Source organism: Urtica dioica, chromosome 1, assembly GCF_054948205.1.
Source record: "Urtica dioica subsp. dioica isolate 48M chromosome 1, U.dioica_male_clone48M_v1_H2, whole genome shotgun sequence".
NCBI classification, from domain to species: Eukaryota; Viridiplantae; Streptophyta; class Magnoliopsida; order Rosales; family Urticaceae; genus Urtica; species Urtica dioica.
In genome coordinates, this window is record NC_142756.1 from 24,650,052 (window position 1) to 24,794,230 (window position 144,179).

At 48.7% G+C, this 144,179-nt stretch overlaps 1 long non-coding RNA gene across 1 annotated transcript; it reads right to left on the reverse strand.

Annotated features, from left to right (window-relative positions):
* Positions 1–42,875: 42,875 nt before the first annotated feature.
* LOC149407827 (uncharacterized) lies at positions 42,876–44,258 on the reverse strand. The gene is made up of 2 exons (XR_016297179.1): positions 43,934–44,258; positions 42,876–43,568 (listed from the first exon to the last, which is right to left on the reverse strand). It is a non-coding gene; the product is annotated as an uncharacterized LOC149407827 (long non-coding RNA).
* Between the last annotated feature and the right edge of the window lie 99,921 nt (positions 44,259–144,179).

Below are 144,179 nucleotides of genomic sequence, written 5' to 3' on the forward strand. Positions count from 1 at the left end.
TCCTCACCCAACTTTTCTTCAAGCACAATTTTGCTTCTAGGTTTCGCATCCTTCATAAAGTCCTCCTCGAGGAAACGAGCATTCGTGCTAACGAAAGTCTTATCATCCTCGGGACTATAGAAAATGAAACCTTTAGTTTCCTTTGGATATCCCACAAACAGGCACAATTTTGACCTACTAGCCAACTTGCTAGTCTTTTGCCTTAGCACATGTGCAGGGCAACCCCAAATTTGGATGTGGCCCAAACTTACTTTACGGCCAGTCCATCTTTCATAAGGAGTACCAGGAACCGTTTTAGACGGAACTTGGTTCAGAATGTAAGCGGCTGTTTCGAGGGCATATCCCCAAAAGGAAAGCGGGAGTGATGAGTAACTCATCATCGATCTAACCATCTCCATAAGAGTTCGGTTTCTTCTCTCTGACACTCCGTTTTGTTGAGGTGTTACCAGGTGCGGTAAGCTGAGAAGCGATACCTTCTTCTTTAAGAAAGTCATCGAACTCTCCAGACATATACTCACCACCTCGATCGGATCGAAGGGTTTTGATCACTTTTCCAGTTTGCTTTTCCACTAAAGCCCTAAAGACCTTAAATATTTTAAAGGTCTCGGATTTGTATTTGAGCAAATAGACAAAACCGTATGTTGAGTAATCATCAGTGAAGGTAACAAAGTATTCATATCCTCCACGTGCCTGTTGACTGAGCGGACCACATACATCATAATGTACTAGTTCCAGCAACTCAGTGGCTCTTCGACTCTTATCAGAGAAAGGTCGCTTAGTCATTTTTCCTTCTATGCAAGATTCACAAGTAGGTAGTGAGCCTATTGCAGAGGCTTGGACTGGACCTTCCCTGACAAGTCTCGTAATCCTGTCTAGACTAATATGAACAAGTCTTAAGTGCCAGAGATATGTTGATTTTGTTAGATTGGAGGAATCAGAAAGTTTGATCCTCTTTGGCTCCCTAACTAGATCATTATCTATTTCGGTGTCTAATAGAGAAGGTTGAGTAGGATAGATGTAGAAAAGAGCATTCTTCATACATGCATCAGTGACAAAAGAATTATCAGGAAACAAAACACGAATTCCATTCTTAATGAACTTCTAACAATAATCTTGCTCAAGAAGATGAGCAACAGATATTATGTTCTATCCAAAGGAAGGAATGAAATAAACATTATTCAAGTTTAAAGTGCGGTCTTCCAAAGACAGCATCACAGATCCCACAGCCTTCGCAGAAACCAGGCTCCCATCACCCCATTTGAAGCACAACTCGCCTTCCTCTAAGCTTTTGGTTTTCTTGAAACCAGTCATGGAACAACAAATATGGTTAGTAGCAGTGGAGTCTAGAATCCACGTTGATACATTATCAGCTACTAATCATGCTTCGATAATTAGTACAATACTATGTTCCTTTGCTTTGAGATAGGCAAGACATTTCTTCTTCTCGGCATTGTGAAGTCTCTTCTTAGATCCAGAGGCGGAGGCCTTGTACTCAGTAGCATGTGCCTCTCCTTGATTCCTCTTTCTCTTAATGAGACCTTTAGCAGTGTGAAGCTCCTTCATAAGATCGGTAACAATGTACTCTAACTTGGTCATGGAGGAGTTCCACTTGAAGGTATCAAAAGATTCGGGGAGAGTTTCCAAGATCATATCTATTTTTGTCTCCTCGTTAATCTTATATCCTAGGATTTCCATCTTATTCAGGTAACTAATGATCAGCATCATATGGTCCCTGACATGAGTCCCAACCTTCATGCGACAGTTCATAAACTGTCGAACTGCTTGTTGCCTTGTTTGACGCCTTTGCCCTCCAAACATCTCAAGGAGATTGTAGAGCATATCGGTAGCAGTCTCGATGTCACGATATTGTTTTTGCAACACATTGTTCATTGGTGCTAAGATATAGCATCTCGCAATCTCATCGGATCGAAGTCAGCTAGCTAAGGCGACTTTGTCCTCTTGAGTCGAATCAACATTCATTAGAGGAGGACACGGGGTGGTGAGTACCCATTTGTGCTTGTTAACGGTAAGTATTATGTCGAGGTTACATTTCGAATCTACGTAGTTTTCGTTATCGAGTTTGTTAGAGGAAAGGATGGTTGAGAGACATGTTGCCTAAAAAAGTTGAAATAAGTTTATGATTAGTCCTTGGTTTAGGATTTAAGTTTTTAACATTTGATAAAATCCAAAGGTGTTATAAACCAAACTATAATTTACTCCCTCAAGAGAAGGCCGCAAAAAATCTCCATTTATAAGTAATTGACACATCATTAAAGCTAAGCCAAGATGTCAATACACCAATTTTAACTAGCCACCTTTTAAATTGGTTTGATCACTCATATCCTTACGCAGAGCCTCAAGGGAGGATTACTAAGGATTGAGCCTAAGTGTGTAACCAACCACTTAGTACGAAAGATCAACTTTGAAAAAACAATCCCCTAAGAGGAGGCCTTGTCTTCATCGTCTCACTCTCGCACGTAGCTCATTCAGCAATGATTGAAGCAAAAACGAAATAGAGTACTCCCATTGAAGAGAGGGCCACAAGAGTGACTCTTAGTTTCATGTTAATTGCTTCTTTCATTAGTGTTGGGGATCGTGAGTTACAAACAACAAGTATAACCCTCCCACTTAATTTTTCGAGTTGGTACATCGACTCTTATAAGTTTGGAAACAGATTTCCTAGTTATAGAGCGATAGAGTGAACAACTAGAAAGGTATCCTAGATCTTCATGTTCAGAGGAGTGTTAGTGCATAAAGACACAAAGTACATACTCGGATTTTTTTCTATTTTCTATTCGGGCTAGTGCATGAGGGAAGTGTGAACTTCAACTCACTCGAACACTTGAAAGTTTGAGATTACACATCTTTATTTTTCGGCTTGTCTACAAGGAGACCTCCCACTCAAAATTTCAAGATCATATAGATTTTGAAAATATGTGATATAGATATAGTTTTGAAAACATTTTGAAAACTTATATGATTTGGATGACAAAATATTTTCAAGTTTGAAAACGAAAACGGTTTTTAAAAATTCAAACTAGTTTTGTAAAATTCAATTTTAATCAAACTTTCAAAAATAAAAAATTTTAATCTTTCACATTATGTTTATAATCTTATAAAAAAACATTTTTGCTCAAGAAAATCTTCTCATTAGAGTTCTATAACTCATGGTAGTGGGGCTGAAAATCCGGATTTCTAAAAAACTGGACTTTCGGAACAGCCGCGCACCACGGAGTAAAATCGTCATAACTGGCGGCTCTGATGTCCTTTCGACCTAAAACCGGTGGGGTTAGAAAGAGGACAGACAGACCTTTAATTTGATTCAAGAATAATTAGATTTAGAATTCTGAGCAGAGAGTTATGGCACTTTTACTGCGGGTTTTACTCCAGCTCGAAGAAAACAGAAGTAATTAAAGTTCGGTCTTTTAGTGCGTAAAAAGAATCGAGTGTAATGGAACGTTTTAGGAAGTTGTTAAGGATTTTATTTGTGTTTTATTACCATGGTAATACTCAACTTGAGGAGTGAACTCAACTCAAGGAATTATGTGTAGAGTCAATACGAGGACTTATTAGTCGACTCGTGGACTCGGAACACAACTTGAGGAGTGAACTCAACCCGAGGAGTAATGTATAGAGTCGGCACGAGGAATTATCAGTCATCTCGTGGACTCGGAACTCATCTGGATTAGTCATGTGTAGAGTCGACAGGAGAAATTACCAGTCGACTCGTGGACTCGGGACCCAACTCGACGACTGAACTCAACTCGAGGAGTCATGTGTAGATTCGGCACGATGAATTATCAGTCGTCTCATGGACTCGGAACTCAACTCGTGGAGTCATGTGTAGAGTCGGCATGAGTAATTATCAGTCGACTCGTGGACTCGGAACTCAACTCGAGGAGTGAACTCAGCTTGAGGAGTCATGTGTTGAGTCGGCACGAGGAATTATCAGTCGACTAGTGGACTCGGAACTCAACTTGAGGAGTGAACTCAACTCAAGGAGTGACCTCAACTCGAGGAGTCATGTGTAGAATTGGCACGAGGAATTACCAGTCGACTTGTGGACTCGGAACTCAACTCGAGGAGTGAACTCAACTCGAGGAGTCATGTGTAGAGTCGGCACGGGGAGTTACCAGTCGACTCGTGGACTTAGAACCCAACTCGAGGAGTGAACTCAACTCGAAGAGTCATGTGTAGAGTCGACATGAGAAATTACCAGTCGACTCATGGACTCGAGACCCAACTCGAGGAGTCATGTGTAGATTCGGCACGAGGAATTATCAGTCGTCTCGTGGACTAGGAACTCAACTCGTGGAGTCATGTGTAGAGTCGGCATGAGGAATTATCAGTCGACTCGTGGACTCGAAACACAACTCGAGGAGTGAACTCAGCTTGAGGAGTCATGTGTTGAGTCGGCCCGAGGAATTACCAGTCGACTCCTGGACTCGGAACTCAACTTGAGGAGTGAACTCAACTCAAAGAATTACGTGTAGAGTCAACACGAGGAGTTATCAGTCGACTCATGGACTCGGAACGCAACTCGAGGAGTAATGTGTAGACTTGGAACGAGGAATTATCAGTCATCTCTGGACTCGGAACTCAACTCGAACAGTCATGTGTAGAGGCGGCACGAGGAATTATCAATCGACTCGTGGACTCGGAACTCAACTCGAGGAGTGATATGTAGAGTCGGCACGAGGAATTATTAGTTGACTCTTTGACTCGGAACTCAACTTGAGGAGTGAACACAACTCAATTAATTACGTGTAGAGTCAATACGAGGACTTATCAGTCGACTCGTGGACTCGGAACACAACTAGAGGAGTGAACTCAACCCGAGGAGTAATGTATAGAGTCGGCACGAGGAATTATCAGTCGTCTCGTGGACTCGGAACTCATCTCGATTAGTCATGTGTAGAGTCGACAGGAGAAATTACCAGTCGACTCGTGGACTCGGGACCCAACTCGACGACTGAACTCAACTCGAGGGGTCATGTGTAGATTCGGCACGATGAATTACCAGTCGTCTCATGGACTCGGAACTCAACTCGTGGAGTCATGTGTAGAGTCGGCATGAGGAATTATCAGTCGACTCGTGGACTCGGAACTCAACTCGAGAAGTGAACTCAGCTTGAGGAGTCATGTGTTGAGTCGGCACGAGGAATTATCAGTCGACTAGTGGACTCGGAACTCAACTTGAGGAGTGCACTCAACTCAAGGAGTGACCTCAACTCGAGGAGTCATGTGTAGAATTGGCACGAGGAATTACCAGTCGACTTGTGGACTCGGAACTCAACTCGAGGAGTGAACTCAACTCGAGGAGTCATGTGTAGAGTCGGCACGGGGAGTTACCAGTCGACTCGTGGACTCAGAACCCAACTCGAGGAGTGAACTCAACTCGAAGAGTCATGTGTAGAGTCGACATGAGAAATTACCAGTCGACTCATGGACTCGGGACCCAACTCGAGGAGTCATGTGTAGATTCGGCACGCGGAATTATCAGTCGTCTCGTGGACTCGGAACTCAACTTGTGGAGTCATGTGTAGAGTCGGCATGAGGAAATATCAGTCGACTCGTGGACTCGGAACTCAACTCGAGGAGTGAACTCAGCTTGAGGAGTCATGTGTTGAGTCGGCACGAGGAATTACCAGTCGGCTAGTGGACTCGGAACTCAACTTGAGGAGTGAACTCAACTCAAGGAGTGACCTCAACTCGAGGAGTCATGTGTAGAATGTTGGAATTGATCTAGGGTTTAAGAAAATAATTAACGCTTCGGTAAGCGGCGGAATTTTAAAAATTTTATTTTACAAGTAAAAACAGTTTTTTACTAACCTAGACAAAGAGCAAGTACATATAAATAAAAACTATTATGAGCTAAGAAGTTTACTAACCTTTCTTGAAGCTTGAACTTTGAGAAGCTTTTGGAAAGTTTGCAACGCTCGTCTCGCCTCGCAGCACGTCTCTCTTTCTTTCCTCGGCACCTCGAGCAACCACGAAAGTTTCTATCACCAAATCACTCGAAATAAAGGAATTAGTGAGTGGGCACTTTTAAACACTACGACTTAAGAACGAGTCTTGAAGTCGCAGAGCTAAACTCTAGGTCAAATGAGGACCTAAGTGCCAAAACATTAAAACGAAATTGACTAGAGAGAGAGAGGAGAGGGGCGGCCACAAGTTCTAGAGAGAGAGACTCTCAATCTCTAACTTATGTGGGATGAATCAAATGAGAGGAATGAGGTGGGGTATTTATAGGAGAAGGATTACCTTCAAAAGGTAGTTTCCTCATACCCCTTGCACGTCCAAATGAGCTTCTAGAAGCCTTTGGATTTGTTTCATCATTTGCTTTCTCTCTTATTTGGCCGAAAATGCACTTTCCTTCTAAAGGAAATTTGTTTCTTTGAAGATTATGTCGGCGGAGCTCCCATTGTCGATCAGGATTCTCCGGACGAGGTTGTTGGCGACCGGGGCAGAGACGACTATCGCGTCGTTGTGTGGATGGAGAACTCGCGCCGCTTCTTCTCCGGTGAAGAACATAGACTCGAAGGGGGCCGGAGGAGGGACCTCGTACGTATGGTTGATGTAGTGCGCTATTTTCCCTTGGGAAACTTCGCGCACGTACTTCTTCCTTTGCGTAGCCGAGTCTCCGAACTCCGGGCCACCCAAGATTGCACCCACGACGTGAAGTTGCGAGCTCTCCGACTCTTCGTTTGTCGCGCGGTCCGTGACAGTCACCGTCGCCGGACCTTTCTTCCCTTGCCGCGGGCGACCTCTGTGCGCCGCGGCCGTCCTGATAGTTCTCAGGACGTACTCTTTCAGCTTCCCATCTTGAATCAGGGCCTCAATCTGACGCTTGAGTTGATAGCATTCGGATGTCAGGTGCCCGTGAACTTGATGGTAGTCACAGTACTTGCTTTGATCCCTCTTGGCGGGATCCTTCGTGAGAGGGGTTGGGCTCCCCAACTTGTCACGGTGCAGAGCTAGGATTGGCTCCGGCGGGGTGTTCAGAGGAGTGAATGGCGAGAACTTTCGGAAGCTGTCGACATGTGGTGGCCTCGGCCCGGGGGGGAACGGCCGTTAGGGGCCTGGCTTCCCTTATTCCTCCTCTTTCGGGGATCGGGACGATCTTCATCTCGATCGTCGCGGCGGCGACTCCCCTGCCCTCCTGACTTTCGGCCATCTCGGCCATCGAGATAGTCCTCGACTCCCATGTATGTGCGGGCTCTTGTCATCAGCTCCGCCATGTCACGCGGGACTTGGCCAACAATAGACTTGAGGAAGTCGCTCGTGCGCACTCCCTCGGTGATCGCCGTGATGGCATCCCTGTCGTCGAACCCTTCGACCTTGTGAGACTCCTCGGTGAAGCGAGCGAGGTATTGTCTCAACGTCTCGTCTCTTTCTTGTCGGATAGAGAGGAGGTGGGTCTTCGGCTTCTTTTGCGCCACGAGGGTGGCGAATCGGGCGAGGAAAGCCTCTCGCAAGGCCCGGAAAGACGGGATGCTTCCCGGCCTCAAGCTTCGGAACCATTCAAACCCCGAGCCTGTGAGGGTCAGGCTGAAGGCTTGGCAGAGGGTGGCGTCCGCCTGCCCTTGCATAGTCATCCACGTCTCATAGTGTTGGACGTGGAAGTGGGGGTCCGTACGTCCATCGTAGGGGGGGATGGACGGTAACTTGAACTTCCCCACGCATGGTTGCGCGAGGATTTGCGCGGCGAAGGGAGAGTATGACTCCTCGATCCCTCCGTACGGCCTTTGCCTCCCCGACTCCCTCATTTCGATGATTTGATTCTGGAGGCTTTGAATCATCGTGACCATGTCGAGCCCGTTAGCGGGGCCGACCGTCGGGGCCACGGGAGTCACCGGTTGGCGTTCGTTGGACGCTTGGTCCACGACATTGGCCTGCGGCCGGCCGAGAGTTGCGGCGGGAAGCGCGTCCCTTCGAGAGATTAGCCTTTGGCGGAGATCCTCCCCTCGGGAGTTTCTCTGCGCCGTCAAGCGCTCTCTAAGGTCCACACTCGGTGCGGGGCGAGGTGAGGTCGCCCTTGGTCGGACCGTCCGCCGGGCGCTTCGGCTGTCGGCCCCATCATCTACCGGAGTCGCTCTCTCCTCGGCGAGGGGCCGTGTCCGGCCGCCTCTTGAAACCGAGGGGCCGAGTCCCCGGGAATGTGACCGTGCCTGCTGCCGCGCTAGGTGCGACGGCCCGGCCAAAGCGTCGTTGGGCCTCTCGGGCCGCGAAGGGGCGAGGCTAGGCGTTGCCTCGTTGGTCCTTGACTCCCCCACATATTCGGAGTCGGAGTAGTCTTTGGCGGACCTATCTTCGATGTCATAGCCGAGGAGATTAGCTATGAGCGTACCGTCGACGCCGGGACGGTCAAGAAGCTCCGCAAGCCGCCGGGCCGTGTCCTCTCGGAGCTCGGCCTCGGGGTCATCCATCGGGTCTTGGGGCTGGCTCTCGCTATCGCGAGGTTGCCCTTCAAGACGATGTGCGAGGCGTCGAAGACCGTACCTCGAGCCTGTCGCTCGGGTACCCGCGGAGGTAGTGGGAATGTGACTCATCTCTCGAGAGTCGTGAGAACAAAGGGAGAAAACTGGTAGAGGGAATGCGTCGTCAAGGTCGAGAGATCCCCTCCTTCTAGCGCCAAAATGTTGTCGCAGTTTTTCGGACAATGATTTAGGAGTCACAGACGGTTAGACCCAAGGCCAGACCAAGTGGTCTCGTCTCGACTCGAGCGTGTCGGGCTTGGTATCCCAAGCCGTCCCTTAGCTGTCTGTGGTCTCTGTCTCGTTCAGGCACCTGAAAAGCAAGTAAAGAAGGTGTGAACTACAAAGGGGAAACAGAGGGGTTGCCTCTGTTTACCTCTCCGACGCTCAACATTACTAGGATTGAGGTGGTATGTAGAGGGTTTAGTGTTTAGAGGTCGAGACTTGAGAGAAACGAGCGAGGTACGAGTTCGACAACGTTTCGGTACTCAAATTCGGATTACCTGGGTCGAGGGAGAGACCCTCATATTTATAGGCGGCCAAGAGGTGTTTGAGGAACCCCTTGGAGAGCCGGCCTTGGAGCGCCGGCCGTGGAGAGCCGGCCTTGGAGCGCCAGACTTGGAGAGCCGGCCTTGGAGCGCCGGCCGTGGAGAGCCGGCCTTGGAGCGCCGGCCGTGGAGAGCCGGCCTTGGAGCGTCGGCCGTGGAGAGCCGGCCTTGGAGCGCCGGCCGTGGAGAACCGGCCTTGAAGCGTCGGCCTTGGAGAGCCGGCCCTGGAGCGCCGGCCTTGGAGAGCCGGCCTTGGAACGCTGGCCGTGGAGAGCCGGCCTTGCAGCGCCGGCCTTGGAGAGCCGGCCCTGGAGCGCCGGCCGTGGAGAGCCGGCCCTGGAGCGCCGGCCGTGGAGAGCCGGCCTTGGAGCACCGGCCGTGGAGAGCCGGCCTTGGAGCGCCGGCCGTGGAGAGCCGGCCTTGGAGCGCCGGCCTTGGAGAGCCGGCCTTGGAGCGCCGGCCGTGGAGAGCCGGCCTTGGAGCGCCGGCCTTGGAGAGCCGGCCTTGGAGCGCCGGCCTTGGAGAGCCGGCCCTGGAGCGCCGGCCTTGGAGAGCCGGCCTTGGAGCGCCGGCCGTGGAGAGCCGGCCTTGGAGCGCCGGCCATGGAGAGCCGGCCTTGGAGCGCCGGCCTTGGAGAGCCGGCCTTGGAGCGCCGGCCGTGGAGAGCCGGCCTTGGAGCGCCGGCCTTGGAGAGCCGGTCCTGGAGGGCCGGCCTTGGAGAGCCGGCCGTGGAGAGCCGGCCACGGCGAGTGCCGGCCCCGGACGAGCGCCGGGCTCAGGACGGCTGCCAGCGTGGCCGTCGTCGATCTACCGGACCGAGACGGACCGGTAACAGAACTCAACTCGAGGAGTGACCTCAACTCGAGGAGTCATGTGTAGAGTCGGCACGAGGAATTATCAGTCGAGTTGTGGACTCGGAACTCAACTCGAGGAGTGACCTCAACTCGAGGAGTCATGTGTAGAGTCGGCACGAGGAATTATCAGTCGACTTGTGGACTCGGAACTCAACTCGAGGAGTGACCTCAACTCGACGAATCATATGTAGAATCGGCATGAGGAATTACCAGTCGACTAGTTGACTCGGATCTCAACTCGAGGAGTGAACTCAACTCGATGAGTCATGTGTAGAGTCGGCATTAGGGAATATCAGTTGACTCGTGGACTCGGAACTCAACTCGAGGAGTGACCTCAACTCGAGGAATCATGTGTAGAATCGGCATGAGGAATTACCCGTCGACTTGTGGACTCGGAACTCAACTCGAGGAGTGAACTCATCCCGTGGAGTAATGTATAGAGTCGGCACGAGGAATTACCAATCGACTCATGGACTCGGAACTCAGCTCGAGGAGTCATGTGTAGAGTCGGCACGAGGAATTATCAGTCGACTCGTGGACTCGGATCTCAACTTGAGGAGTGAACTCAACTAAAGGAATTACCTGTAGAGTCAACACGAGGACTTATCAGTCGACTCGTGGACTCGGAACTCAACTCGAGGAGTGAACTCAACTAAAGGAATTACCTGTAGAGTCAACACGAGGAATTACCAGTCGACTCATGGACTCGGAACTCAACTCGAGGAGTCATGTGTAGAGTCGGCACGAGGAATTACCAGTCGACTCGTGGACTCAGAACTCAACTTGAGGAGTGAACTCAACTCAAGGAATCACGTGTAGAGTTGACACCAGGAGTTATCAGTCGACTCGTGGACTCGGAACGCAACTCGAGGACTAAACTCAACTCGAGGAGTAATGTATAGATTCGACACGAGAAAATATCAGTCGACTCGTGGACTCGGAACTCAACTCGAGGAGTGACCTCAACTCGAGGAGTCATGTGTAGAGTCGGCACGAGGAATTATCAGTCGACTTGTGGACTAGGAACTTAACTCGAGGAGTGACCTCAACTCGAGGAGTCATGTGTAGAATCGGCACAAGGAATTACCAGTCGACTTGTGGACTCGCAACTCAACTCGAGGAGTCATGTGTAGAGTCGGCACGAGGAATTACCAGTCGACTCGTGGACTCAAAACCCAACTCGAGGAGTCATGTGTAGAGTCGACACGAGAAATTACCAGTCGACTCGTGGACTCAGAACCCAACTCGAGGAGTCATGTGTAGAGTCGACACGAGAAATTACCAGTCGACTCGTGGACTTGGAACCTAACTCAAGGACTGAACTCAACTCGAGGAGTCATGTGTAGATTCGGGACGAGGAATTATCATTCGTCTCGTGGACACGTAACTCAACTTGAGGAGTAAACTCAACTCAAGGAATTACGTGTAGAGTCAATACGAGGACTTATCAGTCGACTCGTGGACTCGGAACTCAACCCGCTGAGTAATGTATAGAGTCAGCACGAGGAATTATCAGTCATCTCGTGGACTCGGAACTCAACTCGAGGAGTCATGTGTAGAGTCGGCACGATGAATTATCAATCGACTCGTGGACTCGGAACGTAAGTCGAGGCGTAAACTAAACTCGAGGAGTCATGTGTAGAGTCGGCACGAGGAATTGTCAGTCGACTCGTGGACTCGGATCTCAACTTGAGGAGTAAACTCAACTAAAGGAATAACTTGTAGAGTCAACACTGTTGTCAATGGTGCCCACAAGAAGAGTTGTAATCTTTATTTTGTACATTTGATGTAATAAAGTATCATGAAGACTCTTGCTTGTAATTGCCTATTCATTCATTAATAAAGTTGAAACGTTCATTCATTCTTTCTTTGTTTGAAGCTTTATGATAAAACCTTAGTCTTTTAGTCCATAAACAAACTTAACAACTTACGAAGAGACAAATGTAGATTTGCATGAACAAACTCTTCGTAGTTTGCTTAAAACGATATATTCGCAATCTTAGGGTCAAGGGACTATTGACCTCAGTACGATTGTTAGAAGAATCTATGATGTCTTGTTATGAGGCATTGAGAGTTGGAGACTCTATAGTTCTTCTAGGTATCTTTCGAAGGTACTGAATTGACCAGTGCACTTCTAGAGCCAAGATAAGAACAAACCATTTAACCTCTTATGTCTCGAAGTCACTATGTATGAATTGCATCATGCTTACCTTAATCCTGAAATGAGACATGCCATTTCACACCTTAGTATTCTCATTTGAGAAAGTCAGAGTTCGAACTCACTATGTGATTCCGAACAGGGCCTATTGGTGAAGTACTAAGTTGTGAGTATGTCATGAGTAACTTTGTGAAGTTCTCATAGATATGGAATTCATGTACAAGATTGCTGAAATGCAATGCATGTCACCTCATGCTTTGTTCCTTGGAGTGTGAATAAATGAACTGGCCAGTGTCCAAATTGAGTCCTGACTCTTTTGGATGAAACAATGTGACTTGTTAGCTCCTCGTCAATACATTGTTTCTAACTTATTCACAAGCGACAAAGGAGTTGAGGAAATAACAGCTAGAAGGGTAAAATGGTAATTTAGTAAATCCCGACTAGCTGATGACATTCATGAAGGGTAAACATAGATAATATTCAGTGGATCTGCTCATCATTATTAGGTCGAATTCTTGAGTAGAAAACAAATTCATTTGAACCGAGAGATTTTCAGTGTCAGCTCTTTAGTGGAGTCAGTTGGCATTAAGCTAAACTTGGAAAAGGTTTGTGAACTTTTGAGTCCAAGTGTTTAGCTTAAGCTTTGTTCATTTGGGTCCATGAGGTCACTGTCACAAATCACATCGATAGGAATAGTTAAACTGGAAGCTAAGTCAAAACAAGAACGAAAATAGTTAAAAGGGTAGTTTTGTCTTTTGAGACAAAGGATGAAATGAATGTCACTCGGCCATGACTTGATCATTGGGCCTCGTGAATTAATTTCGTTTCATAAGAGTTTTATTGAAAATTCTTAATGGGCCTTTTTCATGTTCTCATGAATAAATGAAGAAGCTTCTAGAAGCTCCTTCTAGAGACATGTTGGGCGCCTACCCTATAGAGAAATAGGAGAGTTTATTTTGTGCATAAATGTATTTAGATACTTGCCAAAAGAAAAAGAGGAAACAAATTTGCATATGCATGCATAAGGGAATCGGCCATGTTGAGAGAAAAGGCAAGCCTTGAACAAAATAGGAAACAAAGCAAGGCTTCTAGAAGCCTTGTGTTGGCCGAGTGTCTCAAAGGGAAAAAGAGGAAATTGGCTCATGAATATGTGATATTCTATAGGAGAGGAAACTACCTTATTGAAGGTGAGACCTCTCCTATAAATAGGAGCCTCATTTCCTCACATTTCATTCATCCAAGTTTAAGAGATTTGAGAGACTCTCTCTCTAGAACTTTGGCCGAAACTCCTCTCTCTCTCTCTAGTTTATTTTCGATTTTTCTTGTTTTGGCACCTAGGTCCTCACTCGACCTAGTGTTTAGCTCTGCGACTTCAAGACTCGTTCTTAAGTCGTAGTGTTTAATAGTGCCCACTCACTAATTCCTTTATTTCGAGTGATTTAGTGATAGAAACTTTCGTGGTTGCTCGAGGTGCCGAGGAAAGAAAGAGAGACGTGCTGCGAGGGGAGACGAGCGTTGCAAACTTTCCAAAAGCTTCTTCAAAGTTCAAGCTTCAAGAAAGCTTAGTAAACTTCTAGCTCATATTATTTTTTAATTACATGTACTTGCTCTTTGTCTAGGTTAGTAAAAACTGTTTTTACTTGTAAAGAAATTTTTTAAAATTCCTCCGCTTCCCGAAGCGTTTAATCTTTTTCTTAAACCCTAGATCAATTCCAACAAATGGTATCAGAGCTATGGTCAAAGATTAGCATGTACATGTATTTAAAAATATGAGCTTGAAAATCGTTTTCGAAAGTTTACTAATTTTGTGACAAGTTAGAATTGTTATCTTAGATTTTTTTTTAATTTACTGCTCATGTCTTTAAATTAAAAACCATGTTGTTTTTCTATGATTTTGGGATGTTTTTAAAACATATTAGAATCAGTTCTAAAAGTTTTTAATTTTTTATATTGAAAAACGTGTTTGAAAGGTTTGAGAAATTTCGAGTAAAATTTTGTGACTAGTTTTGTTATCTTGCTAGTTTCTTATTTTTACTTGAATTGTTTTATGCTTGTTGTTATTTCTTTTATGCCTTGTTATTACCTTGCTAATAAAACACAAATAAAAGCTTTAACAACCTTCATAAAACGTTCCGTTACACTCGATTCTTTTTCGCACCTTAAAAGGACCAAGCTTTAATTATTTCTTTTTCTTCGAGCTGGAGTAAACCCGCATTAAAAGTGGCATAACTCTCTGCTCCGAAATCGAAATTTAATGATTCTTGAATCAAATTAAATCTCTGTCTGTCCTCTGTCCAATGCCACCGGTTTCGGCTAAAAAGGACATAGGAGCCGCCAGATATGGAAATTTTACTCCGAGGTGCGCGGCTGTTCCGAAACTCTAGTTTTTTTAGAAATCCGGATTTTCAAACCCCACTACCATGAGTTATAGAACTCTAATGAGAAAATTTTCTTGAGCAAAAATGTTTTTCATATGATTATAAACATGATGTGTAAGATTAAAATGTTTTGATTTTTGAAAGTTTAATTGAAATTGAATTTTTACAAAACTAGTTTGAATTTTGAAAAACCGTTTTCACTTTCAAACTTGAAAATATTTTGTCATCCAAATCAAATAAGTTTTCAAAATGTTTTCAAAACTATATCTATATCACATATGTTCAAAATCTATATGCTCTTGAAAATTTGAGTGGGAGGTCTCTTTGTAGACAAGCCGAAAAATAAAAGATGTGTAATCTCAAACTTTCAAGTGTTCGAGTGAGTTGAAGTTCACACTTCCCTCATGCACTTTCCCGAAATAGAAAATAGGAAAAGATCGATTATGTACCTTGTGCCTTTATGCACTAATACTACTCTGAACATGTCGATCAAGGATTCTCTACTAGTTGTCCGCTCTGTCGCTCTCTAACTATGAAATTTGTTTCCGAACTTATAAGAGTCAATGAACCAACTCCAAAAACTAAGTGGGAGGGTTATATTTGTTGTTTGTAACCCACGATCCCCAACACTAATGAAAAGTGCAAGTGTCTCCGGACTAAGAGTCACCCTCGTGGCCCTCTCTTAAATGAGAGTACTCAAGGGCACTTTTCTCTGATCATTGCTCAATGAGCTACGTCCGAGAGTGAGACGATGATGGCAAGGCCTCCCCTTGGGGGATTGTTTTTCAAAGTTGACCTTTTGGACTAAGTGGTTGGTTGCACACTTAGGCTCAATCCCTAGTAATCCTCCCTTGAGGCTCTGCGAAAGGATGTGAGTGCTCAAACCAATTTAAAAGGTGGCTAGTCAAAATAGATGTATTGACATATTGGCTTAGCATTAATGATGTGTCATTTACTTATAAAAGGAGATTTTTTGCGGCCTTCTCTTGAGGGAGTAAATTATCGTTTGGTTTATAACACCTTTGGATTTTATAAAAGTCTTAATAAAACTTAAATCCTAAACCAAAGACTAATCATAAACTTGTTTCAACTTTTATAGGCAATATGTCTCTCAACCCTCTCTCAACCATTCTTTCCTCGAATAAACTCGAAGGCGACAATTACGTCGACTGGAAACGTAACCTCGACATAGTCCTTACTGTCGACAAGCACAAATGGGTTCTCACCAGCCCATGTCCTCAAACGAATGATGATTCGACGCAAGAGGAGAAAGACGCCCTGGCGGCCTGGCTTCGATCCGATGAGATTGCGAGATGCTATATTTTGGCATCGATGAACAATGTGTTGCAACAACAACATCGTGATTACGAAACTGCCACCGATATGCTCTACAATCTCCATGAAATGTTTGGAGGGCATGGACGTCAAGCTAGGCAACAAGCGGTCCGACAATTCATGAACTGTCGTATGAAGGCTGGAACTCCCGTTAGAGATCATATGATGCTGATCATTAGCTATCTCAACGAGATGGAGATCCTTGGATCTGAGATTGATGGGGAGACTAAAATAGATATGATCTTGGAAACTCTCCCCGAAACCTTTGATACCTTCAAGTTGAATTATTCCATGAACAAGCTAGAGTACACTGTTACCGAGCTCATGAAGGAACTTCAAACTGCTGAGGCACTCACTAAGAAAAAGAGGGCTCAAGGAGAAGTACATGCTACTGCCTCCACCTCTGGATCTAAGAAGAGACCTCGCAATGCCGAGAAGAAGAACCAACCTAAGGTTCAAACGAAGAAGAAGGCGCCAAAGGCTCCGAAGGTGGACAAGTCTAAAGACAAGTGCCACCACTGCAATGAGCCTGGTCACTGGCATAGGAACTGTCCTGCCTACCTCGAAACCAAAGTAAAAGGTATTGTACTTGTTACTGAAGCTTGTTTAGTAGCTGATAATGTATCATCGTGGATTATTGACTCCGCTGCTACTAACCATATTTGCTGCTCCTTGACTGGTTTTAGGAAAAGCAAAAGCTTAGAGGATGGCGACTTCTGCTTCAAATGGGGTGATGGGAGCGTGGTGTCTGCGAAGGCTGTGGGATCCGTGACGCTATCTTTTGAAGATCGAACTTTAAAATTGAATAATTTTTATTATGTTCCTTCCTTTGGGAAAAACCTAATATCTGTTGCTCAACTTTTCGAGCAAAATTATTGATTAAAGATTATAATGAATGGAATTCGTGTTTCTTTTTCTAATTCTTTTGTCACTGATGCATGTATGAAGAATGGTCTTTTTTACATCTATCCCACTCAACCTTCTCTTTTAGACACCGAAATAGATAACGATCTAATTAGGGAGCCAAAGAGGATCAAACTTTCTGAATCCTCCGATCTAACAAAATCAACATACCTATGGCACTTAAGACTTGGTCATATCAGTCTAGATAGGATTAAGAGACTTGTGAGGGACGGTCCACTCCAAGCCTCTGCAATAGGTTCACTACCTACTTGTGAATCATGCATAGAAGGAAAAATGACTAAGCGACCTTTCTCTGATAAGGGTCGAAGAGCCACTGAGTTGCTGGAACTAGTACATTTTGATGTATGTGGTCCGCTCAACCAACAGGCACGTGGAGGATACGAATACTTCGTTACCTTCACCGATGATTACTCACGATATGGGTTTGTCTATTTGCTCAAACACAAATCCGAGACATTTAACGTATTTAAGGTCTTTAGGGCTTTAGTGGAAAAGAAAACTGGCAAAGTGATCAAAACCCTGCGATCTGATCGAGGTGGTGATTATATGTCTGGAGAGTTCGATGACTTTCTTAAAGAAGAAGGTATCGCTTCTCAGCTTACCGCACCTGGCACACCTCAACAAAACGGATTGTCAGAGAGAAGAAACCGAACTCTTATGGAGATGGTTAGATCAATGATGAGTTACTCATCACTCCCGCTTTCCTTTTGGGGATATGCCCTCGAAACAGCCGCCTACATTCTGAACCAAGTTCCGTCCAAAACGGTTCCTGGTACTCCTTATGAAAGATGGACTGGCCGTAAAGTTAGTTTGGGCCGCATCCGAATTTGGGGTTGCCCTGCACACGTGCTGAGGCAAAAGACTAGCAAGTTGGCTAGTAGGTCAGAATTGTGCCTGTTTGTGGGATATCCGAAGGAAACCAAAGGTTTTACTTTCTATAGTCCCGAGGACGATAAAACTTTTTTTAGCACGAATGCTCGTTTCCTTGAGGAGGACTTTATGAAGGATGCGAAACTTAGAAGGAAAATTGTGCTTGAAGAAAAGTTGGGTGACGAAGCTTCTGCCTCATCTGTAAGAACTGTTCTTACCCCAACTGAAACACAACCTAACTCATCAGAATCTCGTCAAGTAGTACTTAGACGTAGTGGGAGGGCTACTCAAAAGCCTGACAGGTACATGTCTTATGGAGACTCTCTTGTAGCCGTCTCTGACATGGATGATCCTGTTTCCTATAGCCAAGCGATGGCTTGTTCTGAATCAAACCTTTGGCTTGACGCCATGAAAGTTGAAATGCACTCGATGTATGTCAACAATGTCTGGAAACTTGTAGACCTTCCTGAAGGGATTAATCCCGTAGGGTGTAAGTGGATATACAAGAAGAAAATGGGTCCTGATGGGAACGTCGAGACGTTCAAAGCACGACTTGTGGTGAAGGGTTATACCCAACAAGAAGGGATTGACTATGAAGAAACCTTCTCGCCAGTCGCAATGCTTAAATCCATCCGCATACTCCTATCCATAGCTGCAGCTCTCGACTATGAGATCTGGCAAATGGATGTCAAGACAGCCTTTCTGAATGGCAATCTTGACGAGCGTATTTACATGGCTCAACCAGACGGTTTCATGGATAAAGGTCAAGAGACCAAGGTTTGTGAGTTGCTTAGATCCATTTATGGACTAAAGCAAGCATCTAGGTCATGGAATATTAGATTCGATGAAACTGTAAAGAGCTTCGGCTTTGAACGGTCAATAGATGAGCCTTGTGTTTACAAGTTAATACACGAAGGTAAAATTGTGTTTCTGGTACTATATGTCGATGATATACTACTCATTGGTAATGACGTGGGTAAGTTATCTGAGGTTAAGGTCTGGCTGGCAAAGCAATTCGATATGAAGGATCTAGGAGAAGCCGCATACATTCTGGGGATCCAAATCTTTCGAGATAGGAAAAACCGGACCCTGTCGCTCTCTCAAGCATCTTATATTGATAAGGTGATGGATCGCTTCTCGATGCAAGACTCCAAGAAGGGCCAAACACCCTTTAGGCATGGAGTTTCACTCTCTAAGGACCAGTCTCCCAAGACTGCACAAGAGGTTGAAGACATGAGGAAAATTCCTTACGCCTCTACCGTAGGAAGCCTCAGGTATGCTATGCTTTGCACTAGACCTGATATATGTTTCGCCGTTGGCGTAGTTAGCCGTTTCCAATCGAACCCCGGACCCGAGCACTGGATTGCTGTTAAGCATGTTCTTAAGTATCTTCGAAGAACTAGGAACTTGATGCTTACATACTCAGGTACTGACCTGACTATGACGGGATATACCGACTCCGATTTTCAAGCGGATAAGGATTCCAGGAAATCCACTTCGGGATCTGTGTTCATCCTTAATGGTGGAGCTGTTGTGTGGAGAAGTATTAAGCAATCTTGCATTGCTGACTCCACAATGGAAGCAGAATATGTGGCTGCTTGTGAAGCATCCAAAGAGGCTGTATGGCTTAGAAAATTCCTTAAGTATTTGGAAGTTGTTCCAAACGTCGACGAGCCCATGACCCTTTATTGTGATAATAGTGGGGCTGTCGCTAACTCAAAGGAACCTAGAAGCCATAAGCGCTCTAAGCATATTGAGAGGATATACCATTTGATTTGAGAGATCATGCAGCGCGGACACGTGGAAGTGAAGAAGATCTCAACGGTTGACAACCTCGCAGATCCATTCACCAAGGCCCTAGCGAACAAGGTCTTCGACCAACATCGTGAGGGATTAGGCATGAAAGACTACACACATCTTCTTTGAGTCAAGTGGGAGTTTATTGTCAATGGTGCCCACAAGAAGAGTTGTAATCTTTATTTTGTACATTTGATGTAATAAAGTCTCATGAAGACTCTTGCTTGTAATTGCCTATTCATTCATTAATAAAGTTGAAACGTTCATTCATTCTTTCTTTGTTTGAAGCTTTATGATAAAACCTTAGTCTTTTAGTCCATAAACAAACTTAACAACTTACGAAGAGACAAATGTAGATTTGCATGAACAAACTCTTCGTAGTTTGCTTAAGACGATATATTCGCAATCTTAGGGTCAAAGGACTATTGACCTCAGTACGATTGTTAGAAGAATCTATGATGTCTGGTTATGAGGCATTGAGAGTTGGAGACTCTATAGTTCTTCTAGGTATCTTTCGAAGGTATTGAATTGACCAGTGCACTTCTAGAGCCAAGATAAGAACAAACCATTTAACCTCTTATGTCTCGAAGTCACTATGTATGAATTGCATCATGCTTACCTTAATCCTGAAATGAGACATGCCATTTCACACCTTAGTATTCTCATTTGAGAAAGTCAGAGTTCGGACTCACTATGTGATTCCGAACAGGGCCTATTGGTGAAGTACTAAGTTGTGAGTATGTCATGAGTAACTTTGTGAAGTTCTCATAGATATGGAATTCATGTACAAGATTGCTGAAATGCAATGCATGTCACCTCATGCTTTGTTCCTTGGAGTGTGAATAAATGAACTGGCCAGTGTCCAAATTGAGTCCTGACTCTTTTGGATGGAACAATGTGACTTCTTAGCTCCTCGTCAATACATTGTTTCTAACTTATTCACAAGCGACAAAGGAGTTGAGGAAATAACAGCTAGAAGGGTAAAATGGTAATTTAGTAAATCCCGACTAGCTGATGACATTCATGAAGGGTAAACATAGATAATATTCAGTGGATCCGCTTATCATTATTAGGTCGAATTCTTGAGTAGAAAACAAATTCATTTGAACCGAGAGATTTTCAGTGTCAGCTCTTTAGTGGAGTCAGTTGGCATTAAGATAAACTTGGAAAAGGTTTGTGAACTTTTGAGTCCATGTGTTTAGCTCAAGCTTTGTTCATTAGGGTCCATGAGGTCACTGTCACGAATCACATCGATAGGAATAGTTAAACTGGAAGCTAAGTCAAAACAAGAACGAAAATAGTTAAAAGGGTATTTTTGTCTTTTGAGACAAAGGATGAAATGAATGTCAATAAATTTTTTGACAAGTTCAATTGATGACTTAATGTCACTCGGCCATGACTTGATCATTGGGCCTCGTGAATTAATTTCCTTTCATAAGAGTTTTATTGAAAATTCTTAATGGGCCTTTTTCATGTTCTCATGAATAAATGAAGAAGCTTCTAGAAGCTCCTTCTAGAGACATGTTGGGCGCCTACCCTATAGAGAAATATGAGAGTTTATTATGTGCATAAATGTATTTAGATACTTGCCAAAAGAAAAAGAGGAAACAAATTTGCATATGCATGCATAAGGGAATCGGCCATGTTGAGAGAAAAGGCAAGCCGTGAACAAAATAGGAAACAAATCAAGGCTTCTAGAAGCCTTGTGTTGGCCGAGTGTCTCAAAGGGAAAAAGAGGAAATTGGCTCATGAATATGTGATATTCTATAGAAGAAGAAACTACCTTATTGAAGGTGAGACCTCTCCTATAAATAGGAGCCTCATTTCCTCACATTTCTTTCATCCAAGTTTAAGAGATTTGAGAGACTCTCTCTCTAGAACTTGTGGCCGAAATCCTCTCTCTCTCTCTAGTTTATTTTCGATTTTTTGCTTTGGCACCTAGGTCCTCACTTGACCTAGAGTTTAGCGCTGCGACTTCGAGACTCGTTCTTAAGTCGTAGTGTTTAAAAGTGCCCACTCACTGATTCCTTTTATTTCGAGTGATTTAGTGATAGAAACTATCGTGGTTGCTCGAGGTGCCGAGGAAAGAAAGAAAGACGTGCTGCGAGGGGAGACGAGCGTTGCAAACTTTCCAAAAGCTTCTTCAAAGTTCAAGCTTCAAGAAGGTTAGTAAACTTCTAGCTCATATTAGTTTTTTAATTACATGTACTTGCTCTTTGTCTAGGTTAGTAAAAATTGTTTTTACTTGTAAAGAAATTTTATAAAATTCCGCCGCTTCCCGAAGCGTTTAATCTTTTTCTTAAACCCTAGATCAATTCCAACAAACACGAGGATTTATCAGTCGACTCGTGGACTCGGAACTCAACTCGAGGAGTGAACTCAATTCGAGGAGTAATGTGTAGAGTCGACATTATGAAGTATCAGTTGACTCGTGGACTCGGAACTCAACTCGAGGAGTGACCTCAACTCGAGGAGTCATGTGTAGAGTCGACACGAGGAATTATCAGTCGACTTGTGGACTCGGAAATCAGCTCGAGGAGTGACCTCAACTCGAGGAATCATGTGTAGAATTGGCATGAGGAATTACCAGTCGACTTGTGGGCTCGGAACTCAACTCGAGGAGTGAACTCTACTCAAGGAGTCATGTGGAGAGTTGGCAAGAGGAATTACCAGTCGACTTGTGGACTCAGAACTCAACTCAAGGAATTACGTGTAGAGTCGATACCAGGAGTTATCAGTTGACTCATGGACTCAGAACCCAAGTCGAGGAGTCATGTGTAGAGTCGACACGAGAATTTACCAGTCCACTCGTGGACTTGGAACCTAACTCAAGGACTGAACTCAACTCGAGGAGTCATGTGTAGATTCGGGCCGAGGAATTATCATTCGTCTCGTGGACACGTAACTCAACTTGAGGAGCGAACTCAACTCAAGGAATTACGTGTAGAGTCAATACGAGGACTTATCAGTCGACTCGTGGACTCGGAACTCAACCCGAGGAGTAATGTATAGAGTCGGCACGAGGAATTATCAGTCATCTCGTGGACTCGGAACTCAACTCGAGGAGTCATGTGTAGAGTCGGCACGATGAATTATCAAACGACTCGTGGACTCGGAACGTAAGTCGAGGAGTAAACTAAACTCGAGAAGTCATGTGTAGAGTCGGCACGAGGAATTGTCAGTTGACTCGTGGACTCGGATCTCAACTTGAGGAGTAAACTCAACTAAAGGAATTACCTGTAGAGTCAACACGAGGATTTATCAGTCGACTCGTGGACTCGGAACTCAACTCGAGGAGTGAACTCAATTCGAGGAGTAATATGTAGAGTCGACACTAGGAAATATCAGTTGACTCGTGGACTCGGAACACAACTCGAGGAGTGACCTCAACTCGAGGAGTCATGTGTAGAGTCGACACGAGGAATTATCAGTCGACTTGTGGACTCGGAAATCAACTCGAGGAGTGACCTCAACTCGAGGAATCATGTGTAGAATCGGCATGAGGAATTACCAGTCGACTTGTGGACTCGGAACTCAACTCGAGGAGTGAACTCTACTCGAGGAGTCATGTGTAGAGTCGGCAAGAGGAATTACCAGTCGACTCGTGGACTCAAAACTCAACTTGAGGAGTGAACTCAACTCAAGGAATTACGTGTAGAGTCGACACCAGGAGTTATCAGTTGACTCATGGACTCGTAACGCAACTCGAGGACTGAACTCAACTCGAGATGTAATATGTAGAGTCAACACGAGGAAATATCAGTCGACTCGTGGACTCGGAACTCAACTCGAGGAGTGACCTAAACTCGAGGAATCATGTGTAGAATCGGCATGAGGAATTACCAATCGACTTATGGACTCGGAACTCAACTCGAGGAGTCACGTGTAGAGTCGGCACGAGGAATTACCAGTCGACTCGTGGACTAAGAACTCAACTTGAGGAGTGAACTCAATTCAAGGAATTATGTGTAGATTCGACACGAGAAAATATCAGTCGACTCGTGGACTCGGAACTCAACTCGAGGAGTGACCTCAACTCGAGGAGTCATGTGTAGAGTCGGCACGAGGAATTATCAGTCGACTTGTGGACTCTGAACTTAACTCTAGGAGTGACCTCAACTCGAGGTGTCATGTGTAGAATCGGCACAAGGAATTACCAGTCGACTTGTGGACTCGGAACTCAACTCGAGGAGTCATGTGTAGAGTCGGCACGAGGAATTACCAGTCGACTCATGGACTCAGAACCCAACTCGAGGAGTCATGTGTAGAGTCGACACGAGAAATTACCAGTCGACTCGTGGACTCGGGACCCAACTCGAGGACTGAACTCAACTCGAGGAGTCATGTGTAGATTCGGGACGAGGAATTTGTTGGAATCGATCTAGGGTTTAAGAAAATAATTAACGCTTCGGTAAGCGGCGGAATTTTAAAAATTTTCTTTTACAAGTAAAAACAGTTTTTACTAACCTAGACAAGTGCAAGTACATGTAATTAAAAAACCAATATGAGCTAGAAGTTTACTAACCTTTCTTGAAGCTTGAACTTTGAAGAAGCTTTTCGAAAGTTTGCAACGCTCGTCTCCCCTCGCAGCACGTCTTTCTTTCTTTCCTCGGCACCTCGAGCAACCACGAAAGTTTCTATCACTAAATCACTCGAAAAGAAGGAATCAGTGAGTGGGCACTTTTAAACACTACGACTTAAGAACAAGTCTTGAAGTCGCAGAGCTAAACACTAGGTCGAGTGAGGACCTAGGTGCCAAGACAAGAAAAAATCGAAAATAAACTAGAGAGAGAGAGAGAGGATTTTCGGCCAACAATGTCTAGAGAGAGAGTCTCTCAATCTCTAACTTATGTTGAATGAATCAAATGAGAGGAATGAGGTGGGGTATTTATAGGAGAGGTCTCACCTTCAATAAGGTAGTTTCCTCATACCCCTTGCACGTCCAAATGAGCTTCTAGAAGCCTTTGGATTTGTTTCCTCATTTGCTTTCTGTCTTAGTTGGCCGAAAATGCACTTTCCTTCTAAAGGAAATTTGTTTCCTCTTTTTCTTTTGGCAAGTATCTTCATACATCAATGCACAAAATAAACTCTCTTTTTCTCTATGGGGCTGCACGAAATTTGGTCTCCCATTCACTTGGGTTGGACGGCCAAAAGCCTTCTAAAAAGGCTTTCTAGGTTTTTCTTTAATTGTTCATGACAATATAAGAAAAACCCATTAAGAATTTTCAAGTAAAATTCTATGAAATGAAATTAATTCACAAGGCCCAATAAACATGTTATGGCCGTGTGATATAATATGTCATCATATGACATTGTCAAAAAAAAATTTATTGACATTCATTTCATGCCATGTCCAAAAAGACAAAATTACCCTTTCGATAATTTTCGTTCTTGTTTTGACTTAGCTTCTAGTTTAACTATTCCTATCGATGTGATTCGTGACAGTGACCTCATGGACCCAAATGAACAAAGCTTGAGCTAAACACTTGGACTCAAAAGTTCACAAACCTTTTCCAAGTTTAGCTTAATGCCAACTGACTCCACTAAAGAGCTGACACTGAAAATCTCTCGGTTCAAATGAATTTGTTTTCTACTCAAGAATTCGTCCTAATTATAATGAGCGGATCCACTGAATATTATCTATGTTTACCCTTCATGAATGTCATCAGCTAGTCGGGATTTACTAAATTACCATTTTACCCTTCTAGCTGTTATTTCCTCAACTCCTTTGTCGCTTGTGAATAAGTTAGAAACAATGTATTGACGAGGAGCTAACAAGTCACATTGTTTCATCCAAAAGAGTCAGGACTCAATTTGGACACTGGCCAGTTCATTTATTCACACTCCAAGGAACAAAGCATGAGGTGACATGCATTGCATTTCAGCAATCTTGTACATGAATTCCATATCTATGAGAACTTCACAAAGTTACTCATGACATTCTCACAACTTAGTACTTCACCAATAGGCCCTGTTCGGAATGACATAGTGAGTCCGAACTCTGACTTTCTCAAATGAGAATACTAAGGTGTGAAATGACATGTCTCATTTCAGGATTAAGGTAAGCATGATGCAATTCATACATAGTGACTTCGAGACATAAGAGGTTAAATGGTTTGTTCTTATCTTGTCTCTAGAAGTGCACTGGTCAATTCAGTACCTTCAGAAGATACCTAGAAGAACAATAGAGTCTCCAACTCTCAATGCCTCATAACCAGACATCATAGATTCTCCTAACAATCATACTGAGGTCAATAGTCCTTTGACCCTAAGATTGCGAATATATCGTTTTAAGCAAACTACGAAGAGTTTGTTCATGCAAATCTACATTTGTCTCTTCGTAAGTTGTTAAGTTTGTTTATGGACTAAAAGACTAAGGTTTTATCATAAAGCTTCATACAAGGAAGATTGAATGAACGTTTCAACTTTATTAATGAACGAATAGGCAATTACAAGCAAGAGTCTTCATGAGACTTTATTACATCAAATGTACATAAATAGACACTACTACTCTTCTTGTGGGCACCATTGACAACAGAATTATCATTCGTCTCGTGGACTCGGAACTCAACTTGAGGAGTGAACTCAACTCAAGGAATTACGTGTAGAGTCGATACGAGGACTTATCAGTCGACTAGTGGACTCGGAACTCAACTCGAGGAGTGAACTAATCCCGTGGAGTAATGTATAGAGTCGGCACGAGGAATTATAAGTCGTCTCGTTGACTCGAAACTCAACTCAAGGAGTCATGTGTAGAGTCGGCACGAGGAATTATCTGTGGACTCGGATCTCAACTTGAGGAGTGAACTCAACTAAAGGAATTACCTGTAGAGTCAACTCGAGGACTTATCAGTCGACTCGTACGTGGACTCGGAACTCAACTCGAGGAGTGAACTCAACTAAAGGAGTAATGTGTAGAGTCGACATTAGGAAATATCAGTTGACTCGTGGACTCGGAACTCAACTCGAGGAGTGACCTCAACTCGAGGAGTCATGTGTAGAGTCGGCACGAGGAATTATCAGTCGAGTTGTGGACTCGGAACTCAACTCGAGGAGTGACCTCAACTCGAGGAATCATGTGTAGAATCGGCATGAGGAATTACCCGTTGACTTGTGGACTCGGAACTCAACTCGAGGAGTGAACTCATCCCGTGGAGTAATGTATAGAGTCGGCACGAGGAATTATCAGTTGTCTCGTGGACTCGGAACTCAACTTGAGGAGTCATGTGTAGAGTCGGCACGAGGAATTATCAGTCGACTCGTGGACTCGGATCTCAACTTGAGGAGTGAACTCAACTAAAGGAATTACCTGTAGAGTCAACACGAGGACTTATCAGTCGACTCGTGGACTCGGAACTCAACTCGAGGAGTGAACTCAACTCAAGGAGTAATGTGTAGAGTCGACATTAGGAAATATCAGTTGACTCGTGGACTCGGAACTCAACTCGAGGATTGACCTCAACTAGTGGAGTCATGTGTAGAGTCGGCAAAGAGTAATTATCAGTCGACTTGTGGACTCGGAACTCAACTTGAGGAGTGACCTCAACTCAACGAATCATATGTAGAATCGGCATGAGGAATTACCAGTCGACTTGTGTACTCGGATCTCAACTTGAGGAGTGAACTCTACTCGAGGAGTCATGTATAGAGTCGGCATTAGGAAATATCAGTTGACTCGTGGTCTCAGAACTCAACTCGAGGAGTGACCTCAACTCGAGGAATCATGTGTAGAATCAACATGAGGAATTACCCGTCGACTTATGGACTCGGAACTCAACTCGAGGAGTGACCTCAACTCGAGGAATCATGTGTAGAATCGGCATGAGGAATTACCAGTCGACTTGTGGACTCGGAACACAACTCGAGGAGTGAACTCATCCCGTAGAGTAATGTATAGAGTCGGCACGAAGAATTATCAGTTGTCTCGTAGACTCGCAACTCTACTCGAGGAGTAATGTGTAGAGTCGATACTAGGAAATATCAGTTGACTCGTGGACTCGGAACTCAACTCGAGGAGTAACCTCAACTCGAGGAGTCATGTGTAGAGTCGGCACGAGAAATTACCAGTCGACTTGTGGACTCGGAACTCAACTCGAGGAGTGACCTCAACTCGAGGAATCATGTGTAGAATCGGCATGAGGAATTACCAGTCGACTTGTGGACTCGGAACACAACTCGAGGAGTGAACTCATCCCGTGGAGTAATGTATAGAGTCGGCACGAAGAATTATCAGTTGTCTCGTAGACTCGCAACTCAACTCGAGGAGTCATGTGTAGAGTCGGCACGAGGAATTATCAGTCGACTCGTGGACTCGGATCTCAACTTGAGGAGTGAACTCAACTAAAGGAATTACCTGTAGAGTCAACACGAGGACTTATCAGTCGACTCGTGGACTCGGAACTCAACTCGAGGAGTGAACTCAACTTAAGGAGTAATGTGTAGAGTCGACATTAGGAAATAACAGTTGACTCGTGGACTCGGAACTCAACTCGAGGAGTGACCTCAACTCGAGGAGTCATGTGTAGAGTCGGCACGAGGAATTATCAGTCGAGTTGTGGTATCGGAACTCAACTCGAGGAGTGACCTCAACTCGAGGAATCATGTGTAGAATCGGCATGAGGAATTACCCGTCGACTTGTGGACTCGGAACTCAACTCGAGTAGTGAACTATACTCGAGGAGTCATGTGTAGAGTCGGCACGAGGAATTACCAGTCGACTCGTGGACTCACAAATCAACTTGAGGAGTGAACTCAACTCAAGGAATTACGTGTATGGTCTACACCAGGAGTTATCAGTCGACTCGTGGACTCGGAACGCAAATCGAGGACTGAACTCAACTCGAGGAGTAATGTATAGAGTCGACACGAGGAAATATCAGCCGACTCGTGGACTCGGAACCCAACTCGAGGAGTGACCTCAACTCGAGGAATCATGTGTAGAGTCGCCACGAGGAATTATCAGTCGACTTGTGGACTCGGAACTCAACTCGAGGAGTGACCTCAACTCGAGGAGTCATGTGTAGAATCGGCACAAGGAATTAACAGTCGACTTGTGGACTCGGAACTCAACTCGAGGAGTCATGTGTAGAGCCGGCACGAGGAATTACCAGTCGACTCGTGGACTTAGAACCAAACTCGAGGAGTCATGTGTAGAGTCGACACGAGAAATTACCAATCGACTCGTGGACTCGGAACCTAACTCGAGGACTGAACTCAACTCGAAGAGTCATGTGTAGATTCGGGACGAGGAATTATCATTAGTCTCGTGGACTCGTAACTCAACTTGAGGAGTGAACTCAACTCAAGGAATTACGTGTAGAGTAAATACGAGGACTTATCAGTCGACTCGTGGACTCGGAACTCAACTCGAGGAGTAATGTATAGAGTTGGCACGAGGAATTATCAGTCATCTCGTGGACTCGGAACTCAACTCGAGGAGTCATGTGTAGAGTCGGCACGATGAATTATCAATCGACTCGTGGACTCGGAACGTAAGTCGAGGAGTGAACTCAACTCGAGGAGTAATGTGTAGAGTCGACACTAGGAAATATCAGTTGACTCGTGGACTCGGAACTCAACTCGAGGAGTGACCTCAACTCGAGGAGTCATGTGTAGAGTCGGCACGAGAAATCATCAGTCGACTTGTGGACTCGGAACTCAACTCGAGGAGTGACCTCAACTCGAGGAATCATGTGTAGAATCGGCATGAGGAATTACCAGTCGACTTGTGGACTCGGAACACAACTCGAGGAGTGAACTCATCCCGTGGAGTAATGTATAGAGTCCGCACGAAGAATTATCAGTTGTCTCGTAGACTCGGAACTCAACTCGAGGAGTCATGTGTAGAGTCGGCACGAGGAATTATCAGTCGACTCGTGGACTCGGATCTCAACTTGAGGAGTGAACTCGACTAAAGGAATTACCTGTAGAGTCAACACGAGGACTTATCAGTCGACTCGTGGACTCGGAACTCAACTCGAGGAGTGAACTTAACTTAAGGAGTAATGTGTAGAGTCGACATTAGGAAATAACAGTTGACTCGTGGACTCGGAACTCAACTCGAGGAGTGACCTCAACTCGAGGAGTCATGTGTAGAGTCGGCACGAGGAATTATCAGTCGAGTTGTGGAATCGGAACTCAACTCGAGGAGTGACCTCAACTCGAGGAATCATGTGTAGAATCGGCATGAGGAATTACCCGTCGACTTGTGGACTCGGAACTCAACTCGAGGAGTGAACTCTACTCGAGGAGTCATGTGTAGAGTCGGCACGAGGAATTACCAGTCGACTCGTGGACTCACAACTCAACTTGAGGAGTGAACTCAACTCAAGGAATTACGTGTAGAGTCGACACCAGGAGTTATCAGTCGACTCGTGGACTCGGAACGTAACTCGAGGACTGAACTCAACTCGAGGAGTAATGTATAGACTCGACACGAGGAAATATCAGTCGACTCGTGGACTCGGAACTCAACTCGAGGAGTGACCTCAACTGGAGGAGTCATGTGTAGAGTCGGCACGAGGAATTATCAGTCGACTTGTGGACTCGGAACTCAATTTGAGGAGTGAACTCAACTCAAGGAGTAATGTGTAGAGTCGACATTAGGAAATATCAGTTGACTCGTGGACTCAGAACTCAACTCGAGGAGTGACCTCAACTCGAGGAATCATGTGTAGAATCGGCATGAGGAATTACCCGTCGACTTGTGGACTCGCAACACAACTCGAGGAGTGAACTCATCCCGTGGAGTAATGTATAGAGTCGGCACGAAGAATTATCAGTTGTCTCGTGGACTCGGAACTCAACTCGAGGAGTCATGTGTAGAGTCAGCACGAGGAATTATCAGTCGACTCGTGGACTCGGATCTCAACTTGAGGAGTGAACTCAACTAAAGGAATTACATGTAGAGTCAACACGACGACTTATCAGTCGACTCGTGGACTCGGAACTCAACTCGAGGAGTGAACTCAACTTAAGGAGTAATGTGTAGAGTCGACATTAGGAAATAACAGTTGACTCGTGGACTCGGAACTCAACTCGAGGAGTGACCTCAACTCGAGGAGTCATGTGTAGAGTCGGCACGAGGAATTATCAGTCGAGTTGTGGAATCGGAACTCAACTCGAGGAGTGACCTCAACTCGAGGAATCATGTGTAGAATCGGCATGAAGAATTACCCGTCGACTTGTGGACTCGGAACTCAACTCGAGGAGTGAACTCTACTCGATGAGTCATGTGTAGAGTCGGCACGAGGAATTACCAGTCGACTCGTGGACTCACAACTCAACTTGAGGAGTGAACTCAACTCAAGGAATTACGTGTATTGTCTACACCAGGAGTTATCAGTCGACTTGTGGACTCAAAACGCAACTCGAGGACTGAACTCAACTCGAGGAGTAATGTATAGAGTCGACACGAGGAAATATCAGTCGACTCATGGACTCGGTACTCAACTCGAGGAGTGACCTCAACTCGAGGAGTCATGTGTAGAGTCGGCACGAGGAATTATCAGTCGACTTGTGGACTCGGAACTCAACTCGAGGAGTGACCTCAACTCGAGGAGTCATGTGTAGAATCGGCACAAGGAATTACCAGTCGACTTGTGGACTCGGAACTCAACTCGAGGAGTCATGTGTAGAGCCGGCACGAGGAATTACCAGTCAACTCGTGGACTCAGAACCAAACTCTAGGAGTCATGTGTAGAGTCGACACGAGAAATTACCAGTCGACTCGTGGACTCGGAACCTAACTCGAGGACTGAACTCAACTCGAAGAGTCATGTGTAGATTCAGGACGAGGAATTATCATTCGTCTCGTGGACTCGTAACTCAACTTGAGGAGTGAACTCAACTCAAGGAATTACGTGTAGAGTCAATACGATGACTTATCAGTCGACTCGTGGACTCGGAACTCAACCCGAGGAGTAATGTATAGAGTTGGCACGAGGAATTATCAGTCATCTCGTGGACTCGGAACTCAACTCGAGGAGTCATGTGTAGAGTCGGCACGATGAATTATCAATCGACTCGTGGACTCGGAACGTAAGTCGAGGAGTGAACTCAACTCGAGGAGTAATGTGTAGAGTCAAAACTAGGAAATATCAGTTGACTCGTGGACTCGGAACTCAACTCGAGGAGTGACCTCAACTCGAGGAGTCATGTGTAGAGTCGGCACGAGGAATTATCAGTCGACTTGTGGACTCTGAACTCAACTCGAGGAGTGACCTCAACTCGAGGAATCATGTGTAGAATCGACATGAGGAATTACCAGTCGACTTGTGGACTCGGAACACAACTTGAGGACTGAACTCATCCCGTGGAGTAATGTATATAGTCGGCACGAAGAATTATCAGTTGTCTCGTGGACTCGGAACTCAACTCGAGGAGTCATGTGTAGAGTCGGCACGAGGAATTATCAGTCGACTCGTGGACTCGGATCTCAACTTGAGGAGTGAACTCAACTAAAGGAATTACCTGTAGAGTCAACACGAGGACTTATCAGTCGACTCGTGGACTCGGAACTGAACTCGAGGAGTGAACTCAACTTAAGGAGTAATGTGTAGAGTCGACATTAGGAAATAACAGTTGACTCGTGGACTCGGAAATCAACTCGAGGAGTGACCTCAACTCGAGGAGTCATGCGTAGAGTCGGCACGAGGAATTATCAGTCGAGTTGTGGAATCGGAACTCAACTCGAGGAGTGACCTCAACTCGAGGAATCATGTGTAGAATCGGCATGAAGAATTACCCGTCGACTTGTGGACTCGGAACTCAACTTGAGGAGTGAACTCTACTCGATGAGTCATGTGTAGAGTCGGCACGAGGAATTACCAGTCGACTCGTGGACTCACAACTCAACTTGAGGAGTGAACTCAACTCAAGGAATTACGTGTATGGTCTACACCAGGAGTTATCAGTCGACTCGTGGACTCAAAACGCAACTCGAGGACTGAACTCAACTCGAGGAGTGAACTCAACTCGAGGAGTAATGTGTAGAGTCGAAACTAGGAAATATCAGTTGACTCGTGGACTCGGAACTCAACTCGAGGAGTGAACTCAACTCAAGGAGTAATGTGTAGAGTCGACATTAGGAAATATCAGTTGACTCGTGGACTCAGAACTCAACTCGAGGAGTGACCTCAACTCGAGGAATCATGTGTAGAATCGGCATGAGGAATTACCCGTCGACTTGTGGACTCGCAACACAACTCGAGGAGTGAACTCATCCCGTGGAGTAATGTATAGAGTCGGCACGAAGAATTATCAGTTGTCTCGTGGACTCGGAACTCAACTCGAGGAGTCATGTGTAGAGTCGGCACGAGGAATTATCAGTCGACTCGTGGACTCGGATCTAAACTTGAGGAGTGAACTCAACTAAAGGAATTACATGTAGAGTCAACACGAGGACTTATCAGTCGACTCGTGGACTCGGAACTCAACTCGAGGAGTGAACTCAACTTAAGGAGTAATGTGTAGAGTCGACATTAGGAAATAACAGTTGACTCGTGGACTCGGAACTCAACTCGAGGAGTGACCTCAACTCGAGGAGTCATGTGTAGAGTCGGCACGAGGAATTATCAGTCGAGTTGTGGAATCGGAACTCAACTCGAGGAGTGACCTCAACTCGAGGAATCATGTGTAGAATCGGCATGAAGAATTACCCGTCGACTTGTGGACTCGGAACTCAACTCGAGGAGTGAACTCTACTTGATGAGTCATGTGTAGAGTCGGCACGAGGAATTACAAGTCGACTCGTGGAGTCACAACTCAACTTGAGGAGTGAACTCAACTCAAGGAATTACGTGTATGGTCTACACCAGGAGTTATCTGTCGACTCGTGGACTCAAAACGCAACTCGAGGACTGAACTCAACTCGAGGAGTAATGTATAGAGTCGACACGAGGAAATATCAGTCGACTCATGGACTCGGTACTCAACTCGAGGAGTGACCTCAACTCGAGGAGTCATGTGTAGAGTCGGCACGAGGAATTATCAGTCGACTTGTGGACTCGGAACTCAACTCGAGGAGTGACCTCAACTCGAGGAGTCATGTGTAGAATCGGCACAAGGAATTACCAGTCGACTTGTGGACTCGGAACTCTACTCGAGGAGTCATGTGTAGAGCCGGCACGAGGAATTACCAGTCGACTCGTGGACTCAGAACCAAACTCTAGGAGTCATGTGTAGAGTCGACACGAGAAATTACCAGTCGACTCGTGGACTCGGAACCTAACTCGAGGACTGAACTCAACTCGAAGAGTCATGTGTAGATTCGGGACGAGGAATTATCATTCGTCTCGTGGACTCGTAACTCAACTTGAGGAGTGAACTCAACTCAAGGAATTACGTGTAGAGTCAATACGATGACTTATCAGTCGACTCGTGGACTCGGAACTCAACACGAGGAGTAATGTATAGAGTTGGCACGAGGAATTATCAGTCATCTCGTGGACTCGGAACTCAACTCTAGGAGTCATGTGTAGAGTCGGCACGATGAATTATCAATCGACTCGTGGACTCGGAACGTAAGTCGAGGAGTGAACTCAACTCGAAGAGTAATGTGTAGAGTCGAAACTAGGAAATATCAGTTGACTCGTGGACTCAGAACTCAACTCGAGGAGTGACCTCAACTCGAGGAGTCATGTGTAGAGTCGGCACGAGGAATTATCAGTCGACTTGTGGACTCGGAACTCAACTCGAGGAGTGACCTCAACTCGAGGAATCATGTGTAGAATCGACATGAGGAATTACCAGTCGACTTGTGGACTCGGAACACAACTCGAGGACTGAACTCATCCCGTGGAGTAATGTATAGAGTCGGCACGAAGAATTATCATTTGTCTCGTGGACTCGGAACTCAACTCGAGGAGTCATGTGTAGAGTCGGCACGAGGAATTATCAGTCGACTCGTGGACTCGGATCTCAACTTGAGGAGTGAACTCAACTAAAGGAATTACCTCTAGAGTCAACACAAGGACTTATCAGTTGACTCGTGGACTCGGAACTCAACTCGAGGAGTGAGCTCAAATTAAGGAGTAATGTGTGGAGTCGACGTTAGGAAATAACAGTTGACTCGTGGACTCGGAACTCAACTCGAGGAGTGACCTCAACTCGAGGAGTCATGTGTAGAGTCGGCACGAGGAATAACCAGTCTACTCGTGGACTCAGAACCCAACTCGAGGAGTCATGTGTAGAGTCGACACGAGAAATTACCAGTCGACTCGTGGACTCGGGACCCAACTCGAGGACTGAACTCAACTCGAGGAATCATGTGTAGAGTCGGCACGAGGAATTATCTGTCGACTCGTGGACTCGGATCTCAACTTGAGGAGTGAAATCAACTAAAGGAATTACCTGTAGAGTCAACTCGAGGACTTATCAGTCGACTCGTACGTGGACTCGGAACTCAACTTAAGGAGTAATGTGTATAGTCGACATTAGGAAATTTCAGTTGACTCGTGGACTCGGAACTCAACTCGAGGAGTGACCTCAACTCGAGGAGTCATGTGTAGAGTCGGCACGAGGAATTATCAGTCGAGTTGTGGACTCGGAACTCAACTCGAGGAGTGACCTCAACTCGAGGAATCATGTGTAGAATCGGCACGAGGAATTACCCGTTGACTCGTGGACTCGGATCTCAACTTGAGGAGTGAACTCAACTAAAGGAATTACATGTAGAGTCAACACGAGGACTTATCAGTCGACTCGTGGACTCGGATCTCAACTCGAGGAGTGAACTCTACTCGAGGAGTCATGTATAGAGTCGGCATTAGGAAATATCAGTTGACTCGTGGTCTCAGAACTCAACTCGAGGAGTGACCTCAACTCGAGGAATCATGTGTAGAATCGGCATGAGGAATTACCCGTCGACTTGTGGACTCGCAACACAACTCGAGGAGTGAACTCATCTCGTGGAGTAATGTATAGAGTCGGCACGAAGAATTATCAGTTGTCTCGTGGACTCGGAACTCAACTCGAGGAGTCATGTGTAGAGTCGGCACGAGGAATTATCCGTCCACTCGTGGACTCGGATCTCAACTTGAGGAGTGAACTCAACTAAAGGAATTACATGTAGAGTCAACACGAGGACTTATCAGTCGACTCGTGGACTCGGAACTCAACTCGAGGAGTGAACTCAACTTAAGGAGTAATGTGTAGAGTCGACGTTAGGAAATAACAGTCGAGTCGTGGACTCGGAACTCAACTCGAGGAGTGACCTCAACTCGAGGAGTCATGTGTAGAGTCGGCACGAGGAATTATCAGTCGACTTGTGGACTCGGAACTCAATTTGAAGAGTGACCTCAACTCGAGGACTCATGTGTAGAATCGGCACAAGGAATTACCAATCGACTTGTGGACTCGGAAGTCAACTCGAGGAGTCATGTGTAGAGTCGGCACGAGGAATTACCAGTCTACTCGTGGACTCAGAACCCAACTCGAGGAGTCATGTGTAGAGTCGACATGAGAAATTACCAATCGACTCGTGGACTCGGAACCTAACTCGAGGACTGAACTCAACTCGAAGAGTCATGTGTAGATTCGGGACGAGGAATTATCATTCGTCTCGTGGACTCGTAACTCAACTTGAGGAGTGAACTCAACTCAAGGAATTACGTGTAGAGTCAATATGAGGACTTCTCAGTCGACTCGTGGACTCGGAACTCAACCCGAGGAGTAATGTATAAAGTCGGCACGAGGAATTATCAGTCATCTCGTGGACTCGGAACTCAACTCGAGGAGTCATGTGTAGAGTCAGCACGATGAATTATCAATCGACTCGTGGACTCGGATCTAAACTTGAGGAGTGAACTCAACTAAAGGAATTACATGTAGAGTCAACACGAGGACTTATCAGTCGACTCGTGGACTCGTAACTCAACTCGAGGAGTGAACTCAACTTAAGGAGTAATGTGTAGAGTCGACATTAGGAAATAACAGTTGACTCGTGGACTCGGAACTCAACTCGAGGAGTGACCTTAACTCGAGGAGTCATGTGTAGAGTCGGCACGAGGAATTATCAGTCGAGTTGTGGAATCGGAACTCAACTCGAGGAGTGACCTCAACTCGAGGAATCATGTGTAGAATCGGCATGAAGAATTACCCGTCGACTTGTGGACTCGGAACTCAACTCGAGGAGTGAACTCTACTCGATGAGTCATGTGTAGAGTCGGCACGAGGAATTACCAGTCGACTCGTGGACTCACAACTCAACTTGAGGAGTGAACTCAACTCAAGGAATTACATGTATGGTCTACACCAGGAGTTATCTGTCGACTCGTGGACTCAAAACGCAACTCGAGGACTGAACTCAACTCGAGGAGTAATGTATAGAGTCGACACGAGGAAATATCAGTCGACTCATGGACTCGGTACTCAACTCGAGGAGTGACCTCAACTCGAGGAGTCATGTGTAGAGTCGGCACGAGGAATTATCAGTCGACTTGTGGACTCGGAACTCAACTCGAGGAGTGACCTCAACTCGAGGAGTCATGTGTAGAATCGGCACAAGGAATTACCAGTCGACTTGTGGACTCGGAACTCAACTCGAGGAGTCATGTGTAGAGCCGGCACGAGGAATTACCAGTCGACTCGTGGACTCAGAACCAAACTCTAGGAGTCATGTGTAGAGTCGACACGAGAAATTACCAGTCGACTCGTGGACTCGGAACCTAACTCGAGGACTGAACTCAACTCGAAGAGTCATGTGTAGATTCGGGACGAGGAATTATCATTCGTCTCGTGGACTCGTAACTCAACTTGAGGAGTGAACTCAACTGAAGGAATTACGTGTAGAGTCAATACGATGACTTATCAGTCGACTCGTGGACTCGGAACTCAACCCGAGGAGTAATGTATAGAGTTGGCACGAGGAATTATCAGTCATCTCGTGGACTCGGAACTCAACTCGAGGAGTCATGTGTAGAGTCGGCACGATGAATTATCAATCGACTCGTGGACTCGGAACGTAAGTCGAGAGGAGTGAACTCAACTCGAAGAGTAATGTGTAGAGTCGAAACTAGGAAATATCAGTTGACTCGTGGACTCGGAACTCAACTCGAGGAGTGACCTCAACTCGAGGAGTCATGTGTAGAGTCGGCACGAGGAATTATCAGTCGACTTGTGGACTCGGAACTCAACTCGAGGAGTGACCTCAACTCGAGGAATCATGTGTAGAATCGACATGAGGAATTACCAGTCGACTTGTGGACTCGGAACACAACTCGAGGACTGAACTCATCCCGTGGAGTAATGTATAGAGTCGGCACGAAGAATTATCATTTGTCTCGTGGACTCGGAACTCAACTCGAGGAGTCATGTGTAGAGTCGGCACGAGGAATTATCAGTCGACTCGTGGACTCGGATCTCAACTTGAGGAGTGAACTCAACTAAAGGAATTACCTCTAGAGTCAACACAAGGACTTATCAGTTGACTCGTGGACTCGGAACTCAACTCGAGGAGTGAGCTCAAATTAAGGAGTAATGTGTAGAGTCGACATTAGGAAATAACAGTTGACTCGTGGACTCGGAACTCAACTCGAGGAGTGACCTCAACTCGAGGAGTCATGTGTAGAGTCGGCACGAGGAATAACCAGTCTACTCGTGGACTCAGAACCCAACTCGAGGAGTCATGTGTAGAGTCGACACGAGAAATTACCAGTCGACTCGTGGACTCGGGACCCAACTCGAGGACTGAACTCAACTCGAGGAATCATGTGTAGAGTCGGCACGAGGAATTATCTGTCGACTCGTGGACTCGGATCTCAACTTGAGGAGTGAAATCAACTAAATGAATTACCTGTAGAGTCAACTCGAGGACTTATCAGTCGACTCGTACGTGGACTCGGAACTCAACTCAGGGAGTAATGTGTAGAGTCGACATTAGGAAATATCAGTTGACTCGTGGACTCGGAACTCAACTCGAGGAGTGACCTCAACTCGAGGAGTCATGTGTAGAGTCGGCACGAGGAATTATCAGTCGAGTTGTGGACTCGGAACTCAACTCGAGGAGTGACCTCAACTCGAGGAATCATGTGTAGAATCGGCACGAGGAATTACCCGTTGACTCGTGGACTCGGATCTCAACTTGAGGAGTGAACTCAACTAAAGGAATTACATGTAGAGTCAACACGAGGACTTATCAGTCGACTCGTGGACTCGGATCTCAACTCGAGGAGTGAACTCTACTCGAGGAGTCATGTATAGAGTCGGCATTAGGAAATATCAGTTGACTCGTGGTCTCAGAACTCAACTCGAGGAGTGACCTCAACTCGAGGAATCATGTGTAGAATCGGCATGAGGAATTACCCGTCGACTTGTGGACTCGCAACACAACTCGAGGAGTGAACTCATCTCGTGGAGTAATGTATAGAGTCGGCACGAAGAATTATCAGTTGTCTCGTGGACTCGGAACTCAACTCGAGGAGTCATGTGTAGAGTCGGCACGAGGAATTATCCGTCGACTCGTGGACTCGGATCTCAACTTGAGGAGTGAACTCAGCTAAAGGAATTACATGTAGAGTCAACACGAGGACTTATCAGTCGACTCGTGGACTCGGAACTCAACTCGAGGAGTGAACTCAACTTAAGGAGTAATGTGTAGAGTCGACGTTAGGAAATAACAATCGAGTCGTGGACTCGGAACTCAACTCGAGGAGTGACCTCAACTCGAGGAGTCATGTGTAGAGTCGGCACGAGGAATTATCAGTCGACTTGTGGACTCGGAACTCAATTTGAAGAGTGACCTCAACTCGAGGAGTCATGTGTAGAATCGGCACAAGGAATTACCAGTCGACTTGTGGACTCGGAAGTCAACTCGAGGAGTCATGTGTAGAGTCGGCACGAGGAATTACCAGTCTACTCGTGGACTCAGAACCCAACTCGAGGAGTCATGTGTAGAGTCGACATGAGAAATTACCAATCGACTCGTGGACTCGGAACCTAACTCGAGGACTGAACACAACTCGAAGAGTCATGTGTAGATTCGGGACGAGGAATTATCATTCGTCTCGTGGACTCGTAACTCAACTTGAGGAGTGAACTCAACTCAAGGAATTACGTGTAGAGTCAATATGAGGACTTCTCAGTCGACTCGTGGACTCGGAACTCAACCCGAGGAGTAATGTATAAAGTCGGCACGAGGAATTATCAGTCATCTCGTGGACTCGGAACTCAACTCGAGGAGTCATGTGTAGAGTCAGCACGATGAATTATCAATCGACTCGTGGACTCGGAACGTAAGTCGAGGAGTGAACTCAACTCGAGGAGTCATGTGTAGAGTCGGCATGAGGAATTACCCGTCGACTTGTGGACTCGGAACACAACTCGAGTAGTGAACTCATCCCGTGGAGTAATGTATAGAGTCGGCACGAAGAATTATTAGTTGTCTCGTGGACTCGGAACTCAACTCGAGGAGTCATGTGTAGAGTCGGCACGAGGAATTATCAGTCGACTCGTGGACTCGGATCTCAACTTGAGGAGTGAACTCAACTAAAGGAATTACATGTAGAGTCAACACGAGGACTTATCAGTTGACTCGTGGACTCGGAACTCAACTCGAGGAGTGAACTCAACTTAAGAAGTAATGTGTAGAGTCGACATTAGGAAATAACAGTTGACTCGTGGACTCGGAACTCAACTCGAGGAGTGACCTCAACTCGAGGAGTCATGTGTAGAGTCGGCACGAGGAATTATCAGTCGAATTGTGGACTCGGAACTCAACTCGAGGAGTGACCTCAACTCGAGGAATCATGTGTAGAATCGGCATGAGGAATTACCCGTCGACTTGTGGACTCGGAACTCAACTCGAGGAGTGAACTCTACTCGAGGAGTCATGTGTAGAGTCGGCACGAGGAATTATCAGTCGACTTGTGGACTCGGAACTCAATTTGAGGAGTGACCTCAACTCGAGGAGTCATGTGTAGAATCGGCACAAGGAATTACCAGTCGACTTGTGAACTCGGAACTCAACTCGAGGAGTCGTGTGTAGAGTCGGCACGAGGAATTATCAGTCGAGTTGTGGACTCGGAACTCAACTCGAGGAGTGACCTCAACTCGACGAATCATGTGTAGAATCGGCATGAGGAATTACCCGTCGACTTGTGGAGTCGGAACACAACTCGAGGAGTGAACTCTACTCGAGGAGTCATGTGTAGAGTCGGCACGAGGAATTACCAGTCGACTCGTGGACTCACAACTCAACTTGAGGAGTGAACTCAACTCAAGGAATTACGTGTAGAGTCGACACCAGGAGTTATCAGTCGACTCGTGGACTCGGAACGCAACTCGAGGACTGAACTCAACTCGAGGAGTAATGTATAGAGTCGACACGAGGAAATATCAGTCGACTCGTGGACTCGGAACTCAACTCGAGGAGTGACCTCAACTTGAGGAGTCATGTGTAGAGTCGGCACGAGGAATTATCAGTCGACTTGTGGACTCGGAACTCAATTTGAGGAGTGACCTCAACTCGAGTAGTCATGTGTAGAATCGGCACAAGGAATTACCAGTCGACTTGTGGACTCGGAACTCAACTCGAGGAGTCATGTGTAGAGTCGGCACGAGGAATTACCAGTGTACTCGTGGACTCAGAACCCAACTCGAGGAGTCATGTGTAGAGTCGACATGAGAAATTACCAATCGACTCGTGGACTCGGAACCTAACTCGAGGACTGAACTCAACTCGAAGAGTCATGTTGTCACGACCCGCGAGCCTTAGCTCGCCCGCGAGCCGCGGCAGATTTCTCCGTATCTTACTTGACATAAATAAAATTCATAAAAACTTTGGTGGAAGCGCTTCCAGAAAACATTTTCTAGAAAAACTTATAAAATATTTACATAAACGTCTCAAAAATATGGGCGAATTTTTCGTTTTTCTTAAAACATACTATTTAAAACTTTACAAACAAAAGACTCGTCTTTTAAAAACAAAATAGACTCATTCGCCCTTGACTTAGCCACAGGTCGGCAGCCGTACATACACACGCCTACTTACTTACCGGTTTCGCTGATGCTCTGCTCAGTCTTCTTTGGCCTTTCCTTTATCTACAATATCAAGATAATAACTGTGAGTCGAAAGACTCAGTAAGCGGATATCTACATATCTAATGCACAATGCACATAACACATAAACAATACATAACATGAGATCATATCTTTTCATAACTTGCGGAAGTATCGGCTTAGGTCCCGATAAATCCACCTTACTTGAGAATCAATCGGCTTAGGTCCCGACAGATTCATCTTACTTAAGAACCAATCGGCTTAGGTCCCGATAGATTCATCTGCTTAGGAATCACTCAGCTTAGGTCCCGAGAGATCCCCCTTACTTAAGAATTCACCAGCTTAGGTCCCGGTGATTCACATCATAAACATACTTGCTTTAATCATAACTATGGAATTACCAGCTTAGGTCCCGGTAACTCCTCTTACTTGAGAATATGCCAGCTTAGGTCCCGGCAATTCCCATCATACAATACATTTCCTGCTCGGGATCCCTTAATGATATCCGCACGACACATGTCTTATTGGCGCCAGACAGGAGGGTGCACAGTCTCCTGCCTAATCCCCATGTGGTACCAGCACGAAGCATAATAGGTACCTGCTAACAAGGGGTATATGTCGGAGGCGGTACCATTCTATGTTTTCTCTTTAATTAACTTAACATGAGAGACTGCTTAATTCAGGTTTAATCCCGATCTTACCATATATTCTTTTCGCTTATTAACTCGTGACTTATAAGATCTTGAGATGCGACTCCCAAAGATCCTATCATAATATTCTCGCTTTTGAATACGAGTCTTAACTTCAGTCTCTCATAATCCAGTTCACTAGGACTGGATCTCTGGAAGGTGGCTAACTAAACACATAGCAAAGGCTCGGGTTCCTAGTTACCTCTAGCCATTTTTGTTAGCCGGACTAATTCCGTTTCCCAATTCGTTAGTGGCTTAAAGCCCTTAATCTTGATAGTGAATTGTCTTTTGGTTTATCTTACTCTTGCTTACTAGAAAGCATATAGAAAATGCACGTACAATATATGTATATATATAAAGATATATATAATATTTCTTGATATCGTAGGTGCCTATAATCCACTTACCTGGATAACGATTCTTTCGAATCCTGAGATCTTCTCTTCCAAATAAAAGGGTTCTTCTTAACTTCACGTATAACCCAGTCCTCGTAAGCTTCTCCTGCTAATCCTTATAGCAATCTGGACGTATCTATGGAAGAGAAAGATCGAACATCGAGCATACTCAGTATCTCGTCCATTGATCTACTAACGTACACACTTCTACTAAAAGAAAGCTCATAAGGAATGCATTCAAAACGTCCTCCTAGTGACAGAACAGAGAATACATGACAGAACAAACATCAGGGAAAACATGACAGAACAGAGACGGGAAAGAATCGACGCCTAAGAACAAGGCCTTAACAACTTCCGTGATCTAGGCTAAGAAACGCCCCGCTATTCGACCACCTATTCTTTTGACGGGACAAAGCCCATTGCTTAGGATAGGTTCCCGAAGGTCGAAACTAAAAGAAAAGAACGTATAAAGAAACTCTTACTAACAATCTATAGAATACGTAAGTTATATGAAAATAACTCAAACCGACACTTCTCAAATGTGGTTTAGAAAATATTTTATGACTTGTCTCTTTTTATTGACAAGTTATAATGTTTGAGAACGTAAATAAAACATTTCTCGTTGATATTCTTTTTCCAAATTAAAAGAGTCGAGCTTATAGTCGAACTCGATTTTTAATACATAATTAAGATAAATATACTAAATAATTACGTAAATAATCAACGAGTTTAATAATGATATATTAATTATTTTTTTTTCTTAACGACTTACATAAAACGAGCTCGATTATAAAACATACATATTGATATTATATCGCAACTCTCATAATCTAGAACGACCCAACAAAAATAATTATAGGTTCGCACTAGCACGAGTCGAGACTCGGGAAATTTCTCGACTTTCTAACACTAAACCGAGACTTCGCGAGTCTCCGAACGAAACCCGACAGCCGTGAACAGCCCCCCGAGAGCCGCCACAAAGTCGCTGCCGTTCCCGACCCAACAGCTCGTCCCAACCGAGCCGATGAACCTCGCTGACCAGCCCCGCTCCGTCGTCACTCGCGCAACAGCTCCGCCAACCTTCGGACAGCCTCTTCGCCATCCCGAGCCGCTGCCCCGAGACCTGTTCAGCCCACCTAAAACGAGCCTAGACTCTCAACATATATAACTCACACGCACACCAACGAAACAACCGTTAACTCCTATTCTCAACTAGAAAAAACAAAATCAATTCAAATCCAACATCACACGGCCAAAACAGACCCACACCAAACCAGATTAGCGATCAACACATCCACACACGCACGGCCAGCCCTAAACCAGAGAATTCCATACTAAAATGGGGCTTGACTAAGCAAATATTCAAATATCGAATCCAAACCAAGAGATAACCCGGAAACAACACTAATCCATGCCATGATTACACAAAAACACTCAGAGAGAAAAGCCCCAAATTCCAAAATTCAACCCCTAGAATCCGGATTCCAAAATTAGGGGAACCAAAAATCTAACCTTAATTCCGTGAAATCTCTTCTCTCCGGTGCTCGTTCCTTCTGTTTCCGGCGATTTCTCTCGGTCCGGTGTCCTCGGCGTGCTCGCGGCGGCGCTGGTTCCTTCTCGGCCGCGCGTGGGTTGCGCTCGGGCTCGGTGGCTGGCTGGATGGCGCGCGCACAGGCTGGTGCTGGTAGTCGCGCGTCCTCTCCTTCTCAGTCTCGCTCTCTCGCTCTCTTCTCTCTTTCTCGGCCTTTCTCTTCCCCGAGCTCTCTCTCTCTCCCGCTCAGTTTTCTTCTGCTTCTTCTTTTCTCTTCTTTTCCTTTCTTTTTTATTTCTGGTTTGCCGACTCTTTTCTTCTTCACTCGGCCAAGTGATACTTATCACTTTGTGAAGAAGATGAGTCATAGATGACGTGGCAAGCTAGGAAGAAAACATCTTATTTACAATCCAAACTCTTTTCCTTGTTTTCTTTCAAATGGGTCCCTTAAAATTGTTACAACCACGTCCTTTCATACAATCATTTAATTAAATCCATCACCGAACGGATTATAATTATATGATTTGAATCGAGAATTTTCTCGTTCGTTCTCGAATAATTTAAATATATTTAAGGTTTCTCGGAATTAATTCTCGTCCTTAAGAATTTATTTCTTAATTTAATTTCCGGAATGTTTCCTCGGAATTAATTTACTAATCGAGATAAACTCGATAATTCCTTTGTTTATTCCGAGATTTCCATAACCTTAATATATTTAAAATTAATTCGATAAATCCATTGGAGTATAATTCACTCGAGAATTTAGTTGTAACAACGGAAACTCGCTTATTACTTCCAAATCTCCAAATACGAGTGACGCAGAACCTTGTCCTTACACATGTGTAGATTCGGGACGAGGAATTATCATTCGTCTCGTGGACTCGTAACTCAACTTGAGGAGTGAACTCAACTCAAGGAATTACGTGTAGAGTCAATATGAGGACTTCTCAGTCGACTCGTGGACTCGGAACTCAACCCGAGGAGTAATGTATAAAGTCGGCACGAGGAATTATCAGTCATCTCATGGACTCGGAACTCAACTCGAGGAGTCATGTGTAGAGTCAGCACGATGAATTATCAATCGACTCGTGGACTCGGAACGTAAGTCGAGGAGTGAACTCAACTCGAGGAGTCATGTGTAGAGTCGGCATGAGGAATTACCCGTCGACTTGTGGACTCGGAACACAACTCGAGTAGTGAACTCATCCCGTGGAGTAATGTATAGAGTCGGCACGAAGAATTATTAGTTGTCTCGTGGACTCGGAACTCAACTCGAGGAGTCATGTGTAGAGTCGGCACGAGGAATTATCAGTCGACTCGTGGACTCGGATCTCAACTTGAGGAGTGAACTCAACTAAAGGAATTACATGTAGAGTCAACACGAGGACTTATCAGTTGACTCGTGGACTCGGAACTCAACTCGAGGAGTGAACTCAACTTAAGAAGTAATGTGTAGAGTCGACATTAGGAAATAACAGTTGACTCGTGGACTCGGAACTCAACTCGAGGAGTGACCTCAACTCGAGGAGTCATGTGTAGAGTCGGCACGAGGAATTATCAGTCGAATTGTGGACTCGGAACTCAACTCGAGGAGTGACCTCAACTCGAGGAATCATGTGTAGAATCGGCATGAGGAATTACCCGTCGACTTGTGGACTCGGAACTCAACTCGAGGAGTGAACTCTACTCGAGGAGTCATGTGTAGAGTCGGCACGAGGAATTATCAGTCGACTTGTGGACTCGGAACTCAATTTGAGGAGTTACCTCAACTCGAGTAGTCATGTGTAGAATCGGCACAAGGAATTACCAGTCGACTTGTGGACTCGGAACTCAACTCGAGGAGTCATGTGTAGAGTCGGCACGAGGAATTACCAGTCGACTCGTGGACTCAGAACCCAACTCGAGGAGTCATCTGTAGAGTTGACACGAAAAATTACCAATCGACTCGTGGAGTCAGAACCTAACTCGAGGACTGAACTCAACTCGAAGAGTCATGTGTAGATTCGGGACGAGGAATTATCATTCGTCTCGTGGACTCGTAACTCAACTTGAGGAGTGAACTCAACTCAAGGAATTACGTGTAGAGTCAATACGACGACTTATCAGTCGACTCGTGGACTCGGAACTCAACCCGAGGAGTAATGTATAGAGTCGGCACGAGGAATTATCAGTCATCTCGTGGACTCGGAACTCAACTCGAGGAGTCATGTGTAGATTCGGCACGATGAATTATCAATCGACTCGTGGACTCGGAACGTAAGTCGAGGAGTGAACTCAACTCGAGGAGTCATGTGTAGAGTCGGCATGAGGAATTACCCATCGACTTGTGGACTCGAAACACAACTCGAGTAGTGAACTCATCCCGTGGAGTAATGTATAGAGTCGGCACGAAGAATTATTAGTTGTCTCCTGGACTCGGAACTCAACTCGAGGAGTTATGTGTAGAGTCGGCACGAGGAATTATAAGTCGACTTGTGGACTCGGAACTCAATTTGAGGAGTGACCTCAACTCGAGGAGTCATGTGTAGAATCGGCACAAGGAATTACCAGTCGACTTGTGAACTCGGAACTCATCTCGAGGAGTCATGTGTAGATTCGGCACGAGGAATTATCAGTCGAGTTGTGGACTCGGAACTCAACTCGAAGAGTGACCTCAACTCGACGAATCATGTGTAGAATCAGCATGAGGAATTACCCGTCGACTTGTGGACTCGGAACTCAACTCAAGGAGTGAACTCTACTCGAGGAGTCATGTGTAGAGTCGGCACGAGGAATTATCAGTCGACTTGTGGACTTGGAACTGAATTTGAGGAGTGACCTCAACTCGAGGAGTCATGTGTAGAATCGGCACAAGGAATTACCAGTCTACTTGTGAACTCGGAACTCAACTCGAGGAGTCATGTGTAGAGTCGGCACGAGGAATTATCAGTCGAGTTGTGGACTCGGAACTCAACTCGAGGAGTGACCTCAACTCGACGAATCATGTGTAGAATCGGCATGAGGAATTACCCGTCGACTTGTGGACTCGGAACTCAACTCGAGGAGTGAACTCTACTCGAGGAGTCATGTGTAGAGTCGGCACGAGGAATTACCAGCCGACTCGTGGACTCACAACTCAACTTGAGGAGTGAATTCAACTCAAGGAATTACGTGTAGAGTCGACACCAGGAGTTATCAGTCGACTCGTGGACTCGGAACGCAACTCGAGGACTGAACTCAACTCGAGGAGTAATGTATAGAGTCGACACTAAGAAATAACATTCGACTCGTGGACTCGGAACTCAACTCGAGGAGTGACCTCAACTCGAGGAGTCATGTGTAGATTCGGCACGAGGAATTATCAGTCGACTTGTGGACTCGGAACTCAATTTGAGGAGCGACCTCAACTCGAGGAGTCATGTGTAGAATCGGCACAAGGAATTACCAGTCGACTTGTGGACTCGGAACTCAACTCGAGGAGTCATGTGTAGAGTCGGCACGAGGAATTACCAGTCGACTCGTGGACTCAGAACCCAACTCGAGGAGTCATCTGTAGAGTTGACACGAGAAATTACCAATCGACTCGTGGAGTCGGAACCTAACTCGAGGACTGAACTCAACTCGAAGAGTCATGTGTAGATTCGGGACGAGGAATTATCATTCGTCTCGTGGACTCGTAACTCAACTTGAGGAGTGAACTCAACTCAAGGAATTACGTGTAGAGTCAATACGAGGACTTATCAGTCGACTCGTGGACTCGGAACTCAACCCGAGGAGTAATGTATAGAGTCGGCACGAGGAATTATCAGTCATCTCGTGGACTCGGAACTCAACCCGAGGAGTAATGTATAGAGTCGGCACGAGGAATTATCAGTCATCTCGTGGACTCGGAACTCAACTCGAGGAGTCATGTGTAGATTCGGCACGATGAATTATCAATCGACTCGTGGACTCGGAACGTAAGTCGAGGAGTGAACTCAACTCGAGGAGTCATGTGTAGAGTCGGCATGAGGAATTACCCGTCGACTTGTGGACTCGGAACACAACTCGAGTAGTGAACTCATCCCGTGGAGTAATGTATAGAGTCGGCACGAAGAATTATTAGTTGTCTCCTGGACTCGGAACTCAACTCGAGGAGTCATGTGTAGAGTCGGCACGAGGAATTATCAGTCGACTTGTGGACTCGGAACTCAATTTGAGGAGTGACCTCAACTCGAGGAGTCATGTGTAGAATCGGCACAAGGAATTACCAGTCGACTTGTGAACTCGGAACTCATCTCGAGGAGTCATGTGTAGATTCGGCACGAGGAATTATCAGTCTAGTTGTGGACTCGGAACTCAACTCAAAGAGTGACCTCAACTCGACGAATCATGTGTAGAATCAGCATGAGGAATTACCCGTCGACTTGTGGACTCGGAACTCAACTCGAGGAGTCATGTGTAGAGTCGGCACGAGGAATTATCAGTCGACTTGTGGACTTGGAACTCAATTTGAGGAGTGACCTCAACTCGAGGAGTCATGTGTAGAATCGGCACAAGGAATTACCAGTCGACTTGTGAACTCGGAACTCAACTCGAGGAGTCATGTGTAGAGTTGGCACGAGGAATTATCAGTCGAGTTGTGGACTCGTAACGCAACTCGAGGACTGAACTCAACTCGAGGAGTAATGTATAGAGTCGAAACGAGGAAATATCATTCGACTCGTGGACTCGGAACTCAACTCGAGGAGTGACCTCAACTCGAGGAGTCATGTGTAGATTCGGCACGAGGAATTATCAGTCGACTTGTGGACTTGGAACTCAATTTGAGGAGTGACCTCAACTCGAGGAGTCATGTGTAGAATCGGCACAAGGAATTACCAGTCGACTTGTGGACTCGGAACTCAACTCGAGGAGTCATGTGTAGAGTCGGCACGAGGAATTACCAGTCGACTCGTGGACTCAGAACCCAACTCGAGGAGTCATGTGTAGAGTCGACACGAGAAATTACCAATCGACTCGTGGACTCGGAACCTAACTCGAGGACTGAACTCAGCTCGAAGAGTCATGTGTAGATTCGGGACGAGGAATTATCATTCATCTCGTGGACTCGTAACTCAACTTGAGGAGTGAACTCAACTCAAGGAATTACGTGTAGAGTCAATACGAGGACATATCAGTCGACTCGTGGACTCGGAACTCAACCCGAGGAGTAATGTATAGAGTCGGCACGAGGAATTATCAGTCATCTCGTGGACTCGGAACTCAACTCGAGGAGTGACCTCAACTCGAGGAATCATGTGTAGAATCAGCATGAGGAGTTACCCGTCGACTTGTGGACTCGGAACTCAACTCGAGGAGTGAACTCTACTCGAGGAGTCATGTGTAGAGTCGGCACGAGGAATTATCAGTCGACTTGTGGACTCGGAACTCAATTTGAGGAGTGACCTCAACTCGAGGAGTCATGTGTAGAATCGGCACAAGGAATTACCAGTCGACTTGTGAACTCGGAACTCAACTCGAGGAGTCATGTGTAGAGTCGGCACGAGGAATTATCAGTCGAGTTATGGACTCGGAACTCAACTCGAGGAGTGACCACAACCTGACGAATCATGTGTAGAATCGGCATGAGGAATTACTAGTCGACTTGTGGACTCGGAACTCAACTCGAGGAGTGAACTCTACTCGAGGAGTCATCTGTAGAATCGGCACAAGGAATTACCAGTCGACTTGTGAACTCGGAACTCATCTCAAGGAGTCATGTGTAGAGTCGGCACGAGGAATTATCAGTCGAGTTGTGGACTCGGAACTCAACTCGAGAAGTGACCTCAACTCGAGGAGTGACCTCAACTCGAGGAATCATGTGTAGAATCGGCATGAGGAATTACCCGTCGACTTGTGGACTCGGAACTCAACTCGAGGAGTGAACTCTACTCGAGGAGTCATGTGTAGAGTCGGCACGAGGAATTATCAGTCGACTTGTGGACTCGGAACTCAATTTGAGGAGTGACCTCAACTCGAGGAGTCATGTGTAGAATCGGCACAAGGAATTACCAGTCGACTTGTGAACTCGGAACTCAACTTGAGGAGTCATGTGTAGATTCGGCACGAGGAATTATCAGTCGAGTTGTGGACTCGGAACTCAACTCGAGGAGTGACCTCAACTCGACGAATCATGTGTAGAATCGGCATGAGGAATTACCCGTCGACTTGTGGACTCGGAACTCAACTCGAGGAGTGAACTCTACTCGACGAGTCATGTGTAGAGTCGGCACGAGGAGTTACCAGTCGACTCGTGGACTCACAACTCAACTTGAGGAGTGAACTCAACTCAAGGAATTACGTGTAGAGTCGACACCAGGAGTTATCAGTCGACTCGTGGACTCGGAACGCAACTCGAGGACTGAACTCAACTCGAGGAGTAATGTATAGAGTCGACACGAGGAAATATCAGTCGACTCGTTGACTCGGAACTCAACTCGAGGAGTGACCTCAACTCGAGGAGTCATGTGTAGAGTCGGCACGAGGAATTATCAGTCGACTTGTGGACTCGGAACTCAATTTGAGGAGTGACCTCAACTCGAGGAGTCATGTGTAGAATCGGCACAAGGAATTACCAGTCGACTTGTGGACTCAGAACCCAACTCAAGGAGTCATGTGTAGAGTCGACACGAGAAATTACCAATCGACTCGTGGACTCGGAACCTAACTCGAGGACTGAACTCAACTCGAAGAGTCATGTGTAGATTCGGGACGAGGAATTATCATTCGTCTCGTGGACTCGTAACTCAACTTGAGGAGTGAACTCAACTCAAGGAATTACGTGTAGAGTCAATACGAGGACTTATCAGTCGACTCGTGGACTCGGAACTCAACCCGAGGAGTAATGTATAGAGTCGGCACGAGGAATTATCAGTCATCTCGTGGACTCGGAACTCAACTCGAGGAGTCATGTGTAGATTCGGCACGATGAATTATCGACCGACTCGTGGACTCGGAACGTAAGTCGAGGAGTGAACTCAACTCGAGGAGTCATGTGTAGAGTCGGCATGAGGAATTACCCGTCGACTTGTGGACTCGGAACACAACTCGAGTAGTGAACTCATCCCGTGGAGTAATGTATAGAGTCGGCACGAAGAGTTATTAGTTGTCTCGTGGACTCGGAACTCAACTCGAGGAGTCATGTGTAGAGTCGGCACGAGGAATTATCAGTCGACTTGTGGACTCGGAACTCAATTTGAGGAGTGACCTCAACTCGAGGAGTCATCTGTAGAATCGGCACAAGGAATTACCAGTCGACTTGTGAACTCGGAACTCATCTCGAGGAGTCATGTGTAGAGTCGGCACGAGGAATTATCAGTCGAGTTGTGGACTCGGAACTCAACTCGAGAAGTGACCTCAACTCGAGGAGTGACCTCAACTCGAGGAATCATGTGTAGAATCGGCATGAGGAATTACCCGTCGACTTGTGGACTCGGAACTCAACTCGAGGAGTGAACTCTACTCGAGGAGTCATGTGTAGAGTCGGCACGAGGAATTATCAGTCGACTTGTGGACTCGGAACTCAATTTGAGGAGTGACCTCAACTCGAGGAGTCATGTGTAGAATCGGCACAAGGAATTACCAGTCGACTTGTGAACTCGGAACTCAACTCGAGGAGTCATGTGTAGAGTCGGCACGAGGAATTATCAGTCGAGTTGTGGACTCGGAACTCAACTCGAGGAGTGACCACAACTCGACGAATCATGTGTAGAATCGGCATGAGGAATTACCTGTCGACTTGTGGACTCGGAACTCAACTCAAGGAGTGAACTCTACTCGAGGACTCATGTGTAGAGTCGGCACGAGGAATTATCAGTCGACTTGTGGACTCGGAAATCAATTTGAGGAGTGACCTCAACTCGAGGAGTCATGTGTAGAATCAGCACAAGGAATTACCAGTTGACTTGTGAACTCGGAACTCAACTTGAGGAGTCATGTGTAGAGTCGGCACGAGGAATTATCAGTCGAGTTGTGGACTCGGAACTCAACTCGAGGAGTGACCTCAACTCGACGAATCATGTGTAGAATCGGCATGAGGAATTACCCGTCGACTTGTGGACTCGGAACTCAACTCGAGGAGTGAACTCTACTCGACGAGTCATGTGTAGAGTCGGCACGAGGAGTTACCAGTCGACTCGTGGACTCACAACTCAACTTGAGGAGTGAACTCAACTCAAGGAATTACGTGTAGAGTCGACACCAGGAGTTATCAGTCGACTCGTGGAGTCGGAACGCAACTCGAGGACTGAACTCAACTAGAGGAGTAATGTATAGAGTCGACAGGAGGAAATATCAGTCGACTCGTTGACTCGGAACTCAACTCGAGGAGTGACCTCAACTCGAGGAGTCATGTGTAGAGTCGGCACGAGGAATTATCAGTCGACTTGTGGACTCGGAACTCAATTTGAGGAGTGACCTCAACTCGAGGAGTCATGTGTAGAATCGGCACAAGGAATTACCAGTCGACTTGTGGACTCAGAACCCAACTCGTGGAGTCATGTGTAGAGTCGACACGAGAAATTACCAATCGACTCGTGGACTCGGAACCTAACTCGAGGACTGAACTCAACTCGAAGAGTCATGTGTAGATTCGGGACGAGGAATTATCATTCGTCTCGTGGACTCGTAACTCAACTTGAGGAGTGAACTCAACTCAAGGAATTACGTGTAGAGTCAATACGAGGACTTATCAGTCGACTCGTGGACTCGGAACTCAACCCGAGGAGTAATGTATAGAGTCGGCACGAGGAATTATCAGTCATCTCGTGGACTCGGAACTCAACTCGAGGAGTCATGTGTAGATTCGGCACGATGAATTATCGATCGACTCGTGGACTCGGAACGTAAGTCGAGGAGTGAACTCAACTCGAGGAGTCATGTGTAGAGTCGGCATGAGGAATTACCCGTCGACTTGTGGACTCGGAACACAACTCGAGTAGTGAACTCATCCCGTGGAGTAATGTATAGAGTCGGCACGAAGAGTTATTAGTTGTCTCGTGGACTCAGAACTCAACTCGAGGAGTCATGTGTAGAGTCGGCACGAGGAATTATCAGTCGACTTGTGGACTCGGAACTTAATTTGAGGAGTGACCTCAACTCGACGAGTCATGTGTAGAATCGGCACAAGGAATTACCAGTCGACTTGTGAACTCGGAACTCATCTCGAGGAGTCATGTGTAGAGTCGGCACGAGGAATTATCAGTCGAGTTGTGGACTCGGAACTCAACTCGAGAAGTGACCTCAACTCGACGAATCATGTGTAGAATCGGCACGAGGAATTACCCGTCGACTTGTGGACTCGGAACTCAACTCGAGGAGTGAACTCTACTCGAGGAGTCATGTGTAGAGTCGGCACGAGGAATTATCAGTCGACTTGTGGACTCGGAACTCAATTTGAGGAGTGACCTCAACTCGAGGAGTCATGTGTAGAATCGGCACAAGGAATTACCAGTTGACTTGTGAACTCGGAACTCAACTCGAGGAGTCATGTGTAGAGTCGGCACGAGGAATTATCAGTCGAGTTGTGGACTCGGAACTCAACTCGAGGAGTGACCTCAACTTGACGAATCATGTGTAGAGTCGGTACGAGGAATTACCAGTCGACTCGTGGACTCAGAACCCAACTCGAGGAGTCATGTGTAGAGTCGACACGAGAAATTAACAATCGACTCTTGGACTCGGAACCTAACTCGAGGACTGAACTCAACTCGAAGAGTCATGTGTAGATTCGGGACGAGGAATTATCATTCGTCTCGTGGACTCGTAACTCAACTTGAGGAGTGAACTCAACTCAAGGAATTACGTGTAGAGTCAATACGAGGACTTATCAGTCGACTCGTGGACTCGGATACCAACCCGAGGAGTAATGTATAGAGTCGGCACGAGGAATTATCAGTCATCTCGTGGACTCGGAACTCAACTCGAGGAGTCATGTGTAGATTCGGCACGATGAATTATCAATCGACTCGTGGACTCGGAACGTAAGTCGAGGAGTGAACTCAACTCGAGGAGTCATGTGTAGAGTCGGCATGAGGAATTACCCGTCGACTTGTGGACTCGGAACACAACTCGAGTAGTGAACTCATCCCGTGGAGTAATGTATAGAGTCGGCACGAAGAGTTATTAGTTGTCTCGTGGACTCGGAACTCAACTCGAGGAGTCATGTGTAGAGTCGGCACGAGGAATTATCAGTCGACTTGTGGACTCGGAACTCAATTTGAGGAGTGACCTCAACTCGAGGAGTCATCTGTAGAATCGGCACAAGGAATTACCAGTCGACTTGTGAACTCGGAACTCATCTCGAGGAGTCATGTGTAGAGTCGGCACGAGGAATTATCAGTCGAGTTGTGGACTCGGAACTCAACTCGAGAAGTGACCTCAACTCGAGGAGTGACCTCAACTCGAGGAATCATGTGTAGAATCGGCATGAGGAATTACCCGTCGACTTGTGGACTCGGAACTCAACTCGAGGAGTGAACTCTACTCGAGGAGTCATGTGTAGAGTCGGCACGAGGAATTATCAGTCGACTTGTGGACTCGGAACTCAATTTGAGGAGTGACCTCAACTCGAGGAGTCATGTGTAGAATCGGCACAAGGAATTACCAGTCGACTTGTGAACTCGGAACTCAACTCGAGGAGTCATGTGTAGAGTCGGCACGAGGAATTATCAGTCGAGTTGTGGACTCGGAACTCAACTCGAGGAGTGACCACAACTCGACGAATCATGTGTAGAATCGGCATGAGGAATTACCTGTCGACTTGTGGACTCGGAACTCAACTCAAGTAGTGAACTCTACTCGAGGACTCATGTGTAGAGTCGGCACGAGGAATTATCAGTCGACTTGTGGACTCGGAAATCAATTTGAGGAGTGACCTCAACTCGAGGAGTCATGTGTAGAATCAGCACAAGGAATTACCAGTTGACTTGTGAACTCGGAACTCAACTTGAGGAGTCATGTGTAGAGTCGGCACGAGGAATTATCAGTCGAGTTGTGGACTCGGAACTCAACTCGAGGAGTGACCTCAACTCGACGAATCATGTGTAGAATCGGCATGAGGAATTACCCGTCGACTTGTGGACTCGGAACTCAACTCGAGGAGTGAACTCTACTCGACGAGTCATGTGTAGAGTCGGCACGAGGAGTTACCAGTCGACTCGTGGACTCACAACTCAACTTGAGGAGTGAACTCAACTCAAGGAATTACGTGTAGAGTCGACACCAGGAGTTATCAGTCGACTCGTGGAGTCGGAACGCAACTCGAGGACTGAACTCAACTAGAGGAGTAATGTATAGAGTCGACAGGAGGAAATATCAGTCGACTCGTTGACTCGGAACTCAACTCGAGGAGTGACCTCAACTCGAGGAGTCATGTGTAGAGTCGGCACGAGGAATTATCAGTCGACTTGTGGACTCGGAACTCAATTTGAGGAGTGACCTCAACTCGAGGAGTCATGTGTAGAATCGGCACAAGGAATTACCAGTCGACTTGTGGACTCAGAACCCAACTCGTGGAGTCATGTGTAGAGTCGACACGAGAAATTACCAATCGACTCGTGGACTCGGAACCTAACTCGAGGACTGAACTCAACTCGAAGAGTCATGTGTAGATTCGGGACGAGGAATTATCATTCGTCTCGTGGACTCGTAACTCAACTTGAGGAGTGAACTCAACTCAAGGAATTACGTGTAGAGTCAATACGAGGACTTATCAGTCGACTCGTGGACTCGGAACTCAACCCGAGGAGTAATGTATAGAGTCGGCACGAGGAATTATCAGTCATCTCGTGGACTCGGAACTCAACTCGAGGAGTCATGTGTAGATTCGGCACGATGAATTATCGATCGACTCGTGGACTCGGAACGTAAGTCGAGGAGTGAACTCAACTCGAGGAGTCATGTGTAGAGTCGGCATGAGGAATTACCCGTCGACTTGTGGACTCGGAACACAACTCGAGTAGTGAACTCATCCCGTGGAGTAATGTATAGAGTCGGCACGAAGAGTTATTAGTTGTCTCGTGGACTCAGAACTCAACTCGAGGAGTCATGTGTAGAGTCGGCACGAGGAATTATCAGTCGACTTGTGGACTCGGAACTTAATTTGAGGAGTGACCTCAACTCGACGAGTCATGTGTAGAATCGGCACAAGGAATTACCAGTCGACTTGTGAACTCGGAACTCATCTCGAGGAGTCATGTGTAGAGTCGGCACGAGGAATTATCAGTCGAGTTGTGGACTCGGAACTCAACTCGAGAAGTGACCTCAACTCGACGAATCATGTGTAGAATCGGCACGAGGAATTACCCGTCGACTTGTGGACTCGGAACTCAACTCGAGGAGTGAACTCTACTCGAGGAGTCATGTGTAGAGTCGGCACGAGGAATTATCAGTCGACTTGTGGACTCGGAACTCAATTTGAGGAGTGACCTCAACTCGAGGAGTCATGTGTAGAATCGGCACAAGGAATTACCAGTTGACTTGTGAACTCGGAACTCAACTCGAGGAGTCATGTGTAGAGTCGGCACGAGGAATTATCAGTCGAGTTGTGGACTCGGAACTCAACTCGAGGAGTGACCTCAACTTGACGAATCATGTGTAGAGTCGGTACGAGGAATTACCAGTCGACTCGTGGACTCAGAACCCAACTCGAGGAGTCATGTGTAGAGTCGACACGAGAAATTAACAATCGACTCTTGGACTCGGAACCTAACTCGAGGACTGAACTCAACTCGAAGAGTCATGTGTAGATTCGGGACGAGGAATTATCATTCGTCTCGTGGACTCGTAACTCAACTTGAGGAGTGAACTCAACTCAAGGAATTACGTGTAGAGTCAATACGAGGACTTATCAGTCGACTCGTGGACTCGGATACCAACCCGAGGAGTAATGTATAGAGTCGGCACGAGGAATTATCAGTCATCTCGTGGACTCGGAACTCAACTCGAGGAGTCATGTGTAGATTCGGCACGATGAATTATCAATCGACTCGTGGACTCGGAACGTAAGTCGAGGAGTGAACTCAACTCGAGGAGTCATGTGTAGAGTCGGCATGAGGAATTACCCGTCGACTTGTGGACTCGGAACACAACTCGAGTAGTGAACTCATCCCGTGGAGTAATGTATAGAGTCGGCACGAAGAATTATTAGTTGTCTCGTCGACTCGGAACTCAACTCGAGGAGTCATGTGTAGACTCGGCACGAGGAATTATCAGTCGACTTGTGGACTCGGAACTCAATTTGAGGAGTGACCTCAACTCGAGGAGTCATGTGTAGAATCGGCACAAGGAATTACCAGTCGACTTGTGAACTCGGAACTCATCTCGAGGAGTCATGTGTAGATTCGGCACGAGGAATTATCAGTCGAGTTGTGGACTCGGAACTCAACTCGAGGAGTGACCTCAACTCGACGAATCATGTGTAGAATCAGCATGAGGAATTACCCGTCAACTTGTGGACTCGGAACTCAACTCGAGGAGTGAACTCTACTCGAGGAGTCATGTGTAGAGTCGGCACGAGGAATTATCAGTCGACTTGTGGACTTGGAACTCAATTTGAGGAGTGACCTCAACTCGAGGAGTCATGTGTAGAATCGGCACAAGGAATTACCAGTCGACTTGTGAACTCGGAACTCAACTCGAGGAGTCATGTGTAGAGTCGGCACGAGGAATTACCAGTCGACTCGTGGACTCACAACTCAACTCAAGGAATTACGTGTAGAGTCGACACCAGGAGTTATCAGTAGACTCGTGGACTCGGAACGCAACTCGAGGACTGAACTCAACTCGAGGAGTAATGTATAGAGTCGACACGAGGAAATATCAGTCGACTCGTGGACTCGGAACTCAACTCGAGGAGTGACCTCAACTCGAGGAGTCATGTGTAGAGTCGGCACGAGGAATTATCAGTCGACTTGTGGACTCGGAACTCAATTTGAGGAGTGACCTCAACTCGAGGAGTCATGTGTAGAATCGGCACAAGGAATTACCAGTCGACTTGTGGACTCGGAACTCAACTCGAGGAGTCATGTGTAGAGTCGGCACGAGGAATTACCAGTCGAGTCGTGGACTCAGAACCCAACTCGAGGAGTCATCTGTAGAGTTGACACGAGAAATTACCAATCGACTCGTGGAGTCGGAACCTAACTCGAGGACTGAACTCAACTCGAAGAGTCATGTGTAGATTCGGGACGAGGAATTATCATTCATCTCGTGGACTCGTAACTCAACTTGAGGAGTGAGCTCAACTCAAGGAATTACGTGTAGAGTCAATACGAGGACATATCAGTTGACTCGTGGACTCGGAACTCAACCCGAGGAGTAATGTATAGAGTCGGCACGAGGAATTATTAGTCATCTCGTGGACTCGGAACTCAACTCGAGGAGTGACCTCAACTCGAGGAATCATGTGTAGAATCGGCATGAGGAATTACCCGTCGACTTGTGGACTCGGAACTCAACTCGAGGAGTGAACTCTACTCGATGAGTCATGTGTAGAGTCGGCACAAGGAATTATCAGTCGACTTGTGGACTCGGAACTCAATTTGAGGAGTGACCTCAACTCGAGGAGTCATGTGTAGAATCGGCACAAGGAATTACCAGTCGACTTGTGAATTCGGAACTCATCTCGAGGAGTCATGTGTAGATTCGGCACGAGGAATTATCAGTCGAGTTGTGGACTCGGAACTCAACTCGAGGAGTGACCTCAACTCGACGAATCATGTGTAGAATCAGCATGAGGAATTACCCGTCAACTTGTGGACTCGGAACTCAACTCGAGGAGTGAACTCTACTCGAGGAGTCATGTGTAGAGTCGGCACGAGGAATTATCAGTCGACTTGTGGACTTGGAACTCAATTTGAGGAGTGACCTCAACTCGAGGAGTCATGTGTAGAATCGGCACAAGGAATTACCAGTCGACTTGTGAACTCGGAACTCAACTCGAGGAGTCATGTGTAGAGTCGGCACGAGGAATTACCAGTCGACTCGTGGACTCACAACTCAACTTGAGGAGTGAACTCAACTCAAGGAATTACGTGTAGAGTCGACACCAGGAGTTATCAGTAGACTCGTGGACTCGGAACGCAACTCGAGGACTGAACTCAACTCGAGGAGTAATGTATAGAGTCGACACGAGGAAATATCAGTCGACTCGTGGACTCGGAACTCAACTCGAGGAGTGACCTCAACTCGAGGAGTCATGTGTAGAGTCGGCACGAGGAATTATCAGTCGACTTGTGGACTCGGAACTCAATTTGAGGAGTGACCTCAACTCGAGGAGTCATGTGTAGAATCGGCACAAGGAATTACCAGTCGACTTGTGGACTCGGAACTCAACTCGAGGAGTCATGTGTAGAGTCGGCACGAGGAATTACCAGTCGAGTCGTGGACTCAGAACCCAACTCGAGGAGTCATCTGTAGAGTTGACACGAGAAATTACCAATCGACTCGTGGAGTCGGAACCTAACTCGAGGACTGAACTCAACTCGAAGAGTCATGTGTAGATTCGGGACGAGGAATTATCATTCATCTCGTGGACTCGTAACTCAACTTGAGGAGTGAGCTCAACTCAAGGAATTACGTGTAGAGTCAATACGAGGACATATCAGTTGACTCGTGGACTCGGAACTCAACCCGAGGAGTAATGTATAGAGTCGGCACGAGGAATTATTAGTCATCTCGTGGACTCGGAACTCAACTCGAGGAGTGACCTCAACTCGAGGAATCATGTGTAGAATCGGCATGAGGAATTACCCGTCGACTTGTGGACTCGGAACTCAACTCGAGGAGTGAACTCTACTCGATGAGTCATGTGTAGAGTCGGCACAAGGAATTATCAGTCGACTTGTGGACTCGGAACTCAATTTGAGGAGTGACCTCAACTCGAGGAGTCATGTGTAGAATCGGCACAAGGAATTACCAGTCGACTTGTGAACTCGGAACTCAACTCGAGGAGTCATGTGTAGAGTCGGCACGAGGAATTATCAGTCGAGTTGTGGACTCGGAACTCAACTCGAGGAGTGACCACAACTCGACGAATCATGTGTAGAATCGGCATGAGGAATTACCTGTCGACTTGTGGACTCGGAACTCAACTCGAGGAGTGAACTCTACTCGAGGAGTCATGTGTAGAGTCGGCAAGAGGAATTATCAGTCGACTTGTGGACTCGGAACTCAATTTGAGGAGTGACCTCAACTCGAGGAGTCATGTGTAGAATCGGCACAAGGAATTACCAGTTGACTTGTGAACTCAGAACTCAACTCGAGGAGTCATGTGTAGAGTCGGCACGAGGAATTATCAGTCGAGTTGTGGACTCGAAACTCAACTCGAGGAGTGACCTCAACTCGACGAATCATGTGTAGAATCGGCATGAGGAATTACCCGTCGACTTGTGGACTCGGAACTCAACTCGATGAGTGAACTCTACTCGAGGAGTCATGTGTAGAGTCAGCACGAGGAGTTACCAGTCGACTCGTGCACTCACAACTCAACTTGAGGAGTGAACTCAACTCGAGGAGTGAACTCAACTCAAGGAATTACGTGTAGAGTCGACACCAGGAGTTATCAGTCGACTCTTGGACTCGGAACGCAACTCGAGGACTGAACTCAACTCGAGGAGTAATGTATAGAGTCGACACGAGGAAATATCAGTCGACTCGTGGACTCGGAACTCAACTCGAGGAGTGACCTCAACTCGAGGAGTCATGTGTAGAGTCGGCACGAGGAATTATCAGTCGACTTGTGGACTCGGAACTCAATTTGAGGAGTGACCTCAACTCGAGGAGTCATGTGTAGAATCGGCACAAGGAATTACCAGTCGACTTGTGGACTCGGAACTCAACTCGAGGAGTCATGTGTAGAGTCGGCACGAGGAATTACCAGTCGACTCGTGGACTCAGAACCCAACTCGAGGAGTCATGTGTAGAGTCGACACGAGAAATTACCAATCGACTCGTGGACTCGGAACCTAACTCGAGGACTGAACTCAACTCGAAGAGTCATGTGTAGATTCGGGACGTGGAATTATCATTCGTCTCGTGGACTCGTAACTCAACTTGAGGAGTAAACTCAACTCAAGGAATTACGTGTAGAGTCAATACGAGGACTTATCAGTCGACTCGTGGACTCGGAACTCAACCCGAGGAGTAATGTATACAGTCGGCACGAGGAATTAGCAGTCATCTCGTGGACTCGGAACTCAACTCAAGGAGTCATGTGTAGAGTCGGCACGATGAATTATCGATCGACTCGTGGACTCGGAACGTAAGTCGAGGAGTGAACTCAACTCGAGGAGTCATGTGTAGAGTCGGCATGAGGAATTACCCGTCGACTTGTGGACTCGGAACACAACTCGAGTAGTGAACTCATCCCGTGGAGTAATGTATAGAGTCGGCACGAAGAATTATTAGTTGTCTCGTGGACTCGGAACTCAACTCGAGGAGTCATGTGTAGAGTCGGCACGAGGAATTATCAGTCGACTTGTGGACTCGGAACTCAATTTGAGGAGTGACCTCAACTCGAGGAGTCATGTGTAGAATCGGCACAAGGAATTACCAGTCGACTTGTATACTCGGAACTCATCTCGAGGAGTCATGTGTAGAGTCGGCACGAGGAATTATCAGTCGAGTTGTGGACTCGGAACTCAACTCGAGAAGTGACCTCAACTCGACGAATCATGTGTAGAATCGGCATGAGGAATTACCCGTCGACTTGTGGACTCGGAACTCAACTCGAGGAGTGAACTCTACTCGAGGAGTCATGTGTAGAGTCGGCACGAGGAATTATCAGTCGACTTGTGGACTCGGAACTCAATTTGAGGAGTGACCTCAACTCGAGGAGTCATGTGTAGAATCGGCACAAGGAATTACCAGTTGACTTCTGAACTCGGAACTCAACTCGAGGAGTCATGTGTAGAGTCGGCACGAGGAATTATCAGTCGAGTTGTGGACTCGGAACTCAACTCGAGGAGTGACCTCAACTTGACGAATCATGTGTAGAGTCGGCACGAGGAATTACCAGTCGACTCGTGGACTCAGAACCCAACTCGAGGAGTCATGTCTAGAGTCGACACGAGAAATTACCAATCGACTCTTGGACTCGGAACCTAACTCGAGGACTGAACTCAACTCGAAGAGTCATGTGTAGATTCGGGACGAGGAATTATCATTCGTCTCGTGGACTCGTAACTCAACTTGAGGAGTGAACTCAACTCAAGGAATTACGTGTAGAGTCAATACGAGGACTTATCAGTCGACTCGTGGACTCGGAACTCAACCCGAGGAGTAATGTATAGAGTCGACACGAGGAATTATCAGTCATCTCGTGGACTCGGAACTCAACTCGAGGAGTCATGTGTAGATTCGGCACGATGAATTATCGATCGACTCGTGGACTCGGAACGTAAGTCGAGGAGTGAACTCAACTCGAGGAGTCATGTGTAGATTCGGCACGATGAATTATTAATCGACTCGTGGACTCGGAACGTAAGTCGAGGAGTGAACTCAACTCGAGGAGTCATGTGTAGAGTCGGCATGAGGAATTACCCGTCGACTTGTGGACTCGGAACACAACTCGAGTAGTGAACTCATCCCGTGGAGTAATGTATAGAGTCGGCACGAAGAATTATTAGTTGTCTCGTGGACTCGGAACTCAACTCGATGAGTCATGTGTAGAGTCGGCACGAGGAATTATCAGTCGACTTGTGGACTCGGAACTCAATTTGAGGAGTGACCTCAACTCGAGGAGTCATGTGTAGAATCGGCACAAGGAATTACCAGTCGACTTGTGAATTCGGAACTCATCTCGAGGAGTCATGTGTAGATTCGGCACGAGGAATTATCAGTCGAGTTGTGGACTCGGAACTCAACTCGAGGAGTGACCTCAACTCGACGAATCATGTGTAGAATCAGCTGAGGAATTACCCCTCAACTTGTGGACTCGGAACTCAACTCGAGGAGTGAACTCTACTCGAGGAGTCATGTGTAGAGTCGGCACGAGGAATTATCAGTCGACTTGTGGACTTGGAACTCAATTTGAGGAGTGACCTCAACTCGAGGAGTCATGTGTAGAATCGGCACAAGGAATTACCAGTCGACTTGTGAACTCGGAACTCAACTCGAGGAGTCATGTGTAGAGTCGGCACGAGGAATTACCAGTCGACTCGTGGACTCACAACTCAACTTGAGGAGTGAACTCAACTCAAGGAATTACGTGTAGAGTCGACACCAGGAGTTATCAGTAGACTCGTGGACTCGGAACGCAACTCGAGGACTGAACTCAACTCGAGGAGTAATGTATAGAGTCGACACGAGGAAATATCAGTCGACTCGTGGACTCGGAACTCAACTCGAGGAGTGACCTCAACTCGAGGAGTCATGTGTAGAGTCGGCACGAGGAATTATCAGTCGACTTGTGGACTCGGAACTCAATTTGAGGAGTGACCTCAACTCGAGGAGTCATGTGTAGAATCGGCACAAGGAATTACCAGTCGACTTGTGGACTCGGAACTCAACTCGAGGAGTCATGTGTAGAGTCGGCACGAGGAATTACCAGTCGAGTCGTGGACTCAGAACCCAACTCGAGGAGTCATCTGTAGAGTTGACACGAGAAATTACCAATCGACTCGTGGAGTCGGAACCTAACTCGAGGACTGAACTCAACTCGAAGAGTCATGTGTAGATTCGGGACGAGGAATTATCATTCATCTCGTGGACTCGTAACTCAACTTGAGGAGTGAGCTCAACTCAAGGAATTACGTGTAGAGTCAATACGAGGACATATCAGTTGACTCGTGGACTCGGAACTCAACCCGAGGAGTAATGTATAGAGTCGGCACGAGGAATTATTAGTCATCTCGTGGACTCGGAACTCAACTCGAGGAGTGACCTCAACTCGAGGAATCATGTGTAGAATCGGCATGAGGAATTACCCGTCGACTTGTGGACTCGGAACTCAACTCGAGGAGTGAACTCTACTCGATGAGTCATGTGTAGAGTCGGCACAAGGAATTATCAGTCGACTTGTGGACTCGGAACTCAATTTGAGGAGTGACCTCAACTCGAGGAGTCATGTGTAGAATCGGCACAAGGAATTACCAGTCGACTTGTGAACTCGGAACTCAACTCGAGGAGTCATGTGTAGAGTCGGCACGAGGAATTATCAGTCGAGTTGTGGACTCGGAACTCAACTCGAGGAGTGACCACAACTCGACGAATCATGTGTAGAATCGGCATGAGGAATTACCTGTCGACTTGTGGACTCGGAACTCAACTCGAGGAGTGAACTCTACTCGAGGAGTCATGTGTAGAGTCGGCAAGAGGAATTATCAGTCGACTTGTGGACTCGGAACTCAATTTGAGGAGTGACCTCAACTCGAGGAGTCATGTGTAGAATCGGCACAAGGAATTACCAGTTGACTTGTGAACTCAGAACTCAACTCGAGGAGTCATGTGTAGAGTCGGCACGAGGAATTATCAGTCGAGTTGTGGACTCGAAACTCAACTCGAGGAGTGACCTCAACTCGACGAATCATGTGTAGAATCGGCATGAGGAATTACCCGTCGACTTGTGGACTCGGAACTCAACTCGATGAGTGAACTCTACTCGAGGAGTCATGTGTAGAGTCAGCACGAGGAGTTACCAGTCGACTCGTGCACTCACAACTCAACTTGAGGAGTGAACTCAACTCGAGGAGTGAACTCAACTCAAGGAATTACGTGTAGAGTCGACACCAGGAGTTATCAGTCGACTCTTGGACTCGGAACGCAACTCGAGGACTGAACTCAACTCGAGGAGTAATGTATAGAGTCGACACGAGGAAATATCAGTCGACTCGTGGACTCGGAACTCAACTCGAGGAGTGACCTCAACTCGAGGAGTCATGTGTAGAGTCGGCACGAGGAATTATCAGTCGACTTGTGGACTCGGAACTCAATTTGAGGAGTGACCTCAACTCGAGGAGTCATGTGTAGAATCGGCACAAGGAATTACCAGTCGACTTGTGGACTCGGAACTCAACTCGAGGAGTCATGTGTAGAGTCGGCACGAGGAATTACCAGTCGACTCGTGGACTCAGAACCCAACTCGAGGAGTCATGTGTAGAGTCGACACGAGAAATTACCAATCGACTCGTGGACTCGGAACCTAACTCGAGGACTGAACTCAACTCGAAGAGTCATGTGTAGATTCGGGACGTGGAATTATCATTCGTCTCGTGGACTCGTAACTCAACTTGAGGAGTAAACTCAACTCAAGGAATTACGTGTAGAGTCAATACGAGGACTTATCAGTCGACTCGTGGACTCGGAACTCAACCCGAGGAGTAATGTATACAGTCGGCACGAGGAATTATCAGTCATCTCGTGGACTCGGAACTCAACTCGAGGAGTCATGTGTAGAGTCGGCACGATGAATTATCGATCGACTCGTGGACTCGGAACGTAAGTCGAGGAGTGAACTCAACTCGAGGAGTCATGTGTAGAGTCGGCATGAGGAATTACCCGTCGACTTGTGGACTCGGAACACAACTCGAGTAGTGAACTCATCCCGTGGAGTAATGTATAGAGTCGGCACGAAGAATTATTAGTTGTCTCGTGGACTCGGAACTCAACTCGAGGAGTCATGTGTAGAGTCGGCACGAGGAATTATCAGTCGACTTGTGGACTCGGAACTCAATTTGAGGAGTGACCTCAACTCGAGGAGTCATGTGTAGAATCGGCACAAGGAATTACCAGTCGACTTGTATACTCGGAACTCATCTCGAGGAGTCATGTGTAGAGTCGGCACGAGGAATTATCAGTCGAGTTGTGGACTCGGAACTCAACTCGAGAAGTGACCTCAACTCGACGAATCATGTGTAGAATCGGCATGAGGAATTACCCGTCGACTTGTGGACTCGGAACTCAACTCGAGGAGTGAACTCTACTCGAGGAGTCATGTGTAGAGTCGGCACGAGGAATTATCAGTCGACTTGTGGACTCGGAACTCAATTTGAGGAGTGACCTCAACTCGAGGAGTCATGTGTAGAATCGGCACAAGGAATTACCAGTTGACTTCTGAACTCGGAACTCAACTCGAGGAGTCATGTGTAGAGTCGGCACGAGGAATTATCAGTCGAGTTGTGGACTCGGAACTCAACTCGAGGAGTGACCTCAACTTGACGAATCATGTGTAGAGTCGGCACGAGGAATTACCAGTCGACTCGTGGACTCAGAACCCAACTCGAGGAGTCATGTCTAGAGTCGACACGAGAAATTACCAATCGACTCTTGGACTCGGAACCTAACTCGAGGACTGAACTCAACTCGAAGAGTCATGTGTAGATTCGGGACGAGGAATTATCATTCGTCTCGTGGACTCGTAACTCAACTTGAGGAGTGAACTCAACTCAAGGAATTACGTGTAGAGTCAATACGAGGACTTATCAGTCGACTCGTGGACTCGGAACTCAACCCGAGGAGTAATGTATAGAGTCGACACGAGGAATTATCAGTCATCTCGTGGACTCGGAACTCAACTCGAGGAGTCATGTGTAGATTCGGCACGATGAATTATCGATCGACTCGTGGACTCGGAACGTAAGTCGAGGAGTGAACTCAACTCGAGGAGTCATGTGTAGATTCGGCACGATGAATTATTAATCGACTCGTGGACTCGGAACGTAAGTCGAGGAGTGAACTCAACTCGAGGAGTCATGTGTAGAGTCGGCATGAGGAATTACCCGTCGACTTGTGGACTCAGAACACAACTCGAGTAGTGAACTCATCCCGTGGAGTAATGTATAGAGTCGGCACGAAGAATTATTAGTTGTCTCGTGGACTCGGAACTCAACTCGAGGAGTCATGTGTAGAGTCGGCACGAGGAATTATCAGTCGACTTGTGGACTCGGAACTCAATTTGAGGAGTGACCTCAACTCGAGGAGTCATGTGTAGAATCGGCACAAGGAATTACCAGTCGACTTGTGAACTCGGAACTCATCTCGAGGAGTCATGTGTAGATTCGGCACGAGGAATTATCAGTCGAGTTGTGGACTCGGAACTCAACTCGAGGAGTGACCTCAACTCGACGAATCATGTGTAGAATCAGCTGAGGAATTACCCCTCAACTTGTGGACTCGGAACTCAACTCGAGGAGTGAACTCTACTCGAGGAGTCATGTGTAGAGTCGGCACGAGGAATTATCAGTCGACTTGTGGACTTGGAACTCAATTTGAGGAGTGACCTCAACTCGAGGAGTCATGTGTAGAATCGGCACAAGGAATTACCAGTCGACTTGTGAACTCGGAACTCAACTCGAGGAGTCATGTGTAGAGTCGGCACGAGGAATTACCAGTCGACTCGTGGACTCACAACTGAACTTGAGGAGTGAACTCAACTCAAGGAATTACGGGTATAGTCGACACCAGGAGTTATCAGTAGACTCGTGGACTCGGAACGCAACTCGAGGACTGAACTCAACTCGAGGAGTAATGTATAGAGTCGACACGAGGAAATATCAGTCGACTCGTGGACTCGGAACTCAACTCGAGGAGTGACCTCAACTCGAGGAGTCATGTGTAGAGTCGGCACGAGGAATTATCAGTCGACTTGTGGACTCGGAACTCAATTTGAGGAGTGACCTCAACTCGAGGAGTCATGTGTAGAATCGGCACAAGGAATTACCAGTCGACTTGTGGACTCGGAACTCAACTCGAGGAGTCATGTGTAGAGTCGGCACGAGGAATTACCAGTCGAGTCGTGGACTCAGAACCCAACTCGAGGAGTCATCTGTAGAGTTGACACGAGAAATTACCAATCGACTCGTGGAGTCGGAACCTAACTCGAGGACTGAACTCAACTCGAAGAGTCATGTGTAGATTCGGGACGAGGAATTATCATTCATCTCGTGGACTCGTAACTCAACTTGAGGAGTGAGCTCAACTCAAGGAATTACGTGTAGAGTCAATACGAGGACATATCAGTTGACTCGTGGACTCGGAACTCAACCCGAGGAGTAATGTATAGAGTCGGCACGAGGAATTATTAGTCATCTCGTGGACTCGGAACTCAACTTGAGGAGTGACCTCAACTCGAGGAATCATGTGTAGAATCGGCATGAGGAATTACCCGTCGACTTGTGGACTCGGAACTCAACTCGAGGAGTGAACTCTACTCGATGAGTCATGTGTAGAGTCGGCACAAGGAATTATCAGTCGACTTGTGGACTCGGAACTCAATTTGAGGAGTGACCTCAACTCGAGGAGTCATGTGTAGAATCGGCACAAGGAATTACCAGTCGACTTGTGAACTCGGAACTCAACTCGAGGAGTCATGTGTAGAGTCGGCACGAGGAATTATCAGTCGAGTTGTGGACTCGGAACTCAACTCGAGGAGTGACCACAACTCGACGAATCATGTGTAGAATCGGCAAGAGGAATTACCTGTCGACTTGTGGACTCGGAACTCAACTCGAGGAGTGAACTCTACTCGAGGAGTCATGTGTAGAGTCGGCAAGAGGAATTATCAGTCGACTTGTGGACTCGGAACTCAATTTGAGGAGTGACCTCAACTCGAGGAGTCATGTGTAGAATCGGCACAAGGAATTACCAGTTGACTTGTGAACTCAGAACTCAACTCGAGGAGTCATGTGTAAAGTCGGCACGAGGAATTATCAGTCGAGTTGTGGACTCGAAACTCAACTCGAGGAGTGACCTCAACTCGACGAATCATGTGTAGAATCGGCATGAGGAATTACCCGTCGACTTGTGGACTCGGAACTCAACTCGATGAGTGAACTCTACTCGAGGAGTCATGTGTAGAGTCAGCACGAGGAGTTAACAGTCGACTCGTGCACTCACAACTCAACTTGAGGAGTGAACTCAACTCGAGGAGTGAACTCAACTCAAGGAATTACGTGTAGAGTCGACACCAGGAGTTATCAGTCGACTCTTGGACTCGGAACGCAACTCGAGGACTGAACTCAACTCGAGGAGTAATGTATAGAGTCGACACGAGGAAATATCAGTCGACTCGTGGACTCGGAACTCAACTCGAGGAGTGACCTCAACTCGAGGAGTCATGTGTAGAGTCGGCACGAGGAATTATCAGTCGACTTGTGGACTCGGAACTCAATTTGAGGAGTGACCTCAACTCGAGGAGTCATGTGTAGAATCGGCACAAGGAATTACCAGTCGACTTGTGGACTCGGAACTCAACTCGAGGAGTCATGTGTAGAGTCGGCACGAGGAATTACCAGTCGACTCGTGGACTCAGAACCCAACTCGAGGAGTCATGTGTAGAGTCGACACGAGAAATTACCAATCGACTCGTGGACTCGGAACCTAACTCGAGGACTGAACTCAACTCGAAGAGTCATGTGTAGATTCGGGACGTGGAATTATCATTCGTCTCGTGGACTCGTAACTCAACTTGAGGAGTGAACTCAACTCAAGGAATTACGTGTAGAGTCAATACGAGGACTTATCAGTCGACTCGTGGACTCGGAACTCAACCCGAGGAGTAATGTATACAGTCGGCACGAGGAATTATCAGTCATCTCGTGGACTCGGAACTCAACTCGAGGAGTCATGTGTAGAGTCGGCACGATGAATTATCGATCGACTCGTGGACTCGGAACGTAAGTCGAGGAGTGAACTCAACTCGAGGAGTCATGTGTAGAGTCGGCATGAGGAATTACCCGTCGACTTGTGGACTCGGAACACAAATCGAGTAGTGAACTCATCCCGTGGAGTAATGTATAGAGTCGGCACGAAGAATTATTAGTTGTCTCGTGGACTCGGAACTCAACTCGAGGAGTCATGTGTAGAGTCGGCACGAGGAATTATCAGTCGACTTGTGGACTCGGAACTCAATTTGAGGAGTGACCTCAACTCGAGGAGTCATGTGTAGAATCGGCACAAGGAATTACCAGTCGACTTGTATACTCGGAACTCATCTCGAGGAGTCATGTGTAGAGTCGGCACGAGGAATTATCAGTCGAGTTGTGGACTCGGAACTCAACTCGAGAAGTGACCTCAACTCGACGAATCATGTGTAGAATCGGCATGAGGAATTACCCGTCGACTTGTGGACTCGGAACTCAACTCGAGGAGTGAACTCTACTCGAGGAGTCATGTGTAGAGTCGGCACGAGGAATTATCAGTCGACTTGTGGACTCGGAACTCAATTTGAGGAGTGACCTCGACTCGAGGAGTCATGTGTAGAATCGGCACAAGGAATTACCAATTGACTTCTGAACTCGGAACTCAACTCGAGGAGTCATGTGTAGAGTCGGCACGAGGAATTATCAGTCGAGTTGTGGACTCGGAACTCAACTCGAGGAGTGACCTCAACTTGACGAATCATGTGTAGAGTCGGCACGAGGAATTACCAGTCGACTCGTGGACTCAGAACCCAACTCGAGGAGTCATGTCTAGAGTCGACACGAGAAATTACCAACCGACTCTTGGACTCGGAACCTAACTCGAGGACTGAACTCAACTCGAAGAGTCATGTGTAGATTCGGGACGAGGAATTATCATTCGTCTCGTGGACTCGTAACTCAACTTGAGGAGTGAACTCAACTCAAGGAATTACGTGTAGAGTCAATACGAGGACTTATCAGTCGACTCGTGGACTCGGAACTCAACCCGAGGAGTAATGTATAGAGTCGACACGAGGAATTATCAGTCATCTCGTGGACTCGGAACTCAACTCGAGGAGTCATGTGTAGATTCGGCACGATGAATTATCGATCGACTCGTGGACTCGGAACGTAAGTCGAGGAGTGAACTCAACTCGAGGAGTCATGTGTAGATTCGGCACGATGAATTATCAATCGACTCGTGGACTCGGAACGTAAGTCGAGGAGTGAACTCAACTCGAGGAGTCATGTGTAGAGTCGGCATGAGGAATTACCCGTCGACTTGTGGACTCGGAACACAACTCGAGTAGTGAACTCATCCCGTGGAGTAATGTATAGAGTCGGCACGAAGAATTATTAGTTGTCTCGTGGACTCGAAACTCAACTCGAGGAGTCATGTGTAGAGTCGGCACGAGGAATTATCAGTCGACTTGTGGACTCGGAACTCAATTTGAGGAGTGACCTCAACTCGAGGAGTCATGTGTAGAATCGGCACAGGGAATTACCAGTCGACTTGTGAACTCGGAACTCATCTCGAGGAGTCATGTGTAGATTCGGCACGAGGAATTATCAGTCGAGTTGTGGACTCGGAACTCAACTCGAGGAGTGACCTCAACTCGACGAATCATGTGTAGAATCAGCTGAGGAATTACCCCTCAACTTGTGGACTCGGAACTCAACTCGAGGAGTGAACTCTACTCGAGGAGTCATGTGTAGAGTCGGCACGAGGAATTATCAGTCGACTTGTGGACTTGGAACTCAATTTGAGGAGTGACCTCAACTCGAGGAGTCATGTGTAGAATCGGCACAAGGAATTACCAGTCGACTTGTGAACTAGGAACTCAACTCGAGGAGTCATGTGTAGAGTCGGCACGAGGAATTACCAGTCGACTCGTGGACTCACAACTCAACTTGAGGAGTGAACTCAACTCAAGGAATTACGTGTAGAGTCGACACCAGGAGTTATCAGTAGACTCGTGGACTCGGAACGCAACTCGAGGACTGAACTCAACTCGAGGAGTAATGTATAGAGTCGACACGAGGAAATATCAGTGGACTCGTGGACTCGGAACTCAACTCGAGGAGTGACCTCAACTCGAGGAGTCATGTGTAGAGTCGGCACGAGGAATTATCAGTCGACTTGTGGACTCGGAACTCAATTTGAGGAGTGACCTCAACTCGAGGAGTCATGTGTAGAATCGGCACAAGGAATTACCAGTCGACTTGTGGACTCGGAACTCAACTCGAGGAGTCATGTGTAGAGTCGGCACGAGGAATTACCAGTCGAGTCGTGGACTCAGAACCCAACTCGAGGAGTCATCTGTAGAGTTGACACGAGAAATTACCAATCGACTCGTGGAGTCGGAACCTAACTCGAGGACAGAACTCAACTCGAAGAGTCATGTGTAGATTCGGGACGAGGAATTATCATTCATCTCGTGGACTCGTAACTCAACTTGAGGAGTGAGCTCAACTCAAGGAATTACGTGTAGAGTCAATACGAGGACATATCAGTTGACTCGTGGACTCGGAACTCAACCCGAGGAGTAATGTATAGAGTCGGCACGAGGAATTATCAGTCATCTCGCGGACTCGGAACTCAACTCGAGGAGTGACCTCAACTCGAGGAATCATGTGTAGAATCGGCATGAGGAATTACCCGTCGACTTGTGGACTCGGAACTCAACTCGAGGAGTGAACTCTACTCGATGAGTCATGTGTAGAGTCGGCACGAGGAATTATCAGTCGACTTGTGGACTCGGAACTCAATTTGAGGAGTGACCTCAACTCGAGGAGTCATGTGTAGAATCGGCACAAGGAATTACCAGTCGACTTGTGAACTCGGAACTCAACTCGAGGAGTCATGTGTAGAGTCGGCACGAGGAATTATCAGTCGAGTTGTGGACTCGGAACTCAACTCGAGGAGTGACCACAACTCGACGAATCATGTGTAGAATCGGCATGAGGAATTACCTGTCGACTTGTGGACTCGGAACTCAACTCGAGGAGTCATGTTTAGAGTCGGCAAGAGGAATTATCAGTCGACTTGTGGACTCGGAACTCAATTTGAGGAGTGACCTCAACTCGAGGAGTCATGTGTAGAATCGGCACAAGGAATTACCAGTTGACTTGTGAACTCATAACTCAACTCGAGGAGTCATGTGTAGAGTCGGCACGAGGAATTATCAGTCGAGTTGTGGACTCGAAACTCAACTCGAGGAGTGACCTCAACTCGACGAATCATGTGTAGAATCGGCATGAGGAATTACCCGTCGACTTGTGGACTCGGAACTCAACTCGATGAGTGAACTCTACTCGAGGAGTCATGTGTAGAGTCAGCACGAGGAGTTACCAGTCGACTCGTGCACTCACAACTCAACTTGAGGAGTGAACTCAACTCAAGGAATTACGTGTAGAGTCGACACCAGGAGTTATCAGTCGACTCGTGGACTCGGAACGCAACTCGAGGACTGAACTCAACTCGAGGAGTAATGTATAGAGTCGACACGAGGAAATATCAGTCGACTCGTGGACTCGGAACTCAACTCGAGGAGTGACCTCAACTCGAGGAGTCATGTGTAGAGTCGGCACGAGGAATTATCAGTCGACTTGTGGACTCGGAACTCAATTTGAGGAGTGACCTCAACTCGAGGAGTCATGTGTAGAATCGGCACAAGGAATTACCAGTCGACTTGTGGACTCGGAACTCAACTCGAGGAGTCATGTGTAGAGTCGGCACGAGGAATTACCAGTCGACTCGTGGACTCAGAACCCAACTCGAGGAGTCATGTGTAGAGTCGACACGAGAAATTACCAATCGACTCGTGGACTCGGAACCTAACTCGAGGACTGAACTCAACTCGAAGAGTCATGTGTAGATTCGGGACGTGGAATTATCATTCGTCTCGTGGACTCGTAACTCAACTTGAGGAGTGAACTCAACTCCAGGAATTACGTGTAGAGTCAATACGAGGACTTATCAGTCGACTCGTGGACTCGGAACTCAACCCGAGGAGTAATGTATAGAGTCGGCACGAGGAATTATCAGTCATCTCGTGGACTCGGAACTCAACTCGAGGAGTCATGTGTAGATTCGGCACGATGAATTATCGATCGACTCGTGGACTCGGAACGTAAGTCGAGGAGTGAACTCAACTCGAGGAGTCATGTGTAGAGTCGCCATGAGGAATTACCCGTCGACTTGTGGACTCGGAACACAACTCGAGTAGTGAACTCATCCCGTGGAGTAATGTATAGAGTCGGCACGAAGAGTTATTAGTTGTCTCGTGGACTCGGAACTCAACTCGAGGAGTCATGTGTAGAGTCGGCACGAGGAATTATCAGTCGACTTGTGGACTCGGAACTCAATTTGAGGAGTGACCTCAACTCGAGGAGTCATGTGTAGAATCGGCACAAGGAATTACCAGTCGACTTGTGAACTCGGAACTCATCTCGAGGAGTCATGTGTAGATTCGGCACGAGGAATTATCAGTCGAGTTGTGGACTCGGAACTCAACTCGAAGAGTGACCTCAAGTCGACGAATCATGTGTAGAATCAGCATGAGGAATTACCCGTCGACTTGTGGACTCGGAACTCAACTCGAGGAGTGAACTCTACTCGAGGAGTCATGTGTAGAGTCGGCACGAGGAATTATCAGTCGACTTGTGGACTTGGAACTCAATTTGAGGAGTGACCTCAACTCGAGGAGTCATGTGTAGAATCGGCACAAGGAATTACCAGTCGGCTTGTGAACTCGGAACTCAACTCGAGGAGTCATGAGTAGAGTCGGCACGAGGAATTATCAGTCGAGTTGTGGACTCGGAACTCAACTCGAGGAGTGACCTCAACTCGACGAATCATGTGTAGAATCGGCATGAGGAATTACCCGTCGACTTGTGGACTCGGAACTCAACTCGAGGAGTGAACTCTACTCGAGGAGTCATGTGTAGAGTCGGCACGAGGAATTACCAGCCGACTCGTGGACTCACAACTCAACTTGAGGAGTGAACTCAACTCAAGGAATTACGTGTAGAGTCGACACCAGGAGTTATCAGTCGACTCGTGGACTCGGAACGCAACTCGAGGACTGAACTCAACTCGAGGAGTAATGTATAGAGTCGACACGAGGAAATATCAGTCGACTCGTGGACTCGGAACTCAACTCGAGGAGTGACCTCAACTCGAGGAGTCATGTGTAGAGTCGGCACGAGGAATTATCAGTCGACTTGTGGACTCGGAACTCAATTTGAGGAGTGACCTCAACTCGAGGAGTCATGTGTAGAATCGGCACAAGGAATTACCAGTCGACTTGTGGACTCGGAACTCAACTCGAGGAGTCATGTGTAGAGTCGGCACGAGGAATTACCAGTCGACTCGTGGACTCAGAACCCAACTCGAGGAGTCATGTGTAGAGTCGACACGAGAAATTACCAATCGACTCGTGGACTCGGAACCTAACTCGAGGACTGAACTCAACTCGAAGAGTCATGTGTAGATTCGGGACGTGGAATTATCATTCGTCTCGTGGACTCGTAACTCAACTTGAGGAGTGAACTCAACTCCAGGAATTACGTGTAGAGTCAATACGAGGACTTATCAGTCGACTCGTGGACTCGGAACTCAACCCGAGGAGTAATGTATAGAGTCGGCACGAGGAATTATCAGTCATCTCGTGGACTCGGAACTCAACTCGAGGAGTCATGTGTAGATTCGGCACGATGAATTATCGATCGACTCGTGGACTCGGAACGTAAGTCGAGGAGTGAACTCAACTCGAGGAGTCATGTGTAGAGTCGCCATGAGGAATTACCCGTCGACTTGTGGACTCGGAACACAACTCGAGTAGTGAACTCATCCCGTGGAGTAATGTATAGAGTCGGCACGAAGAGTTATTAGTTGTCTCGTGGACTCGGAACTCATCTCGAGGAGTCATGTGTAGAGTCGGCACGAGGAATTATCAGTCGACTTGTGGACTCGGAACTCAATTTGAGGAGTGACCTCAACTCGAGGAGTCATGTGTAGAATCGGCACAAGGAATTACCAGTCGACTTGTGAACTCGGAACTCATCTCGAGGAGTCATGTGTAGATTCGGCACGAGGAATTATCAGTCGAGTTGTGGACTCGGAACTCAACTCGAAGAGTGACCTCAACTCGACGAATCATGTGTAGAATCAGCATGAGGAATTACCCGTCGACTTGTGGACTCGGAACTCAACTCGAGGAGTGAACTCTACTCGAGGAGTCATGTGTAGAGTCGGCACGAGGAATTATCAGTCGACTTGTGGACTTGGAACTCAATTTGAGGAGTGACCTCAACTCGAGGAGTCATGTGTAGAATCGGCACAAGGAATTACCAGTCGGCTTGTGAACTCGGAACTCAACTCGAGGAGTCATGAGTAGAGTCGGCACGAGGAATTATCAGTCGAGTTGTGGACTCGGAACTCAACTCGAGGAGTGACCTCAACTCGACGAATCATGTGTAGAATCGGCATGAGGAATTACCCGTCGACTTGTGGACTCGGAACTCAACTCGAGGAGTGAACTCTACTCGAGGAGTCATGTGTAGAGTCGGCACGAGGAATTACCAGCCGACTCGTGGACTCACAACTCAACTTGAGGAGTGAACTCAACTCAAGGAATTACGTGTAGAGTCGACACCAGGAGTTATCAGTCGACTCGTGGACTCGGAACGCAACTCGAGGACTGAACTCAACTCGAGGAGTAATGTATAGAGTCGACACGAGGAAATATCATTCGACTCGTGGACTCGGAACTCAACTCGAGGAGTGACCTCAACTCGAGGAGTCATGTGTAGAGTCGGCACGAGGAATTATCAGTCGACTTGTGGACTCGGAACTCAATTTGAGGAGTGACCTCAACTCGAGGAGTCATGTGTAGAATCGGCACAAGGAATTACCAGTCGACTTGTGGACTCGGAACTCAACTCGAGGAGTCATGTGTAGAGTCGGCACGAGGAATTACCAGTCGACTCGTGGACCCAACTCGAGGAGTCATGTGTAGAGTCGACACGAGAAATTACCAATCGACTCGTGGAGTCGGAACCTAACTCGAGAACTGAACTCAACTCGAAGAGTCATGTGTAGATTCGGGATGAGGAATTATCATTCGTCTCGTGGACTCATAACTTAACTTGAGGAGTGAACTCAACTTAAGGAATTACGTGTAGAGTCAATGCCAGGACTTATCAGTTGACTGGTGGACTCGGAACTCAACCCGAGGAGTATTGTATAGAGTCGGCACGAGGAATTATCAGTCATCTCGTGGACTCGGAACTCAACTCGAGGAATCATGTGTAGAGTCGGCACGATGAATTATCAATCGACTCGTGGACTCGGAACGTAAGTCGAGGAGTGAACTCAACTCGAGGAGTCATGTGTAGAGTCGGCATGAGGAATTACCCGTCGACTTGTGGACTCGGAACACAACTCGAGTAGTGAACTCATCCCGTGGAGTAATGTATAGAGTCGGCACGTAGAATTATTAGTTGTCTCGTTGACTCGGAACTCAACTCGATCAGTCATGTGTAGAGTCGGCACGAGGAATTATCAGTCGACTCGTGGACTCGGATCTCAAATTGAGGAGGGAACTCAACTAAAGGAATTACATGTAGAGTCAACACGAGGACTTATCAGTTGACTCGTGGACTCGGAACTCAACTCGAGGAGTGAACTCAACTTAAGGAGTAATGTGTAGAGTCGACATTAGGAAATAACAGTTGACTCGTGGACTCGGAACTCAACTCGAGGAGTGACCTCAACTCGAGGAGTCATGTGTAGAGTCGGCACGAGGAATTATCAGTCGAATTGTGGACTCGGAACTCAACTCCAGGAGTGACCTCAACTCGAGGAATCATGTGTAGAATCGGCATGAGGAATTACCCGTCGACTTGTGGACTCAGAACTCAACTCGAGGAGTGAACTCTACTCGAGGAGTCATGTGTAGAGTCGGCACGAGGAATTATCAGTCGACTTGTGGACTCGGAACTCAATTTGAGGAGTGACCTCAACTCGAGGAGTCATGTGTAGAATCGGCACAAGGAATTACCAGTCGACTTGTGAACTCGGAACTCAACTCGAGGAGTCATGTGTAGAATCGGCACAAGGAATTACCAGTCGACTTGTGAACTCGGAACTCATCTCGAGGAGTCATGTGTAGATTCGGCACGAGGAATTATCAGTCGAGTTGTGGACTCGGAACTGAACTCGAGGAGTGACCTCAACTCGACGAATCATGTGTAGAATCAGCATGAGGAATTACCCGTCGACTTGTGGACTCGGAACTCAACTCGAGGAGTGAACTCTACTCGAGGAGTCATGTGTAGAGTCGGCACGAGGAATTATCAGTCGACTTGTGGACTCGGAACTCAATTTGAGGAGTGATCTCAACTCGAGGAGTCATGTGTAGAATCGGCACAAGGAATTACCAGTCGACTTGTGAACTCGGAACTCAACTCGAGGAGTCATGTGTAGAGTCGGCATGAGGAATTATCAGTCGAGTTGTGGACTCGGAACTCAACTCGAGGAGTGACCTCAACTTGACGAATCATGTGTAGAATCGGCATGAGGAATTACCCGTCGACTTGTGGACTCGGAACTCAACTCGAGTAGTGAACTCATCCCGTGGAGTAATGTATAGAGTCGGCACGAAGAGTTATTAGTTGTCTCGTGGACTCGGAACTCAACTCGAGGAGTCATGTGTAGAGTCGGCACGAGGAATTATCAGTCGACTTGTGGACTCGGAACTCAATTTGAGGAGTGACCTCAACTCAAGGAGTCATGTGTAGAATCGGCACAAGCAATTACCAGTCGACTTGTGAACTCGGAACTCATCTCGAGGAGTCATGTGTAGATTCGGCACGAGGAATTATCAGTCGAGTTGTGGACTCGGAACTCAACTCGAAGAGTGACCTCAACTCGACGAATCATGTGTAGAATCAGCATGAGGAATTACCCGTCGACTTGTGGACTCGGAACTCAACTCGAGGAGTGAACTCTACTCGAGGAGTCATGTGTAGAGTCGGCACGAGGAATTATCAGTCGACTTGTGGACTTGGAACTCAATTTGAGGAGTGACCTCAACTCGAGGAGTCATGTGTAGAATCGGCACAAGGAATTACCAGTCAACTTGTGAACTCGGAACTCAACTCGAGGAGTCATGTGTAGAGTCGGCACGAGGAATTATCAGTCGAGTTGTGGACTCGGAACTCAACTCGAGGAGTGACCTCAACTCGACGAATCATGTGTAGAATCGGCATGAGGAATTACCCGTCGACTTGTGGACTCGGAACTCAACTCGAGGAGTGAACTCTACTCGAGGAGTCATGTGTAGAGTCGGCACGAGGAATTACCAGCCGACTCGTGGACTCACAACTCAACTTGAGGAGTGAACTCAACTCAAGGAATTACGTGTAGAGTCGACACCAGGAGTTATCAGTCGACTCGTGGACTCGGAACGCAACTCGAGGACTGAACTCAACTCGAGGAGTAATGTATAGAGTCGACACGAGGAAATATCATTCGACTCGTGGACTCGGAACTCAACTCGAGGAGTGACCTCAACTCGAGGAGTCATGTGTAGAGTCGGCACGAGGAATTATCAGTCGACTTGTGGACTCGGAACTCAATTTGAGGAGTGACCTCAACTCGAGGAGTCATGTGTAGAATCGGCACAAGGAATTACCAGTCGACTTGTGGACTCGGAACTCAACTCGAGGAGTCATGTGTAGAGTCGGCACGAGGAATTACCAGTCGACTCGTGGACTCAGAACCCAACTCGAGGAGTCATGTGTAGAGTCGACACGAGAAATTACCAATCGACTCGTGGACTCGGAACCTAACTCGAGGACTGAACTCAACTCGAAGAGTCATGTGTAGATTCGGGATGAGGAATTATCATTCGTCTCGTGGACTCATAACTCAACTTGAGGAGTGAACTCAACTTAAGGAATTACGTGTAGAGTCAATGCGAGGACTTATCAGTCGACTGGTGGACTCGGAACTCAACCCGAGGAGTATTGTATAGAGTCGGCACGAGGAATTATCAGTCATCTCGTGGACTCGGAACTCAACTCGAGGAATCATGTGTAGAGTCGGCATGATGAATTATCAATCGACTCGTGGACTCAGAACGTAAGTCGAGGAGTGAACTCAACTCGAGGAGTCATGTGTAGAGTCGGCATGAGGAATTACCCGTCGACTTGTGGACTCGGAACACAACTCGAGTAGTGAACTCATCCCGTGGAGTAATGTATAGAGTCGGCACGAAGAGTTATTAGTTGTCTCGTGCACTCGGAACTCAACTCGAGGAGTCATGTGTAGAGTCGGCACGAGGAATTATCAGTCGACTTGTGGACTCGGAACTCAATTTGAGGAGTGACCTCAACTCGAGGAGTCATGTGTAGAATCGGCACAAGGAATTACCAGTCGACTTGTGAACTCGGAACTCATCTCGAGGAGTCATGTGTAGATTCGGCACGAGGAATTATCAGTCGAGTTGTGGACTCGGAACTGAACTCGAGGAGTGACCTCAACTCGACGAATCATGTGTAGAATCAGCATGAGGAATTACCCGTCGACTTGTGGACTCGGAACTCAACTCGAGGAGTGAACTCTACTCGAGGAGTCATGTGTAGAGTCGGCACGAGGAATTATCAGTCGACTTGTGGACTCGGAACTCAATTTGAGGAGTGATCTCAACTCGAGGAGTCATGTGTAGAATCGGCACAAGGAATTACCAGTCGACTTGTGAACTCGGAACTCAACTCGAGGAGTCATGTGTAGAGTCGGCATGAGGAATTATCAGTCGAGTTGTGGACTCGGAACTCAACTCGAGGAGTGACCTCAACTCGACGAATCATGTGTAGAATCGGCATGAGGAATTACCCGTCGACTTGTGGACTCGGAACTCAACTCGAGTAGTGAACTCATCCCGTGGAGTAATGTATAGAGTCGGCACGAAGAGTTATTAGTTGTCTCGTGGACTCGGAACTCAACTCGAGGAGTCATGTGTAGAGTCGGCACGAGGAATTATCAGTCGACTTGTGGACTCGGAACTCAATTTGAGGAGTGACCTCAACTCAAGGAGTCATGTGTAGAATCGGCACAAGCAATTACCAGTCGACTTGTGAACTCGGAACTCATCTCGAGGAGTCATGTGTAGATTCGGCACGAGGAATTATCAGTCGAGTTGTGGACTCGGAACTCAACTCGAAGAGTGACCTCAACTCGACGAATCATGTGTAGAATCAGCATGAGGAATTACCCGTCGACTTGTGGACTCGGAACTCAACTCGAGGAGTGAACTCTACTCGAGGAGTCATGTGTAGAGTCGGCACGAGGAATTATCAGTCGACTTGTGGACTTGGAACTCAATTTGAGGAGTGACCTCAACTCGAGGAGTCATGTGTAGAATCGGCACAAGGAATTACCAGTCAACTTGTGAACTCGGAACTCAACTCGAGGAGTCATGTGTAGAGTCGGCACGAGGAATTATCAGTCGAGTTGTGGACTCGGAACTCAACTCGAGGAGTGACCTCAACTCGACGAATCATGTGTAGAATCGGCATGAGGAATTACCCGTCGACTTGTGGACTCGGAACTCAACTCGAGGAGTGAACTCTACTCGAGGAGTCATGTGTAGAGTCGGCACGAGGAATTACCAGCCGACTCGTGGACTCACAACTCAACTTGAGGAGTGAACTCAACTCAAGGAATTACGTGTAGAGTCGACACTAGGAGTTATCAGTCGACTCGTGGACTCGGAACGCAACTCGAGGACTGAACTCAACTCGAGGAGTAATGTATAGAGTCGACACGAGGAAATATCATTCGACTCGTGGACTCGGAACTCAACTCGAGGAGTGACCTCAACTCGAGGAGTCATGTGTAGAGTCGGCACGAGGAATTATCAGTCGACTTGTGGACTCGGAACTCAATTTGAGGAGTGACCTCAACTCGAGGAGTCATGTGTAGAATCGGCACAAGGAATTACCAGTCGACTTGTGGACTCGGAACTCAACTCGAGGAGTCATGTGTAGAGTCGGCACGAGGAATTACCAGTCGACTCGTGGACTCAGAACCCAACTCGAGGAGTCATGTGTAGAGTCGACACGAGAAATTACCAATCGACTCGTGGACTCGGAACCTAACTCGAGGACTGAACTCAACTCGAAGAGTCATGTGTAGATTCGGGATGAGGAATTATCATTCGTCTCGTGGACTCATAACTCAACTTGAGGAGTGAACTCAACTTAAGGAATTACGTGTAGAGTCAATGCGAGGACTTATCAGTCGACTGGTGGACTCGGAACTCAACCCGAGGAGTATTGTATAGAGTCGGCACGAGGAATTATCAGTCATCTCGTGGACTCGGAACTCAACTCGAGGAATCATGTGTAGAGTCGGCACGATGAATTATCAATCGACTCGTGGACTCGGAACGTAAGTCGAGGAGTGAACTCAACTCGAGGAGTCATGTGTAGAGTCGGCATGAGGAATTACCCGTCGACTTGTGGACTCGGAACACAACTCGTGTAGTGAACTCATCCCGTGGAGTAATGTATAGAGTCGGCACGAAGAGTTATTAGTTGTCTCGTGGACTCGGAACTCAACTCGAGGAGTCATGTGTAGAGTCGGCACGAGGAATTATCAGTCGACTTGTGGACTCGGAACTCAATTTGAGGAGTGACCTCAACTCGAGGAGTCATGTGTAGAATCGGCACAAGGAATTACCAGTCGACTTGTGAACTCGGAACTCATCTCGAGGAGTCATGTGTAGATTCGGCACGAGGAATTATCAGTCGAGTTGTGGACTCGGAACTCAACTCAAAGAGTGACCTCAACTCGACGAATCATGTGTAGAATCAGCATGAGGAATTACCCATCGACTTGTGGACTCGGAACTCAACTCGAGGAGTGAACTCTACTCGAGGAGTCATGTGTAGAGTCGGCACGAGGAATTATCAGTCGACTTGTGGACTTGGAACTCAATTTGAGGAGTGACCTCAACTCGAGGAGTCATGTGTAGAATCGGCACAAGGAATTACCAGTCGACTTGTGAACTCGGAACTCAACTCGAGGAGTCATGTGTAGAGTCGGCACGAGGAATTATCAGTCGAGTTGTGGACTCGGAACTCAACTCGAGGAGTGACCTCAACTCGACGAATCATGTGTAGAATCGGCATGAGGAATTACCCGTCGACTTGTGGACTCGGAACTCAACTCGAGGAGTGAAGGCACGAGGAATTACCAGCCGACTCGTGGACTCACAACTCAACTTGAGGAGTGAACTCAACTCAAGGAATTACGTGTAGAGTCGACACCAGGAGTTATCAGTCGACTCGTGGACTCGGAACGCAACTCGAGGACTGAACTCAACTCGAGGAGTAATGTATATAGTCGACACAAGGAAATATCATTCGACTCGTGGACTCGGAACTCAACTCGAGGAGTGACCTCAACTCGAGGAGTCATGTGTAGAGTCGGCACGAGGAATTATCAGTCGACTTGTGGACTCGGAACTCAATTTGAGGAGTGACCTCAACTCGAGGAGTCATGTGTAGAATCGGCACAAGGAATTACCAGTCGACTTGTGGACTCGGAACTCAACTCGAGGAGTCATGTGTAGAGTCGGCACGAGGAATTACCAGTCGACTCGTGGACTCAGAACCCAACTCGAGGAGTCATGTCTAGAGTCGACACGAGAAATTACCAATCGACTCGTGGACTCGGAACCTAACTCGAGGACTGAATTCAACTCGAAGAGTCATGTGTAGATTCGGGATGAGGAATTATCATTCGTCTCGTGGACTTATAACTCAACTTGAGGAGTGAACTCAACTTAAGGAATTACGTGTAGAGTCAATGCGAGGACTTATCAGTCGACTGGTGGACTCGGAACTCAACCCGAGGAGTATTGTATAGAGTCGGCACGAGGAATTATCAGTCATCTCGTGGACTCGGAACTCAACTCGAGGAATCATGTGTAGAGTCGGCATGATGAATTATCAATCGACTCGTGGACTCAGAACGTAAGTCGAGGAGTGAACTCAACTCGAGGAGTCATGTGTAGAGTCGGCATGAGGAATTACCCGTCGACTTGTGGACTCGGAACACAACTCGAGTAGTGAACTCATCCCGTGGAGTAATGTATAGAGTCGGCACGAAGAGTTATTAGTTGTCTCGTGGACTCGGAACTCAACTCGAGGAGTCATGTGTAGAGTCGGCACGAGGAATTATCAGTCGACTTGTGGACTCGGAACTCAATTTGAGGAGTGACCTCAACTCGAGGAGTCATGTGTAGAATCGGCACAAGGAATTACCAGTCGACTTGTGAACTCGGAACTCATCTCGAGGAGTCATGTGTAGATTCGGCACGAGGAATTATCAGTCGAGTTGTGGACTCGGAACTCAACTCGAAGAGTGACCTCAACTCGACGAATCATGTGTAGAATCAGCATGAGGAATTACCCGTCGACTTGTGGACTCGGAACTCAACTCGAGGAGTGAACTCTACTCGAGGAGTCATGTGTAGAGTCGGCACGAGGAATTATCAGTCGACTTGTGGACTTGGAACTCAATTTGAGGAGTGACCTCAACTCGAGGAGTCATGTGTAGAATCGGCACAAGGAATTACCAGTCGACTTGTGAACTCGGAAATCAACTCGAGGAGTCATGTGTAGAGTCGGCACGAGGAATTATCAGTCGAGTTGTGGACTCGGAACTCAACTCGAGGAGTGACCTCAACTCGACGAATCATGTGTAGAATCGGCATGAGGAATTACCCGTCGACTTGTGGACTCGGAACTCAACTCGAGGAGTGAACTCTACTCGAGGAGTCATGTGTAGAGTCGGCACGAGGAATTACCAGCCGACTCGTGGACTCACAACTCAACTTGAGGAGTGAACTCAACTCAAGGAATTACGTGTAGAGTCGACACCAGGAGTTATCAGTCGACTCGTGGACTCGGAACGCAACTCGAGGACTGAACTCAACTCGAGGAGTAATGTATAGAGTCGACACGAGGAAATATCATTCGACTCGTGGACTCGGAACTCAACTCGAGGAGTGACCTCAACTCGAGGAGTCATGTGTAGAGTCGGCACGAGGAATTATCAGTCGACTTGTGGACTCGGAACTCAATTTGAGGAGTGACCTCAACTCGAGGAGTCATGTGTAGAATCGGCACAAGGAATTACCAGTCGACTTGTGGACTCGGAACTCAACTCGAGGAGTCATGTGTAGAGTCGGCACGAGGAATTACCAGTCGACTCGTGGACTCAGAACCCAACTCGAGGAGTCATGTGTAGAGTCGACACGAGAAATTACCAATCGACTCGTGGACTCGGAACCTAACTCGAGGACTGAACTCAACTCGAAGAGTCATGTGTAGATTCGGGATGAGGAATTATCATTCGTCTCGTGGACTCATAACTCAACTTGAGGAGTGAACTCAACTTAAGGAATTACGTGTAGAGTCAATGCGAGGACTTATCAGTCGACTGGTGGACTCGGAACTCAACCCGAGGAGTATTGTATAGAGTCGGCACGAGGAATTATCAGTCATCTCGTGGACTCGGAACTCAACTCGAGGAATCATGTGTAGAGTCGGCACGATGAATTATCAATCGACTCGTGGACTCGGAACGTAAGTCGAGGAGTGAACTCAACTCGAGGAGTCATGTGTAGAGTCGGCATGAGGAATTACCCGTCGACTTGTGGACTCGGAACACAACTCGAGTAGTGAACTCATCCCGTGGAGTAATGTATAGAGTCGGCACGAAGAGTTATTAGTTGTCTCGTGGACTCGGAACTCAACTCGAGGAGTCATGTGTAGAGTCGGCACGAGGAATTATCAGTCGACTTGTGGACTCGGAACTCAATTTGAGGAGTGACCTCAACTCGAGGAGTCATGTGTAGAATCGGCACAAGGAATTACCAGTCGACTTGTGAACTCGGAACTCATCTCGAGGAGTCATGTGTAGATTCGGCACGAGGAATTATCAGTCGAGTTGTGGACTCGGAACTCAACTCAAAGAGTGACCTCAACTCGACGAATCATGTGTAGAATCAGCATGAGGAATTACCCGTCGACTTGTGGACTCGGAACTCAACTCGAGGAGTGAACTCTACTCGAGGAGTCATGTGTAGAGTCGGCACGAGGAATTATCAGTCGACTTGTGGACTTGGAACTCAATTTGAGGAGTGACCTCAACTCGAGGAGTCATGTGTAGAATCGGCACAAGGAATTACCAGTCGACTTGTGAACTCGGAACTCAACTCGAGGAGTCATGTGTAGAGTCGGCACGAGGAATTATCAGTCGAGTTGTGGACTCGGAACTCAACTCGAGGAGTGACCTCAACTCGACGAATCATGTGTAGAATCGGCATGAGGAATTACCCGTCGACTTGTGGACTCGGAACTCAACTCGAGGAGTGAACTCTACTCGAGGAGTCATGTGTAGAGTCGGCACGAGGAATTACCAGCCGACTCGTGGACTCACAACTCAACTTGAGGAGTGAACTCAACTCAAGGAATTACGTGTAGAGTCGACACCAGGAGTTATCAGTCGACTCGTGGACTCGGAACGCAACTCGAGGACTGAACTCAACTCAAGGAGTAATGTATATAGTCGACACAAGGAAATATCATTCGACTCGTGGACTCGGAACTCAACTCGAGGAGTGACCTCAACTCGAGGAGTCATGTGTAGAGTCGGCACGAGGAATTATCAGTCGACTTGTGGACTCGGAACTCAATTTGAGGAGTGACCTCAACTCGAGGAGTCATGTGTAGAATCGGCACAAGGAATTACCAGTCGACTTGTGGACTCGGAACTCAACTCGAGGAGTCATGTGTAGAGTCGGCACGAGGAATTACCAGTCGACTCGTGGACTCAGAACCCAACTCGAGGAGTCATGTGTAGAGTCGACACGAGAAATTACCAATCGACTCGTGGACTCGGAACCTAACTCGAGGACTGAATTCAACTCGAAGAGTCATGTGTAGATTCGGGATGAGGAATTATCATTCGTCTCGTGGACTTATAACTCAACTTGAGGAGTGAACTCAACTTAAGGAATTACGTGTAGAGTCAATGCGAGGACTTATCAGTCGACTGGTGGACTCGGAACTCAACCCGAGGAGTATTGTATAGAGTCGGCACGAGGAATTATCAGTCATCTCATGGACTCGGAACTCAACTCGAGGAATCATGTGTAGAGTCGGCACGAAGAATTATCAATCGACTCGTGGACTCGGAACGTAAGTCGAGGAGTGAACTCAACTCGAGGAGTCATGTGTAGAGTCGGCATGAGGAATTACCCGTCGACTTGTGGACTCGGAACACAACTCGAGTAGTGAACTCATCCCGTGGAGTAATGTATAGAGTCGGCACGAAGAGTTATTAGTTGTCTCGTGGACTCGGAACTCAACTCGAGGAGTCATGTGTAGAGTCGGCACGAGGAATTATCAGTCGACTCGTGGACTCGGATCTCAAATTGAGGAGGGAACTCAACTAAAGGAATTACATGTAGAGTCAACACGAGGACTTATCAGTTGACTCGTGGACTCGGAACTCAACTCGAGGAGTGAACTCAACTTAAGGAGTAATGTGTAGAGTTGACATTAGGAAATAACAGTTGACTCATGGACTCGGAACTCAACTCGAGGAGTGACCTCAACTCGAGGAGTCATGTGTAGAGTCGGCACGAGGAATTATCAGTCGAATTGTGGACTCGGAACTCAACTCGAGGAGTGACCTCAACTCGAGGAATCATGTGTAGAATCGGCATGAGGAATTACCCGTCGACTTGTGGACTCAGAACTCAACTCGAGGAGTGAACTCTACTCGAGGAGACATGTGTAGAGTCGGCACGAGGAATTATCAGTCGACTTGTGGACTCGGAACTCAATTTGAGGAGTGACCTCAACTCGAGGAGTCATGTGTAGAATCGGCACAAGGAATTACCAGTCGACTTGTGAACTCGGAACTCAACTCGAGGAGTCATGTGTAGAATCGGCAAAAGGAATTACCAGTCGACTTGTGAACTCTGAACTCATCTCGAGGAGTCATGTGTAGATTCGGCACGAGGAATTATCAGTCGAGTTGTGGACTCGGAACGCAACTCGAGGACTGAACTCAACTCGAGGAGTAATGTATAGAGTCGACACGAGGAAATATCATTCGACTCGTGGACTCGGAACTCAACTCGAGGAGTGACCTCAACTCGAGGAGTCATGTGTAGAGTCGGCACGAGGAATTATCAGTCGACTTGTGGACTCGGAACTCAATTTGAGGAGTGACCTCAACTCGAGGAGTCATGTGTAGAATCGGCACAAGGAATTACCAGTCGACTTGTGGACTCGGAACTCAACTCGAGGAGTCATGTGTAGAGTCGGCACGAGGAATTACCAGTCGACTCGTGGACTCAGAACCCAACTCGAGGAGTCATGTGTAGAGTCGACACGAGAAATTACCAATCGACTCGTGGACTCGGAACCTAACTCGAGGACTGAACTCAACTCGAAGAGTCATGTGTAGATTCGGGATGAGGAATTATCATTCGTCTCGTGGACTCATAACTCAACTTGAGGAGTGAACTCAACTTAAGGAATTACGTGTAGAGTCAATGCGAGGACTTATCAGTCGACTGGTGGACTCGGAACTCAACCCGAGGAGTATTGTATAGAGTCGGCACGAGGAATTATCAGTCATCTCGTGGACTCGGAACTCAACTCGAGGAATCATGTGTAGAGTCGGCACGATGAATTATCAATCGACTCGTGGACTCGGAACGTAAGTCGAGGAGTGAACTCAACTCGAGGAGTCATGTGTAGAGTCGGCATGAGGAATTACCCGTCGACTTGTGGACTCGGAACACAACTCGAGTAGTGAACTCATCCCGTGGAGTAATGTATAGAGTCGGCACGAAGAGTTATTAGTTGTCTCGTGGACTCGGAACTCAACTCGAGGAGTCATGTGTAGAGTCGGCACGAGGAATTATCAGTCGACTTGTGGACTCGGAACTCAATTTGAGGAGTGACCTCAACTCGAGGAGTCATGTGTAGAATCGGCACAAGGAATTACCAGTCGACTTGTGAACTCGGAACTCATCTCGAGGAGTCATGTGTAGATTCGGCACAAGGAATTATCAGTCGAGTTGTGGACTCGGAACTCAACTCGAAGAGTGACCTCAACTCGACGAATCATGTGTAGAATCAGCATGAGGAATTACCCGTCGACTTGTGGACTCGGAACTCAACTCGAGGAGTGAACTCTACTCGAGGAGTCATGTGTAGAGTCGGCACGAGGAATTATCAGTCGACTTGTGGACTTGGAACTCAATTTGAGGAGTGACCTCAACTCGAGGAGTCATGTGTAGAGTCGGCACGAGGAATTATCAGTCGAGTTGTGGACTCGGAACTCAACTCGAGGAGTGACCTCAACTCGACGAATCATGTGTAGAATCGGCATGAGGAATTACCCGTCGACTTGTGGACTCGGAACTCAACTCGAGGAGTGAACTCTACTCGAGGAGTCATGTGTAGAGTCGGCACGAGGAATTACCAGCCGACTCGTGGACTCACAACTCAACTTGAGGAGTGAACTCAACTCAAGGAATTACGTGTAGAGTCGACACCAGGAGTTATCAGTCGACTCGTGGACTCGGAACGCAACTCGAGGACTGAACTCAACTCGAGGAGTAATGTATAGAGTCGACACGAGGAAATATCATTCGACTCGTGGACTCGGAACTCAACTCGAGGAGTGACCTCAACTCGAGGAGTCATGTGTAGAGTCGGCACGAGGAATTATCAGTCGACTTGTGGACTCGGAACTCAATTTGAGGAGTGACCTCAACTCGAGGAGTCATGTGTAGAATCGGCACAAGGAATTACCAGTCGACTTGTGGACTCGGAACTCAACTCGAGGAGTCATGTGTAGAGTCGGCACGAGGAATTACCAGTCGACTCGTGGACTCAGAACCCAACTCGAGGAGTCATGTGTAGAGTCGACACGAGAAATTACCAATCGACTCGTGGACTCGGAACCTAACTCGAGGAATGAACTCAATTCGAAGAGTCATGTGTAGATTCGGGACGAGGAATTATCATTCGTCTCGTGGACTCATAACTCAACTTGAGGAGTGAACTCAACTTAAGGAATTACGTGTAGAGTCAATACGAGGACTTATCAGTCGACTCGTGGACTCGGAACTCAACCCGAGGAGTATTGTATAGAGTCGGCACGAGGAATTATCAGTCATCTCGTGGACTCGGAACTCAACTCGAGGAATCATGTGTAGAGTCGGCACGATGAATTATCAATCGACTCGTGGACTCGGAACGTAAGTCGAGGAGTGAACTCAACTCGAGGAGTCATGTGTAGAGTCGGCATGAGGAATTACCCGTCGACTTGTGGACTCAGAACACAACTCGAGTAGTGAACTCATCCCGTGGAGTAATATATAGAGTCGGCACGAAGAATTATTAGTTGTCTCGTTGACTCGGAACTCAACTCGAGCAGTCATGTGTAGAGTCGGCACGAGGAATTATCAGTCGACTCGTGGACTCGGATCTCAAATTGAGGAGGGAACTCAACTAAAGGAATTACATGTAGAGTCAACACGAGGACTTATCAGTTGACTCGTGGACTCGGAACTCAACTCGAGGAGTGAACTCAACTTAAGGAGTAATGTGTAGAGTCGACATTAGGAAATAACAGTTGACTCGTGGACTCGGAACTCAACTCGAGGAGTGACCTCAACTCGAGGAGTCATGTGTAGAGTCGGCACGAGGAATTATCAGTCGAATTGTGGACTCGGAACTCAACTCGAGGAGTGACCTCAACTCGAGGAATCATGTGTAGAATCGGCATGAGGAATTACCCGTCGACTTGTGGACTCAGAACTTAACTCGAGGAGTGAACTCTACTCGAGGAGTCATGTGTAGAGTTGGCACGAGGAATTATCAGTCGACTTGTGGACTCGGAACTAAATTTGAGGAGTGACCTCAACTCGAGGAGTCATGTGTAGAATCGGCACAAGGAATTACCAGTCGACTTGTGAACTCGGAACTCAACTCGAGGAGTCATGTGTAGAATCGGCACAAGGAATTACCAGTCGACTTGTGAACTCGGAACTCATCTCGAGGAGTCATGTGTAGATTCGGCACGAGGAATTATCAGTCGAGTTGTGGACTCGGAACTCAACTCGAGGAATGACCTCAACTCGACGAATCATGTGTAGAATCGGCATGAGGAATTACCCGTCGACTTCTGGACTCGGAACTCAACTCGAGGAGTGAACTCTACTCGAGGAGTCATGTGTAGAGTCGGCACGAGGAATTATCAGTCGACTTGTGGACTCGGAACTCAATTTGAGGAGTGACCTCAACTCGAGGAGTCATGTGTAGAATCGGCACAAGGAATTACCAGTCGACTTGTGGACTCGGAACTCAACTCGAGGAGTCATGTGTAGAGTCGGCACGAGGAATTACCAGTCGACTCGTGGACTCAGAACCCAACTCGAGGAGTCATGTGTAGAGTCGACACGAGAAATTACCAATCGACTCGTGGACTCGGAACCTAACTCGAGGAATGAACTCAATTCGAAGAGTCATGTGTAGATTCGGGACGAGGAATTATCATTCGTCTCGTGGACTCATAACTCAACTTGAGGAGTGAACTCAACTTAAGGAATTACGTATAGAGTCAATACGAGGACTTATCAGTCGACTCGTGGACTCGGAACTCAACCCGAGGAGTATTGTATAGAGTCGGCACGAGGAATTATCAGTCATCTCGTGGACTCGGAACTCAACTCGAGGAATCATGTGTAGAGTCGGCACGATGAATTATCAATCGACTCGTGGACTCGGAACGTAAGTCGAGGAGTGAACTCAACTCGAGGAGTCATGTGTAGAGTCGGCATGAGGAATTACCCGTCGACTTGTGGACTCAGAACACAACTCGAGTAGTGAACTCATCCCGTGGAGTAATATATAGAGTCGGCACGAAGAATTATTAGTTGTCTCGTTGACTCGGAACTCAACTCGAGCAGTCATGTGTAGAGTCGGCACGAGGAATTATCAGTCGACTCGTGGACTCGGATCTCAAATTGAGGAGGGAACTCAACTAAAGGAATTACATGTAGAGTCAACACGAGGACTTATCAGTTGACTCGTGGACTCGGAACTCAACTCGAGGAGTGAACTCAACTTAAGGAGTAATGTGTAGAGTCGACATTAGGAAATAACAGTTGACTCGTGGACTCGGAACTCAACTCGAGGAGTGACCTCAACTCGAGGAGTCATGTGTAGAGTCGGCACGAGGAATTATCAGTCGAATTGTGGACTCGGAACTCAACTCGAGGAGTGACCTCAACTCGAGGAATCATGTGTAGAATCGGCATGAGGAATTACCCGTCGACTTGTGGACTCAGAACTTAACTCGAGGAGTGAACTCTACTCGAGGAGTCATGTGTAGAGTCGGCACGAGGAATTATAAGTCGACTTGTGGACTCGGAACTCAATTTGAGTAGTGACCTCAACTCGAGGAGTCATGTGTAGAATCGGCACAAGGAATTACCAGTCGACTTGTGAACTTGGAACTCAACTCGAGGAGTCATGTGTTGAATCGGCACAAGGAATTACCAGTCGACTTGTGAACTCGGAACTCATCTCGAGGAGTCATGTGTAGATTCGGCACGAGGAATTATCAGTCGAGTTGTGGACTCGGAACTCAACTCGACGAATGACCTCAACTCGACGAATCATGTGTAGAATCGGCATGAGGAATTACCCGTCGACTTCTGGACTCGGAACTCAACTCGAGGAGTGAACTCTACTCGAGGAGTCATGTGTAGAGTCGGCACGAGGAATTATCAGTCGACTTGTGGACTCGGAACTCAATTTGAGGAGTGACCTCAACTCGAGGAGTCATGTGTAGAATCGGCACAAGGAATTACCAGTCGACTTGTGAACTCGGAACTCAACTCGAGGAGTCATGTGTAGAGTCGGCACGAGGAATTATCGGTCGAGTTGTGGACTCGGAACTCAACTCGCGGAGTGACCTCAACTCGACGAATCATATGTAGAATCGGCATGAGAAATTACCCGTCGACTTGTGGACTCGGAACTCAACTCGAGGAGTGAACTCTACTCGAGGAGTCATGTGTAGAGTCGGCACAAGGAATTACCAGTCGACTCGTGGACTCACAACTCAACTTGAGGAGTGAACTCAACTCAAGGAATTACGTGTAGAGTCGACACCAGGAGTTATCAGTCGACTCGTGGACTCGGAACGCAACTCGAGGACTGAACTCAACTCGAGGATTACTGTATAGAGTCCACACGAGGAAATATCATTCGACTCGTGGACTCGGAACTCAACTCGAGGAGTGACCTCAACTCGAGGAGTCATGTGTAGAGTCGGCACGAGGAATTATCAGTCGACTTGTGGACTCGGAACTCAATTTGAGGAGTGACCTCAACTCGAGGAGTCATGTGTAGAATCGGCACAAGGAATTACCAGTCGACTTGTGGACTCGGAACTCAACTCGAGGAGTCATGTGTAGAGTCGGCACGAGGAATTACCAGTCGACTCGTGGACTCAGAACCCAACTCGAGGAGTCATGTGTAGAGTCGACACGAGAAATTACCAATCGACTCGTGGACTCGGAACCTAACTCGAGGACTGAACTCAACTCGAAGAGTCATGTGTAGATTCGGGACGAGGAATTATCATTCGTCTCGTGGACTCATAACTCAACTTGAGGAGTGAACTCAACTTAAGGAATTACGTGTAGAGTCAATACGAGGACTTATCAGTCGACTCGTGGACTCGGAACTCAACCCGAGGAGTATTGTATAGAGTCGGCACGAGGAATTATCAGTCATCTCGTGGACTCGGAACTCAACTCGAGGAGTCATGTGTAGAGTCGGCACGATGAATTATCAATCGACTCGTGGACTCGAAACGTAAGTCGAGGAGTGAACTCAACTCGAGGAGTCATGTGTAGAGTCGGCATGAGGAATTACCCGTCGACTTGTGGACTCGGAACACAACTCGAGTAGTGAACTCATCCCATGGAGTAATGTATAGAGTCGGCACGAAGAATTATTAGTTGTCTCGTTGACTCGGAACTCAACTCGAGCAGTCATGTGTAGAGTCGGCACGAGAAATTATCAGTCGACTCGTGGAGTCGGATCTCAAATTGAGGAGTGAACTCAACTAAAGGAATTACATGTAGAGTCAACACGAGGACTTATCAGTTGACTCGTGGACTCGGAACACAACTCGAGGAGTGAACTCAACTTAAGGAGTAATGTGTAGAGTCGACATTAGGAAATAACAATTGACTCGTGGACTCGGAACTCAACTCGAGGAGTGACCTCAACTCGAGGAGTCATGTGTAGAGTCGGCACAAGGAATTATCAGTCGAATTGTGGACTCGGAACTCAACTCGAGGAGTGACCTCAACTCGAGGAATCATGTGTAGAATCGGCATGAGGAATTACCCGTCGACTTGTGGACTCGGAACTCAACTCGAGGAGTGAACTCTACTCGAGGAGTCATGTGTAGAGTCGGCACGAGGAATTATCAGTCGACTTGTGGACTCGGAACTCAATTTGAGGAGTGACCTCAACTCGAGGAGTCATGTGTAGAATCGGCACAAGGAATTACCAGTCGACTTGTGAACTCGGAACTCAACTCGAGGAGTCATGTGTAGAGTCGGCACGAGGAATTATCGGTCGAGTTGTGGACTCGGAACTCAACTCGAGGAGTGACCTCAACTCGACGAATCATATGTAGAATCGGCATGAGAAATTACCCGTCGACTTGTGGACTCGGAACTCAACTCGAGGAGTGAACTCTACTCGAGGAGTCATGTGTAGAGTCGGCACGAGGAATTACCAGTCGACTCGTGGACGCACAACTCAACTTGAGGAGTGAACTCAACTCAAGGAATTACGTGTAGAGTCGACACCAGGAGTTATCAGTCGACTCGTGGACTCGGAACGCAACTCGAGGACTGAACTCAACTCGAGGATTACTGTATAGAGTCGACACGAGGAAATATCATTCGACTCGTGGTCTCGGAACTCAACTCGAGGAGTGACCTCAACTCGAGGAGTCATGTGTAGAGTCGGCACGAGGAATTATCAGTCGACTTGTGGACTCGGAACTCAATTTGAGGAGTGACCTCAACTCGAGGAGTCATGTGTAGAATCGGCACAAGGAATTACCAGTCGACTTGTGGACTCGGAACTCAACTCGAGGAGTCATGTGTAGAGTCGGCACGAGGAATTACCAGTCGACTCGTGGACTCAGAACCCAACTCGAGGAGTCATGTGTAGAGTCGACACGAGAAATTACCAATCGACTCGTGGACTCGGAACCTAACTCGAGGACTGAACTCAACTCGAAGAGTCATGTGTAGATTCGGGACGAGGAATTATCATTCGTCTCGTGGACTCATAACTCAACTTGAGGAGTGAACTCAACTTAAGGAATTACGTGTAGAGTCAATACGAGGACTTATCAGTCGACTCGTGGACTCGGAACTCAACCCGAGGAGTATTGTATAGAGTCGGCACGAGGAATTATCAGTCATCTCCTGGACTCGGAACTCAACTCGAGGAGTCATGTGTAGAGTCGGCACGATGAATTATCAATCGACTCGTGGACTCGAAACGTAAGTCGAGGAGTGAACTCAACTCGAGGAGTCATGTGTAGAGTCGGCATGAGGAATTACCCGTCGACTTGTGGACTCGGAACACAACTCGAGTAGTGAACTCATCCCGTGGAGTAATGTATAGAGTCGGCACGAAGAATTATTAGTTGTCTCGTTGACTCGGAACTCAACTCGAGCAGTCATGTGTAGAGTCGGCACGAGAAATTATCAGTCGACTCGTGGACTCGGATCTCAAATTGAGGAGTGAACTCAACTAAAGGAATTACATGTAGAGTCAACACGAGGACTTATCAGTTGACTCGTGGACTCGGAACACAACTCGAGGAGTGAACTCAACTTAAGGAGTAATGTGTAGAGTCGACATTAGGAAATAACAATTGACTCGTGGACTCGGAACTCAACTCGAGGAGTGACCTCAACTCGAGGAGTCATGTGTAGAGTCGGCACAAGGAATTATCAGTCGAATTGTGGACTCGGAACTCAACTCGAGGAGTGACCTCAACTCGAGGAATCATGTGTAGAATCGGCATGAGGAATTACCCGTCGACTTGTGGACTCGGATCTCAACTCGAGGAGTGAACTCTACTCGAGGAGTCATGTGTAGAGTCGGCACGAGGAATTATCAGTCGACTTGTGGACTCGGAACTCAATTTGAGGAGTGACCTCAACTCGAGGAGTCATGTGTAGAATCGGCACAAGGAATTACCAGTCGACTTGTGAACTCGGAACTCAACTCGAGGAGTCATGTGTAGAATCGGCACAAGGAATTACCAGTCGACTTGTGAACTCGGAACTCATCTCGAGGAGTCATGTGTAGATTCGGCACGAGGAATTATCAGTCGAGTTGTGGACTCGGAACTCAACTCGAGGAGTGACCTCAACTCGACGAATCATGTGTAGAATCGGCATGAGGAATTACCCGTCGACTTGTGGACTCGGAACTCAACTCGAGGAGTGAACTCTACTCGAGGAGTCATGTGTAGAGTCGGCAGGAGGAATTATCAGTCGACTTGTGGACTCGGAACTCAATTTGAGGAGTGACCTCAACTCGAGGAGTCATGTGTAGAATCGGCACAAGGAATTACCAGTCGACTTGTGGACTCGGAACTCATCTCGAGGAGTCATGTGTAGATTCGGCACAAGGAATTATCAGTCGACTTGTGGACTCGGAACTCAATTTGAGGAGTGAACTCTACTCGAGGAGTCATGTGTAGAGTCGGCACGAGGAATTACCAGTCGACTCGTGGACTCACAACTCAACTTGAGGAGTGAACTCAACTCAAGGAATTACGTGTAGAGTCGACACCAGGAGTTATCAGTCGACTCGTGGACTCAGAACGCAACTCGAGGACTGAACTCATCTCGAGGAGTAATGTATAGAGTCGACACGAGGAAATATCATTCGACTCGTGGACTCGGAACCCAACTCGAGGAGTGACCTCAACTCGAGGAGTCATGTGTAGAGTCGGCACGAGGAATTATCAGTCGACTCGTGGAATCGGATCTCAAATTGAGGAGTGAACTCAACTAAAGGAATTACATGTAGAGTCAACACGAGGACTTATCAGTTGACTCGTGGACTCGGAACACAACTCGAGGAGTGAACTCAACTTAAGGAGTAATGTGTAGAGTCGACATTAGGAAATAATAATTGACTCGTGGACTCGGAACTCAACTCGAGGAGTGACCTCAACTCGAGGAGTCATGTGTAGAGTCGGCACGAGGAAATATCAGTCGAGTTGTGGACTCGGAACTCAACTCGAGGAGTGACCTCAACTCGACGAATCATGTGTAGAATCGGCATGAGAAATAACCCGTCGACTTGTGGACTCGGAACTCAACTCGAAGAGTGAACTCTACTCGAGGAGTCATGTGTAGAGTCGGCACGAGGAATTACCCGTCGACTCGTGGACTCACAACTCAACTTGAGGAGTGAACTCAACTCAAGGAATTACGTGTAGAGTCGACACCAGGAGTTATCAGTCGACTCGGGGACTCGGAACGCAACTCGAGGACTGAACTCAACTCGAGGAGTAATGTATAGAGTCGACACGAGGAAATATCATTCGACTCGTGGACTCGGAACTAAACTCGAGGAGTGACCTCAACTCGAGGAGTCATGTGTAGAGTCGGCACGAGGAATTATCAGTCGACTTGTGGACTCGGAACTCAATTTGAGGAGTGACCTCAACTCGAGGAGTCATGTGTAGAATCGGCACAAGGAATTACCAGTCGACTTGTGAACTCGGAACTCAACTCGAGGAGTCATGTGTAGAATCGGCACAAGGAATTACCAGTCGACTTGTGAACTCGGAACTCATCTCGAGGAGTCATGTGTAGATTCGGCACGAGGAATTATCAGTCGAGTTGTGGACTCGGAACTCAACTCGAGGAGTGACCTTAACTCGACGAATCATGTGTAGAATCGGCATGAGGAATTACCCGTCGACTTGTGGACTCGGAACTCAACTCGAGGAGTGAACTCTACTCGAGGAGTCATGTGTAGAGTCGGCACGAGGAATTATCAGTCGACTTGTGGACTCGGAACTCAATTTGAGGAGTAACCTCAACTCGAGGAGTCATGTGTAGAATCGGCACAAGGAATTACCAGTCGACTTGTGAACTCGGAACTCAACTCGAGGAGTCATGTGTAGAGTCGGCACGAGGAATTATCAGTCGACTTGTGGACTCGGAACTCAATTTGAGGAGTGACCTCAACTCGAGGAGTCATGTGTAGAATCGGCACAAGGAATTACCAGTCGACTTGTGAACTCGGAACTCAACTCGAGGAGTCATGTGTAGAGTCGGCACGAGGAATTATCAGTCGAGTTGTGGACTCGGAACTCAACTCGACGAATCATGTGTAGAATCGGCATGAGAAATAACCCGTCGACTTGTGGACTCGGAACTCAACTCGAGGAGTGAACTCTACTCGAGGAGTCATGTGTAGAGTCGGCACGAGGAATTACCAGTCGACTCGTGGACTCACAACTCAACTTGAGGAGTGAACTCAACTCAAGGAATTACGTGTAGAGTCGACACCAGGAGTTATCAGTCGACTCGTGCACTCAGAACGCAACTCGAGGACTGAACTCATCTCGAGGAGTAATGTATAGAGTCGACACGAGGAAATATCATTCGACTCGTGGACTCGGAACTCAACTCGAGGAGTGACCTCAACTCGAGGAGTCATGTGTAGAGTCGGCACGAGGAATTATCAGTCGACTCGTGGAATCGGATCTCAAATTGAGGAGTGAACTCAACTAAAGGAATTACATGTAGAGTCGACACGAGGACTTATCAGTTGACTCGTGGACTCGGAACACAACTCGAGGAGTGAACTCAACTTAAGGAGTAATGTGTAGAGTCGACATTAGGAAATAACAATTGACTCGTGGACTCGGAACTCAACTCGAGGAGTGACCTCAACTCGAGGAGTCATGTGTAGAGTCGGCACGAGGAATTATCAGTCGAGTTGTGGACTCGGAACTCAACTCGAGGAGTGACCTCAACTCGACGAATCATGTGTAGAATCGGCATGAGAAATAACCCGTCGACTTGTGGACTCGGAACTCAACTCGAAGAGTGAACTCTATTCGAGGAGTCATGTGTAGAGTCGGCACGAGGAATTACCCGTCGACTCGTGGACTCACAACTCAACTTGAGGAGTGAACTCAACTCAAGGAATTACGTGTAGAGTCGACACCAGGAGTTATCAGTCGACTCGTGGACTCGGAACGCAACTCGAGGACTGAACTCAACTCGAGGAGTAATGTATAGAGTCGACACGAGGAAATATCATTCGACTCGTGGACTCGGAACTCAACTCGAGGAGTGACCTCAACTCGAGGAGTGACCTCAACTCGACGAATCATGTGTAGAATCGGCATGAGAAATAACCCGTCGACTTGTGGACTCGGAACTCAACTCGAAGAGTGAACTCTACTCGAGGAGTCATGTGTAGAGTCGGCACGAGGAATTACCCGTCGACTCGTGGACTCACAACTCAACTTGAGGAGTGAACTCAACTCAAGGAATTACGTGTAGAGTCGACACCAGGAGTTATCAGTCGACTCGGGGACTCGGAACGCAACTCGAGGACTGAACTCAACTCGAGGAGTAATGTATAGAGTCGACACGAGGAAATATCATTCGACTCGTGGACTCGGAACTAAACTCGAGGAGTGACCTCAACTCGAGGAGTCATGTGTAGAGTCGGCACGAGGAATTATCAGTCGACTTGTGGACTCGGAACTCAATTTGAGGAGTGACCTCAACTCGAGGAGTCATGTGTAGAATCGGCACAAGGAATTACCAGTCGACTTGTGAACTCGGAACTCAACTCGAGGAGTCATGTGTAGAATCGGCACAAGGAATTACCAGTCGACTTGTGAACTCGGAACTCATCTCGAGGAGTCATGTGTAGATTCGGCACGAGGAATTATCAGTCGAGTTGTGGACTCGGAACTCAACTCGAGGAGTGACCTTAACTCGACGAATCATGTGTAGAATCGGCATGAGGAATTACCCGTCGACTTGTGGACTCGGAACTCAACTCGAGGAGTGAACTCTACTCGAGGAGTCATGTGTAGAGTCGGCACGAGGAATTATCAGTCGACTTGTGGACTCGGAACTCAATTTGAGGAGTGACCTCAACTCGAGGAGTCATGTGTAGAATCGGCACAAGGAATTACCAGTCGACTTGTGAACTCGGAACTCAACTCGAGGAGTCATGTGTAGAGTCGGCACGAGGAATTATCAGTCGACTTGTGGACTCGGAACTCAATTTGAGGAGTGACCTCAACTCGAGGAGTCATGTGTAGAATCGGCACAAGGAATTACCAGTCGACTTGTGAACTCGGAACTCAACTCGAGGAGTCATGTGTAGAGTCGGCACGAGGAATTATCAGTCGAGTTGTGGACTCGGAACTCAACTCGACGAATCATGTGTAGAATCGGCATGAGAAATAACCCGTCGACTTGTGGACTCGGAACTCAACTCGAGGAGTGAACTCTACTCGAGGAGTCATGTGTAGAGTCGGCACGAGGAATTACCAGTCGACTCGTGGACTCACAACTCAACTTGAGGAGTGAACTCAACTCAAGGAATTACGTGTAGAGTCGACACCAGGAGTTATCAGTCGACTCGTGCACTCAGAACGCAACTCGAGGACTGAACTCATCTCGAGGAGTAATGTATAGAGTCGACACGAGGAAATATCATTCGACTCGTGGACTCGGAACTCAACTCGAGGAGTGACCTCAACTCGAGGAGTCATGTGTAGAGTCGGCACGAGGAATTATCAGTCGACTCGTGGAATCGGATCTCAAATTGAGGAGTGAACTCAACTAAAGGAATTACATGTAGAGTCGACACGAGGACTTATCAGTTGACTCGTGGACTCGGAACACAACTCGAGGAGTGAACTCAACTTAAGGAGTAATGTGTAGAGTCGACATTAGGAAATAACAATTGACTCGTGGACTCGGAACTCAACTCGAGGAGTGACCTCAACTCGAGGAGTCATGTGTAGAGTCGGCACGAGGAATTATCAGTCGAGTTGTGGACTCGGAACTCAACTCGAGGAGTGACCTCAACTCGACGAATCATGTGTAGAATCGGCATGAGAAATAACCCGTCGACTTGTGGACTCGGAACTCAACTCGAAGAGTGAACTCTATTCGAGGAGTCATGTGTAGAGTCGGCACGAGGAATTACCCGTCGACTCGTGGACTCACAACTCAACTTGAGGAGTGAACTCAACTCAAGGAATTACGTGTAGAGTCGACACCAGGAGTTATCAGTCGACTCGTGGACTCGGAACGCAACTCGAGGACTGAACTCAACTCGAGGAGTAATGTATAGAGTCGACACGAGGAAATATCATTCGACTCGTGGACTCGGAACTCAACTCGAGGAGTGACCTCAACTCGAGGAGTCATGTGTAGAGTCGGCACGAGGAATTATCAGTCGACTTGTGGACTCGGAAGTCAATTTGAGGAGTGACCTCAACTCGAGGAGTCATGTGTAGAATCGGCACAAGGAATTACCAGTCGACTTGTGAACTCGGAACTCAACTCGAGGAGTCATGTGTAGAATCGGCACAAGGAATTACCAGTCGACTTGTGAACTCGGAACTCATCTCGAGGAGTCATGTGTAGATTCGGCACGAGGAATTATCAGTCGAGTTGTGGACTCGGAACTCAACTCGAGGAGTGACCTCAACTCGACGAATCATGTGTAGAATCGGCATGAGGAATTACCCGTCGACTTGTGGACTCGGAACTCAACTCGAAGAGTGAACTCTACTCGAGGATTCATGTGTAGAGTCGGCACGAGGAATTATCAGTCGACTTGTGGACTCGGAACTCAATTTGAGGAGTGACCTCAACTCGAGGAGTCATGTGTAGAATCGGCACAAGGAATTACCAGTCGAATTGTGAACTCGGAACTCAACTCGAGGAGTCATGTGTAGAGTCGGCACGAGGAATTATCAGTCGAGTTGTGGACTCGGAACTCAACTCGACGAATCATGTGTAGAATCGGCATGAGAAATAACCCGTCGACTTGTGGACTCGGAACTCAACCCGAGGAGTGAACTCTACTCGAGGAGTCATGTGTAGAGTCGGCACGAGGAATTACCAGTCGACTCGTGGACTCACAACTCAACTTGAGGAGTGAACTCAACTCAAGGAATTACGTGTAGAGTCGACACCAGGAGTTATCAGTCGACTCGTGGACTGGGAACGCAACTCGAGGACTGAACTCATCTCGAGGAGTAATGTATAGTGTCGACACGAGGAAATATCATTCGACTCGTGGACTCGGAACTCAACTCGAGGAGTCATGTGTAGAGTCGGCACGAGGAATTATCAGTCGACTTGTGGACTCGGAACTCAATTTGAGGAGTGACCTCAACTCGAGGAGTCATGTGTAGAATCGGCACAAGGAATTACCAGTCGACTTGTGGACTCGGAACTCAATTCGAGGAGTCATGTGTAGAGTCGGCACGAGGAATTACCAGTCGACTCGTGGACTCAGAACCCAACTCGAGGAGTCATGTGTAGAGTCGACACGAGAAATTACCAATCGACTCGTGGACTCGGAACCTAACTCGAGGACTGAACTCAACTCGAAGAGTCACGTGTAGATTCGGGACGAGGAATTATCATTCGTCTCGTGGACTCATAACTCAACCTGAGGAGTGAACTCAACTTAAGGAATTACGTGTAGAGTCAATACGAGGACTTATCAGTCGACTCGTGGACTCGGAACTCAACCCGAGGAGTATTGTATAGAGTCGGCACGAGGAATTATCAGTCATCTCGTGGACTCGGAACTCAACTCGAGGAGTCATGTGTAGAGTCGGCACGATGAATTATCAATCGACTCGTGGACTCGGAACGTAAGTCGAGGAGTGAACTCAACTCGAGGAGTCATGTGTAGAGTCGGCATGAGGAATTACCCGTCGACTTGTGGACTCGGAACACAACTCGAGTAGTGAACTCATCCCGTGGAGTAATGTATAGAGTCGGCATGAAGAATTATTAGTTGTCTCGTTGACTCGGAACTCAACTCGAGCAGTCATGTGTAGAGTCGGCACGAGGAATTATCAGTCGACTCGTGGACTCGGATCTCAAATTGAGGAGTGAACTCAACTAAAGGAATTACATGTAGTGCCAACACGAGGACTTATCAGTTGACTCGTGGACTCGGAACACAACTCGAGGAGTGAACTCAACTTAACGAGTAATGTGTAGAGTCGACATTAGGAAATAACAATTGACTCGTGGACTCGGAACTCAACTCGAGGAGTGACCTCAACTCGAGGAGTCATGTGTAGAGTCGGCACGAGGAATTATCAGTCGAATTGTGGACTCGGAACTCAACTCGAGGAGTGACCTCAACTCGAGGAATCATGTGTAGAATCGGCATGAGGAATTACCCGTCGACTTGTGGACTCGGAACTCAACTCGAGGAGTCATGTGTAGAGTCGGCACGAGGAATTATCAGTTGACTTGTGGACTCGGAACTCAATTTGAGGAGTGACCTCAACTCGAGGAGTCATGTGTAGAATTGGCACAAGGAATTACCAGTCGACTTGTGAACTCGGAACTCAACTCGAGGAGTCATGTGTAGAATCGGCACAAGGAATTACCAGTCGACTTGTGAACTCGGAACTCATCTCGAGGAGTCATGTGTAGATTCGGCACGAGGAATTATCAGTCGAGTTGTGGACTCGGAACTCAACTCGAGGAGTGACCTCAACTCGAAAAATCATGTGTAGAATCGGCATGAGGAATTACCCGTCGACTTGTGGACTCGGAACTCAACTCGAGGAGTGAACTCTACTCGAGGAGTCATGTGTAGAGTCGGCACGAGGAATTATCAGTCGACTTGTGGACTCGGAACTCAATTTGAGGAGTGACCTCAACTCGAGGAGTCATGTGTAGAATCGGCACAAGGAATTACCAGTCGACTTGTGAACTCGGAACTCAACTCGAGGAGTCATGTGTAGAGTCGGCACGAGGAATTATCAGTCGAGTTGTGGACTCGGAACTCAACTCGAGGAGTGACCTCAACTCGACGAATCATGTGTAGAATCGGCATGAGAAATAACCCGTCGACTTGTGGACTCGGAACTCAACTCGAGGAGTGAACTCTACTCGAGGAGTCATGTGTAGAGTCGGCACGAGGAATTACCAGTCGACTCGTGGACTCACAACTCAACTTGAGGAGTGAACTCAACTCAAGGAATTACGTGTAGAGTCGACACCAGGAGTTATCAGTCAACTCGTGGACTCGGAACGCAACTCGAGGACTGAACTCAACTCGAGGAGTAATGTATAGAGTCGACACGAGGAAATATCATTCGACTCGTGGACTCGGAACTCAACTCGAGGAGTGACCTCAACTCGAGGAGTCATGTGTAGAGTCGGCACGAGGAATTATCAGTCGACTTGTGGACTCGGAACTCAATTTGAGGAGTGACCTCAACTCGAGGAGTCATGTGTAGAATCGGCACAAGGAATTACCAGTCGACTTGTGGACTCGGAACTCAACTCGAGGAGTCACGTGTAGAGTCGGCACGAGGAATTACCAGTCGACTCGTGGACTCAGAACCCAACTCGAGGAGTCATGTGTAGAGTCGACACGAGAAATTACCAATCGACTCGTGGACTCGGAACCTAACTCGAGGACTGAACTCAACTCGAAGAGTCATGTGTAGATTCGGGACGAGGAATTATCATTCGTCTCGTGGACTCATAACTCAACCTGATGATTGAACTCAACTTAAGGAATTACGTGTAGAGTCAATACGAGGACTTATCAGTCGACTCGTGGACTCGGAACTCAACCCGACGAGTATTGTATAGAGTCGGCACGAGGAATTATCAGTCATCTGGTGGACTCGGAACTCAACTCGAGGAGTCATGTGTAGAGTCGGCACGATGAATTATCAATCGACTCGTGGACTCAGAACGTAAGTCGAGGAGTGAACTCAACTCGAGGAGTCATGTGTAGAGTCGGCATGAGGAATTACCCGTCGACTTGTGGACTCGGAACACAACTCGAGTAGTGAACTCATCCCGTGGAGTAATGTATAGAGTCGGCACGAAGAATTATTAGTTGTCTCGTTGACTCGGAACTCAACTCGAGCAGTCATGTGTAGAGTTGGCACGAGGAATTATCAGTCGACTCGTGGACTCGGATCTCAAATTGAGGAGTGAACTCAACTAAAGGAATTACATGTAGAGTCAACACGAGGACTGATCAGTTGACTCGTGGACTCGGAACTCAACTCGAGGAGTGAACTCAACTTAAGGAGTAATGTGTAGAGTCGACATTAGGAAATAACAGTTGACTCGTGGACCCGGAACTCAACTCGAGGAGTGAACTCTACTCGAGGAGTCATGTGTAGAGTCGGCACGAGGAATTACCTGTCGACTCGTGGACTCACAACTCAACTTGAGGAGTGAACTCAACTCAAGGAATTACGTGTAGAGTCGACACCAGGAGTTATAAGTCGACTCGTGGACTCGGAACGTGTTGTCGCAGTTTTTCGGACAACGATTCAGGAACCGGAAATGGTTAGACCCAAGGCCGGACCAAGTGGTCTCACCCCGGCTCGAGCGTGTCGGACTTGATATCTCAAGTCGTCCCTTAGCTGTCTGTAATGTCTATCTCGTCCAAGCACCTGAAACACAAGCGAAGAGGTGTGAACTACAAAGGGGAAACAGAGGGGTTGCCTCTGTTTACCTCTCCGACGCTCAACATTAGTAGGATTGAGGTGGTTGATAGAGGGTTTAGTGTTTAGGGGTCGAGAGTTGAGAGAAACGAGCGAGTTATGAGTTCGGCAGCGTTTCAGTACTCAAATTTCGGATTACCTGGGTCGAAGGAGAGACCCTCTTATTTATAGGCGGCCAAGAGGTGTTTGAGGAACCCCTTGGCCGAGGGCCGGCCTTGGAAGGCCGGCCTTGGAGCGCCGGCCGTGGAGGGCCGGCCTTGGAACGCCGGCCGGGGAGGGCCGGTCCTGGAGCGCCGGCCGAGGAGGGCCGGCCTTGGAGCGCCGGCTGAGGAGGGCCGGCTGAGGAGGGCCGGCCTTGGAGCGCCGGCCGAGGAGGGCCGGACCTGGAGCGCCGGCCGAGGAGGGCCGGCCTTGGAGCGCCGGCCGAGGAGGGCCGGTCCTGGAGCGCCGGCCGAGGAGGGCCGGCCTTGGAGCGCCGGCCGAGGAGGGCCGGTCCTGGAGCGCCGGCCGAGGAGGGCCGGCCTTGGAGCGCCGGCCGAGGAGGGCCGGTCCTGGAGCGCCGGCCGAGGAGGGCCGGCCTTGGAGCGCCGGCCGAGGAGGGCCGGTCCTGGAGCGCCGGCCGAGGAGGGCCGGCCTTGGAGCGCCGGCCGAGGAGGGCCGGCCTTGGAGCGCCGGCCGAGGAGGGCCGGCCTTGGAGCGCCGGCCACGGCGAGTGCCGGCCCCGGACGAGCGCCGGGCTCAGGACGGCCGCCAGCGTGGCCGTCGTCGATCTACCGGACCGAGACGGACCGGTAACATTATTTTGGCGCTAGAAGGAGAGGATCTCTCGACCTTGACGACGCATTTCCTCTACCAGTTTTCTCCCTTTGTTCTCACGACTCTCGAGAGATGAGTCACATTCCCACTACCTCCGCGGGTACCCGAGCGACTGGCTCGAGGTACGGTCTTCGGCACCTCGCACATCGTCTTGAAGGGCAACCTCGCGATAGCGAGAGCCAGCCCCAAGACCCGATGGTTGACCCCGAGGCCGCGCTTCGAGAGGACACGGCCCGGCGGCTTGCGGAGCTCCTTGACCGCCCCGGCGTCGATGGTTCGCTCATAGCCGACCTCCTCGGCTATGACGTTGAGGATAGGTCCGCCAAAGACGACTCCGACTCCGAATATGTGGGGGAGTCGAGGACCAACGAGGCAACGCCTAGCCTCGCCCCTTCGCGGCCCGAGAGGCCCAACGACGCTTTGGCCGGACCGTCGCACATAGTGCGGCAGCAGGCACGGTCGCATTCCCGGGGACTCGCCCCCTCGGTTTCAAGAGGTGGCCGGACACGGCCCCTCGCCGAGGAGAGAGCGACTCTGGTAGATGATGGGGCCGACAGCCGAAGCGCCCGCCGGACGGCCCGACCAAGGGCGACCTCACCTCGCCCCGCACCGAGTGCGGACCTTAGAGAGCGCTTGACGGCGCAGAGAAACTCCCGAGGGGAGGATCTCCGCCAAAGGCTAAACTCTCGAAGGGACGCGCTCCCCGCCGCAACTCTCGGCCGACCACAGGCCAATGTCGTGGACCAAGCGTCCAACGAACGCCAACCGGTGACTCCCGTGGCCCCGACGATCGGCCCCGCTAACGGGCTCGACATGGTCACGATGATTCAAAGCCTCCAGAATCAAATCATCGAAATGAGGGAGTCGGGGAGGCTAAGGCCGTACGGAGGGATCGAGGAATCATACTCTCCCTTCGCCGCGCAAATCCTCGCGCAACCATGCGTGGGGAACTTCAAGTTACCGTCCATTCCTCCCTACGATGGACGTACGGACCCCCACTTCCACGTCCAACACTATGAGACGTGGATGACTATGCAGGGGCAGGCGGACGCCACCCTCTGCCAAGCCTTCAGCCTGACCCTCACAGGCTCGGGGTTTGAGTGGTTCCGAAGCTTGAGGCCGGGAAGCATCCCGTCTTTCCGGGCCTTGCGAGAGGCTTTCCTCGCCCGATTCGCCACCCTCGTGGCGCAAAAGAAGCCGAAGACCCACCTCCTCTCTATCCGGCAAGGAAGAGACGAGACGTTGAGACAATACCTCGCTCGCTTCACCGAGGAGTCTCACAAGGTCGAAGGGTTCGACGACAGGGATGCCATCACGGCGATCACCGAGGGAGTGCGCACGAGCGACTTCCTCAAATCTATTGTTGGCCAAGTCCCGCGTGACATGGCGGAGCTGATGACAAGAGCCCGCACATACATGGGAGTCGAGGACTATCTCGATGGCCGAGATGGCCGAAAGGCAGGCGGGCAGGGGAGTCGCCGCCGCGACGATCGAGACGAAGATCGTCCCGACCCCCGAAAGAGGAGGAACAAGGGAAGCCAGGCCCCTAACGGCCATTCCCTCCCCGGACCGAAGCCGTCGCATGTCGACAGCTTCCGGAGGTTCTCGCCATTCACTCCTCTAAACACTCCGCCGGAGCAAATCCTAGCTCTGCACCGTGACAAGTTGGGGAGCCCGACCCCGCTCACGAAGGATCCCGCCAAGAGGGATCAGAGCAAGTACTGTGACTACCATCAAGATCACGGGCACCTGACATCCGAATGCTATCAACTTAAGCGTCAGATTGAGGCCCTGATTCAAGATGGGAAGCTGAAAGAGTATGTCCTGAGAACTATCGGGACGGCCGCGGCGCACGGAGGTCGCCCGCGGCAAGGGAAGAAAGGTCCGGCGACGGTGACTGTCACAGACCGCGCGACAAACGAAGAGCCGGAGAGCTCGCAACTTCACGTCGTGGGTGCAATCTTGGGTGGCCCGGAGTTCGGGGACTCGGCTACGCAAAGGAAGAAGTACGTGCGCAAAGTTTCCCAAGGGAAAATAGCGCACTACATCAACCATACGTACGAGGTCCCTCCTCCGGCCCCCTTCGAGTCCATGTTCTTCACCGGACAAGAAGCAACGCGAGTTCTCCATCCACACAACGACGCGATAGTCGTCTCCGCCCCGGTCGCCAACAACCTCGTCCGGAGAATCCTGATCGACAATGGGAGCTCCGCCGACATAATCTTCAAATCGGCGTTGGACAGGATGAAGCTATCCGGGGTAAGACCGACCCCGATCTCAACCCCGCTCTTCGGCTTCTCCGGCGAGAGGGTTATGACGGAGGGAACTATCGACCTCCCGGTTACCTTCGGTACGCCGGGGGGACTCGAGGTTACCCACATCGTGTCGTTCCTGGTGGTGGATCAGCCCTCGGCTTACAACATCATCGTCGGCCGCCCGACTCTCAATCGGTTGAAGGCCATAACATCCACGTACCACCTGATGATGAAGTTCCCGACCGATAAAGGGATCGCCGTGATGTTGGGAGACCAATCCATGGCGAGGATGTGCTACATCCAGGGCGTGGATGGAAAAGGGAAAGCGAAGGTGGTGAGCACCGTCTTCCAACTCGGAGACAAATTCCCGTGCAAGTTAGAGGAAGGAGGCACCTTCGGAGAGCTAGACCAAAGAGACGAAGTCGAGCGTCGGAAGGTGGAGACACCGGACGACCTCGTTCCCGTCGTGTTGGACGACGCCAAACCTGACCAAGTGGTCAAGATAGGCGCCCAACTCCCGTCTGAGACCCGAATCGAGCTCGCCGCTTTCCTCCGAGAACACAAAGATGTCTTTGCGTGGACACACGCCGACATGCCGGGGATCGACCCCGAGATCATGGTTCATCGTCTCAACGACGACAAGAGAGTGGCCGAGCGCGTTCAACCGCGACGGGCGTTCAGTGGGGAGAGGTACCAAGCCATTGGTGAAGAAGTTGACAAACTTCTCGCCGCCGACTTCATCAGGGAGGCGGAGCACCCTAAGTGGGTGTCCAATGTGGTAATGGTCAAGAAGCCAAACGGGAAGTGGCGGATCTGTATCGACTACAAAGATCTCAACAAAGCCTGCCCGAAAGACAGCTTCCCTCTCCCGAGGATCGAGCAGCTCGTGGACGCCACTGCGGGCCACGAACTGCTAAGCTTCATGGACGCCTACTCAGGCTACAACCAGATCCGCATGCACGAGCCGGATCAAATTAAAACCACCTTTGTTACGAACCGCGGACTTTACTGTTACAAGGTCATGCCCTTTGGCCTCAAAAACGCAGGAGCAACGTATCAAAGGTTGGTGAACCGCATGTTCGCCAATCAAATTGGCAAAAATATGGAGGTCTACGTGGATGACATGCTTGTCAAAAGCCTCAAAGCCCGCGACCACGTCCGAGACCTTAGGGAAATGTTCACGATTCTGCGGCGCTACAAGATGAAGCTTAACCCCAACAAGTGCGCTTTCGGGGTCGAGTCTGGAAAGTTTCTGGGCTACATGGTGAGCCGTCGCGGGATCGAAGCCAATCCTGAGAAGATTAAGGCGATCTTAGAGATGAGGTCGCCACAAAAGGTCAAAGAAGTTCAAAGCTTGACGGGAAGGATCGCCGCCCTGACGCGATTTGTTTCCAAAGCCACTGACAGGTGCCAACCGTTCTTCAAGGCACTGAAGAAGACCGACGGGTTCGTGTGGACGGAGGAGTGCGAGGAAGCATTCCGCGATATGAAAGCCTATTTCACCTCCCCCCCGTTCCTCGCGAAGCCAAAGAACGGCGAAACCCTGTACCTCTACCTCGCGGTTTCCGATAGGGCCGAAACCCGATACCCCGAGATCGAGAGACTGTCCCTCGCCCTCGTCATGAGCGCGAGAAAGCTCCGGCCCTACTTCCAGGCGCACCCCATCGTGGTCCGCTCGGGGCATCCCATCGAGAAGGCCCTACAAAGAGGGACCTCCTCTCGAATGGCGATATGGTCCCAAGAGCTGGGCGAATACGGGGTCGAGTTCCAACCGAGAACCGCCATTAAGGGTCAGGCCCTCGCCGACTTCATCGCCGAGTTCACAAGCGCGCCCCCAACCAATGAGGGCGACGAAGGGAGTAAGACCGCGGAAGACAAGGAGGACGACCATAGCGAGTCGTCAAGGAAGAGAACCAACGACCCGATAGGGCCGGTTTGGGATTTACACGTGGATGGCGCGTCAAACGCCCGGGGGGCTGGCGCCGGCGTTGTGCTCACAAATCCCGATAGGGAAAAGCTGAGGTACGCCCTGCGGTTCGAGTTCAAGGCTTCCAACAACGAGGCAGAGTACGAAGCTCTGATTGTTGGCTTGGAGCTAGCGAACAAGTTGGGCGCCCAAAACCTGCGCATCCATTGCGACTCGCAATTGATCGTGAATCAGGTTAAGGGCGACTACGCCGCAAAGGAGCCACACATGATCGCCTACTTGTCCAAGGCCCAAAAGAACTTGGAGGCCTTGTCATGGTTCGAGATCGTCCAGGTCCCTCGAGAGGCGAACGTTGACGCCGACGCCCTAGCTCGCCTCGCGTCTGGGATAGACGAGGAAGGCGAAGGCAGCGTCCCAATCGAAGTGTTGACCCGACCCTACGTCTCGAGAGGCGACGTAGGGGTCATTGACGAGACTCCACCTCCCTCATGGATGACCCCGCTCGTGGAATTCCTTAAACGGGGAGTCGTCCCCGAGGACAAAGAAGAAGCTAGAAAGCTGAGAAGCCTAGCCCCGAAGTACACAATGAGGGAGGGCAATTTGTTCAAGAGAGGCTACTCCATGCCCCTTCTCCGTTGCCTGACCGAGGTGGAGGCGAGGAAAGCACTCCACGAGGTGCACGAGGGGGTGTGCGGTAACCACGCCGCCGGGCAATCTTTGGCATTGAAGTTGCTAAGACTTGGATATTTCTGGCCAACCTTGAAAAAGGACTCCCACGAGTGGGCCAAAAAATGTGACAAGTGCCAAAGGTTCGCCCACATTCCGCGCCAAGCACCGGCCCCTTTGTGTCCGATTATCGTACCGCGACCTTTCGCGAAGTGGGGAATCGACCTCATCGGCGAGCTACCTACGGCCCCGAGGCAGTACAAGCACGCGATCGTGGCTATCGATTACTTCACGAAGTGGGTAGAGGCTGAACCGCTAGCGAAGATCACCGAGGCAAACACGACAAGCTTCATTTGGAGAAACATCATCTGCCGCTTCGGGATCCCTGCGTCTATTGTAACCGACAACGGAAAGCAATTCGACAATGCGCGCCTCCGGGAAATGTGCGAACAGCTTGGCGTCAGCAAGACTTTCTCCTCTCCCCGCCATCCCCAAGCCAACGGTCAGGTCGAGGCGGTGAATAAGACGATCAAGGAGAACCTGAAGAAGAAGCTGGAGGCAAGAAAGGGGGCTTGGGCCGACGAGCTCCCCATGGTCTTATGGGCATACCGCACCACCGCCCGAAACGCGACCGGCGAAACCCCTTTCGCTCTCGCGTTCGGCGTCGAGGCTGTGGTACCCGTCGAGATCAAGCTGCCAACCTTGCGCATCGAGGAGTACGACGAAGCCGCCAACGATGACGCAATCAGGCTCGAGCTAGACCTCATAGACGAAAGGAGGGCGGACGCACTTACCCGGCTTGCCGCGCAGAAGAGGAAGGTCGAGAAGTACTACAACTCAAAGATCAAGCTGCGGAAGTTCGCCGACGGAAGCCTCGTTCTTCGAAGGGTGTTCCAAAACACCAAGGTGCAAGGCGCGGGAGTTCTAGGCCCTACCTGGGAAGGCCCGTACCGTGTGCGCCGAGCCATCCACAACGGCACGTACGAGCTCGAGAACCTGGAGGGACTCGTGTTCACACACCCATGGAACGCGGAACACCTCCGGCAGTATTACCAGTAGACGTTCATTCGTCCTTTTTCCGCCTTTTGTCTTCATGTAATTTTCAATTCTAGCAAAAGCAGTTTACAATTTCAAGTTTGGCCAACGGCCTGGGATGTAATTTTTGAACCATTTCGATAATTTAATAAATTACATTTCACTTCAATACACTTGGTATCTTAGTTTCTAGCCTCCTCTACGAGCACCCAAGAAACTCGGGGGGCTAAGGAGGATATGTCCATGCGCCAAACGGCAACAAAACACCCATAAATCGGATCCGCGCTCCGGACCTCCGAATTCGTACCCTCCCCGCGCGACGCTCTCGCACGGGTTGAGGCCGTATGCCGAGAGATAGCGAAACGTCGATGAGTTGGATCCGCGCACCGGACCTCCGGCCTCGCACGTCTTTTGCTGCGACCCTCTCGCGCACATCGATGGATCACGTCCGCGCACCGGATTGTCGATCTCGGCAGTCAAAACCCAAAACATGACACGCGTACCAACGAGTACCACGCTCACTGGGAGCTGCAAACCTACCCCGAGACGCATGCCGACAGGTAGCGTACTCGCCAGAGGATTAACGCGACGGCCACCCAGCTCGCGCGCGCCGATAGGCAGCGAGTCACAAATGGATGGCCGGAAATCGCACCCGCCGGATGAAACTGGTCTAGCCCGCGTCCGTGGGAAACTTCGCCGCCAAATGCGGCAGTAAGCCGTGCCAACCGGTTACGCTAAGCATAGTAAGCCGGGCTCGTAAGACACGCACTATTCAAATTGCGCAAATCGATTACACTAAGCGTAGCAAGTCGAGAAAATAAGACGCACGATGAAAAGAAAGCTTCAATCAAGGCAAATCAATATGGCGTAAACAACCCGATAAGAAAAATATGAAAGTACGACGCAAACATAGCAAGAATCCGAAAGAAAGCATAAAGCAAGCGCTAAACAAGTGCGCGAAAAAACCAAAGAGAACTCGATCACTCCGAACCATAATCGACCTTCTCTTCGTCGTCCTCGAGGTGAGGGGCACCCGACCCGCCAACGGCTCCTCCGCCGGATTGACAGTTTGACGATTGGGCGGCCTCCGCAGGGACTTCGGGAGGCAGGTCGTCGTCCGGCAGCTCGTCCTCCAAGGGAGGAAACATGGCGTCGAAGAAGGAAAAGGTGATCCCTCGAGACGCGTTCTCCTCCGCGGTCGCATCTTTGACCCGCATGGCCACCTCGTAACGGGCCACCTCTAGCGAGAGATCCCAGTCCTCCTCCAGCTCTGTCTTCGATCGCACGGCGTCGTCCTTCTTCTCGATGAGGGTCTGCACCTCCGCCCGCAGGGTCTCCCTCTCCCTCTCGGCCCTGACCCGGGAGATCTCGCTTGCCGACAGTCGGGCGTGGACGATGTTCAGCTCTTCATCTCGGCTCGAGAGGGCCGCCTGGAGTTTCTTGGTCTCCCCTAAGAAAGTCTCGGCCGCCGCCTTCTCACGAGCTCGCCTTAGTTCTTCCTCAAGCGCTTGGAACTCTTGGACAGGGCGGGCCCCCGCCAAGGCAGCGGCATGGGCGGCCGCTGTATCCTCCTTGTCTTTTTCCATGATCTGCATGCGACGCAACAGATCCCGGAGAATGCGGTCGCTCCGTTCTTGGCGTGCGAGCATCTGTGGAAACAAACAACGTACATGTAATCGAAATAAGCACAACAAATCGCAAATGAGGAAAACAAGCGAGTCATACCTTTCGGGCGTCGCCGATCCCGCTCTGGAAATGCTCAAGGTCGCTCACCGTCAGGAGACTTTTGAAATCCCGTAGTGAGGTTTCAAGGATCCCCTGAGAGCATCAGTCCCTCAGCTCCGCCGCCTCCGCCAGGAGCATCGACTCCATGCCATCTGGCGCCGCCGACGTGTGAGCGCGCTTGTGGCCGGAGGACGAGCCGGGAAGGATCGTCGACGATGGTCGCTTGTTCGAGGAGTTCGCCTCGGTCCTCGCCCGCGTTGGAAGCCCCCTATGGTGGGCCTCAGCTTGTGGTTGAGCCGCGACCACGGCCTCGGCGTCGGGCGCCACCCTCGGTGCCTGCGTGCGTGGTCGGTGTCGCCGAGTCATCGTATCTGAAAGAGACGAAGAGAAGACAGGTTAGAGTGCAATACGATGGAATATACACTAGTTAGAAGCTTGTGTGCGGTTGGTACCCCCCACGTCAGGGGGAGGAGCAGACGAGCCCCCCGCCTTTGATTCGGGGTCCTCCGTAGCCTCCACGGCGAGGCCCGAGCTCGGAAGGGCGTCGTCTCCAGGCGGGAACCACCCAGTCCTTGCCATTAGGTCTGGGGACTCGAAGTGCGGTCCTTGTCGCCTCGATTCCGGGAGCGCCCTGATCACCGCGTGAAGCTCAGAGCTTTCGATATCGCCCGTAGGTGGAAAATCAGCCGCAAGACCAAAGAAGAGAGGCGCGACCCCGAAGGCTGATTCGGATACCCATATCCAAGGATATCGGTGCTTCGAATTAACGTTGCTGACGATGACGAAGCGCTTGCGATGTAGCGCTTGGTAGAAGCCCGGCTTCCCCGGCACCCCTCGTATCGTCATGAGGTCCTGGATGTCGTCGGCAGTGACAGCCCTCTTCTTCGCCCGGTAAAGCATCATGTGGCACGCTGCGACCACCCGGTAGAAGGCCGGAGACATCTGTAAGGCGTGCACCCCCAGTCGAACTAGCAGCTCCTGGATAACCGGCTGGAAAGGCAACCTTAGCCCGCCGCGGAGGCTCGCCTCGTGGACCGCAGCGTACCCCCTTCGAGGGCGGGACGGTAGATCGCCGGGCAACGGTCTGAGGATTGACACAGAGTCCGGGATGCTGTAGCGCTTCCTGAGGCTCTTGAAGCTGACGATGGAGATCAGGCTCGGGACATCGACGCCCGAGCAGTCAAAGTTACCCCGCACGGCTGACTCCCCTACCGGGAAGGACGAGGTCCGCGTTTCCTCCTGCGCAGTAGAGGAAAGCCCCCTCGCCGCGGGTGCTGCACGGCGGCTCGACGAGTCGCCGGAGTGTCCGGAGTCCGGGGCGGTGCCCGGGCGCTCGACCGGCTGCCGGCCGGCCGGGTCACTGTCATCGGGCCGGCTCGTCCTGTGGCCGGCAACGCCCTCGCCTGCGTGTGCGTCAAGCCCGAGGACCCAGCCCGCCTCCTGGCTGGGTGGCTCCTCCACGCGCGGTCCCGGCGACGTCCGGCCTTCGGCGCACGCGCCAGGGCCGTCGGCCCGGCCCAGCTCTCGGCCGGTCGAGTCTCCGGCGTTGGTGGCTTGCCCGGGCGTCCCGGCGTTCAGCCCAGGTGCGTCCTGCCCACCGGCCCGGCCCAGCTCGCGGGTTGCTGGGCCCTCCTCGCGCGCCTGTCGCCCAGCGGCCCTGTCCGGCGTTCGGCCGGTTGGGCCCTCCTCGCGCACGTCGGCCCGGCCCGACTCCCGGCCGGCTGCAATCTCATCACCTAGGCCCGGCCCATTGGGTCCTAGGGTTTGCAGGGCCACCAGGATGGCCGCCTCCCCCTCTCCAGCGTTGGGCGGCCGGCACACCTCCTGTCCGGCGCCGGCGGCCCCTCCTGCAGCGTCGGCCACCGCCGGCGGCGCCCCCCCGACGTAGACACGCTCCGGCCCGGCTGGGGCCGACCCGCCTGGGCTCCCACGGCCGCCGACCACCTGCAGCGCAGCCCCACCCGAGGGGGTGGGGTCCTCCCTGATGCCAACGCCGCCCCGGGCGGCGCTCCTCTGCGCCAGCGCGTCCTCGCCGGCGTCGGCCTCGCCAGACGCGTCGCCCGCGTCCTCCACGGCCGGCTCGGTCCCCCCGGGACGAGGGACGTCTCCCCCAGGTCTGGGTTCGCCCCAGACGGCGTCGACTCGGCCGGGCCCGGCCTCCTCCACGCTGGCGTCGGCGTCCTCGGCCGGGTCGGCGTGCTCCCCGGTCGGGGTCGTCGCGCGCGACTCCCCTGGCGCGACCCCGGGGCTGGGTCCAGCGCAGACGGCGCCGACCCAGCCAGGCGCGACTCCCCCGGCGTTGGCGGCGGCCTGCGCAGCGCCGCCGGTCTCCTGGGTGGTCGCCCCCGCGCGCGCGGCCTCCATGGCGCGTCCCTCGGCCAAGCCGGTCTCGTGCTGGTCGGCCCGGCCGTCCCCGGCGGCTGGTGTCATCAGGCCGGCGCTCTCCTGCCGGCGCTGGCCGTCTCCGGCACTCGCGCCCTCACCCTCGTCAGCCAGCCACGCTTCAACCAGCGAAAAATCCTCTCCGGTCATCTCAATAGCGTTGAACGAACGCGATGAGTGTCGAGTGTTGGGTGGTGTTGATGGTGGCGAAAATTGAGCCCAAAAAGCATCCAAATCCACGTGGTTTTCCTCAAACAAATCATGTAAGCCATCGTCAACGGTCCCACATCCCGGGTCAATGGGGTCCATGGCGCGAATAACGAAGCGAGCACGATCGACAAAAAATATAATAATAAAAACAACATGAAAGGACGTCGGAGCATACCTCTTGACGGCGGGCTTCTCCGATGGGCCAACGTCGGACTCTGAGTTTACCACACGATTTACAATCGATGATAAACTCGGGGGGCTAATGTTACCGGTCCGTCTCGGTCTGGTAGATCGACGACGGCCACGCTGGCGGCCGTCCTGAGCCCGGCGCTCGTCCGGGGCCGGCACTCGCCATGGTCGGCGCTCCAAGGCCGGCCCTCCTCGGCCGGCGCTCCAAGGCCGGCCCTCCTCGGCCGGCGCTCCAAGGCCGGCCCTCCTCGGCCGGCGCTCCAGGACCGGCCCTCCTCGGCCGGCGCTCCAAGGCCGGCCCTCCTCGGCCGGCGCTCCAGGACCGGCCCTCCTCGGCCGGCGCTCCAAGACCGGCCCTCCTCGGCCGGCGCTCCAGGACCGGCCCTCCTCGGCCGGCGCTCCAGGACCGGCCCTCCTCGGCCGGCGCTCCAAGGCCGGCCCTCCTCGGCCGGCGCTCCAGGACCGGCCCTCCTCGGCCGGCGCTCCAAGGCCGGCCCTCCTCAGCCGGCCCTCCTCAGCCGGCGCTCCAAGGCCGGCCCTCCTCGGCCGGCGCTCCAGGACCGGCCCTCCCCGGCCGGCGTTCCAAGGCCGGCCCTCCACGGCCGGCGCTCCAAGGCCGGCCCTCGGCCAAGGGGTTCCTCAAACACCTCTTGGCCGCCTATAAATAAGAGGGTCTCTCCTTCGACCCAGGTAATCCGAAATTTGAGTACTGAAACGCTGCCGAACTCATAACTCGCTCGTTTCTCTCAACTCTCGACCCCTAAACACTAAACCCTCTATCAACCACCTCAATCCTACTAATGTTGAGCGTCGGAGAGGTAAACAGAGGCAACCCCTCTGTTTCCCCTTTGTAGTTCACACCTCTTCGCTTGTGTTTCAGGTGCTTGGACGAGATAGACATTACAGACAGCTAAGGGACGACTTGAGATATCAAGTCCGACACGCTCGAGCCGGGGTGAGACCACTTGGTCCGGCCTTGGGTCTAACCATTTCCGGTTCCTGAATCGTTGTCCGAAAAACTGCGACAACAGAACGCAACTCGAGGACTGAACTCAACTCGAGGAGTAATGTATAGAGTCAACACGAGGAAATATCATTCGACTCGTGGACTCGGAACTCAACTCGAGGAGTGACCTCAACTCGAGGAGTCATGTGTAGAGTCGGCACGAGGAATTATCAGTCGACTTGTGGACTCGGAACTCAATTTGAGGAGTGACCTCTACTCGAGGAGTCATGTGTAGAATCGGCACAAGGAATTACCAGTCGACTTGTGGACTCGAAACTCAACTCGAGGAGTCATGTGTAGAGTCGGCACGAGGAATTACCAGTCGACTCGTGGACTCAGAACCCAACTCGAGGAGTCATGTGTAGAGTCGACACGAGAAATTTCCAATCGACTCGTGGACTCGGAACCTAACTCGAGGACTGAACTCAACTCGAAGAGTCATGTGTAGATTCGGGACGAGGAATTATCATTCGTCTCGTGGACTCGTAACTCAACTTGAGGAGTGAACTCAACTCAAGGAATTACGTGCAGAGTCAATACGAGGACATATCAGTCGACTCGTGGACTCGGAACTCAACCCGAGGAGTAATGTATAGAGTCGGCACGAGGAATTATCAGTCATCTCGTGGACTCGGAACTCAACTCGAGGAGTCATGTGTAGATTCGGCACGATGAATTATCAATCGACTCGTGGACTCATAACTCAACTTGAGGAGTGAACTCAACTTAAGGAATTACGTGTAGAGTCAATACGAGGATTAATCAGTCGACTCGTGGACTCGGAACTCAACCCGAGGAGTATTGTATAGAGTCGGCACGAGGAATTATCAGTCATCTCGTGGACTCGGAACTCAACTCGAGGAGTCATGTGTAGAGTCGGCACGATGAATGATCAATCGACTCGTGGACTCGGAACGTAAGTCGAGGAGTGAACTCAATTCGAGGAGTCATGTGTAGAGTCGGCATGAGGAATTACCCGTCGACTTGTGGACTCGGAACACAACTCAAGTAGTGAACTCATCCCGTGGAGTAATGTATAGAGTCGGCACGAAGAATTATTAGTTGTCTCGTTGACTCGGAACTCAACTCGAGGAGTCATGTGTAGAGTCGGCACGAGGAATTATCAGTCGACTCGTGGACTCGGATCTCAACTTGAGGAGTGAACTCAACTAATGGAATTACATGTAGAGTCGACACGAGGACTTATCAGTTGACTCGTGGACTCGGAACTCAACTCGAGGAGTGAACTCAACTTAAGGAGTAATGTGTAGAGTCGACATTAGGAAATAACAGTTGACTCGTGGACTCGGAACTCAACTCGAGGAGTGACCTCAACTCGAGGAGTCATGTGTAGAGTCGGCACGAGGAATTATCAGTCGAATTGTGGACTCGAAACTCAACTCGAGCAGTGACCTCAACTCGAGGAATCATGTGTAGAATCGGCATGAGGAATTACCCGTCGACTTGTGGACTCGGAACTTAACTCGAGGAGTGAACTCTACTCGAGGAGTCATGTGTAGAGTCGGCACGAGGAATTATCAGTCGACTTGTGGACTCGGAACTCAATTTGAGGAGTGACCTCAACTCGAGGAGTCATGTGTAGAATCGGCACAAGGAATTACCAGTCGACTTGTGAACTCGGAACTCAACTCGAGGAGTCATGTGTAGAGTCGGCACAAGGAATTATCAGTCGAGTTGTGGACTCGGAACTCAACTCGAGGAGTGACCTCAACTCGAGGAATCATGTGTAGAATCGGCATGAGGAATTACCCGTCGACTTGTGGACTCGGAACTCAACTCGAGGAGTGAACTCTACTCGAGGAGTCATGTGTAGAGTCGGCACGAGGAATTACCAGTCGACTCGTGGACTCACAACTCAACTTGAGGAGTGAACTCAACTCAAGGAATTACGTGTAGAGTCGACACCAGGAGTTATCAGTCGACTCGTGGACTCGGAACGCAACTCGAGGACTGAACTCAACTCGAGGAGTCATGTGTAGAGTCGGCACGAGGAATTATCAGTCGACTTGTGGACTCGGAACTCAATTTGAGGAGTGACCTCAACTCGAGGAGTCATGTGTAGAATCGGCACAAGGAATTACCAGTCGACTTGTGGACTCGGAACACAACTCGAGGAGTCATGAGTAGAGTCGGCACGAGGAATTACCAGTCGACTCGTGGACTCAGAACCCAACTCGAGTAGTCATCTGTAGAGTCGACACGAGAAATTACCAATCGACTCGTGGACTCGGAACCTAACTCGAGGACTGAACTCAACTCGAAGAGTCATGTGTAGATTCGGGAAGAGGAATTATCATTCGTCTCGTGGACTCGTAACTCAACTTGAGGAGTGAACTCAACTCAAGGAATTACGTGTAGAGTCAATACGAGGACATATCAGTCGACTCGTGGACTCGGAACTCAACCCGAGGAGTAATGTATAGAGTCGGCACGAGGAATTATCAGTCATCTCGTGGACTCGGAACTCAACTCGAGGAGTCATGTGTAGATTCGGCACGATGAATTATCAATCGACTCGTGGACTCGGAACGTAAGTCGAGGAGTGAACTCAACTCGAGGAGTCATGTGTAGAGTCGGCATGAGGAATTACCCGTCGACTTGTGGACTTGGAACACAACTCGAGTAGTGAACTCATCCAGTGGAGTAATGTATAGAGTCGGCATGAAGAATTATTAGTTGTCTCGTGGACTCGGAACTCAACCCGAGGAGTATTGTATAGAGTCGGCACGAGGAATTATCAGTAATCTCGTGGACTCGGAACTCAACTCGAGGAGTCATGTGTAGAGTCGGCACGATGAATGATCAATCGACTCGTGGACTCGGAACGTAAGTCGAGGAGTGAACTCAATTCGAGGAGTCATGTGTAGAGTCGGCATGAGGAATTACCCGTCGACTTGTGGACTCGGAACACAACTCAAGTAGTGAACTCATCCCGTGGAGTAATGTATAGAGTCGGCACGAAGAATTATTAGTTGTCTCGTTGACTCGGAACTCAACTCGAGGAGTCATGTGTAGAGTCGGCACGAGGAATTATCAGTCGACTCGTGGACTCGGATCTCAACTTGAGGAGTGAACTCAACTAATGGAATTACATGTAGAGTCGACACGAGGACTTATCAGTTGACTCGTGGACTCACAACTCAACTTGAGGAGTGAACTCAACTTAAGGAGTAATGTGTAGAGTCGACATTAGGAAATAACAGTTGACTCGTGGACTCGGAACTCAACTCGAGGAGTGACCTCAACTCGAGGAGTCATGTGTAGAGTCGGCACGAGGAATTATCAGTCGAATTGTGGACTCGGAAGTCAACTCGAGGAGTGACCTCAACTCGAGGAATCATATGTAGAATTGGCATGAGGAATTACCCGTCGACTTGTGGACTCGGAACTCAACTCGAGGAGTCATGTGTAGAGTCGGCACGAGGAATTATCAGTCGACTTGTGGACTCGGAACTCAATTTCAGGAGTGACCTCAACTCGACGAGTCATGTGTAGAATCGGCACAAGGAATTACCAGTCGACTTGTGAACTCGGAACTCAACTCGAGGAGTCATGTGTAGAGTCGGCAGGAGGAATTATCAGTCGAGTTGTGGACTCGGAACTCAACTCGAGGAGTGACCTCAACTCGACGAATCATGTGTAGAATCGGCATGAGGAATTACCCGTCGACTTGTGGACTCGGAACTCAACTCGAGGAGTGAACTCTACTCGAGGAGTCATGTGTAGAGTCGTCACGAGGAATTATCAGTCGACTTGTGGACTCGGAACTCAATTTGAGGAGTGACCTTAACTCGAGGAGTCATGTGTAGAATCGGCACTAGGAATTACCAGTCGACTTGTGAACTCAGAACTCAACTCGAGGAGTCATGTGTAGAGTCGGCACGAGGAATTATCAGTCGAGTTGTGGACTCGGAACTCAACTCGAGGAGTGACCTCAACTCGACGAATCATGTGTAGAATCGGCATGAGGAATGACCCGTCGACTTGTGGACTCGGAACTCAACTCGAGGAGTGAACTCTACTCGAGGAGTCATGTGTAGAGTCGGCACGAGGAATTACCAGTCGACTCGTGGACTCACAACTCAACTTGAGGAGTGAACTCAACTCAAGGAATTACGTGTAGAGTCGACACCTGGAGTTATCAGTCGACTCGTGGACTCGGAACGCAACTCGAGGACTGAACTCAACTCGAGGAGTAATGTATAGAGTCGACACGAGGAAATATCAGTCGACTCGTGGACTCGGAACTCAACTCGAGGAGTGACCTCAACTCGAGGAGTCATGTGTAGAGTCGGCACGAGGAATTATCAGTCGACTTGTGGACTCATAACTCAACTCGAGGAGTCATGTGTAGAGTCGGCACGAGGAATTACCAGTCGACTCGTGGACTCAGAACCCAACTCGAGGAGTCATGGGTAGAGTCGACACGAGAAATTACCAATCGACTCGTGGACACGGAACCTAACTCGAGGACTGAACTCAACTCGAAGAGTCATGTGTAGATTCGGGACGAGGAATTATCATTCGTCTCGTGGACTCGTAACTCAACTTGAGGAGTGAACTCAACTCAAGGAATTACGTGTAGAGTCAATACGAGGACTTATCAGTCGACTCGTGGACTCGGAACTCAACCCGAGGAGTAATGTATAGAGTCGGCACGAGGAATTATCAGTCATCTCGTGGACTAGGAACTCAACTCGAGGAGTCATGTGTAGAGTCGGCACGATGAATTATCAATCGACTCGTGGACTCGGAACGTAAGTCGAGGAGTGAACTCAACTCGAGGAGTCATGTGTAGAGTCGGCATGAGGAATTACCCGTCGACTTGTGGACTCGGAACACAACTCGAGTAGTGAACTCATCCCGTGGAGTAATGTATAGAGTCGGCACGAAGAATTATTAGTTGTCTCGTGGACTCGGAACTCAACTCGAGGAGTCATGTGTAGAGTCGGCACGAGGAATTATCAGTCGACTCGTGGACTCGGATCTCAACTTGAGGAGTGAACTCAACTAAAGGAATTACATGTAGAGTCGACACGAGGACTTATCAGTTGACTCGTGGACTCGGAACTCAACTCGAGGAGTGAACTCAACTTAAGGAGTAATGTGTAGAGTCGACATTAGGAAATAACAGTTGACTCGTGGACTCGGAACTCAACTCGAGGAGTGACCTCAACTCGAGGAGTCATGTGTAGAGTCGGCACGAGGAATTATCAGTCGAATTGTGGACTCGAAACTAAACTCGAGGAGTGACCTCAACTCGAGGAATCATGTGTAGAATCGGCATGAGGAATTACCCGTCCACTTGTGGACTCGGAACTCAACTCGAGGAGTGAACTCTACTCGAGGAGTCATCTGTAGAGTCGGCACGAGGAATTATCAGTCGACTTGTGGACTCGGAACTCAATTTGAGGAGTGACCTCAACTCGAGGAGTCATGTGTAGAATCGGCACAAGGAATTACCAGTCGACTTGTGAACTCGGAACTCAACTCGAGGAGTCATGTGTAGAGTCGGCACGAGGAATTATCAGTCGAGTTGTGGACTCGGAACTCAACTCGAGGAGTGACCTCAACTCGAGGAATCATGTGTAGAATCGGCATGAGGAATTATCCGTCGACTTGTGGACTCGGAACTCAACTCGAGGAGTGAACTCTACTCGAGGAGTCATGTGTAGAGTCGGCACGAGGAATTACCAGTCGACTCGTGGACTCACAACTCAACTTGAGGAGTGAACTCAACTCAAGGAATTACGTGTAGAGTCGACACCAGGAGTTATCAGTCGACTCGTGGACTTGGAACGCAACTCGAGGACTGAACTCAACTCGAGGAGTAATGTATAGAGTCGACACGGGGAAATATCAGTCGACTCGTGGACTCGGAACTCAACTCGAGGAGTGACCTCAACTCGAGGAGTCATGTGTAGAGTCGGCACGAGGAATTATCAGTCGACTTGTGGACTCGGAACTCAATTTGAGGAGTGACCTCAACTCGAGGAGTCATGTGTAGAATCGGCACAAGGAATTACCAGTCGACTTGTGGACTCAGAACTCAACTCGAGGAGTCATGTGTAGAGTCGGCACGAGGAATTACCAGTCGACTCGTGGACTCAGAACCCAACTCGAGGAGTCATGTGTAGAGTCGACACGAGAAATTACCAATCGACTCGTGGACACGGAACCTAACTCGAGGACTGAACTCAACTCGAAGAGTCATGTGTAGATTCGGGACGAGGAATTATCATTCGTCTCGTGGACTCGTAACTCAACTTGAGGAGTGAACTCAACTCAAGGAATTACGTGTAGAGTCAATACGAGGACTTATCAGTCGACTCGTGGACTCGGAACTCAACCCGAGGAGTAATGTATAGAGTCGGCACGAGGAATTATCAGTCATCTCGTGGACTAGGAACTCAACTCGAGGAGTCATGTGTAGAGTCGGCACGATGAATTATCAATCGACTCGTGGACTCGGAACGTAAGTCGAGGAGTGAACTCAACTCGAGGAGTCATGTGTAGAGTCGGCATGCGGAATTACCCGTCGACTTGTGGACTCGGAACACAACTCGAGTAGTGAACTCATCCCGTGGAGTAATGTATAGAGTCGGCACGAAGAATTATTAGTTGTCTCGTGGACTCGGAACTCAACTCGAGGAGTCATGTGTAGAGTCGGCACGAGGAATTATCAGTCGACTCGTGGACTCGGATCTCAACTTGAGGAGTGAACTCAACTAAAGGAATTACATGTAGAGTCGACACGAGGACTTATCAGTTGACTCGTGGACTCGGAACTCAACTTAAGGAGTAATGTGTAGAGTCGACATTAGGAAATAACAGTTGACTCGTGGACTCGAAACTCAACTCGAGGAGTGACCTCAACTCGAGGAGTCATGTGTAAAGTCGGCACGAGGAATTATCAGTCGAATTGTGGACTCGAAACTCAACTCGAGGAGTGACCTCAACTCGAGGAATCATGTGTAGAATCGGCATGAGGAATTACCCGTCGACTTGTGGACTCGGAACTCAACTCGAGGAGTCAACTCTACTCGAGGAGTGATGTGTAGAGTCGGCACGAGGAATTATCAGTCGACTTGTGGACTCGGAACTCAATTTGAGGAGTGACCTCAACTCGAGGAGTCATGTGTAGAATCGGCACAAGGAATTACCAGTCGACTTGTGAACTCGGAACTCAACTCGAGGAGTCATGTGTAGAGTCGGCACGAGGAATTATCAGTCGAGTTGTGGACTCGGAACTCAACTCGAGGAGTGACCTCAACTCGAGGAATCATGTGTAGAATCGGCATGAGGAATTATCCGTCGACTTGTGGACTCGGAACTCAACTCGAGGAGTGAACTCTACTCGAGGAGTCATGTGTAGAGTCGGCACGAGGAATTACCAGTCGACTCGTGGACTCACAACTCAACTTGAGGAGTGAACTCAACTCAAGGAATTACGTGTAGAGTCGACACCAGGAGTTATCAGTCGACTCGTGGACTTGGAACGCAACTCGAGGACTGAACTCAACTCGAGGAGTAATGTATAGAGTCGACACGAGGAAATATCAGTCTACTCGTGGACTCGGAACTCAACTCGAGGAGTGACCTCAACTCGAGGAGTCATGTGTAGAGTCGGCACGAGGAATTATCAGTCGACTTGTGGACTCGGAACTCAATTTGAGGAGTGACCTCTACTCGAGGAGTCATGTGTAGAATCGGCACAAGGAATTACCAGTCGACTTGTCGACTCAGAACTCAACTCGAGGAGTCATGTGTAGAGTCGGCACGAGGAATTACCAGTCGACTCGTGGACTCAGAACCCAACTCGAGGAGTCATGTGTAGAGTCGACATGAGAAATTTCCAATCGACTCGTGGACTCGGAACCTAACTCGAGGACTGAACTCAACTCGAAGAGTCATGTGTAGATTCGGGACGAGGAATTATCATTCGTCTCGTGGACTCGTAACTCAACTTGAGGAGTGAACTCAACTCAAGGAATTACGTGCAGAGTCAATACGAGGACATATCAGTCGACTCGTGGACTCGGAACTCAACCCGAGGAGTAATGTATAGAGTCGGCACGAGGAATTATCAGTCATCTCGTGGACTCGGAACTCAACTCGAGGAGTCATGTGTAGATTCGGCACGATGAATTATCAATCGACTCGTGGACTCATAACTCAACTTGAGGAGTGAACTCAACTTAAGGAATTACGTGTAGAGTCAATACGAGGATTAATCAGTCGACTCGTGGACTCGGAACTCAACCCGAGGAGTATTGTATAGAGTCGGCACGAGGAATTATCAGTCATCTCGTGGACTCGGAACTCAACTCGAGGAGTCATGTGTAGAGTCGGCACGATGAATGATCAATCGACTCGTGGACTCGGAACGTAAGTCGAGGAGTGAACTCAATTCGAGGAGTCATGTGTAGAGTCGGCATGAGGAATTACCCGTCGACTTGTGGACTCGGAACACAACTCAAGTAGTGAACTCATCCCGTGGAGTAATGTATAGAGTCGGCACGAAGAATTATTAGTTGTCTCGTTGACTCGGAACTCAACTCGAGGAGTCATGTGTAGAGTCGGCACGAGGAATTATCAGTCGACTCGTGGACTCGGATCTCAACTTGAGGAGTGAACTCAACTAATGGAATTACATGTAGAGTCGACACGAGGACTTATCAGTTGACTCGTGGACTCGGAACTCAACTCGAGGAGTGAACTCAACTTAAGGAGTAATGTGTAGAGTCGACATTAGGAAATAACAGTTGACTCGTGGACTCGGAACTCAACTCGAGGAGTGACCTCAACTCGAGGAGTCATGTGTAGAGTCGGCACGAGGAATTATCAGTCGAATTGTGGACTCGAAACTCAACTCGAGCAGTGACCTCAACTCGAGGAATCATGTGTAGAATCGGCATGAGGAATTACCCGTCGACTTGTGGACTCGGAACTCAACTCGAGGAGTGAACTCTACTCGAGGAGTCATGTGTAGAGTCGGCACGAGGAATTATCAGTCGACTTGTGGACTCGGAACTCAATTTGAGGAGTGACCTCAACTCGAGGAGTCATGTGTAGAATCGGCACAAGGAATTACCAGTCGACTTGTGAACTCGGAACTCAACTCGAGGAGTCATGTGTAGAGTCGGCACAAGGAATTATCAGTCGAGTTGTGGACTCGGAACTCAACTCGAGGAGTGACCTCAACTCGAGGAATCATGTGTAGAATCGGCATGAGGAATTACCCGTCGACTTGTGGACTCGGAACTCAACTCGAGGAGTGAACTCTACTCGAGGAGTCATGTGTAGAGTCGGCACGAGGAATTACCAGTCGACTCGTGGACTCACAACTCAACTTGAGGAGTGAACTCAACTCAAGGAATTACGTGTAGAGTCGACACCAGGAGTTATCAGTCGACTCGTGGACTCGGAACGCAACTCGAGGACTGAACTCAACTCGAGGAGTCATGTGTAGAGTCGGCACGAGGAATTATCAGTCGACTTGTGGACTCGGAACTCAATTTGAGGAGTGACCTCAACTCGAGGAGTCATGTGTAGAATCGGCACAAGGAATTACCAGTCGACTTGTGGACTCGGAACACAACTCGAGGAGTCATGAGTAGAGTCGGCACGAGGAATTACCAGTCGACTCGTGGACTCAGAACCCAACTCGAGTAGTCATCTGTAGAGTCGACACGAGAAATTACCAATCGACTCGTGGACTCGGAACCTAACTCGAGGACTGAACTCAACTCGAAGAGTCATGTGTAGATTCGGGAAGAGGAATTATCATTCGTCTCGTGGACTCGTAACTCAACTTGAGGAGTGAACTCAACTCAAGGAATTACGTGTAGAGTCAATACGAGGACATATCAGTCGACTCGTGGACTCGGAACTCAACCCGAGGAGTAATGTATAGAGTCGGCACGAGGAATTATCAGTCATCTCGTGGACTCGGAACTCAACTCGAGGAGTCATGTGTAGATTCGGCACGATGAATTATCAATCGACTCGTGGACTCGGAACGTAAGTCGAGGAGTGAACTCAACTCGAGGAGTCATGTGTAGAGTCGGCATGAGGAATTACCCGTCGACTTGTGGACTTGGAACACAACTCGAGTAGTGAACTCATCCAGTGGAGTAATGTATAGAGTCGGCATGAAGAATTATTAGTTGTCTCGTGGACTCGGAACTCAACCCGAGGAGTATTGTATAGAGTCGGCACGAGGAATTATCAGTAATCTCGTGGACTCGGAACTCAACTCGAGGAGTCATGTGTAGAGTCGGCACGATGAATGATCAATCGACTCGTGGACTCGGAACGTAAGTCGAGGAGTGAACTCAATTCGAGGAGTCATGTGTAGAGTGAGCATGAGGAATTACCCGTCGACTTGTGGACTCGGAACACAACTCAAGTAGTGAACTCATCCCGTGGAGTAATGTATAGAGTCGGCACGAAGAATTATTAGTTGTCTCGTTGACTCGGAACTCAACTCGAGGAGTCATGTGTAGAGTCGGCACGAGGAATTATCAGTCGACTCGTGGACTCGGATCTCAACTTGAGGAGTGAACTCAACTAATGGAATTACATGTAGAGTCGACACGAGGACTTATCAGTTGACTCGTGGACTCACAACTCAACTTGAGGAGTGAACTCAACTTAAGGAGTAATGTGTAGAGTCGACATTAGGAAATAACAGTTGACTCGTGGACTCGGAACTCAACTCGAGGAGTGACCTCAACTCGAGGAGTCATGTGTAGAGTCGGCACGAGGAATTATCAGTCGAATTGTGGACTCGGAAGTCAACTCGAGGAGTGACCTCAACTCGAGGAATCATATGTAGAATCGGCATGAGGAATTACCCGTCGACTTGTGGACTCGGAACTCAACTCGAGGAGTCATGTGTAGAGTCGGCATGCGGAATTACCCGTCGACTTGTGGACTCGGAACACAACTCGAGTAGTGAACTCATCCCGTGGTGTAATGTATAGAGTCGGCACGAAGAATTATTAGTTGTCTCGTGGACTCGGAACTCAACTCGAGGAGTCATGTGTAGAGTCGGCACGAGGAATTATCAGTCGACTCGTGGACTCGGATCTCAACTTGAGGAGTGAACTCAACTAAAGGAATTACATGTAGAGTCGACACGAGGACTTATCAGTTGACTCGTGGACTCGGAACTCAACTTAAGGAGTAATGTGTAGAGTCGACATTAGGAAATAACAGTTGACTCGTGGACTCGAAACTCAACTCGAGGAGTGACCTCAACTCGAGGAGTCATGTGTAAAGTCGGCACGAGGAATTATCAGTCGAATTGTGGACTCGAAACTCAACTCGAGGAGTGACCTCAACTCGAGGAATCATGTGTAGAATCGGCATGAGGAATTACCCGTCGACTTGTGGACTCGGAACTCAACTCGAGGAGTCAACTCTACTCGAGGAGTGATGTGTAGAGTCGGCACGAGGAATTATCAGTCGACTTGTGGACTCGGAACTCAATTTGAGGAGTGACCTCAACTCGAGGAGTCATGTGTAGAATCGGCACAAGGAATTACCAGTCGACTTGTGAACTCGGAACTCAACTCGAGGAGTCATGTGTAGAGTCGGCACGAGGAATTATCAGTCGAGTTGTGGACTCGGAACTCAACTCGAGGAGTGACCTCAACTCGAGGAATCATGTGTAGAATCGGCATGAGGAATTATCCGTCGACTTGTGGACTCGGAACTCAACTCGAGGAGTGAACTCTACTCGAGGAGTCATGTGTAGAGTCGGCACGAGGAATTACCAGTCGACTCGTGGACTCACAACTCAACTTGAGGAGTGAACTCAACTCAAGGAATTACGTGTAGAGTCGACACCAGGAGTTATCAGTCGACTCGTGGACTTGGAACGCAACTCGAGGACTGAACTCAACTCGAGGAGTAATGTATAGAGTCGACACGAGGAAATATCAGTCTACTCGTGGACTCGGAACTCAACTCGAGGAGTGACCTCAACTCGAGGAGTCATGTGTAGAGTCGGCACGAGGAATTATCAGTCGACTTGTGGACTCGGAACTCAATTTGAGGAGTGACCTCTACTCGAGGAGTCATGTGTAGAATCGGCACAAGGAATTACCAGTCGACTTGTCGACTCAGAACTCAACTCGAGGAGTCATGTGTAGAGTCGGCACGAGGAATTACCAGTCGACTCGTGGACTCAGAACCCAACTCGAGGAGTCATGTGTAGAGTCGACATGAGAAATTTCCAATCGACTCGTGGACTCGGAACCTAACTCGAGGACTGAACTCAACTCGAAGAGTCATGTGTAGATTCGGGACGAGGAATTATCATTCGTCTCGTGGACTCGTAACTCAACTTGAGGAGTGAACTCAACTCAAGGAATTACGTGCAGAGTCAATACGAGGACATATCAGTCGACTCGTGGACTCGGAACTCAACCCGAGGAGTAATGTATAGAGTCGGCACGAGGAATTATCAGTCATCTCGTGGACTCGGAACTCAACTCGAGGAGTCATGTGTAGATTCGGCACGATGAATTATCAATCGACTCGTGGACTCATAACTCAACTTGAGGAGTGAACTCAACTTAAGGAATTACGTGTAGAGTCAATACGAGGATTAATCAGTCGACTCGTGGACTCGGAACTCAACCCGAGGAGTATTGTATAGAGTCGGCACGAGGAATTATCAGTCATCTCGTGGACTCGGAACTCAACTCGAGGAGTCATGTGTAGAGTCGGCACGATGAATGATCAATCGACTCGTGGACTCGGAACGTAAGTCGAGGAGTGAACTCAATTCGAGGAGTCATGTGTAGAGTCGGCATGAGGAATTACCCGTCGACTTGTGGACTCGGAACACAACTCAAGTAGTGAACTCATCCCGTGGAGTAATGTATAGAGTCGGCACGAAGAATTATTAGTTGTCTCGTTGACTCGGAACTCAACTCGAGGAGTCATGTGTAGAGTCGGCACGAGGAATTATCAGTCGACTCGTGGACTCGGATCTCAACTTGAGGAGTGAACTCAACTAATGGAATTACATGTAGAGTCGACACGAGGACTTATCAGTTGACTCGTGGACTCGGAACTCAACTCGAGGAGTGAACTCAACTTAAGGAGTAATGTGTAGAGTCGACATTAGGAAATAACAGTTGACTCGTGGACTCGGAACTCAACTCGAGGAGTGACCTCAACTCGAGGAGTCATGTGTAGAGTCGGCACGAGGAATTATCAGTCGAATTGTGGACTCGAAACTCAACTCGAGCAGTGACCTCAACTCGAGGAATCATGTGTAGAATCGGCATGAGGAATTACCCGTCGACTTGTGGACTCGGAACTCAACTCGAGGAGTGAACTCTACTCGAGGAGTCATGTGTAGAGTCGGCACGAGGAATTATCAGTCGACTTGTGGACTCGGAACTCAATTTGAGGAGTGACCTCAACTCGAGGAGTCATGTGTAGAATCGGCACAAGGAATTACCAGTCGACTTGTGAACTCGGAACTCAACTCGAGGAGTCATGTGTAGAGTCGGCACAAGGAATTATCAGTCGAGTTGTGGACTCGGAACTCAACTCGAGGAGTGACCTCAACTCGAGGAATCATGTGTAGAATCGGCATGAGGAATTACCCGTCGACTTGTGGACTCGGAACTCAACTCGAGGAGTGAACTCTACTCGAGGAGTCATGTGTAGAGTCGGCACGAGGAATTACCAGTCGACTCGTGGACTCACAACTCAACTTGAGGAGTGAACTCAACTCAAGGAATTACGTGTAGAGTCGACACCAGGAGTTATCAGTCGACTCGTGGACTCGGAACGCAACTCGAGGACTGAACTCAACTCGAGGAGTCATGTGTAGAGTCGGCACGAGGAATTATCAGTCGACTTGTGGACTCGGAACTCAATTTGAGGAGTGACCTCAACTCGAGGAGTCATGTGTAGAATCGGCACAAGGAATTACCAGTCGACTTGTGGACTCGGAACACAACTCGAGGAGTCATGAGTAGAGTCGGCACGAGGAATTACCAGTCGACTCGTGGACTCAGAACCCAACTCGAGTAGTCATCTGTAGAGTCGACACGAGAAATTACCAATCGACTCGTGGACTCGGAACCTAACTCGAGGACTGAACTCAACTCGAAGAGTCATGTGTAGATTCGGGAAGAGGAATTATCATTCGTCTCGTGGACTCGTAACTCAACTTGAGGAGTGAACTCAACTCAAGGAATTACGTGTAGAGTCAATACGAGGACATATCAGTCGACTCGTGGACTCGGAACTCAACCCGAGGAGTAATGTATAGAGTCGGCACGAGGAATTATCAGTCATCTCGTGGACTCGGAACTCAACTCGAGGAGTCATGTGTAGATTCGGCACGATGAATTATCAATCGACTCGTGGACTCGGAACGTAAGTCGAGGAGTGAACTCAACTCGAGGAGTCATGTGTAGAGTCGGCATGAGGAATTACCCGTCGACTTGTGGACTTGGAACACAACTCGAGTAGTGAACTCATCCAGTGGAGTAATGTATAGAGTCGGCATGAAGAATTATTAGTTGTCTCGTGGACTCGGAACTCAACCCGAGGAGTATTGTATAGAGTCGGCACGAGGAATTATCAGTAATCTCGTGGACTCGGAACTCAACTCGAGGAGTCATGTGTAGAGTCGGCACGATGAATGATCAATCGACTCGTGGACTCGGAACGTAAGTCGAGGAGTGAACTCAATTCGAGGAGTCATGTGTAGAGTGAGCATGAGGAATTACCCGTCGACTTGTGGACTCGGAACACAACTCAAGTAGTGAACTCATCCCGTGGAGTAATGTATAGAGTCGGCACGAAGAATTATTAGTTGTCTCGTTGACTCGGAACTCAACTCGAGGAGTCATGTGTAGAGTCGGCACGAGGAATTATCAGTCGACTCGTGGACTCGGATCTCAACTTGAGGAGTGAACTCAACTAATGGAATTACATGTAGAGTCGACACGAGGACTTATCAGTTGACTCGTGGACTCACAACTCAACTTGAGGAGTGAACTCAACTTAAGGAGTAATGTGTAGAGTCGACATTAGGAAATAACAGTTGACTCGTGGACTCGGAACTCAACTCGAGGAGTGACCTCAACTCGAGGAGTCATGTGTAGAGTCGGCACGAGGAATTATCAGTCGAATTGTGGACTCGGAAGTCAACTCGAGGAGTGACCTCAACTCGAGGAATCATATGTAGAATCGGCATGAGGAATTACCCGTCGACTGGTGGACTCGGAACTCAACTCGAGGAGTCATGTGTAGAGTCGGCACGAGGAATTATCAGTCGACTTGTGGACTCGGAACTCAATTTCAGGAGTGACCTCAACTCGAGGAGTCATGTGTAGAATCGGCACAAGGAATTACCAGTCGACTTGTGAACTCGGAACTCAACTCGAGGAGTCATGTGTAGAGTCGGCAGGAGGAATTATCAGTCGAGTTGTGGACTCGGAACTCAACTCGAGGAGTGACCTCAACTCGACGAATCATGTGTAGAATCGGCATGAGGAATTACCCGTCGACTTGTGGACTCGGAACTCAACTCGAGGAGTGAACTCTACTCGAGGAGTCATGTGTAGAGTCGTCACGAGGAATTATCAGTCGACTTGTGGACTCGGAACTCAATTTGAGGAGTGACCTTAACTCGAGGAGTCATGTGTAGAATCGGCACTAGGAATTACCAGTCGACTTGTGAACTCAGAACTCAACTCGAGGAGTCATGTGTAGAGTCGGCACGAGGAATTATCAGTCGAGTTGTGGACTCGGAACTCAACTCGAGGAGTGACCTCAACTCGACGAATCATGTGTAGAATCGGCATGAGGAATGACCCGTCGACTTGTGGACTCGGAACTCAACTCGAGGAGTGAACTCTACTCGAGGAGTCATGTGTAGAGTCGGCACGAGGAATTACCAGTCGACTCGTGGACTCACAACTCAACTTGAGGAGTGAACTCAACTCAAGGAATTACGTGTAGAGTCGACACCAGGAGTTATCAGTCGACTCGTGGACTCGGAACGCAACTCGAGGACTGAACTCAACTCGAGGAGTAATGTATAGAGTCGACACGAGGAAATATCAGTCGACTCGTGGACTCGGAACTCAACTCGAGGAGTGACCTCAACTCGAGGAGTCATGTGTAGAGTCGGCACGAGGAATTATCAGTCGACTTGTGGACTCAGAACTCAACTCGAGGAGTCATGTGTAGAGTCGGCACGAGGAATTACCAGTCGACTCGTGGACTCAGAACCCAACTCGAGGAGTCATGGGTAGAGTCGACACGAGAAATTACCAATCGACTCGTGGACACGGAACCTAACTCGAGGACTGAACTCAACTCGAAGAGTCATGTGTAGATTCGGGACGAGGAATTATCATTCGTCTCGTGGACTCGTAACTCAACTTGAGGAGTGAACTCAACTCAAGGAATTACGTGTAGAGTCAATACGAGGACTTATCAGTCGACTCGTGGACTCGGAACTCAACCCGAGGAGTAATGTATAGAGTCGGCACGAGGAATTATCAGTCATCTCGTGGACTAGGAACTCAACTCGAGGAGTCATGTGTAGAGTCGGCACGATGAATTATCAATCGACTCGTGGACTCGGAACGTAAGTCGAGGAGTGAACTCAACTCGAGGAGTCATGTGTAGAGTCGGCATGAGGAATTACCCGTCGACTTGTGGACTCGGAACACAACTCGAGTAGTGAACTCATCCCGTGGAGTAATGTATAGAGTCGGCACGAAGAATTATTAGTTGTCTCGTGGACTCGGAACTCAACTCGAGGAGTCATGTGTAGAGTCGGCACGAGGAATTATCAGTCGACTCGTGGACTCGGATCTCAACTTGAGGAGTGAACTCAACTAAAGGAATTACATGTAGAGTCGACACGAGGACTTATCAGTTGACTCGTGGACTCGGAACTCAACTCGAGGAGTGAACTCAACTTAAGGAGTAATGTGTAGAGTCGACATTAGGAAATAACAGTTGACTCGTGGACTCGGAACTCAACTCGAGGAGTGACCTCAACTCGAGGAGTCATGTGTAGAGTCGGCACGAGGAATTATCAGTCGAATTGTGGACTCGAAACTCAACTCGAGGAGTGACCTCAACTCGAGGAATCATGTGTAGAATCGGCATGAGGAATTACCCGTCCACTTGTGGACTCGGAACTCAACTCGAGGAGTGAACTCTACTCGAGGAGTCATCTGTAGAGTCGGCACGAGGAATTATCAGTCGACTTGTGGACTCGGAACTCAATTTGAGGAGTGACCTCAACTCGAGGAGTCATGTGTAGAATCGGCACAAGGAATTACCAGTCGACTTGTGAACTCGGAACTCAACTCGAGGAGTCATGTGTAGAGTCGGCACGAGGAATTATCAGTCGAGTTGTGGACTCGGAACTCAACTCGAGGAGTGACCTCAACTCGAGGAATCATGTGTAGAATCGGCATGAGGAATTATCCGTCGACTTGTGGACTCGGAACTCAACTCGAGGAGTGAACTCTACTCGAGGAGTCATGTGTAGAGTCGGCACGAGGAATTACCAGTCGACTCGTGGACTCACAACTCAACTTGAAGAGTGAACTCAACTCAAGGAATTACGTGTAGAGTCGACACCAGGAGTTATCAGTCGACTCGTGGACTTGGAACGCAACTCGAGGACTGAACTCAACTCGAGGAGTAATGTATAGAGTCGACACGAGGAAATATCAGTCGACTCGTGGACTCGGAACTCAACTCGAGGAGTGACCTCAACTCGAGGAGTCATGTGTAGAGTCGGCACGAGGAATTATCAGTCGACTTGTGGACTCGGAACTCAATTTGAGGAGTGACCTCAACTCGAGGAGTCATGTGTAGAATCGGCACAAGGAATTACCAGTCGACTTGTGGACTCAGAACTCAACTCGAGGAGTCATGTGTAGAGTCGGCACGAGGAATTACCAGTCGACTCGTGGACTCAGAACCCAACTCGAGGAGTCATGTGTAGAGTCGACACGAGAAATTACCAATCGACTCGTGGACACGGAACCTAACTCGAGGACTGAACTCAACTCGAAGAGTCATGTGTAGATTCGGGACGAGGAATTATCATTCGTCTCGTGGACTCGTAACTCAACTTGAGGAGTGAACTCAACTCAAGGAATTACGTGTAGAGTCAATACGAGGACTTATCAGTCGACTCGTGGACTCGGAACTCAACCCGAGGAGTAATGTATAGAGTCGGCACGAGGAATTATCAGTCATCTCGTGGACTAGGAACTCAACTCGAGGAGTCATGTGTAGAGTCGGCACGATGAATTATCAATCGACTCGTGGACTCAGAACGTAAGTCGAGGAGTGAACTCAACTCGAGGAGTCATGTGTAGAGTCGGCATGCGGAATTACCCGTCGACTTGTGGACTCGGAACACAACTCGAGTAGTGAACTCATCCCGTGGAGTAATGTATAGAGTCGGCACGAAGAATTATTAGTTGTCTCGTGGACTCGGAACTCAACTCGAGGAGTCATGTGTAGAGTCGGCACGAGGAATTATCAGTCGACTCGTGGACTCGGATCTCAACTTGAGGAGTGAACTCAACTAAAGGAATTACATGTAGAGTCGACACGAGGACTTATCAGTTGACTCGTGGACTCGGAACTCAACTCGAGGAGTGAACTCAACTTAAGGAGTAATGTGTAGAGTCGACATTAGGAAATAACAGTTGACTCGTGGACTCGAAACTCAACTCGAGGAGTGACCTCAACTCGAGGAGTCATGTGTAAAGTCGGCACGAGGAATTATCAGTCGAATTGTGGACTCGAAACTCAACTCGAGGAGTGACCTCAACTCGAGGAATCATGTGTAGAATCGGCATGAGGAATTACCCGTCGACTTGTGGACTCGGAACTCAACTCGAGGAGTCAACTCTACTCGAGGAGTCATGTGTAGAGTCGGCACGAGGAATTATCAGTCGACTTGTGGACTCGGAACTCAATTTGAGGAGTGACCTCAACTCGAGGAGTCATGTGTAGAATCGGCACAAGGAATTACCAGTCGACTTGTGAACTCGGAACTCAACTCGAGGAGTCATGTGTAGAGTCGGCACGAGGAATTATCAGTCGAGTTGTGGACTCGGAACTCAACTCGAGGAGTGACCTCAACTCGAGGAATCATGTGTAGAATCGGCATGAGGAATTATCCGTCGACTTGTGGACTCGGAACTCAACTCGAGGAGTGAACTCTACTCGAGGAGTCATGTGTAGAGTCGGCACGAGGAATTACCAGTCGACTCGTGGACTCACAACTCAACTTGAGGAGTGAACTGAACTCAAGGAATTACGTGTAGAGTCGACACCAGGAGTTATCAGTCGACTCGTGGACTTGGAACGCAACTCGAGGACTGAACTCAACTCGAGGAGTAATGTATAGAGTCGACACGAGGAAATATCAGTCGACTCGTGGACTCGGAACTCAACTCGAGGAGTGACCTCAACTCGAGGAGTCATGTGTAGAGTCGGCACGAGGAATTATCAGTCGACTTGTGGACTCGGAACTCAATTTGAGGAGTGACCTCAACTCGAGGAGTCATGTGTAGAATCGGCACAAGGAATTACCAGTCGACTTGTCGACTCAGAACTCAACTCGAGGAGTCATGTGTAGAGTCGGCACGAGGAATTACCAGTCGACTCGTGGACTCAGAACCCAACTCGAGGAGTCATGTGTAGAGTCGACACGAGAAATTACCAATCGACTCGTGGACACGGAACCTAACTCGAGGACTGAACTCAACTCGAAGAGTCATGTGTAGATTCGGGACGAGGAATTATCATTCGTCTCGTGGACTCGTAACTCAACTTGAGGAGTGAACTCAACTCAAGGAATTACGTGTAGAGTCAATACGAGGACTTATCAGTCGACTCGTGGACTCGGAACTCAACCCGAGGAGTAATGTATAGAGTCGGCACGAGGAATTATCAGTCATCTCGTGGACTAGGAACTCAACTCGAGGAGTCATGTGTAGAGTCGGCACGATGAATTATCAATCGACTCGTGGACTCGGAACGTAAGTCGAGGAGTGAACTCAACTCGAGGAGTCATGTGTAGAGTCGGCATGCGGAATTACCCGTCGACTTGTGGACTCGGAACACAACTCGAGTAGTGAACTCATCCCGTGGAGTAATGTATAGAGTCGGCACGAAGAATTATTAGTTGTCTCGTGGACTCGGAACTCAACTCGAGGAGTCATGTGTAGAGTCGGCACGAGGAATTATCAGTCGACTCGTGGACTCGGATCTCAACTTGAGGAGTGAACTCAACTAAAGGAATTACATGTAGAGTCGACACGAGGACTTATCAATTGACTCGTGGACTCGGAACTCAACTCGAGGAGTGAACTCAACTTAAGGAGTAATGTGTAGAGTCGACATTAGGAAATAACAGTTGACTCGTGGACTCGGAACTCAACTCGAGGAGTGACCTCAACTCGAGGAGTCATGTGTAGAGTCGGCACGAGGAATTATCAGTCGAATTGTGGACTCGAAACTCAACTCGAGGAGTGACCTCAACTCGAGGAATCATGTGTAGAATCGGCATGAGGAATTACCCGTCGACTTGTGGACTCGGAACTCAACTCGAGGAGTGAACTCTACTCGAGGAGTGATGTGTAGAGTCGGCACGAGGAATTATCAGTCGACTTGTGGACTCGGAACTCAATTTGAGGAGTGACCTCAACTCGAGGAGTCATGTGTAGAATCGGCACAAGGAATTACCAGTCGACTTGTGAACTCGGAACTCAACTCGAGGAGTCATGTGTAGAGTCGGCAGGAGGAATTATCAGTCGAGTTGTGGACTCGGAACTCAACTCGAGGAGTGACCTCAACTCGACGAATCATGTGTAGAATCGGCATGAGGAATTACCCGTCGACTTGTGGACTCGGAACTCAACTCGAGGAGTGAACTCTACTCGAGGAGTCATGTGTAGAGTCGGCACGAGGAATTATCAATCGACTTGTGGACTCGGAACTCAATTTGAGGAGTGACCTTAACTCGAGGAGTCATGTGTAGAGTCGGCATGCGGAATTACCCGTCGACTTGTGGACTCGGAACACAACTCGAGTAGTGAACTCATCCCGTGGAGTAATGTATAGAGTCGGCACGAAGAATTATTAGTTGTCTCGTGGACTCGGAACTCAACTCGAGGAGTCATGTGTAGAGTCGGCACGAGGAATTATCAGTCGACTCGTGGACTCGGATCTCAACTTGAGGAGTGAACTCAACTAAAGGAATTACATGTAGAGTCGACACGAGGACTTATCAATTGACTCGTGGACTCGGAACTCAACTCGAGGAGTGAACTCAACTTAAGGAGTAATGTGTAGAGTCGACATTAGGAAATAACAGTTGACTCGTGGACTCGGAACTCAACTCGAGGAGTGACCTCAACTCGAGGAGTCATGTGTAAAGTCGGCACGAGGAATTATCAGTCGAATTGTGGACTCGAAACTCAACTCGAGGAGTGACCTCAACTCGAGGAATCATGTGTAGAATCGGCATGAGGAATTACCCGTCGACTTGTGGACTCGGAACTCAACTCGAGGAGTCAACTCTACTCGAGGAGTCATGTGTAGAGTCGGCACGAGGAATTATCAGTCGACTTGTGGACTCGGAACTCAATTTGAGGAGTGACCTCAACTCGAGGAGTCATGTGTAGAATCGGCACAAGGAATTACCAGTCGACTTGTGAACTCGGAACTCAACTCGAGGAGTCATGTGTAGAGTCGGCACGAGGAATTATCAGTCGAGTTGTGGACTCGGAACTCAACTCGAGGAGTGACCTCAACTCGAGGAATCATGTGTAGAATCGGCATGAGGAATTATCCGTCGACTTGTGGACTCGGAACTCAACTCGAGGAGTGAACTCTACTCGAGGAGTCATGTGTAGAGTCGGCACGAGGAATTACCAGTCGACTCGTGGACTCACAACTCAACTTGAGGAGTGAACTCAACTCAAGGAATTACGTGTAGAGTCGACACCAGGAGTTATCAGTCGACTCGTGGACTTGGAACGCAACTCGAGGACTGAACTCAACTCGAGGAGTAATGTATAGAGTCGACACGAGGAAATATCAGTCGACTCGTGGACTCGGAACTCAACTCGAGGAGTGACCTCAACTCGAGGAGTCATGTGTAGAGTCGGCACGAGTAATTATCAGTCGACTTGTGGACTCGGAACTCAATTTGAGGAGTGACCTCAACTCGAGGAGTCATGTGTAGAATCGGCACAAGGAATTACCAGTCGACTTGTCGACTCAGAACTCAACTCGAGGAGTCATGTGTAGAGTCGGCACGAGGAATTACCAGTCGACTCGTGGACTCAGAACCCAACTCGAGGAGTCATGTGTAGAGTCGACACGAGAAATTACCAATCGACTCGTGGACACGGAACCTAACTCGAGGACTGAACTCAACTCGAAGAGTCATGTGTAGATTCGGGACGAGGAATTATCATTCGTCTCGTGGACTCGTAACTCAACTTGAGGAGTGAACTCAACTCAAGGAATTACGTGTAGAGTCAATACGAGGACTTATCAGTCGACTCGTGGACTCGGAACTCAACCCGAGGAGTAATGTATAGAGTCGGCACGAGGAATTATCAGTCATCTCGTGGACTAGGAACTCAACTCGAGGAGTCATGTGTAGAGTCGGCACGATGAATTATCAATCGACTCGTGGACTCGGAACGTAAGTCGAGGAGTGAACTCAACTCGAGGAATCATGTGTAGAGTCGGCATGCGGAATTACCCGTCGACTTGTGGACTCGGAACACAACTCGAGTAGTGAACTCATCCCGTGGAGTAATGTATAGAGTCGGCACGAAGAATTATTAGTTGTCTCGTGGACTCGGAACTCAACTCGAGGAGTCATGTGTAGAGTCGGCACGAGGAATTATCAGTCGACTCGTGGACTCGGATCTCAACTTGAGGAGTGAACTCAACTAAAGGAATTACATGTAGAGTCGACACGAGGACTTATCAATTGACTCGTGGACTCGGAACTCAACTCGAGGAGTGAACTCAACTTAAGGAGTAATGTGTAGAGTCGACATTAGGAAATAACAGTTGACTCGTGGACTCGGAACTCAACTCGAGGAGTGACCTCAACTCGAGGAGTCATGTGTAGAGTCGGCACGAGGAATTATCAGTCGAATTGTGGACTCGAAACTCAACTCGAGGAGTGACCTCAACTCGAGGAATCATGTGTAGAATCGGCATGAGGAATTACCCGTCGACTTGTGGACTCGGAACTCAACTCGAGGAGTCAACTCTACTCGAGGAGTCATGTGTAGAGTCGGCACGAGGAATTATCAGTCGACTTGTGGACTCGGAACTCAATTTGAGGAGTGACCTCAACTCGAGGAGTCATGTGTAGAATCGGCACAAGGAATTACCAGTCGACTTGTGAACTCGGAACTCAACTCGAGGAGTCATGTGTAGAGTCGGCACGAGGAATTATCAGTCGAGTTATGGACTCGGAATTCAACTCGAGGAGTCATGTGTAGAATCGGCACAAGGAATTACCAGTCGACTTGTGAACTCGAAACTCAACTCGAGGAGTCATGTGTAGAGTCGGCACGAGGAATTATCAGTCGAGTTCTGGACTCGGAACACAACTCGAGGAGTGACCTCAACTCGAGGAATCATGTGTAGAATCGGCATGAGGAATTACCCGTCGACTTGTGGACTCGGAACTCAACTCGAGGAGTCAACTCTACTCGAGGAGTCATGTGTAGAGTCGGCACGAGGAATTACCAGTCGACTCGTGGACTCACAACTCAACTTGAGGAGTGAACTCAACTCAAGGAATTACGTGTAGAGTCGACACCAGGAGTTATCAGTCGACTCGTGGACTCGGAACGCAACTCGAGGACTGAACTCGACTAGAGGAGTAATGTATAGAGTCGACACGAGGAAATATCAGTCGACTCGTGGACTCGAAACTCAACTCGAGGAGTGACCTCAACTCGAGGAGTCATGTGTAGAGTCGGCACGAGGAATTATCAGTCGACTTGTGGACTCGGAACTCAATTTGAGGAGTGACCTCAACTCGAGGAGTCATGTGTAGAATCGGCACAAGGAATTACCAGTCGACTTGTGGACTCGGAACACAACTCGAGGAGTCATGAGTAGAGTCGGCACGAGGAATTACCAGTCGACTCGTGGACTCAGAACCCAACTCCAGTAGTCATCTGTAGAGTCGACACGAGAAATTACCAATCGACTCGTGGACTCGGAACCTAACTCGAGGACTGAACTCAACTCGACGAGTCATGTGTAGATTCGGGACAAGGAATTATCATTCGTCTCGTGGACTCGTAACTCAACTTGAGGAGTGAACTCAAGTCAAGGAATTACGTGTAGAGTCAATACGAGGACATATCAGTCGACTCGTGGACTCGGAACTCAACCCGAGGAGTAATGTATAGAGTCGGCACGAGGAATTATCAGTCATCTCGTGGACTCGGAACTCAACTCGAGGAGCCATGTGTAGATTCGGCACGATGAATTATCAATCGACTCGTGGACTCGGAACGTAAGTCGAGGAGTGAACTCAACTCGAGGAGTCATGTGTAGAGTCAGCATGAGGAATTACCCGTCGACTTCTGGACTTGGAACACAACTCGAGTAGTGAACTCATCCAGTGGAGTAATGTATAGAGTCGGCATGAAGAATTATTAGTTGTCTCGTGGACTCGGAACTCAACTCGAGGAGTCATGTGTAGAGTCGGCACGAGGAATTATCAGTCGACTCGTGGACTCGGATCTCAACTTGAGGAGTGAACTCAACTAAAGGAATTACATGTAGAGTGAACACGAGGACTTATCAGTTGACTCGTGGACTCGGAACTCAACTCGAGGAGTGAACTCAACTTAAGGAGTAATGTGTAGAGTCGACATTAGGAAATAACAGTTGACTCGTGGACTCGGAACTCAACTCGAGGAGTGACCTCAACTCGAGGAGTCATGTGTAGAGTCGGCACGAGGAATTATCAGTCGAATTGTGGACTCGGAAGTCAACTCGAGGAGTGACCTCAACTCGAGGAATCATATGTAGAATCGGCATGAGGAATTACTCGTCGACTTGTGGACTCGGAACTCAACTCGAGGAGTGAACTCTACTCGAGGAGTGATGTGTAGAGTCGGCACGAGGAATTATCAGTCGACTTGTGGACTCGGAACTCAATTTGAGGAGTGACCTCAACTCGAGGAGTCATGTGTAGAATCGGCACAAGGAATTACCAGTCGACTTGTGAACTCGGAACTCAACTCGAGGAGTCATGTGTAGAGTCGGCAGGAGGAATTATCAGTCGAGTTGTGGACTCGGAACTCAACTCGAGGAGTGACCTCAACTCGACGAATCATGTGTAGAATCGGCATGAGGAATTACCCGTCGACTTGTGGACTCGGAACTCAACTCGAGGAGTGAACTCTACTCGAGGAGTCATGTGTAGAGTCGGCACGAGGAATTATCAATCGACTTGTGGACTCGGAACTCAATTTGAGGAGTGACCTTAACTCGAGGAGTCATGTGTAGAGTCGGCATGCGGAATTACCCGTCGACTTGTGGACTCGGAACACAACTCGAGTAGTGAACTCATCCCGTGGAGTAATGTATAGAGTCGGCACGAAGAATTATTAGTTGTCTCGTGGACTCGGAACTCAACTCGAGGAGTCATGTGTAGAGTCGGCACGAGGAATTATCAGTCGAGTTGTGGACTCGGAATTCAAATCGAGGAGTCATGTGTAGAATCGGCACAAGGAATTACCAGTCGACTTGTGAACTCGAAACTCAACTCGAGGAGTCATGTGTAGAGTCGGCACGAGGAATTATCAGTCGAGTTCTGGACTCGGAACACAACTCGAGGAGTGACCTCAACTCGAGGAATCATGTGTAGAATCGGCATGAGGAATTACCCGTCGACTTGTGGACTCGGAACTCAACTCGAGGAGTCAACTCTACTCGAGGAGTCATGTGTAGAGTCGGCACGAGGAATTACCAGTCGACTCGTGGACTCAAAACTCAACTTGAGGAGTGAACTCAACTCAAGGAATTACGTGTAGAGTCGACACCAGGAGTTATCAGTCGACTCGTGGACTCGGAACGCAACTCGAGGACTGAACTCAACTAGAGGAGTAATGTATAGAGTCGACACGAGGAAATATCAGTCGACTCGTGGACTCGAAACTCAACTCGAGGAGTGACCTCAACTCGAGGAGTCATGTGTAGAGTCGGCACGAGGAATTATCAGTCGACTTGTGGACTCGGAACTCAATTTGAGGAGTGACCTCAACTCGAGGAGTCATGTGTAGAATCGGCACAAGGAATTACCAGTCGACTTGTGG